This window comes from Microtus oregoni, unplaced genomic scaffold, assembly GCF_018167655.1.
Source record: "Microtus oregoni isolate MIOR12 unplaced genomic scaffold, Mior012 000034F_ref0000314, whole genome shotgun sequence".
Classification (NCBI taxonomy): Eukaryota; Metazoa; Chordata; class Mammalia; order Rodentia; family Cricetidae; genus Microtus; species Microtus oregoni.
The window spans coordinates 15,045,025-15,189,203 of NW_024543093.1; the positions used below are offsets into that span (position 1 = coordinate 15,045,025).

At 38.3% G+C, this 144,179-nt stretch overlaps 1 protein-coding gene across 1 annotated transcript; it reads right to left on the reverse strand.

The window, feature by feature from the left end:
• Positions 1–31,599: 31,599 nt before the first annotated feature.
• On the reverse strand, positions 31,600–32,571 carry LOC121432330 (olfactory receptor 10H2-like). The gene has a single exon (XM_041630180.1). The coding sequence runs from the start codon at positions 32,569–32,571 to the stop codon at positions 31,600–31,602; it is 972 nt and encodes a 323-aa protein (XP_041486114.1).
• Positions 32,572–144,179: the final 111,608 nt, after the last annotated feature.

Genomic DNA, 144,179 nt, shown 5'->3' on the forward strand with positions numbered 1-144,179 from the left:
TTTCAATCAAAGTAAATTCTCTCTAAACTCCAGCTGATAATTCCCAGGAACTATTTAAGTCCTTGTCACCATATAAGGTTTTGCTTAAATTAATCAGCTCATCAGGCTTTATTTAAATATTGTGGCATAGATGGGAAATGTTTTCTAGCAATCTTTAAAAGTCTTTAAGAATCTGCAGTCAATCACTTCTAATTTGCACATTTTTGGGGGTGTAATTTTGGGTAAACCTATTTTAAAACATAAATAATTGATAGAATCTCCTCTTTGCATTTTTTCAGGAACAATTTGTAATCCCCTACAAGGCAATTATTTCTTTACTTCTTCAAACATTTTTTTTCTAAATTTGAATCAGATAGTAAAATGTCATCCATATAACAATAAACTGTAGATTCAGGAAATTGCTTATGTATCATTTTCAATGGCTAACTTACAAAATATTGCCACAGGGTAGGGATATTTAACATTCCCTGTGGGAGAATCCTCCACTGATATCTCTTAGCAGACTGAGAATTATTATAAGTAGGTACTGTGAAGACAAATTTTTCTCTGTCCTTTTTTTTGTAAAGGTATAGTGAAGAAACAATCACTTAAATCAATAACTATAAGAGACCATGTTTTAGGCACTACAGAGGGCAAAGAAACTCTAGACTGTAGAGAGCCCATTGTTTCAATCACCTTATTAACTGCTCTTAGATCTGTTACCATTCCCCATTTTCCAGATTTCTTTTTAACAACAAATATAGGGGATTTGGTTGATTTTTCAATATGCTGAACATCTGGTTGTTCCTGTACAAGCTGCTCTAAAGCCTGCAGTTTCTCTATTATTAAAGGACATTGTTTAACTCATACAGATTTGTCTGTCAACTATTTTAAAGTTAGGGTTGTTGGTGCCTTTGAAATGTCAGCAGCTGTTGTGCCCTGTTCTTTTACAACCTGAATGGTTGGTGACTGTTCTTTATAATACCTTATAGCATTTTTCCAGAAACAAACTTTAATTTATGGTTTGTTTCTAGGATTTGATGAATGATAATCTGAGTAACAAATCATGTCCCCACAAATTCATTGCTGGTTAGTCACATATGCTTTTGGTATTCCTTTTTGTTCTTTTAGCCTTACCACCTGAGGTAATTTTTGATTCCCAGAAACTGAACATTTGTGTCCTGAAGAGGCCTATTTGATTCATATTTTCTCTCTCTTCTGTAGCTGTTCTATTATCCAGAGCAGTATGTTTTTTTTTTTCAATAGGCATTAGGTTCTTTAATTGCTCTGGGAAGGAGTTTCCTCTATTCCTCTATGATAGCAGGAAATAATTGAACCGAATTTGGCATAGGGGCCTGCAAGAAGCCCCTCACAGAGTTTCCCAATGGTAAAGGATTACCTTTAATATTCCTTTTGGACCTATATTTATTATTCCAATGCCTATCTTTGGAAAATCTTCCACATAATCCAGAAGGAAAGGACATTCTGAGTGGATTATTCTTAGAAAAAACATTGTTTCTAGGGATGCCCTGCTTACAATCCCTTTTAAGGTGATCTTGTTTGCCACAATTATAATACTTGACATTTTGCTTTTTCCTCAAACCTCTTAAAATCACCTCTCTTATTTAGCCATCATCATGGTCATGAGATTCAACGTAAATTTGATCTTGAATCCATTCCTCCAAAGGTGTTTACCTTGCTTTTAAGAGCCTAATTATCCTTTTGCATAGAGAATTGCCAATTTCAAAAGCCAGAAATTCAATTATTATTGTCTAGCTTCCAAACTTGGTATCATTGTATTTATTGTTAAAAAAAATCTATTAAAGGTTCTTTTGGGCCCTGTATGACTTCAGTAAATGATTTAATTTTCTTTCCTATTTCTTCAATTCTTTTCCAAGCATTAAAGGCTGATGCAGGGCATAAAGCCAGTATGTAACCATCATATGGTGATTGTCTTTCTACAATAACATAATTTCCTTCTCCAAGAATTTGGTCTTGGACGATTTCTATACCTCTATCTTTACTGCATTTTTCAACGTCTTAGCCTCTTTTCTGAACCAGCTACTCCATTGTAATTGTGAAGCAGTCTCCAAAAGAGCTTGAAACAACTAATCCAGTCTTTAAGAATAATCCTATCACAAACTGACCATGAGTTTAACATTTGTTTCACAAAAGGTGAATGCATGACATATGAGAGACTATTGCTTCTTGAATCTCCTTAAATCTAACACTGGCACAAGATTCTATTTTGTTTTTATGCTATCATTAGTCAAATTCTGTATGGATACTGGATATACTAGGGTTGGTTTTTTAAACACCTTAGACTGTTCCTCTCTAACCTTATAATGCAATGATGAAATTGGTTCCCCATTAAATTCCTCTATATGGATTTGAATATCTTTATGGCCTGTTCTATTAAATTTTTCTGCATCTTAGCACTCAGAGTAACCAATTATTTTTAGTATACAACAAAAATGATGTTTATAATTGACATTCCATAAATCCCATCTAATTTAATTTTCCTTTCATTTAATCATTCAATTTTCAAACTGTCCAGTGTATTATAATGCAGAGACACAAATCCCTCTAATGTAATTGTTTCCCATTATTTAATGTGAAGAAAAAATTCTTTTAACTAATTCCTTTCTTCAAGTATTCTCATTTGTCTTACTAAATCTGCCAATAATGTTGATGAATATGTGAAGCTTATTGTTGCTTCCTAAAATAGTAAGAAGCCTGACTGGATTTCACAACAGTTACCTAGTTTGGCAGCAGCCTGAGAATAGGGTTCAGGGAAAGTCTGCCAGGAGAGTAAAAAAGAAAAACTCACCTGGTCTGGTACATGTAGCTCTGGCCTATTGGTGTCTGTTAAGCCACACGCAAATGGCTTTTTCATGAATTCATACCCCAAATGTTGGGCACAAAGTTTAGCACAAATAATAAAAAACCCGGAGACAGATATTGGGGTTCAACCTGAAGATCAGAAAAACAAAGCAGTCAGACACTGGCTCTTACCTCTACCTCAGATCAAAAATGGGTGATCCTGCCTCCACCAATCCTCAGATTGAGACTCACTGGATAAGACCAGACTCCTCCTGTCTTATATTCCTCTCTAGTTCTGGGATTACAGGCCTGTACCACCACCACCCAGCCTCTATGGCTAACTAGTGTGGTTGATGGCATTAAAGGTGTATGCCACTACTGCCTGGCCTGTATGACTGACTAGTCTGATTGCTTTGCACTGATACTCAGGGTAGCTTTATTTATTAAAACACAAATAATAAATATACCACTATACAAGGCAATATTTTCTTTGCTTCTTAAAACATTTTAAGTTAAGTGCATTTGAATCAACCAGTACAATATCATTCATATAATAAGAAACTATAAAATGAGGAAACTGTTTATGAATAATTTCCAATGGCTCTTGTATAAAATATTGATGTGGTGTGGGCTGTTTAATATCCTTTGTGAATTTTCCACTGATTTTTTGTAGCATGCTATGAATTATTACAAATAGGTACCATGAAGATTAATTTTTCTTTATCATATTCCTGCAAATGTGTAGTAAAAATGTAAGATTTTAAATCAATCTCTCTAATAGATCTTCACTTAGGTATTAGAGAAAGCACGGGATTTCCAGGCTGTAAAAAGCCAATCAGTTGAATTACTTTATTTTTTGTCTCTCAACTCTTTAAATCTGTTAAAGTTCTCCATTTTCTAAGCTTCTCTTAGTGACACATCTTCAATATGCTGAACATTTAGCTGCTCCTGTATCAGCTCTTCTAATGTCTTTAGTTTTTCTGAACTTAAAGGCCATTCCTCCCAGACTTGTTTTTCAGTTTATCATTATAAAGTTATGGCTGTTGGTACCTTCAAAAGATTACCAGCTGTTGTGTTCTATTTATATACAGCTTGAATAGTCTGTGACCACTCTTAAGAATACTTTCTAGTATTTGTCTCAGCGGCATTCTCTATTTTATGCTTTGTTTCTGTGACTTGAGGAGTATTGATCTGTGTTTTCCACACTGTAATAAATCACATCACAATAGATTCATTGTTATGTTGGACACACATGTTTTTAATTTTGCTCTCTGACCTTCTAACCCTATGTGCTTCATTTTGCCTGAGATAAAATTCCAGTCCCTAGAAGCAGAAACTTTTTCTCCTGAAAGGACCAATTGGATGCCAAGAGGTTTGCACAATTAAAGTTTCACCTGCCCCTGTGTCTACTAAACCCTCAAATTCAATGTCATTAATTCACATCTTTAACTTTTGTCTTTGATCATTTATCATTTTTTTCCTATTCTGCAGGCTGTTGTTTTGTCTTGTTGACTGTGTCCTTTGCTTTACAGGAGCTTTTCAATTTCAGGAGGTCCCATTTATTAATTGTTTCTCTCAGTGTCTGTGCTGCTGGAGTTATATTTAGGAAGTGGTCTCCTGTGCCAATGCGTTCAAGTATATGGCCCACTTTCTCTTCTATGAGGTTCAGTGTGGTTGGCTTTATGTTGATCCATGTGGACTTAAGTTTTGTGCATGGATCAATTTTCATTCTTCTACATGTTGATATCCAGTTATGACAGCACCACTTATTAAATATGCTTTCTTTTTTCAATTTGATATTTTTTGCTTCTTTGTCAAAAGTCAGGTATTTGAAAGTGTGTGGATTAATATCTGGGTCTTTGATTTGATTCCATTGGTCCTGCTGTCTGTTCTTATGCCAATACCAGGCTATTTTCAGTACTGTAGCTCTGTAGTAGAGTTTGAAGTCAGGTACTGTGATGCCTCTGGAAATTCTTTTATTTTACAGGATTGTTTTGGCTATCCTAGGTTTTTTTGCATTTCCATGTGAAGTTGACTATCGATTTTTTGAGGTCTGTGAGGATTTTTGCTGGGGTTTTGTTAGGCATCGCATTGAATATGTAGATTGCTTTTGATAAGATTGCCATTTTTACTATGTTAATTCTACCTACCCAAGAGCATGAGAGATCTTTCCACTTTCTGGTACCTTCTTCAATTTCTTTCCTCAACAATTTAATGTTCTTGTCATACAAATCTTCCATTTGTTAGGTTAGAGTTACTCTGAGATGTTTTATGCTATTTGTGGCTATTGCAAAGGGTGATGTTTCTCTGATTTATTTTTTTTTTGTTTTTTCATGTTTTTTTAATTAATTTTATTGAAAAAAAACATAAACAAAAATCAAGTTTCCACCTCCTCCCAGCCTCCCATTTCCCTTCCCCTCCTCCCACCCTTCTCCCCCTCCTCCCACCCTTCTCCCCTCCCCTCCCCCCCACTCCTCTCCCCCTCCCTCTCCAGTCCACAGAACAGTCCCGGTTCCCTGCCCTGTGGTAAGTCCTAGGTCCTCCCCCCTCCGTCCATATCTAGAAAGGTGAACATCCAAACTGGCTAGGCTCCCACAAAGCCAGCACATTAAGTAGGATCAAAACCCCGTGCCATTGTCCTTGGCATCTCATCAGCCCTCATTGTTCGTCATGTTCAGAGAGTCCGGTTTTATCCCATGCTTTTTCGGTCACAGTCCAGCTGGCCTTGGTGAGCTCCGAGTAGATCAGCTCCACTGTCTCAGTGGGTGGGTGCACGCCTCGTGGTCCCGACTTCTTTGCTCAAGTTCTCCCTCCTTCTGCTTTTATTTTTTAACCCATTTATCATCTGTGTACAAGAGGGATACTGATTTTTTTTGAGTTAATCTTATATCCTGTTACATTACTAAAAGTGTTAATAAGTTAGAGAAGTTCCTTGGTAGAATTTTTGGGATCGCATATGTAAACTATCATATCATCAGCAAATAGTGAGAATTTGACTTCTCCTCACTGGCTGCAACCCTAGGGAGAACTGGCCCTGCACTTCACCAGCTGAAGCACTTGGGAGAGTGGGTCCTTCACCTCACCTGGGCAGCACAATAGACTGACTCTGTTTGCAGAAGCATGGGAAATCTGACCTTGAGGTCAGGATAATGGGAGAACTGATCCAACTTCCTCTTTTGCCATGTGTTGGTGAGTGTGAGGGAAGGATGCTTTTCCTCTATTACCTGTGGCAGGCAATGGAGCTGAACTACCCTCTTATCAGCTGCAGAACTCTGGAAATCAGGCCCTGCACATCTCCTGGACAACACAGTAGATCTAACCCTGTGTATGTGGGCCTGGATAAGCGGGATCTGAGAATAGAAGCATGAGACATCGGTTCCGACCATTAATCTTCTGTAGGGTATTGTTGGTGAGGGAGTGATGTCTAGCTTCTCCTCCCTGCCTGTGGAGGTTGGGACCCTGTGTTCATGAGAGCAGGAGAGATATCTGCCCCCTCACCAATTGCAGCACTCAGGAAAGTGGACCTTGTACCCCACCTGGGCAGCACAATAGAGTTGACCTTGGTGGTGAGGATGTTAGTTAGAGGACCTTGAGTGCATGAAAACAGGAGAACAAATCCCTTTATCTTGCTCCTTGATGCATAGGGTGAACTAAACAGGGCAATGGTGAAGAAATTACCCTGGTGGTGAGGATGGAGGATAGCTGGCCAGCTGGCTGACCAACACTGCCATCACAAAAGCCCAGAACAGGATATAAGTGGGCCCACACCAATATCTACCCCATCTATGATTTAATGGAAAATGTGAAGGAGCTGCTTCTACAGATCCAAAGCAGTAGGATCTCCATGACCCAGGACAAGAACAGGATATTCAAGAGGAATCTTGGTGAGGGCTCAATATCTACAGTGTAGCAGAAACCAGAGATCAATGACTCTTCACAGTGAATACTTGCTAGTAAAGATATGTGAATGGAAGCACATCCTGTGTACTGTGTCAGTACACCAACCATAAGAAGATTTATTTCTCTCTTTCCCTTTCTCTGAGATTTTACTTCATTTTGGAGGGGATGTTGCAAGGGTAGAGAGCTGATATGAAGGGACTGTGAGATGAACGGGATATAGATGTATGTAAATACAAATTTTTAAAATAATCCCAGAATGGGCAAGTGAGGGGAAAGCAAAAAAAAAAAAGTTAGCAGCTGGTCACCACTCACAAATCTACCACTGTCACATAAAGACATTTAGTGTCTACAGAAACAAAACAAAGAGCGCAAACCCAACTAATACCAATACAAGGAGTATGTTCTCTACTGATGCCTCAGTTCACACTAGCCTGAAGGAAGGTCAAAAAGGAAGCTGCCTGCATTGTACTGCACCAGGATCTGAAAACAGTCAAAACCTTATTGGAAGCCAAACAAAACATCAACAGCGTGAGGACGCTGGGTTAGCTAGGATATTCAAATATGATATGAGTTGTGAACAAACATCTGTTGGCATCTTTATCTGTTGGCATGTCTTTTAAACAAATAAGTTTCATGAAAAATAAAAGGAAAGGTTATGTATGAAATATTTTATTATATTAGCAGGGATATGTGTGAGAATACAAGAAAGAACTGAAGAAAGAGAGAATATTTCCTCCTGGATAAGATGGAGAGATCTTGAACTAACTTTTATTTGTTGGGGACTTTCCAAAAACATCAAGATTATAGCACTAAATAGGCTAGAACATTGAAGAAGCAATTTTAGTCTTTTTATTTGTTTTAGATTTCTTTTAATACTCTATCTGCAACTTCATTTTTGAGAGGATATTGTTTCTGATGGAGGTAGTTATTAAAGTCTTTAAGATGTATGACTATAGTAGGAGTTTCTGCATTTATCGTTCCTATCATTATGTTGCTGTCTATGAGAGGTCAACAATGATGGTGAGAGAAGTAGTTAAACAATTAGTCTAGATGAAAGATCTATTTTCTTCATAAGGCATACAGGATATGGGGAAATTGAAATAACAGTGAAAATCTCCCAAAGAACAAGCAAGTGGCTGAGTAAAATAACATCTAAGGGTTATTATACACCAAATAATTGTGGATTTTTAAAAACTGGGACTAGGGGAGGACAAAGCAAAGAATCTTGGTTTTGAGTTTATCAAGAGTTTAATCCCAGGTCATTCACAGTCCAAAATGTCCAGTTCTTCTCCAGATTTATACTCATAATAGCAGCCAGTGTCACAGTCACAATCCTATCATTATGGGGATGATAATGACCTTGGGCCCATTTCAGACTAAGGACATCAACACTCCCTGTGAATTCCCTGTTAGATGAGTAATGACCCAGGGGAGGTCTCTCAGAATTTTCCTGCAGAGGAAGCATGATTGAGGTAATAAACTGTGTACATGGGAGAGAAACCTTTATCAGATTGACCCCCAAAGCTGCCACCAACTCTCCAATGTGCTTGCTCTTTCTCTATTCCATTCCTCATCTCAGCTAAAGAAAGATTTTTTTGGCCTGGCATAATCATCCAGCATTTTCTCTCGGTCAGATGCCAGTTTCTGAATTTTTCTGTTAATGTCTGAAACTGACTGTGGTAAGAGCTTGTCCTACAGGAAAACTTCCTCCTCCTATTTGTTGAAGATCACATTGGTTTGTTTCTCATTGTCTTTGACGAATGCTTGAAGAAAAGAATGGGAGCATTATTATCTTTCCAAAATCCACAGGTTAACTAAGAACAACTTAACCTTATCTTTAACCTTGGACTATTTCTTGGTTTGTTTACATTTGAGACATTGTTTCTCTGTGTAATATTCCTGTTGTTCTGGAATTTGCTTTGTAGACAAAGCTGACCTTGAACACACAAAACTCCAGGTGCTTCTTTCTACCCCCCAAGTGCTGAGATTAAAGGTATGTGCAACTACTGCCTCACATACCTTAGCCTCTTTAGAACATTCTATAACATAATACAAAAAATGTCCTCCAAATTTTCTTGAGGGATCTTTGAATCAAGGGCAAGGTTTTGAAAGACAGCTGCCTCATCCCTGGTTAGAGAATTCCTCATTGTCATTAGCACTGTGGGCTGTAAGGAAGTCTATTATTGTATCCTGATCTAATACTCTATTTTATTTTCTATTATTTTCAATACTCATTGATTTTTGTGGCTTTCACATCATGCATTCAGAGCCCACTTTTCTCCCATCTTCTTGAATCTGCCCTCCGCTCTTGCAACCGCCTCCACAAATCAAAACAAATTTAAAATAAAGATCAAACCCCAGAATAAACAGCAAAAATAAATAATCCTGTAGAAGTTGTAGTGCAGTACTTTGAGAGTTTGATTTTTGTATTTTACAAAAGAGGAGACTCTGTGCTTCAGAAATACTCACTAAACAATAGGTGAAAGTAAAGACAAACCCAGGAATGTGGAGGTTAGTGCCTAACCTAAGGGATCATGATGTGATGGATTGTGTAAAAATGCTATGGATTCTTGGCGGCAGCAGAAATGCTGCAGGTCTCTGAGCAGCAGCAGTGAGACATGGGGCAGCAGGCAGCAAACAGAGGTCTCCAGAGCAGCCAGTCTCAGGCAGGGATGGTGCAGTTCCCCAAGTGGCTGCAGGAGGCCATGAGGAGAGACAAACAGATGGGCACATCATGAGGTGCCCCAGAGATAAAGGTTTTCATTTATCCTTTCTCTACAGTCTCAAACATGTCATTAATAGACTCAACATGAACAGCAGCAAAGTGCTTCAGAGCTCTTTGTATTACACTAAAGTACGTTTCTTGATTACTTTATTTTCAACTTAAACATCCTTTGAAGAGTTAACAATATCAAAGCATAGTATCCATGGTGGAAAGATAAGTAGAATGCCTGCCTCATCGAATCATTGGGTACTGGGTGAGTTCTAAAGTCATAAAATGTCTTAAGAACAATCTGGTCTCACTGACTTCCTCCCTAGCTAGAACAAAGTTCCAGGCATCACTGACATATGAGCCTCATAAATAACAAAATAATATGCAAATTTAATTATGTTCTTGTCAAAAAGCCTTTATTGAAAAAAATATCACATTGACAGCAGTGTGCTAGACATTTCTGGATATAGGGAAAAATAATATGGTATATGCATTCTGAGGACTTGCAGTTATCTAAGAGAAAAAACATATAACAAACTTTAATGAAAGATAGTGTGCAATAAACGTGAGTCCCAGGAAGAAATTCCTACCACATTCAGTCATAAACCAATACTTTCTTATCTTTGCTTATTTGAAACTATCTTAATCTCGAAACTTCCTTAATCTATAGTAACTGAAAAATGATATGTATGTATCTGTGGTGTATACAATGAAAATTCACTCTTATGGTGTAGGTCATAGATTTCAATATAAAAATAAGATGTAACTTTGCTACTGGTTTTTGTTCTTTCAGTTGCATTAACATCCCTGTTTTGTGGATGTGGATGAGTTTGACCAGAGTACAGACAAGTATGTGCTGATTCCTTGACGTCACCTTTTAGTGTTGCTACCCACATTAAAGACAAGAATCTTTGTCTGGAAATCAGTCTTCAAGCATGAAATCAATAAAAGAGAATGCTTAGTAAAGAAATTGAAGCTGAAACTTCATTTCTCTAGGTGGCTCTTTGTTAATAATTTGCTGAATTTGTATTCACAGAAACCATACTGGGAAGCTTCCCTACATCTATTCCCTATGTAAAATCAGAAAGTATTTACTGTGATTCACTGAAGCTCAGATTATATATTCAGCTATTCAGTTGTTCAATCAAATATGATTTTATTTATACCACAAAATTTCTTTTTCTTATCTTTTGTAGCCTATTAAGTAGAGAGCTGCTACTTGAAACAAAAATTAAACATGTATTAAACACTTGCTGTTGCCTTTTATTTAGTCTCAGTCCTAGTTTCTGTTATATTCAAATCCATCTTAGAAAATGATTTAAAGCTGATCTCTCGGCGCCAGGGGAGACAGCGATGGGGTGAGTTTCTGGCCCCGCGGCACCAGCCTGGGAAGGGGAGCTCAGTGGTTCCTTGGCCCCCTATCCTTCTTGGGCTCTCTGCAGGGCCTCCACTCCCTGCATACCACCTCTTTCTTCCTAGCCCACCCAGCTCCCATCCAGAACCCTCCCCAATTCAGCCCCACTGCCCTCTTTCGGCACATAACATCACCCAGCCCAGCCTGTCTGGGCACTGGGTCCAATTCCTCGGGGCACCCAAGCGAGCGGGAGTCCCTTTGTTTCGATCACCTGCCTGCACCAAGCAGGGTAGGCGCTTTGTTTGCGACCTGCCCACCAGCACGGAGGCCTGATCTCTCGACGCCAGGAGAGACAGCTTTGTGGTGAGTTTCTGGCCCCTGGGCACCAGCCTGGGAAGAGGAGCTCAGAGGTTCCTTGGCCCCCTATCATTCTTGGGCTCTCTGCAGGGCCTCCACTCCCTGCATACTGCCTCTTTCTTCCTAGCCCACCCAGCTCCCATCCAGAACCCTCCCCACTTCGGCCCCACCGCCCTCTTTCGGCACATAACATCACCCAGCCCAGCCTGTCTGGGCACTGGGTCCGAATCTTCGGGGCACCCAAGCAGGCGGGAGTCCCTGTGTTTCGATCACCTGCCTGCACCAAGCAGGGTAGGCACTTTCTTTGCGACCTGCCCAACCAGCACGGAGACCTGATCTCTCGGCACCAGGAGAGCCAACGTTGGGGAGAGCCAGCATTGGGTAGGCAAGGAGACCTGATCCGGTAAAAGAAGATCCTTAAGGGAGCATTTGGAAGAAGAGATGGGCAGACGCCAAGGCAAGAATTCGCCCAACAAGCTGAAAAGCAACATGAAGCCACCAAAAACCAGCGACCTCACAACGGGAGGACATGAACACCTTAATCAAGAAGAAGTAGAAAAGATTGACTTCATGAAAGTGATTGATGCCCTTAAACAGCATGTAAAAAACATCCTTATAGAAATGGATGAGAAATATAACAGAATGTTTGAAGAATTGAATAAATCAGTGAATGATACCCTAGAAAACCAAGGAAAAACAATCAAACAGATAATGGAAACAGTTCAAGACTTGAAAACTGAAATGGAGGCAAAGAAGAAAACACAAACAGAGGGCCGGCTGGACATGGAAAATTTAAGTAAACAAACAGAGTCTACAGAAACAAGCATAACCAACAGAATACAAGAGTTAGAAGAAAGAATCTCAGATTCTGAAGATACCATAGAGAAAATAAACACACTGATCAAAGAAAACAGCAAGTCCAACAAACTTTCATCACAAAACATTCAGGAAATATGGGACACAATAAAAAGACCAAACCTAAGAATAATTGGAGTAGAAGAAGGAGAAGTGCAGCTCAATGGTCCAGAAAATATATTTAATAAAATTATAGAAGAAAACTTTCCCAACCTAAAGAAAGATATACCTATGAAGGTTCAAGAAGCATACAGAACACCGAATAGGCTGGATCAAAAAAAAAAAAACATCCCCTCACCATATAATTATCAAAACACAAAGCATACAGAATAAGGAAAGAATATTAAGAGCTGCAAAGGAAAAAGGCCAAATTACTTATAAAGGTAAACCTATCAGACTTACACCTGACTTCTCCATGGAAACAATGAAAGCCAGAAGGTCCTGGATAGATGTACTGCAGAAACTGAGAGACCATGGATGCAAGCCCAGATTACTATACCCAGCCAAGCTTTCATTCACTGTAAATGGAGAAAATAAAATTTTCCAGGATAAAAACAAATTTAAACAATACACAGCCACAAATCCATCCTTACAGAAAGTAATAGAAGGAAAATCACTAACCAAGGAGTCCAACAATGACCACAATAAGTCAGACATCTAGAGACCCTTCACCAACACATATCAAAGAAGGGAAACACACAAACTCTATGACTAAAAAAATGACCGGAGTTAACAACCACTGGTCATTAATATCACTTAATGTCAATGACTCAACTCACCTATTAAAAGGCACAGGCTAAGAGATTGGATACGGAAACAGGATCCAACATTCTGCTGTTTACAAGAAACACACCTCAACCACAAAGACAGGCACCTACTCAGAGTAAAGGGCTGGGAAAAGGCTTATCAAGCAAATGGACCTAAAAAACAAGCAGGTGTGGCCATACTAATCTCTAACAAAGTAGACTTCAAACGTAATCAGAAGAGATGGAGAGGGGCATTTTATACTCATAACAGGAACAGTTCATCAGGATGAAGTCTCAATCCTGAACATCTATGCCCCTAATATAAAAGCACCCACGTACATAAAAGAAACATTGCTAAAACTCAAGGCAGACATCAAACCGCACACACTAATAGTAGGAGACTTCAACACTCCTCTCTCACCAATGGACAGGTCAATCAGACAGAAACCTAACAGAGAAATAAGAAAATTAATGGAGGTAATGAATCAAATGGACTTAACAGACATCTATAGAACATTCCACCCAAATAGGAAAGAATATACCTTCTTCTCTGCAGCTCATGGAACCTTCTCAAAGATTGACCACATAGTCAGTAACAAAGCAAACATCCACAGCTACAAAAAAATATTAGTAACCACCTGTGTCTTATCAGATCACCATGGATTAAAGTTAGAATTCAACAACTATCCTACCCCCAGAAAGCCTACAAATTCATGGAAACTGAACAGTCAACTACTGAACCATACATGGATTAAGGAAGAAATTAAGAAAGAAATTAAAGTCTTCCTGGAATTCAATGAAAATAAAGAAACAACATACTTAAACTTATGGGACACTATGAAAGCAGTTCTAAGAGGAAAGCTCATAGCACTAAGTGCCCACTTAAAGAAAACAGAGAAAGCTCACATTGGAGACTTAACAGCCAATCTGAAAGCTCTAGAAAAATAAGAAGCAGACTCACCTAGGAGGAGTAGAAGACTGGAAATAATCAAACTGAGGGCTGAAATCAACAAAATAGAAACACAGAAAACAATCCAAAGAATCAATGAAACAAAAAGCTGGTTCCTGGAGAAAATCAACAAGATTGATAAACCCCTATCCAAACTAATCAAACGGCAGAGAGAGAATATGCAAATTAATAAGATCAGAAATGAAAAGGGGGACATAACCACAAACACAGAGGAAATTCAGAGAATCATTAGATCTTACTACAAAAGCCTATATGCCACAAAACTGGAAAATGTAAAGGAAATGGACACTTTTTTAGATAAATACTATATACCAAAGTTAAACCAGGACCAGGTGAACAACCTAAATAGATCTGTTAGTCGCGAAGAATTAGAAGCTGTTATCAAAAACCTCCCTACCAAAAAAAGCCCAGGACCAGATGGCTTCAATGCGGAATTCTTCCAGAACTTCCAAGAAGAACTAATACCTATACACCTTAATGTATTTCACAATATAGAATCAGAAGAGGCATTGCAAATTCCTTTTATGAAGCTACAGTTACCCTGATACCAAACCGCACAAAGACACAACCAAGAAAGAAAATTACAGACCAATCTCACTCATGAACATCGATGCAAAAATCCTCAACAAAATACTGGCAAACCGTATCCAAGAACACATTAGAAAAATTATCCATTATGATCAAGTAGGCTTCATCCCAGGGATGCAGGGCTGGTTCAACATACGAAAATCTATCAATTTAATCTAGCATATAAATAAACTGAAAGAAAAAAACCATATGATCATTTCATTAGATGCTGAAAAAGCATCCAACAAAATTCAACACCCCTTTATGATAAAACTATTGGAGAGATTAGGGATACAAGGGTCATACCTAAATATAATAAAAGCTATATACAGCAAGCTGACAGCTAACATCAAATTAAATGGAGAGAAACTTAAAGCCATCCCACTAAACTCAGGAACACGACAAGGTTGTCCACTCTCGCCATACCTCTTCAATATAGTGCTTGAAGTTCTAGCAATACCAATAAGACAACATAAGGGGATCAAGGGGATTCGAATTGGAAAGGAAGAAGTGAAACTTTCGTTATTTGCAGATGATATGATAGTGTACATAAGCGGCCCCCAAAACTCCACCAAAGAACTTTTACAGCTGATGAACACCTTTAGTAATGTGGCAGGATACAAGATCAATTCCAAAAAATCAGTCGCCCTCTTATACACAAAGGATAAAGAAGCAGAGAGGGAAATCAGAGAAGCTTCACCTTTCACGATAGCCACAAACAGCATAAAATATCTTGGGGTAACTCTAACCAAGGAAGTGAAAGATCTATTTGACAAGAACTTTAAGGCATTGAAGAAAGAAACTGAGGAGTATACCAGAAAATGGAAGGACCTCCCTTGCTCTTGGATTGGGAGGATCAACATAGTAAAAATGGCAGTTCTACCAAAGGCAATTTATAGATTCAATGCAATCCCCATCAAGGTCCCTTCAAAATTCTTCACAGATCTTGAGAGGACAATAATCAACTTTATATGGAAAAACAAAAAACCCAGGATAGCCAAAACAATCCTATACAATAAAGGATCTTCTGGAGGCATTACCATCCCTGACTTCAAACTCTATTACAGAGCTACAGTGATGAAAACAGTGTGGTACTGGCATAAAAACAGAGAAGTCGACCAATGGAATCTTATAGAAGACCCGGATTTTAACCCACAAACCTATGAACACCTCATTTTTGATAAAGGAGCCAAAAGTATACAATGGAAGAAAGAAAGCATCTTCAACAAATGGTGCTGGCACAACTGGATGTCAACCTGTAGAAGAATGAAAATAGACCCATATCTATCACCATGCACAAAACTCAAGTCCAAATGGATTAAAGACCTCAATATCAGTCACAACACATTGAACCTGATAGAAGAGAAAGTGGGAAGTACCTTACAGGAGATGGGCACAGGAGATCGCTTCTTATGTGTAACCCCAACAGCGCAGACATTAAGGGCAACATTGAATAAATGGGACCTACTAAAACTGAGAAGCTTCTGTAAAGCAAAGGATACTGTCACCAAGACAAAAAGGCAACCTACTGACTGGGAGAAGTTCTTCACCAACACCGCAACAGACAAAGGTCTGATCTCCAAAATATATAGAGAAGTCAAGAAACTAGACTTTAAAATGCTAATTAACCAAATTAAAAATGGGACACTGAACTGAACAGAGAGTTCTCAATAGAAGAAGTTCAAATGACCAAAAGACACTTAAGGTCGTGCTCAACCTCCTTAGTGATCAGGGAAATGCAAATCAAAACAACCTGAGATACCATCTTACACCTGTCAGAATGGCTAAAATCAAAAACACCAATGATAGAGGAGTGTAGGGAGGGGGAGAGGTGTGGGAGGAGGGGGAGGGAATTGGGAGGTGGGGAGGAGGTGGAAATTTTTTCAATAAAAAAATAAATAAATGAAAAGAAAACAAGTAGGTAAAATAAGATAAAGCAAAATCAAACAAATTGGAAAATGACAAAACAGCAAATAAGAAAATGAGCCAAAGAAACAGCACAAGAAACACACACACACACACACACATACACACACACACACACACGCACACACACACACACGAACCCCATCAAAACATAAACCTGGAAGCCATACTATATATGCAAAGACCTGTAAGGCAGAGTGGGGGTCGGGGGGAAAATGCTCTACCATTATGAGACAAATAACTTCCTAAAATGCCACTCAGTTTCTTTTGTATTAGAAAAATTATGAGACAAAAAACCTTCAAATATTCTCTGGAGTTCCCTTGGTGGTGACCATCTACTTTTGAGCCTGGGGCCTGTCTTTAGGAGGAGTTAGTTTCCCTAGTAAGTCTAAACTCCTGGTCTTCAATGGTCCTTTGTTCCAGTCTTCCAAACAGCTGTAACTATAATCTATAGCATACTGTATTGTGCTAGTTCTAATGGCTATGCTTCGTTGAGGACAAAGTGGTTGGGAGGATGGGTGCTTATTGCTTGTTTTGACACTTTTCTGGGGGAGAGTCATCCTAGGTAGGGCACCAAAGAGACCCAAGAATCTATTCAACCTGGTATAGTGAACTAGTGAGTTTGTGGACACTACTTACAAGGTGTTGATAAAGATTACTTATGGAAGCATAGATGTCTCAAAGGCTGCTAAACAAAGAAAAACCCTCCCAGCTCTGACAACTCATAAAAACTGTATCCTTGAATCTTACTGAATGACTTATAAAAATCTCAAGTCTCTCTCTCTCTCTGGCACTCCTTCTTGCTTATATTGCACTGTGAATCTTGTAAGTTTCAGGGATTTCCTGAGATTTGTAAGGTATTTAGTTTTTGAACCTTGTAAGTTTTGTTTTCTTCTTCAGTCTTAAGCCTTTCTCTAGACTCTAATGTTTTGATTGGAAGGAAATTGCTCTACAACAGTAGTAGATGCCATAGGAAACATTCTTGCATACTATGATTAGATTATACCGCACTACACCCTCTGTGGCTATAGGGGTCTCAAGACCTTCAGGTCACAGAGTTCAAGTCTTTCAGGTGATTACATATTGGTGAATAACTGGGATTATGATCAGCTACAATAAATTCAGTGGTTAAACTAACTGCTGTGAGGGTTTCTGTAGGTGTTCAGGCAGTGAAGCAAACCCATGAAGGGATGAGAATGAAAACTCTGTTCAAATTGATTTTGTCCACCTGGATCATACTTGGGGAGTCAGATTCCAGTTATATATTATCACCATATTTAAAACACAATAAATTTGGGGAAATATTTAGGCAAAATCATTCCATTCCAGGTACACAATAAAGCTTAAGGTGTGACCACATAGAAACTCCTCTACAAAATATAGGGTGCATTTTATAGTTAAAAGGTCTAGAATCTAGTGTTGTCTCTGACTTGTAGGATAGAGATCATCAAGTCATAAAAAAAGATGTGCCATCTCCCCCGAGGATGGATTTAACTGGGAGCTAAAGACAATGGCTTAGGGAGTGAGAGTCTGGAACATTCTGGAGAATATGGGTGAAGTCTGCCTCTATAGCAGAAGGTCACCAGGTCATTAATAGAATCCACTTCCAGTGTTCTGTGTGGGAATATAGGTATTTTATATCCTCCATTGAGGAGTAGCCCCTGTATATTTGACATTCCTGGTTCCCTTGTGGGCTGTGGTTACAAGGACCTTTGTACCCCCAACAAACTGCTATTGCCAAGCACCAGGTTTGGTTTCCAGCACTCACATGGCGGCTCATAAGTTTCTATAATTCCAGCTCCAAGGGATCTGACTCTTTCTTCTGGACTCTGCATAAGCATATGCATATGATACACATACATGCCTCAACCCAGTCTAGACATCAAATAAGATTTCATGTGGAACCCAACTGACTCCTGGAGAAATCTGTACTGGGAACTGACTAAGCCATGCATCTATAATAATAATCCTCATCCATCTACCCTACACATGGCTAAGTATCACTCTATGCTCTTGTCCCTCCAATGAATCAAGTGAGCAATTATTACTATCTTCACTTTACTGACTAGGGCCTCAAGGTCTTAGATGCTTGTGAGTTGACTGACCACATTGACCATAACAATGGTTCTTGTAACATGAGGGGCTGCTTGTCGCCCCAGCTGCCAGACTAGCTTAGCCCTGAAATAATCACACAGAAACTGTATACATTAAAACACTGCTTGGCCCATTAGCTCAGGCTTATTATTAACTCTTGTAATGTATATTAACCCATTATTCTTGTCTATGTTAGCCACATGGCTCAGTACCTTTTTCAACATGACAGGTTACATCCTGCTTCTTCAGTGTCTGGCTAGGATTGCGGAGAGTTTCCCACTTCACAGAATTCTCCTGTTCTCATTGCCCTGCCTCTACTTTCTCTCTTGTTGTCCCACCTGTACTTCCTGCCTGGATACTGGCCAATCAGTGTTTATTTAAAATATAATTGACAGAATACAAACAATTGTCTCACACTAGGTTCTTGTGGATATTAGCCCTGAATTTTCAACTAGTGTACTCAACTCTTCCAGTGGTCAATGCTCCTTTCCCTCGATATTCAGTTGTCCTAGTTTCCCTAAGAGACAACCTTACATCACAGTCCTACATATGACCCCTTATATTTCCTGCCTGAATCTATCATCTCCCCATCCCATGTAATCTTAAACTCTTTATGATGGTACCACCCAATGCTACCATTTTGAGTACCACTCATCTCATGTCCTTACCTCCTACATCCTAAGTCCTTCTCACTTCTTCATCTCATCTACTGTCCAACAATTCAACTTTGGTATCAGTTTCTTCCCTCACAGGTTTCTCCCTTAGCAGTTGTTATGTTGTCTTGCTAATCCCAAAGATGCAAGAGAAAGATGATCTACCCAAATCATCATGACCAAATTAATCCAAGCAAGCAATTAATTAGAGCAATCTTTTTTTACTCATGCACACAGGCTGCCTCCCCCTAAGTCAGGGCTCAAAAAGTCAGTACTGGACATGAATAAGACAGTGTTTTTATAGCTCAGGGATAGGGGGTTTCCAAATGGGGAATTTGGCAGGTAAATAGACAGAGAGTTACAGTAACATAACTAGTTAGTAATAATGACCCTCTGAAACAAAGACATGACTGCAAGATGATCATAAGATAGTCATAATAACAGGGAGTCATAATAACCTTTTGAAACAAAGCCATGACTGCTATTTCCTGCAGTAGGCAGAACAGGACCACCTGCAGTTAAGGTTACAGATGGCACATAGCCCAATCTTTGAGAAACAGGAATTTAATCATAAACAGAAATGAACCTAGTTTGTCTTTACCATAAGATGAAGGCAGGCTGATTTATTGGTCTTCCGAATGCTCATGTCTTTAATTGAAGAATTTTAGTGTAGGTGTTGCATTTGGGGGAGGTTTGTCCTCTTACTACACTGTCTTTTCATACCACAGATTAATAACCTCACTTCAGTACTGCAGCTCTCCTGAGGTACTTGTTATTGCCTTTCTTTTGATCTTCTTCTGCTCACATTTTCCTTACTACTCACAGCAGCTGGAGAGGACAGAAAGCACAGACATTTCTAAGATATAGACATTTCAGCAGAGGGTATGATATATTTTTTTCCTAGAACACCTTCAATAACTCAAAGGACAGTAGGCAGAGCCTCACTTGGGATCCTCACAGTGGCAATGCCATGTCTGTTTTTGGTATTGATTTCCTTTAATGATTCACTGAGCTTTATTGGGATTGCTTTAGTGAACATGGATATGAATTCATTTATTTATTAGAGCATGGGTAAGTAATCATTGACTACACTATTGGAGAAAACGACCCCCCCCCATTCCTCTCTGTTCTTGCATGCTGTGTACTGCAAAATTTAGTATAGGGATCACAGTTGTTCTTGATCCCTAATCTGATTATTGTAGTAATGCCTGTGAGCCCATTTCCACCTTGTCCGATGGTCAGAGAGGTGGAGGTTGCTCTAAGTGGTTGACAAGTGTAGTCGCACACGCCAACTCAGGATGTAATTACTTGATTCCTTTGACATTAAGATAGCTCTTCCAGGTAGTCCATGCCATCTTGACAGGTGGTCAGGATATGAGAGTACACTTCTGCTCCTTCTTTTGTAATGATGAGGTCACCTGGGGAGTGGTTGCCTTCAGGATACATTGTCTAAAGCAGCTTCAATGCCTAAACAATAGAATGGTAATGATTTGATGTCTCAAAGTGTTAAAGCGATTGACTGTTTGAGTTGTCCTTTGTATCATGTTAATAAAGTTTTTTGTTACATCCTTCCCACTCCCTGTTTATATTGGGTATAAAAGCTATGAAAAAATAAATGCAGATGATTTCAGGATTCACTGGAATGCCCTCCCAGTACTTTCTATGTTTCTATAAGTTTCTGTCTTATTATTTTCACAGGTATATATTCATATTCTTTACTAATATTCCTAAAACCTAAAACCCTTACCCTGGCAAGAGATATGTTTATCGAAGCCAGTACATGACAATTGATCCATGTTTAAGTAGCTAAATATAACTCAGGGTGTGTCTCGATACTAAAGTATTTGCAAAAATGCTGTGTCCCAAGTTCCACCCCTAACACCACACAATGAAAGAAAAGCATGAACAGAAATACTTCTCAGTGGGTCACAGTTTAAACACAAAAGCCCCAGGAGACTCCAGCTGCGGTGATGCCCTGGTATCCACGTGCCAGCGGTTACAGTGCTCTGTAAGAACCTGCCACCTCTAACCTTGCTTAGAAACTTTCCGTGCCCATCAGGCAAAGCCCCTGGGCTTCTGCCCTGGAGGACACATTAGAACAAAGTTCAATTGTTTTCACTGGCTTTAAATAGTCAGATGGGGCATCTTCTTACAGACTACCAAACTTCCTTACAATAACAGTCCCCAGGAAACCAATTCCTTCCAAGTTTTTCTAGAGCTCACAGAAGGGGGATTTTTAGTGGCCCTTCGGGACTCATTAAAAGTTGACAGACAATTACAGTCTCCACTTTATTTGCACAAATTACAGAGCCTCTGAGGACCAGCCACAGAGATGCAGGCAACTGAGGCTGATGCATACACAGGCTAAGATGGAGAAACCATGCTACCCACACCAGAGCAATGATGGTTACCCAGGTGGTTTTTCTGCTTAGTTTCCAGCCTAAACTTGAGAGTCTATTTAGCAAGCAAGACCTACAGTTAAGTACTGGAGGTGGCCCTCTGTTTCCCCAGGACACAAAAGTCCCAGAGTCAACTGCTACAGTACTGTTACACTCTGCCTTGCAGAGTATGACCTCATGAGCAACCCTTGCTCCTGGCACTCAGGAATGTCCTGTGGGGCTCTGACACCTCTTCTTCCACTGTAGTGTTCAACACATTGTCATGGGAATAACTCATCCAGCAATGTCCCCTATCCCACTAAACTCACAACCCCAAAAGGACAGGGACATAGTGAGCTCCTTCAAAGGTGTGTGATGTGGGATTCCCCATTTTATGCTGTGAATATGTTTTATTACCATTGGTTAATAATGAAGTTGTTTTGACCTATTGCAGGTTAGAATATAGCTAGGCAGGAAAATTAAACTGAATGCAGGCAGAGTCAGGCAGATGCCATGTAGCTACCCAAGAAACAAACCCATAATAGAATGGGTTAACTTAAGATGTAGTAGCTAGCTAGGAATATGCCTGAGCTGTTAGTCAAACTGTGTTATAATTAATATATTTTTTGTGATTATTTTGGGTCTAGGTGGCCAGGAAACAAAAGCAGTCTCCTTTTACATAACCGAACCCAATGTTCGGCAACATACATTCTCTTAAATCCTAAGAAAGCGTAGAAAAGGATTCTAGACCCACAAAAATGGGAATCAGTTTGAGCTTTTTGGTAGCCACATATTTTCAGATAGGCTCTGTTTGCTGACGGCGAGCAGAGGAATGATTCTTAAGAGAAGGCTTCCTGACTCAGCATTGGCAGCAAAAACTTCACAGTTCATGCTGGCAGCTCTGGATCTTTTGAGAGTTCTTGCTACAGAGCACTTAAATGGGGTATGTGAATAGAGTGGTTTGTTGTTGTCTAGTTTCTTGAGCTTTTAAATGTATTTTGGATGTTAACCCTCCATCAAATGTGGTGTTAAGGAAAATATTTTTTGCATTTTTAAGCTTTCATTTTGTCCTATTGACAGTGTCCTTTGCCTGGTTTTATGTCAAGGTGATAAATATGGATCTATTTTCATTCTTCTACATACAGACAGCCCTTATTTCAAGATGTACTACAGGGCTATAGTAATAAAAGAACTGCATGATGTTGGCATAAAAAGAGATGTGTCGATCAATGGAATCAAATCAAAGACCCAGACAAAAATTCACACATCTATGGACACCTGATTTTTGATAAAGAAGTCAGAAATACACAAGGGGAAAAAAGGAGCATTTTCAATTAATGGCACAGATCTAACTGGGTATCTATGTGTAGAAGGATGAAAACAGATTCATATTTATCACCCTGCACAAAACTCAAGTTCAAGTGGTTCAAAGACCTCAACATATAAACCAGTTACACTCAACCCGATGGAAGAGAAAGTGGGGAATAACTTTGGACGTATTGCCACAGGAGACGACTTCCTGGACAGAAAGAACACTAATAGTATAGGCACTAAAATCAACAATTAATAAAGGATACCTGATAAGATTGAAAAGCTTTTATAAGACAAAGGACACTGTTAATAGTACAAACTGGAAGCTTACAGAATAGATGTGATCGTTGCCTGGATATTTTCCCAAATGCTATTGTGTTTAAATACACTGGCAATAAACTGCCAGGCGTCAGACTTTCTAGGAGTTTAATCCAGCCTGACAGAGTATGCTCGGCTGAACTGAGTCTTCATTCTCCCCTCATCTTGGATCATTTTACCTGCCTACCATGACACCTGTGGGGACCCCCTCACATCTTTAATTTTTAAGCATTCATTTAATTAATTTTTGTGTTCAATCATGTCCCTATTAGCACACCACCATATGTATATGAATGAAAGTTGGAGTACAAGTTGTGAGAGTCTGTTTTCTCCTCCCACCTGTGGACTCCAAGGAGCATATGCAGGTCATAAATCTTGGCAGGTTCCTTTTTCTGCCAAACATTCTTGCCAGTCTCTGCCACCTTTTATTTTGAAGCAGGGTCTCTCACTCTTGAGCTCATCAATTCAGTGAGACTGGCTGCCAGCAAGTTCCAGAGAGCCACCTTTCTCTGCCTACCCACAGCACTGGTGTTACAAAAGCAGCACCATTACACTGGTTTTATTTTGGATTTTGTTTGTTTGTTTTTAACATGGGCACTCAGTATGAAACTTAGATCTGCACACTTGCATAATAAGCACTTTACTAAGAGATCCATCACCCATGACTCCCCTTTTTTGGTTCTCTATTTTTCCTAACTCCCTTACCTGTCAATTGTGTATATTAAGAACCCAACTTCTCTTTCTATAACTTTGTTTGTCCTTGACATTTCACAAATGTGGGGCCATAAGAGAATTTAGGGTTTCCCCATTCTGCTTATTTCCTGAACATAGTATCATCAAGGCTCTCCTGTGCTGTACTTTGTTCCCTTTAATTGCTAAGTCATGTTCTATTGTGTTGCATCTTGTTTATTTTATTTATTTATTATTGAATAGTTTAGAATTTGTAATTTTTTACTCTTTTGGATTGATGCTGCTATTAATGATCATGCACACATCTCTTCCTTCTTATTCAGATATATATCTTGAAGTGGAATTATTGTATCAATGGAAACTCTAGCTTTTTAGGAGTGATCAGACTGTTTCCTACAGTGTTTCCACTACTTTCTATTCCTTCTAGCAGGACTTTAATTTTTTCCATAACTTTTCCAAGTCTTGTTATTGCTTTTTTTTTATGAGACAGGGTCTTGTTATGTAGTCCAGGCTGTTTTCCAAGTCAAGATATTCTTCTTGACACAGGCTCCTGAGTGTTGTGATTACAGGCATGACTCATGGTGGCCAGACCTTTGTTTTTGATTATAGCCATATCTTGTGGCTATGTAACAGTACCATCTTGTAGTTTTGATTTGCATTTCCCTAATGAATTTATCATGTGCCTATGGGTCATTTTTGTATCTTCTTAGAGAAATATCCATTGAGATGCTTTATCCATTTTAATTGGCTTGTATTTTTGTTCTTGAGATACAAGAATACTTCTACTTCTGACTTTCAAGTCTGTTATCAGATATGTAATATTCAAATGTTGCTTTACATTCTATGTGTTGTCTTTTTATATTTTGGAAGTGCCTTATTGCCAATTTTTGGTTTTGTTTGGGGATATATTTCAATTGGTAAGGTGATCATGATGGTCTAACATGAACAAAGCCCTGGGTTCAATTCCCAATACCACATAAACTGGGTGTGTCTGTGCACACCAGTAATTCCTGCACTTGGTAGGTAGAGGTAGGGGATTAAAAGTTCAAGTTGATGCTAAGGTTTTTGGATACAGGGTGAGTTTGAGGTCAGCCTGGGATATATGTCTCAGAAAAGGGGGAGGGGACTGGAGAGTCAGAAGGATCCTTTGTTAAAGGTGGTTGCCGCACAGACATAATGACCTGAGTTGGATGTCCGGAACCCTTGTAAAGGAGCAGGATAGATCCAACTCCACAAAGCTGTCCTCTGAACTCCACATGTGCACCATGACATGTATTTCACAGACTCCTCATTACATACACACACAGGCACATGTACATGCACACGCACATAAGTAAAACCAAAATAAATCAGGGATGGATAGATGCCTCAGTGGTTAAGAGCACTGGATCTAGGTTCAATTCCCACATGGCAGCTCACAAGTGCCTCTAACTCCTGTTCCAGAGCACTTGACACCCTTATACATACTTACATGCAGACAAAATGTCAATGCACATAAAAATAAATAAATTATAAAAACAGATAAATTAATATGTAAAATAAATCTTTAAAAACTAAAACTAATTCAATTTTCAGATGTGTGAAAGAATTGACAGTTCTCAAAAAAAGACATACTAATAGACAGCAGGCACATGAGAAAATGGTCAACAATACTAATATTCAGAGATTTATTTATTATCCTGACTTGATTATATACAAAGTATATACATACTAAAAAAAATCACACAGCCCCTGAGAAATTTGTGCAGCTATTTGTTGATTAAAATGCACAATAAAATTACAAAACAGAGAAATCTTAAACTTCAAATAATAATCAAAATGTGTACAGGCTAGAAGTGTCACTTAGGCACAGGACACTTTCCTAATATGTGGACTCTGATTGCCAGTACTGCAAGAAAAATGTGTACTTTACAGTAAAAAAATATTTAATAGCATACTTGATGGAAAGAATTGTGGAGGCCCCAAAATATGAATCTATTTCTATGTTGACCAAAGATCAGAGAGTTGGAACTTACCTCTAGTTCCTTCAAGGTTCCTGTGCTTCTACCTCAAACAAAGATCCCACCTAGCTGCAGACCAGAGTTCTGCTCTCTCAAGGTTATGGTCAACAGGTGTAGCTAATAGCCAGACCTTGTATTCCAGGAATAGAGAAGTAGATCTGTTCCTACCTCAAATAAAAGTCTAAGGATCCAACTAAGGGTCCAGTTCCTTTTTGGAGATAACTTTGAATTCCACCAAAGGAGTGGTTTGCCTACAGAATGTTTTTTGGCTAGGATGTGTGTGTGTGTGTGTGTGTGTGTGTGTGTGTGACTTGTTTTGTTCTAGAAACAGAATGTTTAATTATGGTTGTAGCCCACGACCTTCAACTGGTCTGTTCATTTCCTTGCAGTTTTTTGTCTTACCCCTACCTTTTGGGGTGAGGGGTATTTTAAGCAATTGGAAATTAAATGTGGGTGAATTTCAGTACTCACTGTAATTCCTTCCCAATACTATCCTATATATTTCTACATTTACTATTTTCATTCATGTCTTCATGTTCTTTACTATATTTCTAAATCCCCAAGACTCTACCCTGGCAAGAGGTATTTTTGTCGAGGCTGGTACCTGATGAAGAATATATTCAGAAATAAATGACTAACATAATGCAGTGAGGGAGGATGATCAAGAATCAGCATAAGAATTGGGGATGTATCTCAAATAGAGATGGCTTTCCTAGTATGGACAAGACCCAGTTCTTCCAAAAATGAGAGTGAGGGAGAGAGACAGACAGAGGGAAGGGAGAAAAATGGGAGAGGGATTGAGTGAGAGACAGATAGACATACAGAGAGAAAACTAAAAAGATTCAGGCAGCAAAACAGACTTCCAAGCATTTAGTTTCATAAGATTAATTCTTTCATTTGAAAAAATAACATAATGATTGACCAGGAAATCTGAACTCTCCTAAGACTTTACAAAGATTGAATGTCACTTTGAAGACAATCTTAGTACTTCTGATCTCCTGGAGTATTCCTTTACACTGTGTGAATGTCACTGTGATTGGTTTAATAAAGAAGCTGATGGGCAAATTCCTGGACAGGATAAGGTTGAGGAAGAACCAGAGAATGGTGGGAAGAAGGGTGGAGTCAGAGGAGTATTGAGGGGACACAGACAGAAGCAGGATGAGTGTGCTGTTCTGAAAAAAGGTACCCAGACATGTAGAAATATGGGTTAATTTAAAATGTAAGAGTTAGCTAGTAATAAGTCTGAGCTCTTGGCTGAACATTTGTAATTAATTAAGTCTCCCTGTCAGTTATTTGGGAACTGGTGGACAGGAAAGAAACATCCATGTACAACAGGAGAAATTTCTGGGATAAATAAACAAAGTGTTCTAACTATGAGTCCCCATGGTCCTTATGAGTCAAGACTGACCTGAGGTGAAGGTTCATTAAGATGTATTCCCAGGAAACAAACTTGGTAGTGAAGTGATGGAGAACAATAAATAAAGGAGACAATTTGATGGTATATTCCTATAATCCTGGAACTTTGGTGGCTAAAATGGGCAGCAATGAAAGTTTGATATCTGTCTCAAATAATGAGACCCAATCTCAGCAGAAAAATCAGAGATGGGAGAGGAGAAAAGAATAAAGGAGAGGTGAAAACAAAAGTAAAGGGAAGAGAAGAAGAGAAAAGCAATGAGGAGAGAATAAGAGAGAAGGTGGTACTAGGAGACCTTGCCCTGTGGTTGCAAGAATAATGTAAGGAGGGAATGGCAGACCAGCTTAGTTCGTGATGGAAGGAGTGTGTGGAAGAGGCTGGCCATGTCATGTATGCACTGGGAAGTAGAAAACAGCATAGGTAGCATAGAAAGAAGGTAGAGATAGCATACCCTCAGTGACCTACTTCTTTCAGCTAGGTCCTGCCTCTCAACGTTTCTGGAACCTTCTAAAATAAAACCACTAGCAGGGGGTCAACCATTCAAAGCATGGAAGGGCCTATAGGAAATGGTTCAGATTCAAACTGTAGCAGAGGAAAAACAAAGGGTCATATTAGGCAAGATCCTTGACACCTCAGGTGGACTGAGAAATTCAGAACAGGAAACTTGGCTTCTAATAGAACAGCTTCTGGTAAGGTGATCAACTAATGACCCCCTGCTGATATCACCACTTTGAGACAGCAGGGGAGCTGATCTGCAGGTGAAATCTTCCATCCCATTCTATAAAACTTCAAAGTGCCCACTTCTTGGGCACAGTCCCTACTCTGGCAGAAATACTGATTTCCTTTGGTTGTTCTGATTAAAGAAACAATTGTGCTTCTGCAGATGCTGTCTTCCCTGAGATTCTATCAGTCCCCATCTAACAATATTTAGACAAGAACTTTGGCCTGGGCGGTCCAGGACTCCTTAAACCCTGAAGGTCATACCTCACAGTTGTTTCAACTAGAGGCAAGAAAGAAAGATGGGATACAGGTCCTCCCCAGCTTTGGTTAATGACTTTTTTCCATTAGTTATTGGTTAATGACTTTTCCCAAGAAAAATGTGAGGATCCAGGCACCGTGACCTTATAGATCAAGCCATGTGGATTCCAGTAGACCAGAGAGACCTTGGTAGTTGATGGAGGCTGTAACCACTTAACCAGTGTCTCAGACACAATGCAAAGTTGCCAAAAAATACTCAATGAAGTATGTCTCCTTCCATTTTTCTTTCTAAAGAAAGATGTGGATATAAAGTATCCTTCCTAGAAAAGCTCATGAAATGAAGCCTGATGTTCAGGGAGGTTCTGGAAACCTTAAGAGGTGGGGATGGCTGAAGGAAGTAGGTTATGTCACAGTTGGGAGAAGGGGTTGGGGAGTTAGAGGTAGGACATGCCTATTTATCTTGTTCCAGGCCTCTTTCCTTGCTTTTCCATCTCTAAAAGATAGATAGATAGATAGATGATAGATAATACATAAGTAGATGATAGATACATAAATAAGTAGATGATAGATACATACATAGATGACATATTGATAAATAGATACATAGATAGATAATAGATAGTAGATACATAAATGATAGATAGTTATCCTTGGGCTATATTAAGGTTGATGACAGGCACAGCAAGCTTTCAAAGAGACTTCAGTCCCACCAGACAAAGGAAGGCATCTCTTCTCTAAGGTTTCTGTGGGAAAGGACAAACACAACAGTGTGAGGCAGCAAACTTAATAAGTTAATAAATAGTCTATATGAAATGCCTGTTGTCAACCTGCTTGTGCCTATTGCATGGCACCAAGAAGGGGAGAAAGATCGCACATGTGTGTGCCTGTGCGTGTGTGTGTGTGTGTTTGTATGTGTGTCTTAATGTGTAGTTCTAACTGGCCTGGAATTCCATATGTATACCAGGCCTTAAACTCACAGATATTCCTCTGCCTCTGCCTGCTGGAATTAAAGGCATGTTCCCAAAAGGAAATAAAAAGAAGTAGAAGTGGTCTGTTGATACTATTCAGTTAATGGACTGCTTTGTTCTCAGCCAACTGAAAGAGTGTTGAGTTTGCATCTTGTTATCTGGGTACCCCACAGGGTTACAAAGGCCTGTTAAGATTTAAGGGAAATTCTGCTTTGTCCACAAAGGGCAGGGTGCTAACTGTGACAAAATTCCCAGCAGAACAAATTAAAAGGAGGAGACATTAATTATTGATTGGTTCCAAAGGTTTCAATTCATAGTCTTTGGTTTTTGGATTCTGAGCCCACAGTGGAGGAAAAAAAAATCATTGTGACAGACTCTTACCTCACATTAGGTGGGGAGATAGGAGGGGAGGGAGAGTGAGGAAAAGAGGAGGGAGGGGGAGAGAGATTGACTGCTGTTTGGTAGATCAGGCTACACACATCCTCCAAGTTCTCAACCTCCTCTTGCAGCCACAGTTACAAAAACTGACAGGCTACCTGCCCTGCCCGTGTACCTACCCCCACCAGCAACCTGGAGCAACCAAAGCCCCTGCCTTTGCTGGTATAAATGTAGAGTGGTGCAGACACTGGAAATAATCTGGGAGTTCCTAAACCATTAGACATAGAGTTTGACACAATCCAACTTCAAGAAAAAGAAAAGCATTCTGAAAAAACAAAAACAACAAAAAAACCAAACTTGCATATGGCCACATACAGCAACATTAACCAAATCAGCAACAATTAGAAATGCTGAAATGCTCATCAATCGTTAATGGACGATTAAAATATACTATAGCAATGCAACACGGAAAAAGAACTGACCAAGGAGAACCTTGAAATAGTATTATGGGGAATAAGTAGGTGGGAAAGACTGATTCCTCTTATGGCCTCTCATGTGTGAAGAAATACCTAAGAAATTTGTATAGAGAGTGGGTTGTTGGTATGCACAACTGGAAGATGAGGGAGTTTCAAGAAACAGAAAATGGAGGGAAAAAAATGGGGATCTTGAGAAATGAACCAGCCAGTAAAGTCCTTATTGTACAAGCACTTATGTAAAAAAAATAAATAAATAAAAAATAAAAAAACTGGGTGCATTGATACTCTGTTGTTACCCTAGAGCTGTGGGTGGGCAGAGAACTGGGTGCATTGATATTCTGTTGTTACCCTAGTGCTGTGGATGGGTAGAGAACTGGGTGCATTGATACTCTGTTGTTACCCTAGTGCTGTGGGTGGGCAGAGAACTGGGTGCATTGATATTCTGTTGTTACCCTAGAGCTGTGGATGGGTAGAGAACTGGGTGCATTGATACTCTGTTGTTACCCTAGTGCTGTGGATGGGCAGAGGCCTACAGACCTCAGGAGACCAACAGAGAGCCTAGTTCATTAGATAATCTCTACACTCCACAAAAGAGCCATTCCCATCTCTAAAAATAAAATGAAAGTGGCAAAAAAAAAGTCTGAGCAAGTAATAGAAAGGTCTTCTAAGCCTAATGACCTAATGACCTTACTTTTTGGGATCCCTAGAACCCAAAAAGTAAGAGGAGAGAGTAGTTTCGCATAACTTGTCCCACGGTTTATAGATGGGCACACACACAAAAATTTAAATTAAAATTTTGGTTTAAGCTAGGCATGGTGGCGCACGTTTTTAATCACAGCACTTGGGATGCAGAGGCAGATGGATCTCTATGAATTTGAGACCAGCCTGGTCTACAGAGTGGGTTCCAGGACAACAAGGAACATAACAGAAAGATTCTGTCTCAAAAACAATAACAATTTTTTTTTGTTGCTGTTGTTGTTTAAGGTGAAGTCAGATTGAGATAGAGATCCAGTTTTTTTTGTTTTGTTTTGTTTTGGGTTTGGGTTTGGGCTCTTTGGTGGGGAGGGGCTTCAAGACAGGGTTTCTCTGTGTAACCGCTCTGGCTGTCATGGAACTCGCTTTGTAGACCAGGTTGGCCTTGAACTCACAGAGTTCATCTGCCTCTGCCTCCCCAGTGCTGGGATTAAAGGTGTGCACTACCATGCTGGGTTAGATACCATTTTACCCATGTCTCTCACAGGCACTCGTGAATGTGTGTGTACATCCACACACAAATATGTGCACAACAAAACAAATAAACATACACATAGAAAAAGAACTGAGGAACAACTGTTAACAGTATAATTGTCTTTCTTTTAAAATATTTATTTTATTTTTATTTATATTTCTATATATGCATGTGTGTCTATATGAATATATGCCAGTGCCTAGGGAGGCCACAAGAATCTGGAGTACCAGGCAGCTGTGGGTCATTTGACAGTGGGAACTCAACTTTGTTACCACTGGGCCATCTCTCCATCCTGGTTTTCTTTTTAAGTAATGAACATCTTCCTCAAACTAATTGTGTTGATGGTTGCCTAGTTCCAAACATACTAAAACAGGTGAAATGTGCACTCTGATGAGTAAACTACATAGTATATGAACTATATCCCAACAGACATTTTACATCCCAGTAAACACTTAATGAGAACTCATAAACCAAAGAGAAGCTCTATACTTTTACTGGGCATGGGTAAAGTGATGATCCACACCTACCAATTATTCCGTACAGACCACTCTTTTGAGGAACATAATTTCCTGAGGAAGGTCTTCTTCATGGCATTCTTTAGCTCCTTGTTCCTGAGACTGAAGATGATGGGGCTGAGGAAAGGGGTGAGGACCGTGTAGGTGGTGGCCATGAGAGTATCACCTTCCTCAGAGTGGGGGCCTTTGGGCTTGAGGTAGATGACAGAGGCAAAGCCATAGTGCACAATCACCACCGTGAGGTGGGATGCACAGGTGGAGAAGGCTTTGTGCCGACCCTCTGCTGATGCTATCTTCAGGATGGCTGCCACAATGAAGCCATAGGAGAGGAGGATGAGAAGAAAGCATCCCAGGAGGTATGTGATGCATACCACACCTACACCCAGAGCTACAACTGGCACATTACTTCCACAGGCCAGCTTTAACATAGGGGGCACATGACATAAGAAATGTTGAATCTGATTGGGTCCACAGAAGGGGAGGTGGAAAACGGAGGTTGTCACTATCAGCCCAATAGCTGAGCCTCCAGCCCAGGACCCAGCCACCAAGCAGGCACAGCCCCGGGGGCTCATGAGCACATTGTAGCGCAGTGGGTGACAGATTGCCACATAGCGGTCATAGCCCATGATTGTGAGCAGCAAAGAGTGGGTGAAGCCAAACATAAAGGCGAAGAACATCTGGTTGGCACAGGCCAGGAAGGTGATGGAATTATGGGTGGAAAGCAAGTCAACCAGCATGCGTGGGATGAAGGACAAGGTATAGAGGATCTCAGAGATGGAGAGAATACACAAAAAGAGGTACATGGGCGTGTGGAGACTCCGTTCACTCCAGATGGTGGCCATGATGAGCAGATTGCCCAGCAGTGTGAACAGGTACATTAGTAGGATCACCACAAAGAAGACAGGCATGAGCTGCTGTGGGAAGTTGGAGAAGCCAATGAAGATGAATTCAGACACTGTGGTGTAGTTTGATCCTAGCATCTTGGTTGCACCTGATAGAGCAGGAATTAAAACACATGTTTAGAAGCATGTTATCCCCGAGCGCTGTCAGGACAGGTTTCCTGGAGAAAGTAGTATACCCATTCAAGTGATCAGTTAAGAGGATATGTTACTCATTGTACGTGACTATACTTTCAGAACTTGGAAAGTAGAGGCAGTAAACTCATTAAGTTCAAGGGTAACCTGGGCTACATAACAAGACCTTGTAAAACAAAATAAATAATGTGTTGAGGTTTAAATAACATCTTAAGTGATCAGTGTAGATCCTGGCACACTGGGAATTTAATAAACTGTATGAATGATTATTATTTTACATGACTGCTGGTGTTGCTGTTAGCAGCCCCACACTCGCTATCCCCTCAACGCTTTTCTGCTTTCACTCATATCAAGCTCTCCACTCTTCTCCCTATTCCACACATCCAAATCCTGCAAGGACGAAGGAGCACATCTGTCTGACTGGCAGCTTTGCTGGGAAGTCGCCCTTTCACTGAGAGTGGAAGAGGAGTGCAGGTTATGCTTAGTCACAGCACAGGACTGACTGCTCCCATCTCTCAGACATGGAGCAATGAGCAATAATCTGTGAGAATGATGTTATGGGTTGTGTAACTGAGTTGATGAGCTCTAAGTACTGAGCTGTGGTGTGGCGTGACAGCAGCTCCATGGAGCTGCATCCTCTGACACTAGCTGAGCCTTCTGCCTCTGGCTTTTTGCCAGTGCTCTTTCCTCTTTGTCCGTGACTTCTGTTACATTATGTTTTGGGGGACTGATTCTCACCGTATAGATCTGGAATTTGGCATCTAGTCCATGCAGACCTGGAACTCCTGATCGTTCTCACAGATGCCCATTGCACACTGACAGCCAAGCTAGTCTTTGCCTCTCCTCTCTCTCTTGATCCCTACCAGGATCTTCCCATCACCAACCTGCTTGATGCAGAACAGTGATTCTTTCTTCTCTGTCCCCAGTGGCATCTGTCACATCTGCCCCAGTTTTCAGGGGATGGGGTGCAGCTCTCCTCCTCTGTGTCCTAACAGGATCCTTATTCTCTGCTTCCACTGCTGGTTCTTTGTCTTGATGCAAAGCACAGTTACTTTAAATTGCAAGTTGAAGCAAAAGGTGAATGGTTTTAAAAAGGGGGACCATCTGAACAATGTCATTCAGTGAGGGAATACAGTACAGATCCTGCAGCAGTGTGAGGACCCTAGAAAATGGGGTACTGTGTGAAAGAACCAGGCAGGGAGGAGCACATAGTGTGTGCTTTTTTTTGTTTGTTTGTTTTGAATGATCTTACTAGGTAAGTCCACAGGGAGAGAAGGCAGATTAGTGCCAGGAAATGGGGATAAAGTAGAATGGGCAGTACTTGCTAATGGGTTTTAGTCTGTCAGAATTTAATTTTTAGAATTTCTGTTGTTTTATGGCTTTCTTTGTCTTGAATATGACATTTTCTTTCGTATTAGTAAAATAAAGTCTTGGAAATAATAAATGCCATAGTTACATATCATTGTGAATGCTAATTAAAATGTTTAATTATTTTATTAATATTAAATGTTTCATTCTATACTAAATGAATGACTCAAAAGAATAGAATACATGGCACAACATGACCAAGGTGGAAAGTCTGATGTTAAGTAAAAGAACACAGAAAAGAGGCCATGTGAGTTCTGACTCTGTCCCTAGGAAATGTCCTTCATAGGTAGTGCACAGAGGTGGAAAGCAGACCCCAGGGCTTCAGGGACAGAGGGACAGAAAGGGGGAGTGACTGCTACTGGTACCTCAGAGGTGATGCAAAGGTTTTAAAATCGGATGGAGATAATGGTTGCCTAACACCGTGAGTGCGGTATATACCTCAGTGCTGATGCATTCAGACAGGTGAACTGTACATTGTGGCTTTTACCTCACTTTTAAAAAAAAGCAAAGTGGGAATCTGAAGGTAGTGACATATACCTGAAATCTCAGCACTGGGCATGGGAGGGTGAAGGCAGGAGGATAGGAAATTCCAGTCCTTCCTGGACTACATAGTGAGAGTCTGGAGAGTTGGGGACATGAGAGGGCTTCTGAAGAGAGGAATGGGAGAGAACCAGAGAGCTAGAGAGGACAAGAGAACTAGAGAGAGAAAAAAAGTGAACAAGAGAATAGAGAAGTGGAGAGTGAAAGACATGGAGGCAAAAATAGGAGAGAGAACAAAAGAGAGAGGAGGAATTAGACAGAAAAAGAGCTCAGCCCCAGGACACAGCCTCGGAAGGTGGTCGCGGTGGGAGGACTCCCAGGAAGCACTCTTTAGAGCTGTGCAGCCTTGGGAGTGGTAGCGCAGCACCCTTGCCCACACCCCCTCACCCACTTCCCACAAACTGGCCTGTAGACTGTGTTAGCAAACTTAGAACGTTATCAAGATTCGCGTGCACATGAGCTACATAAAAAGCCGAGCTCTTACACAAACAGCAAGGTCTCACCCACCAAGATACATGCACACCTGCCCAGTACCAGCCCCTCCCCTTCTAAGCATTAGGCGCTGCACATAGGCACGCCCACGCAACACAGAGGTTGGTAGCTTAAAATCCTCTAGTACAAGAGTTACGCTACCATCCGTGACGAAAAGCCCAAGGTTGTCCAGGGTGCGGGATCCTGGAATAGAAAGTCACACTTGTATGTTGATCTCTGTTTCATACTGGGTCCAAGGGTCACACTCAACCGTCTTCATGTCTCCCCAACCGGCACCCCTTATGCTCTAGCTCTTCCGGGAAGGCAACCTGGAAGTCACACACTGACTGGAGACAACAGGAGCAGCTTTGAGGGGTAGCAGAAGAGATGTTGGACACTCCCTCGCCCAGCTCACACTGTGAGTTTTATAAGGGGATGGGCAGGTTGAAGGCTGAGCCCTGGCTTTATCCTTGTACTCTCCAGATATTCCTCGCAAAATGCTCTTTAGAGATCCCCGGGCAGGATGTGCTCTGGGCTTCCCTGGGTACCCTGGAGATAATCTTAGGCCTCTAGAGCCTTCTTGGTGCCAGGCTTCTCTATGAGCAGATCGCAGCAGCTCAAGCAGTCCTGGAACCACCCTTGAAGACCCTTGGTGCCCAGGTCAGACCCCACAAAGAAGACAATTACCTTGCGGACAGAGTGATGAAGCAGGTGGGTGGTTTGGACCACAGAAGAAAGGGAAAAGGGAGGGGCTTGGAATGGGAAGTCTCTTTTCCCTAGAGAGTAACCCTACACCCATTCACATGCAAGAATCCTAATTGCACTCAGTGGGTTATTTTAAAACAGCAAAAAACTTGAAAGTAGGAGGAGGATGTGTTTGGAAGAAAGAGTTCTGAGTGAGTTGGAAGGGGACAGGAGAAAGGAATGTGGATAAATGGGATATGTGTGTGCGAAGTTGTAAAAGAATACATTTCAAAACTGTTTTAAAGAAAATACAGTTTCTAATCTGAGACCTAGTTCATAGCACTAAGTTCTAAACAAATGTTAATTGATGGTTAAATGCTGTGTATAAAAGAAGGAGAGGAAGAGGGAGAGGGAGAGGGAAGGAGGAGAGAAAGAGAGAGAGAGAGAGAGAGAGAGAGAGAGAGAACCAGGTTCTTTGGGCCAACCCTGAAGCCCTGAGTTTGGTCTGTAGGCCCCACAACCTGGAAGGGGTTTATCGATTTAGCCAAGCTGTACTCAGACAACCATAGATGTGCCATGGTACCAACCTATGTCTGTGTGTACTTACACACACACACACACACACACACACACACACACACACCCCAAGAAGTATAAATTTAAAAATTAGGAGAAATAAATAATTTAAAAGACTAGCTCTTTCCTCCCCCTCCCTTCCATCGCTGGGGTCTTTGACTTTCTCAAAAGGATAGTGGAAGGTTTGACCTCACAGCCATAGGTGGACAGAGAAACTCCGAACAGAAAGTTGCCCGATGACACCTGTTGACTGTGTTAAGCTTCCAGAATCTTCTAATAAGAGGTTTTACATAGCTCTTTGAGAAGTCTCAACTACTTTGAGACTGCAAAGGAAGTAACCTACAGCTGGAATCTTTCACCCCCAAAGTCCCTTTTTCTGCCCTATAAAACCCCAACCCTCTGTGCTACATGATCAGTCTCTACTCCCTAGGAGAGACTGTGATCCATCAGTGGCTCTGATTAAACAATTCCACTTTCTAGAGAAGTCTGTCTGTTTCCTCTATTTCCAGCTCACCTCCATCAGTCCCCTCTAACAGTGTGCATATGCTACTCACATCTTCCAAATGACTTCTAGATCTGGACAGTTTTAGGTCTGGGGTCAGGTGTGAGTCTACCGGTCCTAAAGTTCAGGTTTCTGTTCTAGGTATGTCTAGGAAAGGAGTCAGAGTTGGCCTATGCCTGGCTTGGCCTGTCAGGAGCAGAGTGCTGGGACCAGGACACAATCTCAGCGGCTGTGCCAAGGTTGTTCAGGAACCAGGCAGCCAGGAAGGGTGGACTGGGGACAATGGAAGAAACAGGTCAGTCTCAGCTCTTCTGACACCAAGGCTTGGGGTGGACTTTCCAGATGCTCCTGGATATCCTGGTTCAAGAACCAGGATAGAGCTCAGCAACCAACTCCTCCTGCTTGTTCTCTGTGTCTTCATCCCCAAGACCTCTAGTCTGGTGCAAAAGCACCCTACCTAGAAGGCTGCATCAGTTCCTGTACTAGTGTTGTTGTTTTACAATTGGCATAGCCAGCCTGGTCTACAGAGTGATTTTCAGGATAGTCAGGGCTATTACACAAAGAAGCCTTGTCTAAAAACAAAACAAAACAAACAAACAAAAAACCAGGGACAACAACAAAAATAATACAATTGATATAACCGCAGACTGGATGTTTTAAAACAACCAAAATTTATTCTTCATATTCCATAGTCCAAAAGTCCAAAATGGAGAGGGGGCATGCTGCCTTCTCTCTGGAGGCTTCTGAGGAAGAATGTGTTCCACAATTCTTTTCTGGTTTTCTTTTACTCCAGTAGTGCATGGGGCTGTTGGAGCTGTTCCTTGGTTTTGTGACACCTCACTCCAACATCTGTTTCTGTCTTCAAGTCATATTGTTCTCTGTTTCTGTGTCTTCTCCATTCAGAGTCACACTCTGAACCCAAGAGAAGTTTCATCTCAACGTCTTAACCAATTACAACTTTAATACCTACTTTTACACGTGGGGTCATCGTCTGAGGTTCTTAAAATTCTAGAAGACTCAATGTGACCCACTGGGCCCCCTTCTAGGGATTTCTGGTTCCGTTCTCATTCCTTCAGTCCACCCCACCTACAATGCCAGAGACATGTAGCTAAACAAACCAGACCGCTGTCTCTCTGCTTAGAGTCAGCTGTGGTTCCCTTACACCCAGCTGCCTCACTACACTCTATAGGGCTCTGTGGAGCCTTGCCCTTCTTGGCTTCTTTGATTTCTGCTCTTGGTTCCCTCTCTCACTTTTCAAATCCTTCCCTTCTTTAGTTTCTAGACTAAACTGAGATGAGACAGATGTTTCACTTCTTTGTGCTCTATTCTCTCTCTCAGGTTCCTGTGCATCCTTAATGCCTTGTTCCCATCCGTCTCTTCAGATTGCATGTCCCCTGTTGCAGGAAGCCTTCCATCCATGATTTCAACACCCTGGCTGGTCAACTGCTTCCTTAATTCCCAGTATCCCATGGAGTCTGCTGCCAAACTGTACCTGGTCATGAGATATTGTTTGGAGAGGGCCGGCTTGTTCATCCCGGCTGCCCGGTTAGCTTATGCCCGAAAGAACCACACAGAAATTGTATTAATTAAATCACTGCCTCGCCCATATCTCTAGCCTCTTATTGGCTAACTCTCACATCTTGATTTAACCCATTTGTACTAATCTATGTATCGCCACATTATAGTGGCTTACCAGGAAAGATTCAGCATGTCTGGTTCTAGTGGCTCCATGGCAGTTCTCTCATGACTCTGCTTTCTTCCTCCCAGCATTCAGTTCTGTCTTCTCCGCCTACCTAAGTTCTGCCCTATAAGAAAGGCCAAGACAGTTTCTTTATTCATTAACCAATGAAAGCAACACACAAACAAAAGGAACTCCTACACCAATGAGATTATCTCCCACTAAACTGTTGCCTCCTGAGAGGACTCAGGCTGTGTTCCCAATACTTCAGTGGTCTCTGCATACAGTGAATGCTGACCACACTAAAGAAAATAATGAATAGGGTAATGATGGCATTGAGTCTCACTCCTCAGTCAGGAGGATGAATGGCAGTATGAATTTTGTGCTATATCTTGAAGGGTGAGCAAGAGATAGTGAGGACACAGGTCCAGAGAGGGTATTACAGGCAGAGGACCCAGCGAAAACATCAACAGTTCTGAGATTGATGGTGGTGAATGTGATAGTTTGAATGTAATTGGCCCCATAAGCCCATAAGGAGTGGCTCTTTAAGTAGGTGTGGCCTTGTTGGAGTAGGTGTGGCTTTGTTGAAGAAAGTATGTCACTGTAGGCACAGGCTCTGTGGTCGCCTATGCTCAAGCTATGTCTAGTACAGTTCACTTCCTGTTGTCTGCCATTAAAAATACAGAACTCTCAGCTCCTTCTCCAACACCATATTTACTTGCATGCTGCTGTGTCCCACTGTAATAATAATGGACTAAACCTCTGAAACTGTATGCCATCCAATAAATATTTTTCCTTTATAAGATTGTATAGCCACAGCTATGGTATCTCTTCACAGCAATAGAAACCCTAAGACAGGAAGAGAGGGGAGCCTGGGAAATGAACCCAGAACAGATTGGGAAGGATTGGGAGATGCCTTAGAACCATTGCTCCTGGGCTGGTGGGGAGGGGGACTTGTGTGTTGGAGGTAGAGGACAGGAAGAGTCTGAGTCAATGCCAACCTAGTACCAGAATCCAGCCAACATTTTCTTCTAACCTCTGGCCTCCTGGTTGGGCAGGAAACTCAAAATTTTGAGGAATTGGTCTGGATCCCTGTATATGCTCTCATGAAACACTTGTTTGTTACAACCCTAGCCCACAGGAAGGGAGAGAGAATTGGCCAAGAAATGACTTAGAGAAAGAGGTCCTAATGTTGCTTTTGGTTGCTCAGAAATACCCCAACAAGGACCTGTGCTCACCGTAAGTGGTGAGCATAGCATAATGTGGAGTAATTAAGTCTTGGTACAGGTGCATATTTCAGTCCTGCTTTGTGGCAGTGCTGTGAGTTAGTGTGCCTGGGCTTTGTTTTCTCTTTGGTAAATAAACCTCAATTATTCTGTTTTATTTTTTTGTTTTTGTTGTTGTTTTTTGCGACAGGGTTTCTCTGTGTAGTGCTGACTGTTCTGAAACTCCCTTTATAGACCAGGCTAGCCTTGAACTCAGAGACACCCACTTGCCTCTGACCCTGAGTGTTAAGATTAAAGGTGTAAGCCACTACTGCCCAGCTTTCTTTTTAATTTTTAAAACTGTGCTTCTTTATGTGTTCTCTCTCACCCTCTCTTTCCCCTTTTTCTCCCCCATACTCCCCACCCCTAGCCTGTGTATTAGATGACAACTTGCAGGAGTCACTTCTCTTGTTCTCTATGTGGGTTTCTAGGATCCAACCGAAGTTGTCAGTTTGTTGGTGGCAAGTACCTTTACCAATGGAGCCATCTCCTTAGCCCAGAAACTTTTAATGAAACACATTGGTGTGAGGAATATGGCACAATGTATGTAGTTTCTTAGAATTAGCTCCTCTCTCCATCCAGATATCAAACATTATTTGAGCTGAGGAATTTGTTCTCTATTTAAGGTCACATATTTCAGGTCACTAAGTACCTACAGTGTGTGAATCAGTTTGACTCTATGGGAGAAACACCAGTAAACAGACTAAATTACGTTGCATAACAGTCTTGTGGCTTCATTCTGCTTGTTGCGTATTGGTCTGACATCGAGAATGCCCAATTAACAGAAGTTCTAGTTCTCTTATGGCAGGCATATATCAGCCTCTGCTGTGCACAGAGCCTGTGCTCAGTGCTGCAAATAGGGTCATAGCCCATTTTTTCTGGCCTTGGGTTGGGGACTGTGAGACAGATTCTCTTGTCTCTTCAATCTGATTACAAACATGTGTCTTTTTTAGCCGGAGAAGTTTTAGAGAAGAAAAAAATGCTCATAATCTACCCAGAACATCAAGTGTTTATTGCATTTATCATGAAATATCTGAATGACATTGCTCTCCCTTGTTTGGAAATGTTCAAACATGGTGTTGAATCCCAATTGTCTTTTATCACTAGCATGTTGTAGGTATTTCTTGAGTAAAGAATAATGGGGCCTGGTGGTTCAAGCCTGTGATCATAGTACTTGGGGAGAGGGAAGAGGGATGAGACAGTAGGATCTCAAAAATTACATATAGGTACTGGGCTGGTATCTTAATTGGTAGAATGGTTTGCTAATTATGCCCAAGGCCATAGATTTAATCCTTATCATCATATAAACCAGTCAAGCAGATACATGCTCACACCAGTCAAGAAGATACATGATCTCTCTCACACACAAATAATTAAATAAATGTTGAAAAAAGAAATTTAAGTATGCAGTATTCAACTAAAACAAGAAGGTGGTTGCACCAGGCTGTGAAAGAGACCTTGCTCAGTGTCTTGCTTTGCAGTTTTCTGCTTCCTAATAGAAGCAACAGCCTCACTACAAGCAGAGGCAGGAAACCTTATATGTGATCTGCTTCTTGATAAGGAGTGGAGAGAGATGGAGATAGGTGAAGTAGCAGTTTGTGATAAGACAACCAGGCTGACATATCAATTCTATGTGCTAGACAATCACTAAGAGGAGGCTCAGCTCCAGTCACCATGCAGTCAACAGTTATGTCTTGAATATCTGAGTCCATTGCTGATCTGGGAGATGGGAAAAGTGCAGAGTGCAGAGCAGACAGGTCACCTGCTCCTAGGGACCAATGCAGAGAGAAGAGAGGTGATAAGTGCTAGAATTTTAGACAAGAGTGAAGGAATGTGTGAAGGGGAGTCTCCTGGTTATAAGGGTAAGAAGGCATGTTTCTCAGAGACCATGGCAGGCTGAGTGGTATTTGTTATCATTTATGATGCGGGTGAGACACGAGCCCAGTCCTACAAAGGCCAATGGCGTGTAACCTGAGGCCTTAGCAGGTCTCCTTGCAGGTGGGAGGCCGTGGCAGGTGAGAGACAGATATGCCATGCAGGGAGAGCTTGGGTACTGAGTCTATTTAGTGGGCTGTGGAGTGGGAGGGGAGGGAAAGGGAGAAGAGAGAGAGTCAGAAGTTGCCTCTCCAGAAGGGCAGACAGAGAGAGCATGCTGAGGAGGAGGTGGTGGAAGATCAGTTTGCCTCAGTGGGGAAGATGGGGAGAGATTGGGAGTGGGCATGGTTTGTCTCTTAAGGGAACAGGATACCCAGGTGACGGGCCAGGCCAGCAGATTACAACAGTATTTTATTTGAGGTGTTCTGTTCCTGTGGTGGGATGATGGTTAATTTTGTCATCTTGATAGGATTTAGAATCACCAAGATTATAAATCTCTGGGCCTGTCAGTTAAGGATTATTTTGATTTGTTTAGCTGAAGTGGGAAGCTCCATCCTAAATGTGGGTGGCTAGGGTCCTAGATTGCAAACAAATGAGAAAGAGAGCTGAGCACAGGCCACCACCATGATTCTTGTCTTGAATGTAATGTGATCAGCCACTTCAATCTCCAACCTTCGTGCCTCCCCAACTATGAGAGAATTCGCTTCAAAATGTGATTCAAAATTGTCCCCTCCCCCCTCAAGTTGCTTTGTTTGGGTGTTCTGCCCAGTAATGAGGAAAATAATTAATACAGGCAGGAAGAGAGCAAAGGGTTCACCAACCAGAGGGACCCAAACATACAAATGACCTGAGAACAGAAGGTAAATTCTTATCCAAAGACAGAGAACAGGTCATTAGGACAGGCAGCTCAGGCGGCAGGGTGTGCAGTGGCTTACAGTGCTTAAGAAGATAGACAAGGTTTCACATAGGAAGGACTTTCACCAATCCTACCAGCAGCTCCAGCCCATAATCATCTATCTGTGGGACAATGAAGGTGATGATATGGTGATGCACAGGACAGGAGGATTCAAATGATGCCACCCACACCTGAAAAGTGCATCTCAAGAAAGATTAAAGAAGAGTAATCTGCGGTTTATAGGGGGTTTGTAATTCACAGTGTAGTGTCCAGCAGCCAAGGGTAAGTGACAGTAATTTGCTTGCTGTTTTTTTTAACAAGATTTTATTTTTATTTTTAATTATGTGTATGTGCATGTGTCACCAGGTGTGGAATTCAGGGGTTTGGATGCCCCTGGAGCTGGAGTTATGAGCTGTTTGTGCTTTTAGGCATCGTGCCATCTTCCAAGCCCTGTTAGCTCTGTTTGTTTGTTTGTTTGTTTGTTTCAGTATTTTCAGACAGGGTTTCTCTGTGTAGCTCTGGCTGTCCTGAAACTAGCTCTGTTGACAAAGCTGGCCTTGAACTCACAGAGATAAGCCTGTCTTTTCCTCCCAAGTGTTAGGAATAAAGGTGTGTACCCCCACTGCCTGGTGTGTGCGTGTGCGTGTGTGTGTGTGTTTAATGGTAGTACATTTACTTACTTATTTTGTAAGTATGTGCATGCATGTATGTATGTGTGTAGGTGACCATGGCACATGTGTGTGACGGTCAGAGGGCAATTTACAATGTTAGGGTTTCTCCTTCCACATGTGGTTACCTGGGATTGAACTAAGATCACAGAACCCATGTCATTAGGCAGCAAATGCTTTACTTCCTGAGTCTTCTGGCTAGCTCACTTTGTGGGTTTTTGTTTTGCTTTGTTTTGTTATGTGCTGTTTTGTCATTCTGGGAATTAAACTTGGAGCCTTGTACCTGCTAGAGAAGGACTCTCCTAGTGTGCTGTGGGACAATATTATTTTAATAAAATGCTGATTGGCCAGTAGCCAGGCAGGAAGTAGAGGCGAGGCAATGAGAACAGGAGAATTCTGGGAAGAGAAAGAATCAGTCTGCAGTTGTCACCCAGACATAGAGGAAGCCAGACACAGAGCAAGGGAGATGTGAATGCCTGGCCGAAAAAGAAACTAAGTCACATGGCTAACAGACAAGAATTACTGGCTAATATAAGTTATAAGAGTTAATAAGAAGCCTGAGCTAATAGGCCAATCAGTTTATAATTAATGTAAACCTCTGTGTATTTCCTTGGGACTCAATGGCTGTAGGACCCGGCTGGACAGAAACCTCAGTCAACACTAGTGGTCTGTGTCTCTAGTCTTTTGTTTTTTTCCCCCCAAATAGTTACTGAGCACAATATCTACTGAGGCAGAGAGAACACATCTTTGAGGAGCTCACTATGTCCCTGTCCTTTTGGGGTTGTGAGTTTAGTGGGATAGGGGACATTGCTGAATGAGTTATTCACATGACAATGTGTTGAACACTACAGTGGAAGAAGAGGTGTCAGAGCCCCACAGGACATCCCTGAGTGCCAGGATCAAGGGTTACTCATGAGGCCATGCTCTGCAAGGCAGAGTGTAACAGTACTGTCTGTAACAGTTGACTCTGGCACTTTTGTGTCCTGGGGAAACAGAGGGCCACCTCCAGTACTTAACTGTAGGTCTTGCTTGCTAAATAGACTCTCAAATTTAGGCTGGAAACTAGGCAGAAAATCCACCTGGGTGACCATCATTGCTCTGGTGTGGGTAGCATGGTTTCTCCATCTTAGCCTGTGTATGCATCAACCTCAGTTGCCTGCATCTCTGTGGCTGGTCCTCAGAGGCTCTGTAATTTGTGCAAATGAAGTGGAGACTGTAATTGTCTGTCAACTTTTAATGAGTCCCCAGGTGCCACTAAAAATCCCTCTGCTGTGAGCCCTGGTAAAACTTGGAATTGGTTTCTTGGGGAATGTTATGGCAGCAAAGTTTGGCAGTCTACAAGATGTTCCCTTTGACTGTTTAAAGCCAGTGAAAACAACTGAACTTGGTTCATCTTTGTTTGTGTCCTCCAGGACAGAAGCCCAGGGGCTTTGCCTGATGGGCACGGAAAGTTTCTAAGCAGGTTAGAGATGGCAGGTTCTTACAGAGCACTGTAACCGCTGGCACGTGGATACCAGGGCATCACCGCAGCTGGAGTCTCTTGGGGATTTCTTCTCTAAACAGTCATTTGGTTTAGCAGTGCTTTTCTTCATGCACCCAACCACCACTTTGGATGTGATACGAAAAAGTGCTTAGTAAGCAACATTACTTTGGAGCCATACTCTCTATCTTTTCCATTTCTTTAAACTTTGTTATTTATTCTTATATATTAAATCCTTTGTATAATAGAAGCTCATAGTCTACTCCCTCGCCAGACCCATTTTACATTCTTCTTTGTGGAGCAGAGTCCAGAAAGGACAAAGACACAACAAGAGTTCTTGCCTGGAGACCTTCCTTGAAAATGAGTCCAGTGGAGATGAGAATGAAACCACACATCAAAGAGGCTGCCTAGCCTGGGAAAGAGAGAGGAAAGGAAGGGCAGCAAGTCTGTGGCTTTACACATAGACAACCTCTGACTTAAATACATGTCAGCACAATTGCCCTTAAAGTACTACCCAGATGTCCTTAGATACACACAGTCACAGGGATGTGTGTATTAATCCTCTTTGTTACTGTGAAAACATGTACAGGTATCAGTTCCTGCACTCAAGTAGAAGGATAAGAAGCCAAGACCTTTGAAATTGTCCTTCTGACAATGAGGGCCCCAGGTGAGCATTACCCACTCTTCTTTGGCATAAGGATGATGGTCTAGAGAAAAAACATCAATGCCATATACCATTGTGAAATGTCCACAGGAAAAACACTCTTGTGTTCTCTGTCCCATCAGCTGAGGTGAACAATATTTTTAAAAAGCAGGCAAAAGAATATTGAATTGGTTCTTTCTATTTCTTTTATAAGCCTACTTTAATTAATGTTCTGGGTTCCCCTATATTTTGGGCTTCCATACAATTTCTCTGAAACCTCCCTTCTCACTGCGTGTCTAACCTCCCTACCAGCTTAAATGACTTGGCATTTCCCCTCTGTATTTTCTTCTGGGCAGCTGCTAAGATTTATAGCATTAGAGAGTTAGCATTTCTCCAAATGTGCTCTGAGGAAAGTTGGACTCTAGATGATATGTACAGATGTCTCTTATCCTCACTAAGCTTAGCCATGGCACAGTTTTGTCCTGGAGTTTCATACCACTCATTAATACGTTAGAAGCACTGTACACTCTCTCTTTTTCAACTTATTTATTTATTTATTTTTGGCTTTTCAAGGTAGGATTTTTCTGTGTAGCCCTGGTTGTCCTGGAACTCATTCTGTAGACTGGGCTGGTATCAGACTCAGAGATCTGTCTGCCTTTGCCTCCCATGTGCTGGGATTAAAAGCATGTGCCACCACCTCCCAGACTTTTTTATATTTAATTTTGTTTTATGTGTAGGGGTGTTTTGCATATATATCTGTTTATCATGCATGAGCAGTGCTCATAGTGGCCAGAAGAGGGCATCAAATCATTTAGAACTGGAATTATAGCAGGTTGTTAGTGCCAATGTGGGTGCTGGAAACTGAACCCAGGTCCTCTGTATGTGTAACAAGTGTTCTTAACCACTGAGCCATCACTCCAAACCATGTGTGCCTTCTTTTAATAAAGAATTTCACTGTTCTTCATATAGCTCTGTGGTTGAATCTTTGATGGCCATTTATATTGTCTTTGGTTCTATCTCAGGAAAACACACACACAAGGACTTTCATTATAAACACTTGGTATATATAGTCCCACGCACGTTTGTTTAATCTGAAGTTGAGCACACTCACACATATATTTGCAAGGAACACCATAAAACTAACCAGGATAACATGAGAGATAACGCATGGTTTTGTTTATGCCAAAATTAGATTTTTGAGATATTTGAGAAACTATTTGTTAGAACATGGTGGTAAAAGTTTTTCCTTTGGCCAGTTGGGGGGCCAAGGTGTTCCAATAAGAGATCAGCGCCAAGCCAACAGAGGTTTATTGGGAGAGTGTGGAGATTAGAGGGAGATAGAAGTAGACAAACAGACAGGAAGACAGGGAGAATGAACAAGATGGAGAGAGAAAGAGAGAGAGAGACAGAGAGAGAGAGAGAGAGAGAGAGAGAGAGAGAGAGAGAGCACACTGTGATGTCTAGAGGTACCTTTCAAAGGGTATGCATGTTTCTATGTATGTTGCGCATCTCATAGTGACAGTGGAAAGTGCTGCATCTGTTAGCTGCTGGTGATGATGTAAGTCTAATTCACAACATTATTAATTACAAAATCTTTCCAATTTCTACAGAGGAAACTCACTGGAATTGAAAATCTGAATTTGCCAAGAGACACTCACATGAAGGTGGGAGCTGAACCATCTTGCCATACATATTTGTCCTTTGAATACTTTCTCCTTAAGCCAATCCAGCAACTTAAACTGATTATACTGAGGGAGAAGGAAATCTGTGTGGGAAGAAGATGGCTTAAGTCATGAAATATGAGTAGCCATAGACAGAACTAGAAATTAAGGTGACTCCATAAAAGAGTTAATATACACACACTTCACATCAGGGACAAGAGACACATTGTCTGATGGGAGACTTACTTCATTGTCTTAGGTTCAGAGTTGAAATCACAGGAACCACCATTTAAGTTTACGTGATCAAACTATGAGCACATAAGACCTGCCGACTCATAGTCTGTGGAATGGAGATGATAATAATATGTACCTACCAGTTTGAGAGAAGAAATCAGAGTAAAGGACATTAAGGTGAGTACTGCATAAATAGCATTTAGGATTATTATTAAAGGTACAGGGTTTGGTCAATATCTGGTGAAAATGTTCCTTTGAACCAGTTGGATTCCACTGACATACATGGTCACCTGTTACATATCTTATCTAGATTTAGCTACCATAAATTCAATGGTGAGTTATAGGCATCCTTGGCCATGGAGAGTCTTCATTAACCTGTGGTTTGGTAGTCTAGTCAAGCACTGCTATGACAGAAGGAGTAAGCAGAAATATCAAGTAAATTGCTTGCTTAGATTGTAGAGAAGTAGGATTCCCACAAGAAGATCAAACAGAAGACTTTTCAGATAGGAGAGGGCACAACGTGCCATTGTTCAGAACTTGGCACGAATGAATAGTGACGAATAATGCAACTATATCTTGTATCACATTGACTGATATAATGAAAATACATTCATTATTAAATTCTATTGGAAGCAGGGACAAGATAATGCAATGATAGAGAAGGATCCAGTAAGTTTCTCTTCCCACTGACTCTGCTTGGCTATGGATGCTAACCAGATGAATTTCCTCTACGGCACAGTGTTTCTCTGTAGGCCCATATTTCTATATGGTATAGCCAGGCTCAAAAGCCATAGGCCATACCTGAGGTGGTCACACAAACTTCCAGACAGGCTGTCGCTAACCCAACAAAAGGTCAGGATATTGTTTTGCTCCTTTCTTTGTAATTTGGAGGATGCCTGATAGAGATGCTGATTCAAGCCCACATGCCAGCTAGCATACAGAACAGTCAGGTAGATGTGGATGTGACTAAAAGCCATTCACCTGGTTACCTAGGAGACAGAATGCTAATGTATTTTCCCCTCAGTTAAGTTTTGGATAAAGACTATAGAATAAAGGAGAGGAATTCTTCAGGATGTAAACTCAGGACTTCATGAGGACCTCTGAGAATCTCTCTCCTGATAAAGCCATGTGAGTTGTGTCTTTGTTCCTGTGCTGCCATGCCAGTCCAGAGAGAGATAGTTTATGTTGGGGTCTGGTTCAGAGAAATAATTTATAGTCTGGGCTAGCACTGAATTCTGACATTTCTTGACTGTATCCCATGTTTTTCAATATCTGAAAAAAATAAAGTAGCAAGAAACTTGAAATGCCTTCCAGTCCTTGGGGCAGGATCCTAACAGTATTCTCTAAAAGAGAGTGTAAGTTTGACTTGTATGGCATTGGAAGATGTCCTGGTCATCGAGCTGACCCTATTGAATTCAGCCCACCCAATGCATCTTTGACAGATAACTCCAGCTTTCTGTTTGTCCATTCTATAGATAGACACAACCAAAGGCATGATAATGGAAACTAAGATGCCGCTAATGTTGTAATCTCCTCACATCTGATGGGACATTATGTGGGGGGTCCCAGCAAGTTCTACTGCTGGGAGAAATGAACTGGGAGAGGAAAAAAAAAAAAAAGAAATCCAGTTCAGCGTGGCTTAGCAGGGCTGGTTCTAACTTCTAGAGTCTGACCCTGAGCAATTTATTATTTACATACTTAAACATGGCACAACATTGGGAAAACATTTCCTTTTGACAATTATCAAATAAACCTTAAAGCATGACTACATTAAAACTCCTTTGCAAAGTATGTCTCTTTTGTAAAGCATCTGTGAACCCTTTCTTAAAAATGGGTTCTGTTGACTGAGAAATGGTGCTCAGGATAAGGGGGATTCAGGTGGCGACTGGTTCCACAGAATAGCAAAGATTACCAAGTTATTAACACATCCATTCACAGCCTTCTGGATGGAAAAGAGTTATACACATTCCTTCTATTGAAGGGGAAAGCCCATGTGTTTAACAGTTCTGGTTTTTATTTTGCTACCTGTAAGCGTGTGGACCTCGTCCCATCTATAGCATCCCATTCAGGTTCCACACAGACTATCAGCTGCAGTTGTGGCCACAGTTGATAGGTATGAAAAGAACAACATCTTTTGTGGATTGCTCTAGGGAACAGAGCAGGGTATTCAGGGAGTCGAGCAGCAGTCAGGACACATACACACTTATAAAGGTGCTGGGATACCGAAGAAGACTTCTGTCAGTGAACACTTTCATGAGCATTCTGGGATACCCAAGATAGCCATCTAAAGAATTGAATATGTTTAGTGTTCTAGGAAGAGAGCAGGGGTTAATGAACACACAGAGTGCTCTGGTTTGTTTAAGCTATGTCTTTCTAGGGAATGAAGCTGGGGGAAACATGTACATTTCAGGAAACTATTCATCGATAGTCAAGACTTCTTTTATAAGGAAGGAAACAAGGATTTGTGCACACAGAGAAAAGTACCACCATAGTCGAGGCTTCTATTCTAGGTAAAGGAGCAGGGATAATCCCACATACATTCATAAAGTGCTGTACAGTCTTTCATGCTAAAAAATGGATCAAGGATCAATATACAAATGCTGTGAGAAAATGGTCTCTAACCTGTCAATTATATTTTAAATAAATGCTGATTGGCCAGTAGCCAGACAGAAAGTATAGACAGCACAACCATGCAGGAAGTAAATGCAGAATGATGTGAACAGGAGAATTCTGGGAAGAGGAAAGCTTGGTCTGTAGTCATGACCTAGCCAAGAAGAAGCAAGATGTGACTGCCTTGCCAAATAAGGTACCAAGCCATGTGGCTAACATAGACAAGAATAATGGGCTAATATAAGTTATAAAAATTAATAAGAAGTCTGAGATACTAGGCCAACCAGTTTATAACTAATGTAGACCTCTGTGTGATTTCTTTGGGACTTAATGACTGCAGGAACCAGGCAGAACAGAAACCTCAGATAACATACAATCTCCAGTGCCGAATCTTGCCACTCTCTTCTCCTTACATTTTTCTACCCAAACAGCTTGCATTTGCTAGAATAATTCTTCCTACAAAGTGACCCTTTTATGTCCTATGTCTTTCAGTCCCTACAGGACCAATAAATTCATGGAAAAGGCTGTGAGATGCTCAATGGTGAAGAGGTGTCAAGGGGCACGCAGCACATTTTTCAATCAGCACTCATGTTTGGTGTCTCTTTGCTTTACTTCTTCTGTTATGTGGTGTAGCAATGCAGGCACAGGAAGAGAGGAGAGGTGCTTTTCAACCCTTCCGATATCTCAACTTCTTAAAACAGTCCCTCGTGCTGTGGTGACTCCCATCAATAAAATTATTTTCATGTCTGCTTCATAACTGGAATTTTGCTACTGCGATGAATTGTAAATATCTGATATGCGACTGCTGTGAAAGGGTTGGTCAAACTCCTTGCAAAGTGGTTGTGACCCACAGCTTGAGATTTTGGAGCATTTGGGAGTTCACTTTCCAATTGCAAACTCCCCAAGGCTAGGATCAGGAGAGCAACTTTCATCTAAGTACTAAAAAGCTGCACAGCAAAAGGGCAGCCAGGCATTCCTGCTGAGCTCCTTTCACGGCTCCAGGGACCCTCGTCAATAGATGCAGACTGCGGACCGGGTCTTTCCCAGGACTCTCTCTGTGTCCTAGTACCTCACACATGACTAGGACAGTCAACTCCAGGTCAATGATGATGAAAGGAAGCAACACTGGTGCAGACAGGGAGGTCACACTCTTTAGATTAGTGTTTCTTAACCCTCCTGATTCAACCTTTGAATACAGTTCCTGTCTGAAAAAACAAAAACCAAAAAAGACATGCATGAACAAACCCATTGCATAAATAAAATCAGCATTCTGTGGGCCAGCTTTACACAGAAAATTGATTCATGATAAAGTAGGCATGATCCAACAGAGACAGAAACCACAGTGTCTATACATGTCAAACAAGAATAAACTGTTGTATACTGGGAAACATACATCCCATTCCCCTCTTCTCCAATGATGACAACAGGAAAACTAAGAAAAAGAAAACAAGGCATCAGAAGTCATGCATGGAATAATGACCCATGGCAGTGATTTTGGCACTCAGAGACTGGGCAGGAAAACTGGATTCTTTACCTGAGATATGTATTAATAAGTGCCACATGAGCTTGTGATATAACGGATGTTGATGGAAGAAGAGAGGGGAGGCTGACATACATGGTGAATCTTTGTGTGTGTTTCTAAGAGAGGGGAGGGAGAGGAAGAGAGGAAGGAGAGACAAACAAGCAGAAGAAGAGAGGGGGTAAGGGAAAGAGAGGAAGAAGAAAAAAACTAGTGGAAAGAGGAGATAATGTTGAGGAAAGAACAAGAAAAAAAGACATCAGTTAGTTTTTGTATGTGGGAAATGGGAGGGGAAGAAAGACATGTAGTCAACCTGCCTTAATGTTAAGAATTTACTCCTAAAAAAGAATACTCTAGCTGGGTGGTGGTGGTGCATGCCTTTAATTCCAGCACTTGGGAGGCAGAGCAAGGTGGATCTCTGTGAGTTTGAGGCCAACATGATTTACAGAGCAAGTTCCAGGACAGCTAGGACTACAGAGAAAAACCCTGGCTCAAAAAACAAAAACAGCAACAACAACAACAATAACAAAAATAATAGTCAATAAGAAATGGATGCAGCTGTGAAAGTCACCACGAGAAAATATATAACTAAAGAATCTCAGGCTTCTTTTTAATTAGTTTTAATGGAATTTTATCTGATGCAATCCTTTGATAGAAAATCAGTACATTTTGTTTACATTTTTCACACTAGCAACCTTCAGCGGAGTTGTGAGTTGGCTTGTGAAGAAGGACGCATAAAGAAATCTCACACTAGCTCAGAATTGATAATAATAGACGGTCATTTATTTAGGGGTAGACTCACAGGTCAGAATCCTCTGCTGGAATGGAGTACAGAAACTGAATCTCGCTGCAGGAAAAGAGGCCGCACGCTTTACATAAGCATAAATTGTATAAGAGGCCACGCACCAGTGGGCGGGTAACTTGAAGGCTACTGGCTGTAGGATTTTCTTCCCTCTTGACACCTAGCTGCAGTTCCCATGTATTTACTCACTAGTCCGTTGCTAATGTGCTTTCATTCTGTTGACAAAAAAAAAAAAAAATCTTTGAAGAGGTTAGAGGAAGCCTTGACATCTCTCACCCCAAATTCCTGATACTGCCATCAGATTTTCTCTCTGGTCCCATGTGCAGTGTGTCCGTCCTTTTCTGGGGTCAAGGGGATGTCTTGAAGTCTGGCACTCCCTCAGCGCATTTATGACTAGATTTCCAAGACACAGCAGTAGGAAGAAAACAGAAAGCAGGAGGAGCCAGTTCAGGAAGGCCAGGAGCAAGGTAGGTTGAAATGCCAGCAAGGTAGGCCGAAATACAATTACTTCCAGAATGGACAAATTCTCAGTCCCTGGAGAAAGCCTGTGCTGGGGAGGGTTGAAGCCTGTAGGTCCCTATAATAGGGTTCTTTTTTCACTCACTTGAGGGTGGTAGACCAAGAGCCAATAAGAGTGTCATGAAAACCATCCAATCAGGAGTTCCAGCAGGAAGAGGGGGCAGGGCTCTGAGCTGCTTAACCTGACATCAAGGATAGGACTGAAATTATTTTCTGTGTAGATGCTCTGTCAGTTACTGCCTCAGTCTTTGTAGTCCTGGAACCCTTTTGACCTCAGGAGCACAGGTTGGAAGGCCCGAGATAATGAGAGTTGGAAGGGGGTACAAAAAGAAACTGTGGCAACCAGAGGCTCCCGACTCTATTGCAGCAGAATTTCCTAGATGCAACTCCTGTTCTGAGACCATTTTCTGTGGTTATGGAGATGCTGTCCCGAAGTGGGACCCACGCTGGATCACAGTCCCCTTTCGAGCCCTGGATCCAGTCAGGTACCCGCTGCTCCACTAATCTCACTACCAGAATGGCACATCGGCCTGGAGGACTCACCATTCTGTGGGGTCCACAGAGTCCCTGAGGTGGTCCCCTTTCCCCATTGAGTTTTCTAAATATGTGAGAAATAAACTCTGAAGTCCTTGACCCCATCTACTCAGCATAGTCAATTCTAGATGTCTGAGTTAAAAGTTTATTTTGGCTCAAGGATTTCATCTACGTTTCTTGCTGGCAGAGTCCCGAGCACGGGAGTGTGAACTAACTAAACTGACTTTTAGAGCCTGCCCAATTTTAAAATAACCCATCAATCCATTAATGCAGTAGTCCATTCATGAGGGTAGAGTCCTAAGTATTTCTTTAAAATCGAGAAGCAGGATAGTAAGAAGGAAAATTATGGCAACACAGGAGGAAATTATAGGAAAGAAAATAGATCTTTTATTTCAGGGTCTGACTTTGGTGTTCCTGCTGATAGTCAGTCAGGAAATTGTTGATACCAATAAAGCTGTTTTCCAAAGGTCATCTTGTCAGGCACCATCACGAGAGTTCAAGGTAAGCCCTGCTTGGTGATACAGGTACTCCGAAAGTGGAGGCTGGTGGATGGATCTCTGAATTTAAGGCCTTCTTGGTTTGCAGTGAATTCAAGGCCAGCCAAGGTTATACACTGATGCCATCTCTCAAAAACAGAAGCTAGCTCAGTGGGTGAAAGCACTTTCATCAAACCCTGATGACCTAAGATCAATCTCAGAATTCAGAGGGTGGAAGGAGTCCTCTCCATTGTTTTATGACCACACACACACACACACACACACACACATACACACACTCACAAAATCATACACACACTCACATACAAACACACATACACTCTCACACAAACATACACTCATACACATGCACACACACTATATAAATGTAATTTTAAAAATTAAGACATCTTAGCAAAGACAGTAAACTTTGCTTTCTTAAAGCCAGAAAGAGAAATGTTTTCCTAAAGCCACCTCAGTGAAGGACAATAAGGAAGGTAAGTAAACAGTAATCACTTTCCCACCAAGATGTTCGACAACTTTGAGCTTTAACTGTTCTCCTTCTTAAATGTAAACAGTGCTCCTCATGTAACCAGTTATATGTCATCTGTATACAAATGGAAGACATTCTTTCCCACGCATAAACATATACTGTTTTCTACAAAGTTAAAACATCAGAAAGCTTCAAGTAAATCACTCTAATTTTGGTGGAACAGCTCTCTTTACCCAATCATTTTCTATTATCAGCAAAGGAAAGAACTGGAGTGGACAGGATGAGTACTGACCAGTGATTTCTTGTGGTTTAATTTTGATTAGAATCTTGTCACTCTTGTTTAAGGTGCCATGATATATATTTGTAGGTCTGTCTTTGTATCTTGTTTTGCCGATGGTACCATCTATGTTATCAATTTTATTAATTATTGTCCAAATTTATTGTTGTTTCTCTGGAAAATGATGAATCTTCATCATTCTTTTTCAGAAAATTTACTACATTATGAGGTCCTTGAGCTTTTGCTGGTTTAGGATGTTTCTGTGGAGAGATAGTTTTAGATTTCTCTTCTTGATCTTAGAGGCTTATTTTTCCTCATTTCTTGACTTATCTGTGTTTTCCAGTTCTTCATGTTTGATATGGTTAATATATTGGTTTTGTGTTTTTAAAATGTTCTCATATAATATTATCTCCCTTATTTAGCTTCAGCTGTCAACCTGATGTGGCTTAGAGTCATCTGAGCAAATATCAATTGAGGCTTTGCCCAGATCAAACTTTCTACTTACTATGTTTTGGGAAAATTGGGTTTATAGATGATTGATGTGGGAAGGCTCTTCCATTGAGGTTTTTTTTGGGGGGATTTTTCGAGACAGGGTTTCTCTGTGGCTTTGGAGCCTGTCCTGGAACTAGCTCTGTAGACCATTGAGGTTTTAATACCCTAAGCAAGTGGGCTGGAGATGGATGAGAGAACTAGCTAAGCACAAGAGAGTGACTAAGCGAGAGGGAAAGCCAGTAAACAGTCTTTCCCTGTGGCTCTTGCCTTCAGTTCTTAGCTTGAGTTTCTATCCTAAGCTACCAAAATTGTTAGGGTTAGGCGATCTGGAAATATCAGTCAAACGAATCTGTTCATTACCTGAGATAATTTTGTTTAGAGAATTTATCACAACAAGAAATGAACAAGTAAGAGCAAAATGTGGTATACCAAAAGTGATTTTGTTGCCAGGTAGAATGTGGGAATGTTGTCTTTTGGAGGACTGTGGAAGGTATTAGGACTTTAGATAGCAAAAGCCATAGAAAACTTCATACAGAGCTTAATTGGCTATTCTTGTAGGACTAGAAATCTAGAAGTGTTGAAAGTAATGCATTCAGTGGAGCTTGATTTCAGTGGGAAATAGACTCCAGAGAAAATTATCTAGGGGTCATTTGTATAATATTTTGTCCCCAAATAATTCCTATTTTCTCCATTCCCCGAGAAATTGAGTAAGGCAAAATTAAAAAGTAACTGGGTGATTTATTAGACAAAATATTGATTCTGTTAGGTGTTTGTTACTGATGACTCATTTAGGTATATAACAGGAAAGAAACAAGTGATATAGAAAGAAATAAAAAGTCAGTTTCATAGAGATAAACAGCACTAGGAAAATTCAAATGGCATTCCTGTGGTCAAGTAGAGGAAGAATATTTCGAGAAGTTTAGAACTGCTAAAGGGAAGGCCCTTCTTATCATTTGAAGGCAAGGAAGGTAGCTTAGGGTAAGATTCCATCCATCTAAGCCTTCAATTTTTTAAAAGAATAGGGAACTGATTCCTAATCTGAGGAAGCAACTTGATGCAGAAACTTCTGGAACTCTTATCCAAGCATGGTAGCATCCATAACAATTTAGAAGTCAAACAGGGGGTGGGGATTCCATGTTGTATTTGTTCTGGACACAAGAAAGAAGCAAAATTTACAGGTCGTAGATTTTCCTGTTTAATTTCAGCTCAGCACTGTTGCATCCATCTGTTTGGCAGAGCCAGAAACCCAGTGAGGAGACTGTGCGACTTCATTACATAAAGCTGTGAAGATGAAGACAGAGTTGTATTTTGAGATGATAGGATGTTGAGATACCCAAGGTCTGAGATATCTGCCATGGAGAGTTATGTACAGGAAGTAGAAGTAGCAAAGAAGAGACATAGGAAAATTTTTCATGTCTAGAGCTATCTAAGCCCCTTGAGAATGAAGCCCCACTTGTATGAAACAGAGCTACTGGATTGATTATTTGCCCTGCTGAGTATTAGTCTTGCCTGGAACCAATTTCCCACATTTTTCTCTTTCTTTTTTCAAGATTTATTCCTGTAAACAGAGACTGCTAGCTTGTTTCCCAGCCTCCTAGACCTGGATAATCACATAGACACTATATTAATTACAACACTGTTTGGGCATGTTAACTCACGCTTCTTATTAACTAACTTTCTTATCTTAACTAACTTTCTTATCTTAAATTAACCCATTTCTATTAATCTTGTTTTACCATGAGGCTGTGATCTACTGGTAAGGTTCTGGGGGCGGGGGTAAGGTGTTCTTTCTGCTTCAGCAGCTACATGGCATCTCTTAGAACCCAACTACTCTCTCTATATATTTCTTTTAGTCTGGCTATATTCTGCTCTTCCATAGGCCAAATAAGCTTATTGATTAACCAATAAAAGCAACACATATGCAGAAGAACATTCCACATCACTTCTCTTTTAATACATCCCAACTGCAGTTTTTCCTCTCTTCATTCCTCTCAGTCCTCTCCATTGCTCCCTTCTCCACCAGATCCAATCCATCTCCATTTCCCTTCAGAATAAAGCAGATATCCCAGGGATATCAATAAAACAATATATATAAATCCATAACAAGTTACAATAAAACTAGGCATAAATCCTCATATCAATGTCTGGATGAGTCAACCTAGTAGAAAGAAAAGGGTTCCAAGAGCAGGCAAAAGACTCAGAGACATTCCCCACTTTCACTGTTAGGAGTCCCACAAAAACACTGAGCTACACAATGATAACATATATGCAAAGGACCTGGCACAGATTCCTATAGGCTCTGTGATTGTTATGTAAATCTCAATGAGACCATATGAGCCCTACTTAGTTGAATCTGTGGGCTGTGTTCTCTTGTATCCTTTTAGTTAGGAAATCTTTTGACTATCAATATTTTTAAAAAATATTTTCTGGTCTTTTGAGGTGAGATTCTTCTCCTTCATTTCCTATTATTTTTAGGTGTGGTCATTTCATAGTGTTCCAGATTTTCTAGATGTTATGTTTCAGGAAATTTTAGGTTTAACATTTTCTTTGATTAATATATCCATTTCTTTCATCTTGCCTTTAAAGCCTGAAAGTCTCTGTTTAATGTTTTAGATTCTTTTGGTGAAGCTTGCTTCTGTAGGTGCTGTTCAATTCCTGGCTTTTTGTTTCATATTATCGTATAATGGTTATGTTCCTATTAAGCATATACTGTTGTACTGAGCTTCACCCATATGAATTTTAAAATTTGAAAGAAGGTATCATTCTGTTTCCCAGAATGGCATGTATTCATGACATTAATACTGCCTGTGCCTTCTGACTCACTGACTTGCAGGTGCATCACCTTCTTCCTGCCTGTTTTGTTTTGAAATTTTTATTTTAATATGTGTATTTTACCTCTATGCATGTGTAGGCAGAGACTGTTCATTTGTTCTGTCTGACCAGATACAAAATAATCACACAGAAACTATATTATTTGCAATACTGTTCGGTCAATAGCTTAAGTGTATTTCTAGCTAGCTCTTATATCCTAAACTAACCCATCACCATTAATCTGTGCATCACCATGAGGTCATGGCCTACTGGCAAAGTTCCAATGGTCTTCAGTGGAGGTGTCTGTCTCCTGTGGTGGCTACATGGCTTCTCCCAAACTTTGCCTATTCTCTCTCTCTCTCTCTCTCTCTCTCTCTCTCTATATATATATATATATATATATATATATATATATATATATCTGATCCAATTTCCTGCCTGGCTTTATTTTGTAAAGACATTGGGTTAAAAGGAGCTTTATTCATTCATCAGTAAAAGCAACACATATACAGAAGGACTTCCCATGCCATTTCCATTTTTCTGTTTAAATAAAGAGGAAGGTTTTAACTTTAACATAGTAAAATTACATATAACAAAACAGGTATCAAGCAGGAATTGCAGTTACTGTATTTATATCATAACTAAAGAAAACTATACCTATAACTATCTATTCTTCAACTCCATCAAAGACTTTGGAAAGATATAATATTATCTAAGTTAACAGGAAGTGCATTATAAGCAACTTCCAAAACTCTAGAATTGACAGAGACATCTTACTGTCTGGACAGTCACTCAAAGTTCTTTTGTGTCATTGGGGCATCCATCTTCATCCCAGGGCATTCATCTACTGGCCCATAGTATCCAGCAGACTTTTCCATGAAGCAAGAAATTTCAAAGACAGTTCCACCTATATTGGCAGTTTGTTAGTCACTTTCCTCTGTGTCCTGAAGAATGTCTGGTAGACTCTTTTATGAAGCAGGAACTCCAATGGACCATCTCATCTTTAGGTTCAGCAGTCATTTTTTTTTTGAGTCCTGCATGTCCAGGTCATACAGCATACCATCCAGCAGTTCAGTTTCTTGCCCAAGTAGCTAAAAAAAACTTCATAAGGAGCCTCTTCAATGCCATCACCGCCTTGAAGTACATTTGTGCTGCTAGGAGCATATGTGTCTCACTGTCATGAAAAGTTCTATTGCTAGATCCTGAGGTAGGTTGATCCCAAATTTCCTGAGAAACCGCCACACTGATTTCCAAAGTGGTTGCACAAGTTTGCATTCCCACCAGCAATGGATGAGTGTTCTGCTTACTCCACATCCTCTCCAGCAAAGGCTATCATTGGTGTTTTTGATTTTAGCTATTCTGACAGGTGTAAGATGGTATCTCAAAGTTGTTTTGAAAAAAAAAAAGTTGTTTTGATTTGCATTTCCCTGATGGCTAAGGAGGTTGAGCATGACCTTAAGTGTCTTTTGGCCATTTGAACTTCTTCAGTTGAGAATTCTCTGTTCAGTTCAGTACTCCATTTTTTTAATTGGGTTAATTAGCATTTTAAAGTCTAGTTTCTTGAGTTCTTATATATTTGGGGGATCAGACCTTTGTCTGATGCAGGGTTGGTGAAGATCTTCTCCCAATCAGTAGGATGCCTTTTTGCCTTAATTACAGTGTCCTTTGCTTTACAGAAGCTTCTCAGTTTTGGAAGACCCATTTATTCAATGTTGCCCTTATTGTCTGTGCTACAGGGGTTATACATAGGAAGTGGTCTTCTGTGCCCATATGTTGTAGACTATTTTCCACTTTCTCTTCAATCAGGTTCTCTGTGTTCAGATTTATATTGAGGTCTTTATTCCATTTGGACTTGAGTTTTGTGCATGGTGATAGATATGGATCTATTTTCATTCTTCTACAGGTTGACATCCAGTTATTCCAGCACCATTTCTTGAAGGTGTTTTACTTCTTCCATTGTATACTTTTAGCTCCTTTGTCAAAAATCAGGTGTTCATAGGTTTGTGGGTTAATATCTGGGTCTTCTATTTGATTCCATTGGTTGACTTCTCTGATTTTATGCCAGTACCAAGCTGTTTTCATTACTGAAGCTCTGTAATAGAGTTTGAAGTCAGAGATGGTAATGCCTCCAGAAGTTCCTTTATTGTATGAGATTGTTTTGGCTATCCTGGGTTTTTTGTTTTTCCAAATAAAGTTGATTATTGTCTTCTCCAGATCTGTGAAGAATTTTGATGGGATTTTAATGGGGATTACATTGAATCTATAGATTGCCTTTGGTAGAATTTTCATTTTTACTATGTTGATCCTACCCATCAACATAAGGGAGGTCTTTCCATTTTCTGCTGTCTTCTTCAATTTCTTTCTTCAATGACTTAAAGTTCTTGTCAAATAGATCTTTCACTTTCTTGGTTAGAGTTACCCCATGATACTTTATGTTATTTGTGGCTATCGTAAAAGGTGAAGTTTCTCTGAATTCCCTCTCTGCTTCTCTATCTTTTATGTATAGGAGGGCTACTTTGTTTTAGTTGATCTTGTAGCCTGCCACTTCACTGAAGTTATTTATCAGTTGTCGGAGTTCTTTGGTAGAGGTTTGGGGGTCACTAATGTATACTATCATATCATCTGCAAATAACAAAAGGTTGACTTCTTCCTTTTCAATTTAAATCCCCTTGATCTTCTGATCTTGTCTTATTGCTATTGCTAGAACTTCAAGAACTATGTTAAAAGGATATGTTGAGAATGGACAGCTTTGTCTTGATCCTAAATTTAGTGGAATGGCTTTGAGTTTCTCTCCATTTGATTTGATATTAGCTGTTGGCTTGCTGTATATTGCTTTTATTGTATTTAGGTGTGATCCTTTATCCCTAACCTCTGCAAAACCTTTATCATAAAGGGGTGTTGAATTTTGTCAAATGTTTTTTCCACATCTAATGAAATGATCATATGGCTTTTTTCTTTCAGTTTATTTAATGGTGGATTACACTGATAGATTTTCGTATGTTGAACCAGCCCTGCATCTCTGGGATGAAGCCTACTTGATCGTAATGGATATTTTTTTTAATGTGTTTTTGGATTCTGTTTGCCAGAATTTTATTGAGAATTTTTGCATCGATGTTCATGAGTGAGATTGGTCTGTAATTCTTTCTTGGGTCTTTGTGTGGTTTTGGAATCAAGGTGACTGTAGCTTCATAAAAAGAACTTGGCAATGACTCTTCGGTTTCTATTATGTGAAACACATTAAGGAATATAGGTATCAGCTCTTCTTGGGATTTCTGATAAAATTCTCCATTAAAACCATCAGGTCCTGGGATTTTTGGTTGGGAGGTTTTTTATGACAGCTTCTATTTCCTCACGACTTATAGGTCTATTTAAATTGTTCACCTGGTCTTGATTTAATTTTGGTAAATGGTATTTATCTAAAAACAAGTCCATTTCTTTTATATTTTCCAACTTTGTGGCATATAAGCTTTTGTAGTAAGGCCTAATGATTCTCTGAATGAACATTTCTTAACTGCCCAGCCATATTTCTAGTGCTCTACATATTTTAAAATCTATTTGTATAATTGTTGCTTCTCTCTCTGTAAGCCTATGTGCACCAATTTTAAGGAGCAATGTTTTAAAAATGCAGCCATGCAGTTTACAGTTATTTTCTTTCAGAGATTTAAGTTTATTTTTCTAGGCTTTTCTATCTATGGAACCATAGACAAGACATATTATTGTGATGTTTAGATAAGAACATGTGGTTTGGTATTATTCCCTAAAGTTTATTATTGACTTTATACTTTTAAAACCTTGATTTAAAAATACCCTGCATGCTATTGTTCCTGAGAAACTCAGAAAAAAAAAAACAATGGTGAAAATGGCTGTCTCATTAGTAAATATGTCCCAGGTCAGTGATTAAGTACTATTTGCCAATGACCTATCTCACTAGACCTCTGGTATTTTTCAGATCCTCAAGTTTAACTTTTTGAACCCATGTCTCTACTAGCACAGCTTTCTCTCCATTCTACCTTCTCTGACTATCTTTTTGAGGGAAATAGTCATCATGAGCTTAAGACCTATAAATTTGAAATTATTTCTACATTCTGATGATCAGAGAAATATATCAATGCCTAGTGGCTACCAAAGACAGATTTATGTCATTATGTATTAGTGAGGAAGGTCCTACATTCAGTGAAATTTCCATTTAATGGAACTATCAGTTTTTCATATCTATGCTTCTGTAAGTGAACATTTGGAATGTGGAAACTTTTTCTAGAATCACAGAGAAATAATTGGGAAAAAAGAATTATTAAAGACTTGCTAACTTGTACGTTAATATAAAAATTTAAGTTCACTATAGAGTACAGGACATGACAAACAAATATGGTTTGATTTTGGTATAAAACTGGTATTCTTGTAAGTATATGTAGACTGAAATATATGTGTTTTCACTTTGGTCATTAACATCATAGTGGCAATAATGTGCCTATCAGTTTTTTGATTTCTGATATATATCTTTGGAGAATTGCTGCTCATATAATTCATTTACTTAATAACTTAGTAGTAACTTCCCAAACTAGACATGTCAATATAGTCTCTTGATCCTATTAAATTTTTCAGTACAGGTTCTTTTGTGCATGTCTAGCTATCCTGGAATCTACAAGTGACCAAGCTCTCCATGAACTCAAGTGAACTCCATCATTCTATGCCACAAAATGATGGCCTAAAAGCATGTTACATTATTGCTCATCAGGTTTTACATTTTCCACATTGGGTTCCACACTATCTTCACAGCTATTCAAAATGTATTATGTCTCATTATGTAAAAAATATCTATCCTTTCTTTAGTATTGATTGGGTGATGTAAGACATATCATTTCATGTAAATGAATGTTTCCTTAAATTATTTTTTCCCTGATAACTTACTCAGAGGAAGAAGGCTCTCTGTCTTCTTCTTTTTTATTTTTTATTAGTCAAGATACTGCATTTTTTCAATTATTTTTTATTATTTCATGTATATGGATGGACATTTGACTGCATGTATGTAAGCCTGTTCACAGGTGTGTATCCTCTGTGTAGGACAATTAAATAGGTAGGGGTGTGTGGTTCAGATATCCTTGGGCTTAAGTTACACTTGTTGGCTGACACATGGGTGCTGGAATCGAACAGTTCCTGGAAGAGTAGCCAGTGCTCTTAACCACTGAGCTATCTGTCCACCCAGATACTATGTTTTTATAAGTGGATATTCTGAAAAGTGACTCTGATCAACAGATTTATACTTCAATTGCGTACTGTTGGGATGAACAATATATTTCAGAAAAATAAAAGGAGATTCATAAATTTACATGAAGTTTATATACATAATTTAGCACCATGGTTGAAAGCATAGTTCAAATATTAAATAAAATGAGAAAAGTTAAATTATATTATTCAGGTATTCTTTTGAACCATTCTAATGAGAAATAATAAATTTGAAAAATATTATAAATTTATAAAACAATATAATTCTCTCACAATTTAATACATCCATTTAAATCATAGAAAAAAATCTTTGTGCTTTACCCCAAATACATCATCACTTTAGGGTATTTATTTACATATGTCTAAATACAATTTAAATATTACTTGACTTGGTTTTGGACTATTCTTTATTTTTTATAATTTCAGTCATGAACCTACTTCTGATTCTTCTTGAAGTGTTGTATAGGTTGACTTACATATATTTTCAAAAAAAACAGGTTATAATAGTCATAGCTAGTACTGACTTTTCTGTTTACTTCATGATTGACAAAATATTTTCATAAATTATTTAAATTTATGTATTATTGTTTGGAAAAATATGCAATATATACTGCTTCTACTCTCCTTCTTTTAGAAGAAAATCCTACTGATTTACATTTGTTCATCTATAGAATCTGTCTTCCAAGTTCTAACCCTTGCTATACTAGGATGACTTAGAATGCTAACAAAGCTCTCAGTTCATTAAAGTTCAGCTATAGACAAAATTGATTTTATAGCAATATTTTAGCAGGATTTATAGTTATAGAATTTAGAAGCATAGTTTTCCTTATCACACAATTTTCTTCTGAGAAATGGTTGCTATGATCTTGCATGAAATAAGCAACATTCATAAAGGTATGTAAAGATACTAAAATTATGTTTTATAGTGCCTAAAACTGTATAGTTGGTGAGACTATAGCTAGTCAGTTGCCACATACTTACAAAAAATATACAACTGTTCTAGAAAACATCTTACAGAATAATTGTGATCACTCATCTACATCAGAAAGATGACCCAAATCCCAATTTTTTTCCTTCTATCCAGGAAAGCACTCTGCACCCTTCCATTTCTTGGTATGTAGCTGTTGGCTTCTACCAGAAGGAATGGGAATATATGAATTCTAGTTGGAAGGCTTTTTACATTGATGTGAAGTTGAAAAATCTCAGCAATTTGGGCTTTGCTGGTGAGAATATTTTTCTTGATACATTGCTAACTGAACTTTAATATAAAACTTTTTGAATGTGTGTGACTATTAGAGAAGCTTTCTTAGAAACTAAAATGGGTAAGGGAAATACAGCAGTAGGGAAAAAATTTTAACGGAATTTTGTTTTTCCCTACCCTTTCTCTTTTAAAGGTAATACATTCTGCCAATATCAAGCTGTTTTTAGTACTGTAGCTTTATAATAGAGCTGCATGTTAGGAATGGTGATGACTCCAGAAGTTTCTTTATTATTCAGGATTGTTTTATCTATCCTGGGAATTTTGGTTTTCCACATAAAGTTGATTATTATTCTATCAAGGTCTCTGAAGAATTTTATTGGAATTCTGATGAGGACTGCATTGAATCAATAGATTGCTTTGGGTAAGATTGCCATTTTTGTGCTGTTGATCCCACCTATCCAAGAACATGGACTATCTTTCCATTTTATGGTATCTTCTTCAATTTCTTTCTTCAAAGATATAAAATTTTTGTGGAACAAAATTTTTATAGAGTTACCCTAAGATATTTTATGTTATTTGTGACTATTGTGAAGGGTGATGTTTCTCTCATTTCTTTCTCAGCCCAATTATCATTTGTAAATAAGAAGGCTACTGATTTTTTTGAGGTTATCTTGTACCTTGCCACATCACTAAAGGTATTTATCACCTGTAGAAGTTCCCTGGTAGAGTTTTTAGGGATATATATATATATATATATATATATATATATATATATATATATATCCCAAAATGAGTATATGCTATCATATAACTGAAAAAATGAAAGTTTTACCTCTTTCTTTCCAATTTGAATTCCCTTGATCTCCTTTTCTTGCCTTATTGCTCTACCAAGAACTTCAAGAATTATGTTGAATAAATATGGAGAAAATGGATGGTCTTGTCTTGTTCCTAACTTTAGAGGGATTACTTTGTGTTTCTCTTCATTTAACTTGATGTTGGATGTCAGTTTGCTGTAATATTGTTTTTTACTATGTATAGGTGTTTTCCTTGTATCCTGGATCTCTCCAAGACTGTTATCATAAAGGGGTCTTGGATTTTGTCATATGCGTCTTCAGCATCTTATAAGATGATCATATTTTTTTTCTTTCAGTTTATTTATGTAATGTATTACCTTGATAGATATTCATATGTTGAGCCATCCCTGCATGTCTGGGAAGAAGCCAACATGATCATGGTAGATAATTATTTTCAGATGTTCTTCAGATTCTGTTTGCCAACATTTTATTGAGTGTTTTTGCCTCAATGTTTATGAGTGGGATTGGTCTGTAATTTTTTTTGCTGTTGAGTCTTTGTATGGTTTTCGTATCAGGGTAAATGTAGCCTTATAAAAACAGTTTGGCAAGGTTTGTTCTGTTTCTAATACGTAGGCCAATTTGTGGAGTATTGGTATTAACTCTTCTTTGAAGTTTTGGTAATATCCAGCACTGAAACCATGTGGCCCTGGGCTTTTTTTCCATTGGGAGGCTTTCAATGACAGTTTCTAATTCTTTGCAGGTTATAGGTCAAGTGCAATCAAATTGAAGACCTAGATTTTAATCCACAAACCTATGAACACCTGATTTTTACAAAAAGCTAAAAATAAACAATGGAAAAAAGAAATCATCTTCAAAAAAGGTGCAAGCATATCTGAATGTCAAAATTTAAAGGAATGAGAACAGATCCTTATATATCCTCACACACAAAACTCATGTCCAAATGGATTAAAAACCTCGATATAAATCCTAACATGCTAAACCTGACAGAAAAGAAAGTGGGAAGTAGCACTCAATACATGGATACAGGAGACCACTTCCTAAATATAACCACAGTAGCACAGATACTGAGAGCAACAGTAAATAAATGGGATTTCCTTAAGCTAAGAAGCTTCTGTAAAGCAAAGGACATAGTCAATAAAACCAAAAAGTAGCATACTGAATGGGAAAAGATCTTCACCAATTCCACAACAGAGGACTGATCTCCAAAATATATAAAGAACTCAAGAAATTACACCTAAAAATTGCAAATAACCCAATTAAAAAATGGGGCACAGAACTAAACAGAAAATTCTCAAGAGAAGAATCTCAAATGGCTGAAAGACACTTAAGAAAATGTTCAACATCCTTATCCATAAGGGAAATGCAAATCAAAACATCTCTGAGATACCATCCTACACCAATCAGAATGGCTAAGTTCAAAAACACCAATAATGCTTGGAGCCCAGCAAGAGGTCCTGCTCCTGTACCGAGGAGATCCATCTGGAGTGGTGAGTAACTGACCACCCCACCGGCTGGTCCCAGGGAACGGAGTCCAGGCCTCCTCCAATTCCCTAAACTTTTCTGGCCATCCAGCTGGGCATCTTCCCAGCTACTGGCTTTTTTTTTATTTACCCCATACCATATTGCCCCGAAAACACTTTTTTTCATCTGCAGGATCCTTAGATCCACCAGTACAGCCTGCTTCAATGGAGGGGATCTGAAAGCCAGCTCCAGTGCTGAGGGGAACTAAGAGAGAGCAGACCAAAAAACCCCCAAGTACACAGTCAGCCACAGCAAAGATTGGACCAAGACACCAAGACCTCATTTGAAGAAAGACATGGGCAGGCACCAAAGCAAGAATTTCTCTAACAACCTGAAAAGCAACATGATAACAACAGAATCCAGTGAACATGCAACAGGAAGACTTGAACACCCTAATCCAGAAGAAGTAGAAGAAATCAACTTTAAACATAACCTTATGAAAATGATGGAGACCTTTAAACAGAAAGTGAAAAACTCCCTTAAAGAAATGGAAGAAAAAACAAACAAAAAGAAGAAATTAATAAATTCCTCAAAGATACTCAAGAAAACCAAGAAAAAGCAACCAAACAGGTAAAGGAAGCAGTTCAAGACTTGAAGACCAAAATGGAGGTAATAAAGAAAACACAAACTGAGGGATAGCTGGATATGAAAAATCTGGGTAAAAGACCAGGAACTACAGAGACAAGTATAACCAACAGAATACAACAGATAGAATAAAGACTCTCAGGTGCTGAAGATATTATAGAGGAAATAGACGCATTGATCAAAAAAACAGCAAATCCAAGAAATTCTTAACACAAAACATCCAGGAACCTGGAACACCATGAAAAGACCAAACCTAAGAATAATAGAGGTAGAAGAAGAAGAATTCCAGCTCAAAGGCGCAGAAAATATATTAAACAAAATTAGAAAAGAAAATTTTCCCACCCTAAAGAATGATATTCCTATGAAGGTATAAGACACTTAAGAACACCAAACAGACTGGATCAAAAAAATTCCCTCACCATAAAATAATCAAAGCACAAAACATGCAGAATAAAGAAAGAATATTAAGAGCTGCAAAGGAAAAAGGTCAAGTAACATATAAAGGGAAACCTATCAGAATTACACCTGACTTCTCTATGGAAACTGTGAAAGCTAGAAGGTCTTGGATAGATGTGCTGCAGAAACTAAGAGACCATAGATTCAAGCCCAGACTAATATACCCAGCAAAGTTTTCTTTCATCATTGATGGAAAAAACAAGATATTCCATGACAGAAACAGATTTAAACAATATGTAGCCACAAACCCAGCCTTACAGAGAATACTAAAAGGAAAACCACAGTCCAAGGAAGACAACAACACCCACAATAGCACAGATATCTGACAACTCTCTACCAGCACAACTCAAAGAAGGGAAACATACAAACACTACCACCAAAAAAATAACTGGAATTAACAACCACTGGTCATTAATATCACTTGATATCAATGGAATAAAAGGCACAGATTAAGAGAATGGATATGAAAACAGTATACAACATTCTGCTGTTTACAAGAAACACACCCGATGGAGGAAGTTCATTGGTTAAATAAAGAAACTGCCTTGGCCCTGATTGGTTAGAACATAGGTGGATGGAGTAAACAGAACAAAATGCTGGGAGAAAGAGGAAGTGAGCTCAGGTGTCCTGCAGCTCCTCTCAGGGCCAGATGCGATGAAGCAAGCCGCCAGGTCAGACATGCTGAATCTTTCCCGGCAAGCACACCTAGTGGTGCTACACAGATTATTAGAAATGGGCTAAATTAATATGTGAGAATTAGCCTAGAAGAGGCTAGATATAATGGGCCAGGCAGTGTTTAAATGAATACAGTTTGTGAGTTGTTATTTCTGGTGTAAAGCTAGCCGTGCGGGAGCCAGATGGGATGAAAAGCAGGCTCACTCAACAATGGTGCCTGACTTGGTAGCAGCAATTTCTCCGGTCTGCTCTGCTTGCTAGAGGCAAGCAATCGCTCTCATCTAAGAGGCTTCCTGACTCAGCTTTAGCTGCAAACCCCTGCAGCTCCTAAGAGGTCCTTCCACGAAATACTTAAATGGTGTTGATAAAAGCCGACTGAATGCTTGTGTGTTTTCAGCCGTAGCAGGAAAAAAGTTGTGCTGTTTTAAAATGCCAGCTTTCTGGGCTGTCCTGCCAGTGCAAACTGACTCTTTGAGGCAGAAAGGCTGGCTACAGAGAGAGGACTTGAGTGTTTTCTGTTGCAGCTCGCTTGCTGGCAGGGACCTTGAAATGCCATAGAGTTGTGGCGATAAACGTGGCACAGCCTGTATCTCCACCATGAGGCTGGAAAGCTAAGGAATGGGCTGGATCCAGCTGCCAAAGCCACAGCTTTAGTTCTACCAATATTGCTTGGTAAATTAAAGACTTATGTAGTCAAAAAAGAGACATATACAGTAAAAGAAAGATTCAAAGTCAAAGAAAATGTTTAAATGATTTACAGTGTGTTAAAAATATATGCAAGCTAAAAGTTAAAGTTCTTAAAAGTAAAAAAAAGAAACTCCTTTCCAAAGCATCATGTCCTTAGATCCAAATTTCAAAGTCAAGGGTGCCTAAACTGCCTTTGTCCTGTAGTCAGAATGACTATCTTGAATATCACCATAGAACATAGGTAGACAGATACCCACATTGGAGCACTGGACTGAACTCCCAAAGTCCAGTTGAAGCACAGAAGGAGGAAGAATTTGAGCAAGGAAGTCTGGACCATGAGGGGTTGGTCCACCCACTGAGACAGTGTGCCTGATTTAATGGGAGCTCACCAAATCCATCTGGACTGGGACTGAACGAGCATGTGATCAAACTGGACTCTGAATGTGGCTGACAATTGGGGATGACTGAGAAGCCAATGATAATGGCACTGGGATTTGTTTCTACTGACTTTTGGGATCCTAGTGTGTTTGGATTCTCACCTTCCTAAGCCTGGATGGATGAGGAGGGCCTTGGACTTCCCACAGGACAGGATACCCTGCTTTGTCTTAGGACTGGAGGGAGGAGAGGGTGAGTGGCAGAGCAGGAGGAAAATGGGAGGAGGGGAGGAAGTGGAAATTTTGAATGGTATTATTTATAAATCAATAAAAAATAATTGCTATTGTTTTAAAAAATAATGTATTTTAAATCAAGAAAAAATACCAATAATAACTTATGCTATAGAGGATGCAGAGTATGGGGTACACTCCTCCATTGCTGGTGGGAACTCAACTTGTACAACCACTTTGGAAATCAGTATGGTGATTTCTCAGAAAATTGGGAATCAACCTATCTTGGGATCCAGCAATACTACTCTTGGGCATATACCCAAAAGTTGCTCAATCATACTACAAATGCATTTGTTTAACCGTGTTCATAACACCGTTATTTGTATTGAGCCTATCATAATGTAGTCAAAGGACCTTAGGTTGTACTTGTTGTATCTGTTTTTTGAATGCTTGTTTCAGCCATTGGAGAATGCATGGACTAAAAAGACAGATCAATAAACAAATAGCCATAAGCCCAATTAGAGATGAGATGAGTGTGGTAAGTCATGGGTCCAATTAAACCAGGTCTCATAGGGGGTCCATGACTTAAATGAATCAATATCTTTTCTTAATTCATCTTGGATTCTTGTAACTATCCCAGAATGATCAGCATAGAACAAACATTCCTTCCCATGTGCGCTGCAAATTTGTACCTGTTCCATAAACAGCAAGTACAAGCCTTTCCAATTTTGTAAAGTTATCCTTGCTAAGGAATCCAAAGATTTTTCTAAATAATGTAAATCAGTCTCTTTCTTTTCTAATTATGTCCAGCCCAGTGTGTTCACATCCCCAGGAAGAACATCCTTCAGTTTCTAATATTGGAGGCAGTTCCATGACTTCCTGGGCATACATAAAAGGGTTTCTGCAAGAGGGCAAGTCTCCTAAGGACATTAGAATACCCAGGCTCATTAGGATAAGATGCTTGGGTTGGCATGCATCACCAAGAGCCTCCACATTCAGGTCTCCCTTAGATCCCCAGAATCTAGTCTCCCAAGTCCCAGCTCCCACACACCAAATCGCAGAGGTCAAACATCAGGTCAGGCCACCACGTCCAGGGTGTTGTCATCTGAAAAGCCTGGTTTAAGATCCCTTCAGCGCCAGTGTTTGACAAGATCCACATTACCTTGTGTGGTTGGTGGGGGCTTGCTGTCTGGACCTTGATCCCCACGAGAAGAGTTAACATGATTACTTCAAGGAGGGTTGTCTGTAATAGAAAAACAGGTAACACTTTCCTCAAGAATCGGTCTTCCTTGGGCAGTGGTTTCTTTTCTTTTCTTGTGTTTGAATTTAATGGTTGTCAATGATTTTCTCTCTCTCTCTCTCTCTCTCTCTCTCTCTCTTCCTTTCTTTCTCCTTTCTTTATTTCTTGGGTCATCTTGGTCTTCTCCATTGTCCTAAGGGGAAGGAAGAAATTTTAAGTTATAATCTCATAGGCATATTGGCATTGCCCCTCTGTGTGTGAAGACACATCCATATCCTTGGTCCTTTGTCAGCAAGGGATGTAAGCCTCTCCATTGGTTAATGAGAGGATCCTTCTACCTAACCTTTAGGCAGGGCCTTGTTTGTCGGGATCCCCAATGTTTCTGGAATCTATTTTTTCATCTAATTTTTGAAAATTTAAAATATTGATGGCTAATAATGCCTTTTGCAGTTGTAGATGGGGGAAACTTCTCCCCGTTATTGTTTTATAAGGACCCCTTTGAGACATTGGTGATGTCTTACAACAATTGCTTGACCCTGAGGGTTGGATAGGATCCTGGTGGTAAGGGATACATTCCATTTCTGAAAGAATTTTTTTTTAATATTTTACTTATAAAACAGGGGCTGTTGTTGGTCTTAACATGTTGTGATAGTCCCAATGTAGCAAAACATTGTTAGAAGTGGTTTTGGCATCAGTTGCCTTTTCCTGAGTGGACAATAGCCCAGCATGCCTTAGAGTATGTATCTATGGTCACAAAAATATGTTTTAATTTGCCAAATGGAGGATAATGTGCTACATATGTTTGCCAGATGATATTGGGTCCTAACCCTTTTGGGTTCACCCAGGCCCTAGTAAGAAGAGGGTGTGGAGAAACTGTTGGCAAGTCTTACATGTATGAACAATTCTCTTTAATTCTGCTGCAGGGATCTGGGTGTATAGGTATTTGAGTCCTCTCCGGTTGACATGAGATAAGTCATGCTTTGGGGTAGCATCTTGTATGGGCAGAGTTAAGACCACTATGAGACAGGCCCCTGAAGCTGCAGCATCCACAATATTCCCTTGGGATATGGGGACAGGGAAGGTTTGTTGTCCTCCGAAATGTTGACTATATATGCTTTTTTTCCTACCTTCTAAAAGAAATCTGAGTTGTATCATCAAGGCGGAAATAGGATTAGCATCCAATCTGATATAGGCATAGGGTAAATGTAGCAGTAAGTTTACCTCATAAGAGATATCTGAATAGAGGTTGCAGGCTTCTGGAACCTCTTGTAGGGTAATATATATAGCCATCATTTCTTTATATTGAGCTGATCCCCCACAAGGGATAATTTTGGTAATATTTGTCTTGGTACCCCCTATAGGGAAAACTACAAAGGTGGTCCCATTCTTCCCACCCTGTGTGCAAACAGTGAATGCTTAGGGCAGGGGCCTAGAAGAAATGACTAAGGAGACTCTCCAGTGTAGTTATTGATATACCATCATTGTCGAGGACTCCCCAAAGTGGGTGTTCAGGGTCCTCCTGAAATCCCTCCAAAGTGAGGTCCAATTGAGAACAATGTCTGGCTGCCCATTCTAAATTCGTAATTTTTAGTGGAATTGTTAATTTAGAGGGATCTTTCCCATAATGTCAGAGGGATGTATTCTTGATTTTTATGATCATATCAGCTATTTAATTGACTAGAAACTACACTCTGGGAGTGCCCCCCAGGGTTGTGTATACCCGTTTGAGAGGTGGTGGTTGATGAACAATGGAAGCAAGCATGGTCTTTTTTCTTAATAGTATCCAGCCTTGAATTGGAATGTTAGGATTATATCTCACCATAGAAGCCTGATGGAGCTTATTGATGAATTCGGTGAATGCCTGGATTTCATAATGTCCCCCTTTTAGGAAATCATATAATACATCTAGTCTTTGAGTCTCTAAAGGCAACCAAGGGAACCTAGTCTCCGAGTCTCTAAAGGCAACCCAGTTCATTTCCCCAAATATCTTTTTTAATCCCAATAAAATGAGAGGTTCAGGCAGGATTAATTGGGGTCCATTCACTTTGGCTTAAGTGAATGCTAACTGAGATTCCAATATATGAAATGGGGGTATCTTTTGTATTTTGTTTGAGGCTATTTTAAAGCCATGTTTTTGGAGGATATCAACAATAATGGTTACCCAGGGAGCTAGCCCTTATTCCTTTAAATGCCCAAAGATTAGACCATCCATATAAACATATAGGATGGTATTATCTTTGTCAAAATAAGGAAAGAAGATGCTATACAAATATTGTTGGTGCAAGGTCAGACTATTGGCCATCCCCAGAAGGAGAACAGCCCATTTGTATCTCTCATCAGGTCTGAGAGTAGTTAATTGTAGGAATGGAAAAGATGAACTTTTCACAATTCTCCTCATGAAGAGGAATTGAGAATAAGCAGTCTTTTAGAACAATTTCAGTTATGTGAAACTTGGAGGGGATTTCTGGGAACCCAGGTAAGCCCCTTAAAAGGACCCCTACTAATTCCATACAGGCATTGATTACTCATAGGTCCTCTAACATTCTCCAGATCCTATTAAGCTTACGTATCACCAACAAAGGGCTGTTCCAGGGGCTCATTTAGGGCTTTGTTCCTCCTTAAGAAGATTTCTGGCGACTTCCTTGTGCATTTTAAGTTCAAGTTCAGGTAATGACTACTGCTTCACCCATACCAGCTTACCAGGTGACCACCAGTGGGGGAACCTGGGAGCAGTGGTCTCTACTTCTGGGGGTGAATCCAGATGTTGGACGTCTGCCTGATGACACCTTGCTCAGTTTTATCATCATAAAAGTCTACATGGTCAGTCGTAATAATGGCATCCATTTGTCCTGACAAATCTTGTCCCAGAAGGTTTGTAGACAACCCCAAGAGGATCAGAGGCCTGAACTTTCCTTTGACTCTGTCTGGCGCCACCCAAATTTATATTCATTTCCTCCTGGCAAAGATTGAGCCCATTTTTGTGTCCCTTTCCCCTTTCTCATTTTATCCTTTCCAGTGAGGCTGAGGGCATAAGGAGGCAACCACTCCTTGTCACAGGCAATATCTACTTTCCTTTATGCCTTTGCCTCTGTCTGCCATACTCCTTTACCATACCTTTCTTGAGTAAATTGCATAAATTTTTTTCTTCCCCTTCGTCTGTCTTTTTTTCTCTCATTCTTTTAGTTAATTGCTCACTTTTGGATTCTTTTTTCCCCATACCCAAATTTATTTTTAATAATAATATGTTCATATTTTTAAATATAATTACAAACTAACTAAAATACTTTCTGTAAAAATCATAATTTTTGATAATATGACTGCATTTGGATATCAAACAGCATAAAATGAGATCAGAAGTACGCATTTATTGAATATGAGTTTGGGTTGTAAAATACTATGAAAATTTGATTTGGAAAGTACTGCACACATTCTTTCTGTTTGCAGGATACACAGCTTTGCTATATCAAGTTAAGACCCATCTTGATTTCTCTCCTGGAAGGAATATTAATGTGTTCTCTTTATAGGGTTTTCCCTAATATTTAATATTTGGTGTCATGCCAGGTATTTGCTTTTATTGATACAGTTTATGTATGATCATGTACCCTTTATATCCTCATAATTTCTGCTGAAGCAAATTCTGTTTATGCAGGAACGTTAGAATTTATTAACATGTTGTTGCAAGACAAAGAATGCATTTTTTTGGGGGGGGGAGCATAAGGCTTTAAATGTCTTAAGTTGACCTCCAAATTTATTCTTGAAATTCTTAATAAACTATTGTTTAGGTTTCAAACATAAAATACTATAGACTATAATTTTTGAATTACAAGTTCAAGATTTGAAATTAGCATACTGAAGTAACTTACTTCAAAGAAGAAACATAATTCTCTGTGAAATCCACTTTGAATACCTCAAGAAATTGTTTGAGAAAAGCTGTGTCACTGAGGTAGCATAAATTCCACCTTACCATACAGGACCCCAATGAGAGAGTATTTACAGCTGAGTAATTACAGTGTGCCAAAAAAAAAACAACAACAAAAACTCATTAATGGGAAGCTAAATAAAATATGGGACTTACTAGAAGTACAGAAAACACCATTGTGGTCTTAAGAAAATGTCAGGGGATACATTTTCAAAATTCACAATGATTTATATCTAATGAGTCGATGAGCTACATTTCAAACCTTGGTCCATCAGACACTGAAATACTCGCTATTTCTACTGCACCCAAAGTATAGTGGCTGAAGATCCATCTGATCTAGTTTTACCTCTTGGATGTATGACTTTGGGCAATTTGGATTACATTTATGACTCTCACCTACAAAATGAAAGAAGAAAGGTTGTGGGATCCTAGTCTGTTTGGATGTACACTTTCCTCGGCCTGGCCTGGATGGAGAGGGGAGGGCCTTGGATTTCCCACAGGGCAGGGTACCCTGCCCTCTCTTAGGACTGGAGGGGAAGAGGGGTGGGGGAGTGGGAGGGAAGTGGGAGGAGGGGAGGAGGTGGAAATTTTGATTGGTATTATTTATAGAGCAAAAAAAATAAAATGTTTGAATTAAAAAATTGCTTGAACCATTCATAGTGAGAATGACAGCATGAATGGCGTCCATCTAATAATATTCCTGTATTCATGTAGATCTTCAGTTATACATTCTTGCGTTCCAGTTTCACATTGACAGTACAGATGTAAATAGTATTTCCTTCAAGTCAGCTAGCTCCATGAGCAGCATATACACAGACTGTGTATGATTGCTTACCTAGAATGTTGATGGATACTTGACACTAAAAGAAGCATCAGTATAATGTGTGGACTCATTGACATGAAATCTCATAAGGTACTTCCAGAAATCTGTGAAATGTAGAAGTTTCTACTTTTGGATTCTTTAGACCTCTCCCAATCTTTGACCTTTTTCTTACCCACCATTGGGGGAGGCAGAGCAGTGGGGTGAAAACATGCTTTAAGGGTCATAAGAGTTGGCTAGAATCCCAATGGTGGGGGTATAACAAAGTGTTTTTCCCTTTCTCTGGCCAGAGTCTGCATTGGGTTCCATGTGTCCCATGAGAAAAGATTCCTGAGGGGTACCGAGGGGGCCATGTTAATTTTATCCTCCCATGCCTGGATCACATTGTGGTCTGACAGTTCCTTGGAAGTAGTATATATCTCAGCACCTTAAGCACTGGGTCATTTTTATGTGAAGTTGTGTTACCCATCATGGGTTCCCACTCACCTTGGGACTAGTAGTCCCACATTCTGTCACCAGTTGCCAGGCCTCCTTAGCCTTATTCCCCAGGGAATGGTGAGGGCGCTATCTTCCCATTCCGCAGCCCCACAGTGCAAGATAATCAGATCCACAGCCCAAGGATACAGGACAATCAGACGTGATAGCGAGTCAAATCACAGCAGAAACTCAGTTTCTTACTGTGTGTCAGCTTATATAGGTTAAGCAACTTCTTGTGACGTGGGCGTGCCTTTAGCCAATGAGAGACAGACAAGCTCTCCCTCACTGGATTTTGCCGTATCATCCTTAGTAGCCTTGAGATTATCCCTCAATCTCAAACCAGGCTTTTCTCTGTCCTACAGGCCTCGAGGTACAGGTTCTAAAATAATATTTTGCCCAACAGGATGGAACTATAAAACACCATTCTGAATGAGGTAACCCAGAAATATGAGCATGATATGTGGATACTAGCTATAAACAAAGGATATTGAACATATAGTTCATGATAATAAAGAAGCTATGTAACAAGGTGAAGCCTAAGAAAAACGTATAGAGATTCACCTGGAAAAGGGAAACAGACAAGATCACCTGACAAAATTGGGAGCATGGGGGTGGGGAAAGTAGGGAAGGTGGAAGGGGAATATGAGGGGAGAAGGGGGGGGGGAACTTGAGGGAATGGGGTAGTTAAGATGGAGGAAAGACAGAGATGAGAGAAAGAAACAAGATATTTTGATTGAGGGAGCCATTATGGGGCTAGCAAGAAATCCGGCACAGGAATTAACAAGGATCAACCCAGCTAAGGCACTAAATCATAGAGGAGAAGGGTGCCTGAAATGGCCTTGCCCTGTAGACATAATGATGAATATCTTAAATATTACTATAGAACCTTCATCCAGAAAATGATGGAAACAGAGTTGAAAACTTGCCTCAGAGCAGTGGACTGAGCTCCCAAAATCGAGATGAAGAGTGTCAGGAGTGAGAATATGAGCAAAGAGGTCAAGACTATGATGGGTACATCCACTGAAAAAGTTTACCAGAGCTAATGGTAAACTTACACCAACTCCATCCTTACAGGCAAGGAAACAGCATAGGTCCAAACTCGTCCCTCTGAATGTGGCTGACAGTTTTATGGCTGGGACAGGCTATGGATCCACTGGCTGTGGCACTAGGATTTATCCTTACTGCTTGTACAAGCTTTTTTGGAGCCTATTCTCCTTAGATGGAGAACTTTCTCAGCCTAGATATAGTATGGAAGGCCTTGGACCTTCCCCAAGTTATTCCTCTCTGAGGTGTGGATGGGGGTAGGGTGGGGGATTTAATTGTAGGGAAGGGGAGTGTTGGAGTAATGCTGCTAGTTAGTTCCCCACTGCTTAACCCTGAAATAACCACACAGAAACAATATTAATTAAAACACTGCTTGGCCCATTAGCTCTAGGTCTTATTATTGGCTAACTCTTAAATATTAATTTACCCCATTTCTATTAATCTGTGGATTACCACATGGCTGTGGCTTACCGGCTAAAGTTACAGCGTTTGTCTCTGGCGGGGCTATATGACTTCTCTCTGGTTCCATCTCCTTTCCCCCAACATTCCTTTTAGTTTTCCCTGCCTCTCTCTGTTACCCTATAGCTCTGCTATAGACCCAAAGCAGTTTCTTTATTAAGCAATGATATTTACAACATACAGAGAGGAATCCCATGTCACCTCCCCTTTTCTGTTTAAATGAAAAGGAAATTTTTAACATTAAAATAGTTAACTTAAATATAACAAAACAGGCATCAGGAAAATTTATAGTTACAATACTTTTATCTACTTTATCTCTTATCATAACTAAGGAAAACTATATTAGTACTCTTCAACTCCATCAAAGACTCCAGAAAAATATATTATTACCTAAGTTAACAGGAAGTGCATCGTAAGCAACTTCCAAATCTCTAGAATTGACAGAGACTTCTTGCTGCTTGGCCAGTCATCCAAAATTCTGTGTAATTTGGGCATTTATCTTCAGCCTACAGGCCAATAGTATCTGACAGACTTTTCCATGAAGCAGAAAATTTCAAAGACAGTTTGTCAGTCAATTTCTTCTGTGTCTGGCAGAATGTCTAACAGACTCTTTCATGAAGCAGAAACCCTGAAGGATTGTCTCACTTTTAGGCGAGTTCAGCAGTCATTTCTCTGCGGGTCCTGCATGTCCAGTTAAGCAGTACAGGCAAGAGCAGTTTCTTGCCCAAATGGCTAGCAAACTCCATAAGGGGCTTCTTTGATGCTAATCTTCCTCTTGAAGTAACTGGTGTTGCCAGGAGAAGACATGTCTCTGTCATGAAAAGTCCTAATTTCTTAAAACATTTTAAGTATCATATTTTGAAGTCTTTGAAAGGTTTGAAGAATACCTATCTATCTGAAATACATCTCTGTACATCTAGAAAATCTAACTAACATGACTACAAGCTTGACTATTATGGATGATTATCAATCAACCTGTATTTCTTAATATATTATATTTTTAAATGAATTGCACAAACATAATACCTTAATCAAGAACAAAAATATACATATAACAAAACTGACCTTAAATTTGTATCAATAAACCAAGATCCATACCAATGTTAATCTCTATAGCATATCTCCCTTTAAATGTAAAAGAACATTTATAAACAATATTTGGAAATATGGGTGTAGTTATTCTCCAAACTGCTTTCTGCTGTTTAGTGGGTGAAGTAATTTTTTGAGGGGCATTCAAGGCAACCTTTTAGAGGTTCTTAGTCTATAAAACCATATTAGTCTGGAAGCAATTCACAGGTTCTTGTCCTCTGTGGAAACAAAAGAAGACCCTTTTTTCCAAAACAACATATCCTTAGACCAAATTCTGAAGTCAAGATGCCTTTATAATATACATACTTGTTTATCTTAGCAATATCCAGAATCAAATGTCTCTCTGCAGCTAAAAAATTCAAAGATAACAGAATAATATACATAATCAAGAATCTCTGTGAATTCTCTATCTTTATGTGGCTTGTTTTTCCTCTATTACTTTTTCTACAAATTTAATATTTATTTTATTATCTTCATGCCTCTAATCTATTACTGTCTGTACTCTGTCTCTTTAAGACTTTAATTTTAAAAATTGTTTTATAAATGATTTACTTTTTTAATAACTCTCTGTACTCTTTTTTTTCTTTTTCCCGAGCCTATATATATTTATCCAAAACTGTGACCCATTTAGAGGAATTTTTATGTCTGAATCTAACTTAATGTTTATCTGTAATTCTTTACTGTCCAGGAGCACTTCTTAAAATGCTAAGCCATTTTTATGAGCTTTACTTGGAGTCACATTACTTGGAGAAATATTGCTCACCCCACCCCAGTCCAGCATGATGGAGCTGTTTACTGACTGTAAGAACAATTCTCATAGCCTCATTTTTAGGCACACAGCCAGTCTATATTGCCAATAAGCAAGTTGTAGCAGTCTGCTCACAGAACCCACTCAAATACTCTATAGCTGGACTTCCAGGAAGAGTCAGAGTTTGTGCTGGCCCCAAAAGCCGGCATTTCAAAACTGCCACTTTTATTTTATGCTACTGGTGAATCAGGAAAACCTCTTTTAAAGAAGCCGCAGCATGCTGCTAGCAAAATGTTGGCTACCAAGAAGCTGTGCTTAACTCTGTTCTTTTGTGTCTTGGTTTCCTTTCCATGCTTTCTTATGTTTTATGTGGATTTTATTCCACCACATCAGTGTGCCAATTCATTGGAAAAGACTGCTTGTTTGTTTTCAGGCTGCCCAGAATCCTAAATAATCACACAGAAACTGTATTAATTAATACACTGCTTGGCCCATCAGCTTTAGGTTCTTATTGGCTAACTCTTACATATTAATTTAATTCATTTCTATTAATCTGTGTATCACCATGTGGCTGTGGCTTACCAGTTAAAGTTCCAGTGTCTGTTTCCAATGGGGCTACATGGCTTCTCTCTGACTCCACCTCCTTTCTCCCAGCATTCTCTTAAGTTTTCTCTCCCTAGCTCTGTTCCCCTATAGCTCTGCTATAGGCCAAAAGCCCTTCCTTTATTACCCAATGATATTCACGACATACAGACAGGAATCCCACATTGGAGGAGGAGAGGAAATGAGGATTGGGATTTGCATGTAAAGTGAAAAGATTGTTTTTTTTTTAAATAAATAAATAATTTTTAAAGAAGATAATGCAACCTTCATTTGGTGCCGTGATACATTCAAAAAGTCAAAAGTAGATAATATTGCCACATATACCTTAACATTCCATTTCATCTACTGAGTACAGTTGTATATTAGCATATCTATGTACTTTCTAAAGTATATAGAAAGTATCATTTAATGCACAGACATTACTGGGCATAAGCCACTCATGTCTTCTGTGTTGAGTAAATTCAAGTACTCTGAATTATGAAGCAATGAAAGTTACTAGTCAAACAAAAAGGTAGTGGTAAGTGAGTGAACATGACAGAAATTAGAGTTTCAAGTGAAAGGGGAAACAAGTTCTAAAAATTCTTTTGCCACATTCAATTTCAATTGACAAGTTACTCAGGGTAATGTCCTCAAGACACTTCCTATTATAGTGCTGCAGGACATTGTACATTATTGTACATGCATTATGTGTTGATACAATATACAAGCAGAGTTTTCCTTTACCACAGAAAAGGAGAAGGATCTTAAAATTCCATCAGGCCAATACTAATTGATTTTTCATCTTTATAATTTTATTTCATTGTTAAGTATCCTGCCTCAACCTGTATGTGTTGCTGTATACCTTTGATTTTAGAAGTTAGTTCATCTCTCTCTGTGAATGAAGGTCTTCCTCATCTACAGAGGAACTTCCTAGCAAGTTAAGGCTACAGAGGGATTCTTTGTCTTAAAATAAAAAAAAACTTCATATCTATCCAATTGTCCATCCATCTTTCATCTATCTGTCTAGTATGTCTGTGACTCTCCTATCTCTTCTCAGAACTTTTGAAGTCTGTTTGGTTCCCTGAGATTCTATATGTTTCTCAGAAACTTTTTTTTTAATCTCTGCTAAAATAGGGCTTTTAATATTTTGATAGGAATTTTGAAGGATCTTCATTTTCATCCCTAGTTTGAATAAGTTCAAGCTAGCAATGTGTCAAATTTCATGTATCACTGATAAATTTCTCTATTTTCCATTGAAGTCTGTAACCCAATGTAGTCAGGAAAAAATTAAATACTCTTCTTTTTCTTTAAGATTCTACTGTTACTAAAAGAGTGTTCCTGTAAGTTTTAGAAGACTGACAATCTCAGGTTCCCAATCCTCAGCTGCCCAAGGAACTAACTGGGAACCTCATCTTGGGCACTTGGGAGCCCCTCTAGGGTCAAGTCTCTTGCCCACCCTAAAGTGGCTCCCTTAACTAAGAATTGTGGTTCCGTGCTCCCCTATCCACCTTTCCTTTATCCCAATTCTCCTGTTTCCCCAGGTCCCCCCTCCTTCCCTTCTACCTTTTCTCTCCCATCTCCCCTTACCCCCATCCCACCCCACCCCCAAGATCCCATTTTCTCCCCGGCAATTTGGTCTACTTCCCTTAGCCAAGAGGATAACTATATGACCCTATCCTAGAGCAATACTGACGAATATCTTGCATATCATCATAGAATCTTCATCTGGTGATGGATAGAGATAGAGACAGAGACCCACACAGGAGCACTGGACTGAGCTCCCAAGGTCCCAATGAGGAGCAGAAGGAGGGAGAACATGAGCAAAGAAGTCGGGACCACGAGGGGTGCACCCACCCACTGAGACAGTGGAGCTTATCTACTGGGAGCTCACCAAGGGCAGCTGGACTGTGACCGAAAAAGCATGGGATAAAACTGGACTCTCTGAGCATGGCGAACAATGAGGACTGATGAGAAGCCAAGGACAATGGCACGGGGTTTTGATCCTACTTAATGTGCTGGCTTTGTGGGAGCCTAGCCAGTCTGGATGTTCACCTTCCTAGATTTGGACGGAGGGGGGAGGACCTAGGACTTACCACAGGGCAGGGAACCCTGACTGCTCTGTGGACTGCAGAGGGAGGGGGAGAGGAGTGGGGGGAGGGGGAGAAGAGTGGGAGGAGGGGGAGGGAAATGGGAGGCTGGGAGGAGGTGGAAACTTGTTTTTTGTTTATGTTTTTTTTCTTCTTCTTTCCTCAATAAAAAAAAATAAAATAAAAAAAAAAGAAGACTGACAATCTTAATGCTGTGTGAATGCTTCTTTAATGTGTTGGTAGGGACAGTCAGTTGCTCATATGTTTGTTTTCTTACTAATTTCCTGCCTGATTTCATTACCAGTCACCCAGTGTTGGTATTTAAGTACCTGGTCATGCTATCTATCATGTTATATACTGGTATATTATTTGTATTTTAATAAATAAATCTTGCCTGAAGACCAGAAGCAAAACTAAAGCCACTCTAGGCCAGGTAATGGTGGCACATGCCTTTAATTCCTGGATTTGGTAGATAGAGGCAAACGGATCTCTGTGAGTTCAAGGCCACCCTGGGATACACAAAACCAGTGCAGAAATAAATCCAGGTTGTGGTGGCTCACACCTTAAATTCCAGTCCTAGAAAGTCACATGCATTTAATTCCAGCACTAGAGGGAATATAAAATGGGAGGAAAGAGAGTTTTAGCTGCTTAGTTTGTATTCATGCAGCCTTGGTAGAGGTAAAATTTCTCTAGTGGCTTGGCTGTCTTGCTTTTCTGGTTTTTGGGTTGAACCCCAATATCTTTTTCTAGGTTTTTATCATTCATGCTACAGTGTTCAATCTTTACCATGATTCTTTTGATTCTTTAATAAACTTGGAAAGTATTTAGTACTCATTTTCTAGTGATAGGTCAATTCTATCATTAGTTAACATTGTTTTGTATATTTGTTTAGAAAAATACTTTTGTATTTGGGGAGTAGAAGATGCAAGTTTAATTCATTAACCCAAGTTATTAAATTTTTGCTAATTCAAAGACTATTTCTTTACTGCTAATACATTGTTAGCTGATTTTGGCATCCCTGTAAAAGGTTCTTGTTAAAACCAATGGTTTTGTTTATTCTTTTTGGATTTTATACAGTATATTTTATCATATTCATTCTCTGCTCCTAAGCCTTCCCACATCATATTCTTCAAATTTCATTTTTTTGTTCTTATTTTTAAAAAATCTTTAAATCTAATTTGTGTTGGTCAACAACTAGTAGGACTGAAGCTTACTCTAGAATGCCAGGTGTCACATTCCTTAATAAAATGGATTTTTCCTCACTCAGGATCAATCAAATTCCAATAGCACCTTGATTAAAAGTCTGACTTTGTGGCCATTTTCTTCTTCTTCTATGAAAGGACTCTCTTTATCTGCCTTGAGTTTGAAAAATTCTTATGCATGTTATCACATGAGTTCACATATGCATCTGCCCCATTTTGTCTGGATAGTTGTTGTTTCCCTGACATTATTTGCCACCTCTGACTTTTATAATCTTTCCACACACTCCTTTTTCATATATCACCAAGTCTTGAAGAGATGGTTGTAATATAGACATTTATATCTGAGTGCTCAAAAATCTCTTATTCTCTCAAAGTTGACCAATTATGGGTTTCTGGATTAGTTTTTATCTGCTGCAAAAATAAACTTCACTAATTATTGCTAAACAGTGGTCTTGTTAATGATATAGTGTTATGTTAGTAGAAGTGACTTTATTGCTGTATTCATTTAGTAGAATAATAATAGCACATTTCCCCTAAGATCTTTCTACCCTCAAGTACTTGGCTTCACTGACCTTGTCTGGTATGGCTTCCATCTTATGGAGCAATACCTAAATACAAACAAAGGAGTTGGTTATTCCCATATACTTATCACTACTATTATATAAATGTACATGCCTTGCTGCTTGGCATGATATTATTGTAGCATGCAAGGTTAATAGTTGAATGATATTAATGATTATTTTCTCCTTCAGTACCTTATTGTCTTGGCTACCTTATTACTTTTGTGTTGAAACAACATGACCAAAAGCAAGTTGTAGGGTAAAATATATATTTCTCTTACTCTTTCATATCACAGATCAATATGGAAGACAGTCAGGACAAGAACTCAAATAGGGAAGCAACCTTCAGGTTGGGCCACAGCAGAGTGCTGCCTATTGGCTTGCTCCTCATGGTTTGCTCAACCTGCTGCTTTTTTTATAGAATATAAGAATATTATCTCAGTAGTGGCCCTATCAACATTGAGCTGGGCACTCTCAAATCAATCACTTGTTAGGAAAATGCTCAGAGTCTGATCTTATCAGTTTTCTCAGTTGTGTTCCTTTTTCTCAGATGGTTCTACCTTGTATCAATTTGACATAAAACTAGTGAGAGCATTTCTATTACTCCTTTATGAATCCTAGAATAGTTAAGGTTTCTATTATTGTGATAAAAAATCATGGCTAAAAGAAACCAGGTTTATTTCATCTTACATTTCCACAGCATAATCAATCATAGATGAAAATTAGGAAAGGAACTCAAGTCAGGAACCTGAATGCAAAAACTGTTAGAGGAATTCTCTTTATTGGCTTGTTCCTAATATCTTGTTCAGCCTATTTTCTTATAGAACCCAGGACAACCACCTCAGTGGAGGCACCCTCTATGGTGGGCTAGGATCTCCACCCATCAACAATCAATTAATAAAATGCATTTTAAATTTGTGCATTGATCATTCTTATGGAGGCATTCTCTTACCTGAAGCTTACATTTCCAAAATGACTCTAACTTATGTCAGTTTGATATAAACCCTACCACCATAGCAGTCAACAGTGAAGAAGTTTCCCTTGAGCAACAGTTGTGCACTGCTCCAACTTCTGACATATTTGTGGTACTTTTATCAGTACATTTTAACTATCAAATTGTGGGTTGTAATCAATGGCATTGATACTATAGTCTGTAATACTGGCAGGAGTGTAATATCTATGGAACCATTTTGGTGAACAAGCGAAAAAGACAAAACCCTTTTCTGGTTCTGGGGATTTTATATGATTATACATTATGCCTAATAAAGGTATTGTTCCCCACTATAGGGTCTAGCTAACATAAACTCCTTTTATATATTTATGTATTTTAGGATACTTCTACATGAGTGGATTTCCAAAATGGCTTTTCAGAAGCAGTCTCTCCACAAATTCCCTCTTCTTTTCTGCCCTTCTATACTGTATCACATTTAATATTCCTGTTCAGATTTCCACTTTATCTCTTCCTAACACTATTTTCTATTTCCCATTTTTTGGAAGATCCCTTCTTTTTCCCTGTTCTTTTTCTAACTATGCTATATCTGTGGATATTCTAAATAAAGCAAACACATCTAAAGCATAAAAGCTAGCCTCCTCATTTGGGGGAAAACATGCAATGTTTGTTTTTAGGGGTATATGTTCCCTTTTGCAGGATGATTGTTTCAAAACCCAGTTAACCAGCAAATTTTATTTTTCCTAGTAGCTGTGCAATATCTCATTGTATTGTCATTATATCCAATCATCAATTGACGGACATCTAAGCAGTTCTTAGCGGACTACTTTGAGTAGAACAATGAATCTGAATGAGCAAATATTTCTGTAATAAAATGTGGAATTCAGCTAGGTGGTGTCAATCCCTCCATTCCAGATGCTGAGGCAGGATGATCTCTGAGTTTTAGGTCAACCTGTTCCACAGAGCACATTCTGAGACAATAAGGGCTACACAGAAAAATTTTGTCTCAGAAAAAGTGATATGAAGTCTTTGTGTATATGCCCAAGTGTAGTAATATAGCTGGATCTTGTGGCAAATTGATTTCCATCTTTTTTATGAACCTCCACACTGATTTCCATACTGACTGTATCAGTTTGCCCTTGGTATGAGCAGTGAACAAATGTTCCATTTTCCCTTCAATTACTACAGCATTTGGTGTATTTGTTTTGTTTATCTATGTAGAAATACTTATAATCTAAATGTGTATGTATATGTGTACATAAAACAAATATTAAACATATAGTGCACACATATATTTATACACACAAGCATATGTATATATTATAGTTATTTCTGTATCTATCAAAATTGTTAGTACTTTTAAATGGTTCTACAATGACATCAGTACTGTAATCAATAATTACATTGTAGATTCAATCTAGGTTTCCCCTTTTCCCACTCTCTAACAGATTTGCAGTGCATTTTTTATTCATACATAATAGTTTGTACATAATGGTGATTCAGAATTATTCATCTCTGTCTTGTAAAAAATCCTTTTTCAGCTACAGTATAGTGTTTATGTACAGTTACGTATAGTTTGTAGTCATAACTTACTTTTTTTTTAAAGGTTGGAAAATTATTTATGAAGCCTTAAGAAGCACTGCAGATAACTGGACTAATCCAAGTTTAGATACAATCTAATAGTTCAATTCTAAAATAAAGGTTATAGGTGAACCATGAAATTTCCTAATACTTGACGTTCGTACATTGCTCTGATGTTCTAAAAGGACTCTGTGGAAACAGTGTCTACAGGTGGTGGGCTTGTGGGAAAACTCAGGTGTGTCTGTGTGTCATGTCTAGAACCCAAGATTATATGAACTAGAAGACAGAGATTTTATGCCTGAACAGCAGAAGTAGGGGACAGGACACTAAGACCGGGGTCTCTCTGGAAATGCTTTTCATAGCATGGGATCTGGAAAAGGAAGAGACATCTTGATTCAAAGCCTGAAGTTTTTCTCAGGACTGAAGTCAGAATTGTAACTGCACAGAGGAGAAAGGGAAGCGTTTTCCACTTTAATTGTTCATCTGTGTCGTCAAGTCCAGTATCCCTGAGATAGGAACCACTGTAATAAGAAAGGAAGTGACAGGTTCTCCCGAAGGAAGATCGATTGTTGCTTAATTACGCCTACTGCCCTGGTCACCAGGTGTGAATTGAGTCACCAGCCTAATGTTTCATCATCCACCCATTTCAGCCTTTTACGCTGAGTGTTTTAACAAGAAGAAACAATTCAATGCTCATATCTGGACTAAATCAAAATTCCTTGGGATGTCAGTTGGGGTCAGGGCTGTGTCTCTTGTCTGGAGTACGATGGGCACTACATCCTCACCTTCCCCAATGGCTATGGAAGGTCTATCCTGACAGTGCCCTGGGTGGAATTAGGAGGAGAATGCAATGTTAACTGCTCCAGAACAGGTTACAGTGCAAATATCGTCTTCCACACTAAACCTTTCTACGGGGGCGAGAAGCACAGAATAACTTACTTTTAAAATTATGTAGGACATTATTCTGTCCCTTTCTCCATATATAATTTGTGATATATTTTGAAATACAATTAGAATATTTAACACCACCAAAGTTTTATGTTTGGATTCCTCCTTCCTCTTCCTTCAGGTTTGATTTTTTTTTTAAAAAGAAAGGGGCCTTTTAGATGACTTTTTGAGTAAAGTATTATTCCTACTGAGTAAAGACCATTACACAAATTCTTTAGTCCATTTATGCAAGTTTTAATTCTGTCACACAGGGTTATCTCTCTAATGCAAAGTTTGAGAAAATAGCATTAGCTATTAAGAAGATGTGGTTTATATAAGCCACAAAAATGCACAGCTAGGGGGTTTACAAGGATTTTGGTTACATAGGAACTTGACAGAACATTTAAAAATTAATTTGGAGCCTGGCTTTCTTGGCCCTAGACCCTGGAGCACATCTTCTGTCCTAACCATTTACCAAGCATACCCACCCAGTGACAAGGCAGTAACATCCTCCCTGCCCATCCCTCAAATTCCCTACTACATTGGTGACCACCAGAGCTTCAGGCCTCACCTTCACCTGGAGGAAGAGATAACAGGCATCATAATACTTCTTACCCAACCCCAATATCCCCTGTTACATTAAAAACCACCAGAGCTTCAGGATCCACATACACCATACTCCTGGCAGAAGAACACCATAAGAGTCACAGGCTCCAAATGCAACTATTGGAAGGAAAGATGAGTAGACCGTAGTGTAAGAATACATTCAGCAATGTAAAGAACAACACGGCAGCACCAGAAACTAGTGTTGTTGTAGAAGCAAAGACCTCAACACAAATTCAGTTATACTGAACTTGATAGAAGCGAAACTGTGAAGTGGCCTTGAATGCTTGGGCACAGGTGAGCACTTCTTAAATATAACACCAGTAGCACAGACACTGAGAGCAACAATTAATAAATGGAACTTCCTGAAACTCGAAGTTTCTGTAAGGAAAAGGACATCATCCATAAGACAAAATGACAGCCTACAGAATGGGAAAAGATCGTCAGCAACCCCGTTATCTGCCATAGGACTCATCTCCAAAATATGTAAAGAACACAAGACTGTTAGTGGATATTAGATGTAAAGCAAGGGATAACCAGCCAACAATTCACAACCCCTGAGAAGGTCGTTATACAGGAAGACCTAGAGAGTGACACACATTAGAATCTCCTTGGAGAAGGAAATAGGTAAGATATTCTGGGTAAACTAGGAATAGGGAGGTAGAAGGGAAAGGATAGGGAATGAGAGCATGAGGACTTGAGAAGGTCGAGTTAGAGGAGGGAAAGAGAGGAGGAGCAATGAATGAAGTATCTTGATAGAGGGATTCATTATGGGATTAGGGTAAAACTGGCTACTGGGGAGATTCCCAAGAATCCACAAAGATTACCCCAGCTAAGACACTTAACAATACTAGAAAGGGTTTCTAAACTGGCCTTTCCCTATAATCAGATTAGTTCCTACCCCAATTGTCATCATAAAACCTACATCCAGTAACTGATAGATGCACATGAAGTAATATACATTCAATCTCTGCAATGAGCTCCTGGAAGGCTTAGTTGAAGAGAAGGAGGATGGAACCGTTTAGCCAGGGAGATCAAGACCTGTTTACTCCATGATTATAATCAGTAATCCTTTCATTGGGACATAACTTGTGGCATATGAATGTACACATGCCACGATGCAAGTAAAGAAACAAATGTTATAATGCAAAACATTCAAATGGCTAGATTAAGAATTAATTGTCCTATCCTTCAGAATTAGAGAACATTCTTCTTTCTTTCCAGGACATACTTGTCTTCGCAAAGGCTGCCTTGGTCCAGATACCCTGTTCTCAGGTGAATTCTTCCTTCTCTTTCTTGGCACTTTCTTTCCCTCGGAAGTGCCTTCCTCTCTGTTTATAGCATTACCATATTACTTTGCATGACTTTAAGCCTAAGATTCCCTCGATATTTGTCCTGTTTCATTTTGTTTTCTAAATTTATTTTACTATTTTTACCTGTCTTTATTAATTATCAGAAACTTTAAAAGTTTAAAACCAACAAGTAGCTCTAGCATTATTTTTCTGAAAATTACATTAAATTTTTTAAAGTTTTAGGAGAATTATTATCTGTTCAATGTTGAAATTTTACATTGAAGAACTCTCTACTGGTTACCAAACTGTGTACAGTGCTTCTGTGTGCTTCTATCTTGTGTCATTTATATCCATAAAATTGTAAAACCTTAAATACTGACAAATCTCTCAGTAAACAGATGTGATTAAGGATTCAATTTAGATCATCTTGGGAACACTTCTGTGAGAAGGCACCTTTAAAATGAATTCTCATGTACCCATGTAGCATGTATCCTGTGAAATATGAGACTCCATTTCTAAGTACTTACAGGTTGTGCTTTGGATGTTCAGGCTTAGACTGTTAGTTACAACCATAAGAATTACTTAAAATATATGACTACTTTTGTCAGGACAGTTAGATTCAATTTCATAAATTCAAGAAACTATTTTTAGAAGTTGTATTAGTTAGAGTTCTCTACAGTAACAGAATCTATAAAATGAATCTCTCTATGTATATATATATATATATATATATATAAACAAATCATACATATATATGTAAGTCATTGTAAATAACATATAAATGTAGGATTTGTTTGTTATTTACAATGACTTACAGGCTATAGTCCAATTAATCCAACAATTGCTGTGGGTAAAGGAAAAGTCCAAGAATCAAGTAGCTGCTCATTCCACAAGGTTTGATGTCTCAGCTGGTCTTCATTATATCCTGGAATCTTGAAGAAGTAGGTTTTAGTGACAGTGATGAAAGGACTTGCTAGCAAAGTGAGGAGGTTACACAGGAAAAGAAAATAAACTTTTTTCTTCCATCTAATTATATAGCTTTCAGGAGAAGTAATGACCCAGATTAAATCTGAATTAATTAAAGGTTGGGTGAATGGTGTGACTTCCCATCACAAAGATCAAGAATAAAAGTGGAATTTCAAATTAAGCAATAATCAATCACAGACATGCCTTCCATTTTGAGGTTTCAGTTCCAGATGCAATCAAGCACACAACCAAGAATAACCATCACAGAAGTCTTTGCTTATTATTTATCCAGTCATAAATGACTTAACTATTCACCTTGAATTTTCTGAGCTTAAAATTTTTAATATAGAATCAGAAGTATGAGAAATTCTTAGTGTTGTTGCAGACTTTAAAATATTTTATTATAATCCTTATTTACATAATTTGAATGGTATCAGAATCTTCTTAGCTCTTAGGATACTTGAGAATTGTATGGGACTGTGGCTTCTCTGAAGTGTGTTTTCCTTTCTTTTATAAGTGAAGGCTTAATTAATTATTAAACTATGCGATCAAGTTAGGAAAAACACTTTTTATGGGCTGGGAAGACAGATGGTAAAGTGCTTTTCTTACAAGTATGAGGGCCTGAGTTTGAGTCTCAGCACCAAAGTAAAAATGAGGAGGTGGAGACAGATGATCCCTTTGGGTTCCCAAGCAGACAGTCTAGCCTTATCATGAGCTCCCTTCTCAGAGAAGTTGGAGAATGATGTTTGAGGTAGTTCTCTGGCATCTCATTTCGTACAAATATGCACACACTTGAACATAATTAGAAAATGAAAAGGATCATTCAAATTTGCCTTTATGCTAATAGTTGAATATAAGGAAGTAATATTAAAGGTAAGGGCATTTTCCTCATCAAAATTTGGACATAAATTTGGAATTAAATCAGTTTTATTAATATTTTTGTAAGCCTTGTTTAACGAAACCATTGGTGCTGCATCTGCTTCAAATCTTAACCTTCAACTCTTGCCAATGCTTCTTTTTCTGCCCACCACAAGTTTGAGGAAGAAAATATGAGGAATGTGAACATTGTTTATATGGCAAGAATGACAAAGCACTATTCACATTGAAGTCCTCATAGAGTTGTTGCTTGGCTCACTGATATTGTAGTATTTCATTCATTTCCTCATAGAGTCTTTGTTTTTTACACCCAAGAAGTAGAACTGACAATCTTCTGATTAACAGATTTCTGTTCTTCTAAAGATTCAGCTGCAAATTATATGAAGACAAAGACTTTTTAAAGATTCTGTGGATTACATCTTGCTGTGAGTTAAGAATCCTGAAGATTCTAATGCAACCAAGTTAGAAGAAACCATATTATTGCTTTTAGGTGATATTTACTATTTTTTGGTCCTGATGCATCTTAAAAAGAAAACATTTTTCCAGAGTGGTTGCACAGTTTGCATTCCCACTAGCAATGGATGAGTGTATGCCTTTCTCCACAACCTCTCCAGCAAAGGCTATCATTGGTGTTTTTTATTTTAGGCATTCTGACAGGTGTAAGATGGTATCTTAAAGTTGTCTTGATTTGCATTTCCCTGATCGGAAACTCACCAAGGCCAACTGGCCTGGGTTTGAAAAAGCATGGGATAAAACCGGACTTGCTGAACATAGTGGACAATGAGGACTATTGAGAATTCAAGAACAATGGCAATGGGTTTTTGATCCTACTGCACATACTGGCTTTGGGGGAGCCTAGGTAGTTTGGATGCTCACCTTACTAGACCTGGATGGAGGTGGGTGGTCCTTGGACTTCCCACAGGGCAGGGAACCCTGATTGCTCTTCAGGCTGATGAGGGAAGGGGACTTGATGGGGGAGGGGGAGGGAAATGGGAGGCGGTGGAAGGGAGGAGGCAGAAATCTTAAATAAATAAATAAATAAATAAGAAAAAATTTTTGTTAGAGAAACTATTATAGAATGTTTCGTTGGCAAATATATCTCCTTTCTTTGATTCTGAAACCAAAAACCTACTTTTAAAGATTTCTTTTTGTTTTTCTACTCTTGGATGTTGGTGGTATTCAAGACCTAAAATGTTTATTTAAGGGTGAAAATTCTATTCTTAATTGAAGGCTCATTGTTGTCCAAGGCAGTGTTGAATAGTAGTGATGCTTTATTCTGAATAATCACTGCAAGGTTAACTTGTTTGCTTTTTCTGAGTATTAAAAGATTAAGGGTCTATGAAAGAAATCATCAATTGTGCCTGTGGATCATGAGTCAGATTTCTTCACTGAGTAATTCCTTAAGGATCCAAGTTATATAGTCCCAATAACAACATTTTTTTCTTTTTTGCATTCACTCCTTCTCTTTGGTTCTTTTGAGTTTTAAGGAATATTTTGTTTCATAAAATTTTTGAGATCTGAGGAAATTAAGACAATGCCATTGAATTAGAATCTATACATCTAGCTGATTGATGGTGGTGGTGAACATCTTTAATCCCAGCACTCAGGAGGCAGAAGCACGCAGATCACTGTGAGTTCAAAGCCAACCTGGTCAACAAGAGCTAATTCCAGTAAGGCCCCAAATATACAGGGAAACCTTGTATCGAAAAAGCAAAACAAATAAAACAAAACAAGCCATTTCACCATGATTAATATGAACACGAACCTTCTGGAAGCATGAACCCCAATAAACATTCTTCTTTTGTAAGTTGTCTTGGTTATACTGTCTCTTAATAGAAATAGAAAAATAACTAAGGTAGATAGTATAAATTGTGTTAGAAATGATTTGACTTCATCAAGTGCATTCTGACACTCCTCTTCTTTCATATAGTACAGTCTTTTTTATTTAGATGCCATTAAGCAGCAAGTGACTCAGTGTCACTCTATTCATGTAGGTAGGTTGACCCAGAATATAGTCAATGCACTGTTTTCCTTCCTCATAGAAAATTTTATGTAAGATTATGCTTAGGGACAAAGTTGCTTTACATTCTGATAAAAATGTCTTACCTTGTATGGAGTGACTAGTTGTAGTCAATGTGTGATACTGGATAGTGCTGTTGCATGGCATGTGTCTTAGCTTCCGTTTCTACAAGGAGATACCATGAACATGGCAACTCTTATAAATGAAGACATTGAATTGAGAGGACTCACTTACAGTTTTAGATGTTCAACAGTTCGTTTTCATTATGGCAGGGAGCATAGCAGCAGATAGACAGATGTGGTGCTGAAGTTTAGAGCCCTACATCTTGACTCAAAAGTAAAAGGAAGTCAACTAACAGTCACACAGATGGAAGCTAGAGGAAAAGAGGCCACAAACCAACCCCCACAGTGACACACTTTCTTCAGCAAAGTCATAGCTCCTAATAGTGCTACTCTGTTTGGGGGCCATTGTATTTAAAATCACCACATTTAACTCCCTGACTCCCACAGGCTTATAACTACATAATAAAACAAAGATGTATTCAGTCCAGCTTCAAAAGTCCCCATAGTCTATAAAAATCTCAATGTCCAAAACTGTTGCAAAGCCCAAAGTCTTTTTTGAGATGTATGCCAATCTCTTAAATGTAATTCTTCTATAAAAATCAAAACTAAAAAGCAGATCATATACTTCCAACATATAATGACACAGGATAAATATTACCATTCCAAAATGGAGAAAATGAATAATAGTAAGGAAATACTGGACCAAAAGGTGACCAAAAATAAATAACACCTGAGCAAATTCCAAACTGCACAGCTCCATGTCTGATGTCAAAATATGCTTCAGATCTCCAACTCTGTTCAGATTTGTTGACTGCAACATACTTCTTTCCTTTGGGCTGGTTACATTCTCTGATAGCAGTTCTTCTTGGGAGATATCCCCAACTATGTCATCTCTAGCACCTTGTGCTCTCCAAGACAATCAAGGTTTCAATGTCACTGCCACATGCAATGGCCTCTCTATAGGCATCCATTCAGGAACACTCCTCAGTGGGATTATTCCATAAGTCCTTTCTTCTATCCTTAACTCTAAAGCTAGAAACAGGTGGTCAAAGCAGCTGAGTTCTACTGCCTGCTGAGGCTAGGACATGTCCCCATTGTTTGTTTATATCTTCACCAGCTTTCTGTTTTTCACTGACTAAGCTTGCTTGTCCAGAAAACTTTCCTGTAAACTAGGTTTGCCTCAAACTTGGAGATCTGCCAGCCTCTCCCCTCCAAGTGTTGGAATTAATAATGTCCTTGACCACACCCAGCTCTAAACTTTTTTCAGTTTTTCTTCAAAAGTTGGAAATTTAGGTGGGTGGAACCTTGTCCTGAGGTCACAACCCTCTTTATTCTATTTCTTAATCCATTTATCTCTTTGAATAAATGATTTAGCTCTAGTCCATTTTCTTGTGTCTTCTTCCTAGTGGTAAATTATTTTTATTTTGATGAATTAATCTTGCCTGAAGACCAGAGGCAAAACTAAAGCCACTAGATGTTAAGCAATGGTGACACACATCTTTAATCCCAGGATTTGGGAGTTAGAGTCAGATGGATTTCTGTGAGCTTAAGCTCACCCTGGGATACACAAGATCAAGCAGAAACAAATCCAGGTGGTGGAGGTTCACACCTTTATCCCAGTCCAAGGGATTCACATGCCTTTAATCCCAGTACTAGAGGGAATATAAAATGGAAGGAGAGATTGGCTTAGCTGCTTAGCTCTTGATCACCCATCCTTGGTAGAGGTAAGACTTCTCTAATGGCTTGGTTGCCTTGCTTATTTGGTTTTTGGGTTAAACCCCAATTTCTGTCCCAAAATTTTTATTATTTATTTTACACTTTTTCTCCTCAAATATTTTTCCTTGCTCAACTTTTTCCTTTCTATTATGTATTTTCATTAGAATTGTCATTAATATCTACATGACGGTGTCTATACTAGGCTGTCTTGAGATTTCTTTTACTGAAGGAATTACACTAAAATTATTTATTTTAGCCTCTGGAAGATTCTTCAGACAAGGGGGAAAAGGTGCTTCCTTCACCAAAATGTCACAAGAATGGCCTCTAGGCAACACACTAAAATTTTTCTTCTCTGAATCCACTTGAGTGACCCTTCCATAGTTCAATGACTCTTAGCTCAGATGCCTTACATGTTCCATTAAGAAGCGCTTATAGCATTCCACTGCTTTCATTACCCGAACTACCAAACTCCAAATTCCTCCCAACAAGCACATGTTCAAGCTTATCAAAACAGTACTCCAGTCCCTGGGACCAACTTCTGTCTATGTCAGGTTTTTAATGTTATAAAGAGACACATGACAGTAGCAACTCTTAAAAATGAAAATGAATTGAGGGGCTTGCTTACAGTCTCTGAAGTTTGGTCCATTAGCATCATGGTGGTAAGAATAGTGGTATGAAGGCAGATGTGATGCTGGAGCTGAGAGTCCTTTATCTTGACTCAGAGGAATAGAAAGTGTACTGTCTGTCACACTAAAGGAAGCTTGAGCAAAAGAGACTCAAAGCCCGCACCCACAGTGGCACACACTTTTCTTCAGAAAGTCTATATCTACTAATTATTTCACTCCTTTTGAGTACCTTTATCTTCAAACCACTACAGCAAGGCTATAACAATCAAACTAGATGATTGCAAAATCTATGCAAGTGTCTTTCATGCTTCGTGGTTATTATTGCCATTAGTTAAGTATTTATATATTATTATTACCAACTGTAATGGCTGAAAGAGAAACACAATGCCTTCCAAAGTAGGAAGAGTTGGGATTGGGGACAATTTTTTTGCCTGTACATGTTTTCTTTGCTAAGAAATACTTAGAGATTTAAATTATTTCAATAAGTCAAGATATAGATCATTACTTAAAGAGTTGATTCCTGTGAAGAGAATTCTGCTGTGTGAATTAAAAACCTTGAATAACAGTAAATATTCTAGAATTTACTGTCATATCTTTTAAAGAAGATATTCCCAAAGAATGAATAAAGACTGCTAATTTTATTGTTATTTTTCAGTAGCAGTGATTTAACCCTAGAACTCACAATATACAATTTTATATCACTGAGCTATAATCCACATTCCTCAGGGGTTTTAGATTTTTAAATTAAAATGTTTTTCTTGACTTTGTGCTGATGGGAAAATATATGGAGTGGTAATTAGTACAGAATAAGAAAGTATAATTTTAGGATGTTTCTTTTCTAAGGGATTTTTCTGCATATAATATCTGATATTTAAGTGGTTATTAATCATCTGTTGTAACATATAAAATTGTATTGGAATAGTCCCCATGACCTGTTTCTTGTACCATTAAGTATTGATTTTCTCCATCAGTTATAGATGATTAAGTTCATTAACTGCTGCAATCATACAATGCTTGTTCTCTAAGTCAAGGTCTTACTGTTTAGATTTGACTCAACTAGAACTCACTACATAGACCAGGATGGATTGGAACTGAAGATATTCGTCTGCCTGTGTTCTGATATCAAAACCCACCATTCCTGGCTTGATATTTGAAAAAAAATTGTAAGACAAAATTGAAACTTTATAATTTAAGACATTTCCTAAGAGTCAATAAAATGCTATACATTTAAGCTAAAGATTAATAATTGTGAAACATTTTAGAAATTTTATGAATATGTATATATGTATACATATATGTAATTTGACAACGTGTATCCATTTTGATGTAAAAGCCCTTCATAATCATTATTAAAAACTTTAGTTGAGAAAAGAATAACTGGGGGAAATCCTGCATATCTAGTGACAGTTTTGAAATGATAGATTCAATATGTTTGCTAGCCACACTGCCTAAAGGATCACCACTAATGGGTACTATCATTTGTAGCCAGAATGGTACCAAATTACTTTTATTATCTTGGGTATACTTAATATCTTACTTGAATATAGTTACAACAGAAAAATAAGGTTATATAGATAAAATGAATAGTGATAGAGAAGAAATGTCATTATCAGGTAGTTTCTGTACTATTGCCACCAGATGTCACTGTAGCCACAATATTAGCAATAGCTTCATCAGCTAATCTATGGTTTGTAGTTCATAAAAGATGCAATAAAGAAAGAACTGGGGATAAATTGATGTAACAAAAAGTACATTTTACTGTAGATTACATAAAAAATGAGTTACATAATGGAGACTAGAATACACATACAACTTATAAAGTCATAGATACAATTGTATCTATATGCAATTGCAAATCCATATATAACACAAGTATCCTAAAAGATTTCCCAGGACACACCAAAATAAAGATGAACAGCTTGTTTGGAAAGATTGTTCTTTCAAGCCTCATTGACTATAAAATTTCTTAGAATTATTGTCCAAATCTTAGTCTCAAAATCAGAGTGTATTTTACAACTGATAGATCTCACCTCATTGTGATGTAAGTTGGTGCAGTTATGTATAGTAATGGCGTAAAATACATAAATTCATTAAGTGTCTTTTCTAATGGAATGTTCAGTGAAATGTTTTGCTTTAAAAATATTTATTTACTTTGTACATTGTGTCATACATAAATGTGAAATGAATATGCAGGTAATTACAGGTACCCGTACATTTTTATGCACATGAGGAACAAACAAAATGTTGGATGTCTTTCTTTATTGCTCTCAGCTTTATTGCTTAGAGCTGGGGTGTCTCACTATACTAGAAACTTCTCAGCAAGGCTGGATGGACAAAGAGGTATTGGCATCCTTCTTTTTCTATCCACAGTGTTCTGATTGTAGAGGCATCCACAGCTGTCTAGTTATTATGTAGATAATGGTTCTCAGGTCCTCATGCGTCCAAGGCAAGCATTCTTCCTCAATTAGAAATCTGTACACTTCCTCCATTCCCTTTCTTTTGAGACTTGCTATGTAGTTGAGACCGGTCTACATCAAATTCATTGTGAAGTTGTTGTGATTCTTATGACTCTGCTTCTTGGTCCTGGGATTTCAGGTATATACCACTACGCCTAACCCAGCATTTCTTAATTAATATGGAAAATGTGATTTCAACCTTAATGAGTTAGTAGAAATGTGTTCAATTATATTTTTATTTTTACATGTTTCTGAAAATTCCAAGTACATGTACATTAAATTATTTCAAATACTCACAAAATGATTATTGAATGCTCACTAATATTTTCTAAATTAATTTAATTTATTTTATGTATATGGGTGATTTTTTATTCATTCATATTTTGTGCTTGTGGAGGCCAGAAGAGATCAGAACAACTGGATCTGGAGTTACAGAGAGCTGTGAGGCATGATATGGTTACTGGAAATTGAATCCAGGTTCTCTGAATGAGTAGTCAGTGCTCTTAACTTCTGAATCTTCTCTGCATTCCATAAATCCTTATTTTGAAGTTTCACCTGAAATTTGTGAAATCTTTTCTTAACAAAAATTTTGAATATATATAAAATTACAAAGTAAATGCAACAAATTTCCCTATATCTGATACTCAGTTTCAATAATTTTCAGTTCATTACCAGTGATAATTATATTGTAGCTCCTCATACTGTTTCTACCTCATATTTAAATAAAAATTGTTTACCATATCTATCTATCTATTTATCTATTCATCTATTTATAGTGTTTCAGACAGAACCTATACTAGGCAAATGTTCTATTATTGAATCACATCTCCAGTTCATTTTTGTTCAGTCAAATTTTTGCCACGTAGCTCAGGCTGGCCATTAACTTGAAATTCTCCTTCATCTGGTTAAACAATGTTCAGATTATAGGCATAACTCAGTCATTGATTATGTTAAAACAGAATACATGAGTACATATCTCCACAATCTAGAGATTCGATTTTGTTAAAACCTAATTTTAACTTAAATAAATTTTCATACAATGTACTTGATCATGTATTTCATGTATACTCTAATTCATATTAGGTACTCTTCACCTCTCTATCCATATGACTTTATTATCCTTTTTCTTCCTTCTTTCAAAATAAAGACCAATAAGAACCTCAAAAAGGAAGAACAAAAATGAATCAAAATGCAAAAATAACTCACAAACACAGAAACAAAAAATAATATAAATAACAAAAAGACCAATAAGACACCCCTCCAAAAAAGAGTAAAAACAAATCAAATTGAAACAAAAGCCCACAGAAATACTCATGTTGTCTGTCCTAAAGTGTTTATATATCCAATTTGAGAAAACTGATTTTCCCATTGCCAGCTGGTCTCTATTGCAGAATGTATCTTGAATAAGGTTGGGAGTCCGTGTTTGCTTCACCTTCTCAGTGTTGGGACTTAATCTTGCTTGAACTTTTTCAGGCTTTGTGCATGTTGCCATGAGTTCACATGTTTAAACTTGTTGTGTCTGAAGATGCTGTTTTCTTGGAAAACACCACTTCTTGGTCTTAGAATTTTTCTGCCTCCTCTTTTCCATAGATTCCTCATCCTTGAAGGTCTTTGATGAAAATGTTCCATTTAGGACTGAGTATTCTAAAGTCTCTCACTTATGAGTTTCTTGGTTAGTTCCTATCTAGCAAGAAGAAGCTTCTCTAATATGGGTGGAGGGATCTACACATTTAGATCAATTAAGGGTCATTTTACTTCTGTTTTTTAGAAAAATAAGTGTTAGATTTTTTTTCCTATTCCTGTGACATATCTAGACTTGGATTCTTGTTCATATTAGCAGTATCAAGTATAGGTCCCTGTGGTTAGTTTGAAAGAAATCAGCCTCCATACTCTCATAGGGAAAGACACTATTGGGAGTTGTCCCTTTTTGGTGGAAGTGTAACAATACAGAGGTGGGCTTTGTGGTCCCATATATGCTCAAGTCATGTGCAGTGTCTCAGACCACTTCCTGTTACCTGTGGAATCAAGACATAGGTGCTTCTTTTCCAGCACCATGTCCACCAGCATGCTACCCAGTCCCACCATGAGGATAATGGACTTAACCTCTAAAAACGTAAGCTGCCCTAATTGAATGTTTTTTCTTTATAAGGGTTGTTTTGATCATTATGTCTCTCCACATTAGTAGTAACCCTAATGAAGACAGTATCATTTCATGGGAAAGGCCTTAAGTTCAATAAACAAAACTGGTTGGTTACTTCAGAACATTTTTGACACTGTTGCAACAGTATGAGCTGCAGATAGTTCACTACTGTAGGTAAGCTGCAGGATTTGTAACTGAATGATATTGATGATTACCTTTCTCATCTTGTTGCAAATTAAGTATGTTCCAGTATTACAAATATTAAATCAGTAGGCATGAAATTTCTAGCTGGGGACCAGCTTAATTTCTGCATATTGGATCATATAAGTATGTGTTATTGTCAGCCATCAGGCATTACCAACAGGTAGTAGGAAGTAATCAATAACCTTCACAAGCATAATACATATTATTTACCTTATCTAAAGTAATAAAATATTCTGTCAGTAATGCTGATATCAATGTAGCATTGAAATTTCATTGATTACTCTCTCATGTGCATATGTAATAATTTGTTGAAATCAATATCTCAATAAGATCCTCTTAGCATAGTTAATGTGTGTTTCCCTTATGTCTCTTCAAAATAGGGTGTGATCCGTTTGCCCATATAACATTTGCTCGCTCTCTATAGATTGATTCTGGAACAAAGTTTTCTATAGTATAATTCCCATTTGGGATATCACTATTTGACAATATTCTCAGTCACTTTTTTCCTGTTGAGAAACATATTAGTGTGGAACTGCTTTTAAGGTTAAAAAGTGTGTGTCCATATTAGTTGAGACAATGTGTAATTCCTAAACTGTATATAAATATGTATATAAACACTTGACGCTTAATGATTTTATGTCCCCAATTTACAGTAAAAATTTCTTTCTGCTCTACTATAATGATTAAGTTGTGGAAGTCTTTTTCCATAAACATGGTATTTTAACCTAAAATTTATGATTGGCATTGACTAAAACCACACTTGCATAAATTATAGTGGCATATCCCAAAATTGAGTGAATGAAGTAAATTTCAAGTATACTCCAGTTATCTGTATCTCTCTCTTCAAAGCTAGCATTACAAGTATTCTTGACTATTTCTTGTTTCTCTCTCTCTCTTTCTCCACTGTCTTTCTCTCTCTCTCTCTGTCTTTCTGTGTCTGTCTCTGTTTTCTCTCTTTGTCTCTGTCTTTCTCCATGGGTTCAGGTATTTGGTTTGCTTATACTTGATTTACCACATGTGTTCAGTACACAATGAAGCCAGGGGGCATCAGATCCTCTGGGGCTGGAGCAACAAAGAGCTGTGGACCATCATGTGAGTTCTTGGACTTGAACTTGGTTCCTCTGGAAAAAAAAAGTTACTGTTCTTCACTACTGAACCATCTCTCCAGCCTGATATTCTGCTTTTTAAATATGTTATGGTAATCAAATTCTAGTCCTTTGACTTGCATGGCAATCTCTTTACCAATTGATTCCCCCTCCCCCCGACCCTGGACTCCTTTTCCTTTATCCTTCACTTTTCTGTCGTATGAAATCATATATGTGTTTATAGTTTATTTTAAATCTGAGTATGTGAATGTATATGTGTCTGATATGTGTGATTTAATATGAGTAAGTGTGGCAGTTCAAAAGTAGAGGTTCACAAGCAGAGGCCAGAGAACAACTTTCCTAATTGTTGAAGACAGGGTCCCTTGTTATCCACCTATGTGTATTCCAGACTGACTCATGAGCTTGTGGTGGTTCACCTATCTTTGCTTCATGTGTAGTTGCAGGAATACATTGACTACATTCTGGTATTCGTGGGTTCTGGGAACCTGAACTAAGGATTGCATATATACACAAAATGGGTATTATTCACAGAACCATCTCCCTAAGCCAACTAAAGTTTGTGTCCATGTTTGTTTTTGCATTTATCTTGGTGTTCTCTTGGCTTCCCATATCTCTGGTTGATATTGGACCTTAAATTGGGAAAAATCTTTAGTCATTGTTTTAAGTACTCCTTCTTCCTTCCTTGCTTGTTTTTAAAAAGGATTTATTTTATTCCATTGTCTATGAGTGGCCTGAATGTTTATCTGTGAACCCCATGTGTGCTTGGTGTCTGTTGAGCCACAAAAGGACATTGGATCTCTTGAAATTGAGTTACAGACAGTTGTGGGCTCCAGTGTGGTTTCTGGGGATCAAACCCAAGTCCTCTGGAAGAACAGGCACCAGGTCCCCTTTTCATTTTTTTTCTCTTATAACATTCTTATTATACCTTGTATTTATTAGGTCCCACTTTTCAGGCCTGTTGAATTAGAGGTCATTTCCTAGCATCTGAACTTTAATGTAGACAAAATACTATTCAGACCACAATATTTTGTCTACATTTCAAATCGTTCTCACAATGTAAAATATAATCTCATTCCCTATTAGTCCCCAAAATTTTATATTGTTCTAATACCAATTCAAAATTTCAGAGTCTCATCTAAAACAGCTATGAGTTGAAGCAAGTTTTCTCCACTTGAGTGTCTTTGATCAAAACAGGCTACCGTGGGTGAGGGATAGACATTTTCATCATACAATGTTAGAATAAAACAACTGTTTGTATGGATACACAGGGTAACTGTATGCATATGTGTATAAATGTGATGTATGTATGTGTTGAGGGGGTGTGTAAAGGCCAGAGTTTTCGTTGGGTATATTCTTCCATGACTGAACTTCATTTATTTGTTTCTTAATTCAATTACTTTATTATTATTGTTATATGTATAAAATGTTAACTAGACTCAAGCTCTAGTCTTCAGTAAAAAGAACAAACACTCTCAGCCATTGAACCATCTCTCCAGGCCCAAAGTCTGACTTAACATGAGTGCTGGGCATCCAGCTCAGATCCTAATACTTGTAAGGCAAGCACTTTACTGCCTGATCTGTCTCTTCAGCTCTTATTTGTTTACTTTTAGGGTAAGAGCCTTGAAACCAATTCACAGTTTAAACAGAGGAAATGGAAGGAAATGATGAGAGAGAGTGAGAAGGAATCTAAGCAGTAATCCTCGAAATACAGAGTTGTGCAATTAGAGGTAAAGATACAAATGCAACTGCAATAAAATGAAGGAAGCACGCTTCTCATTTTGAGATAGGATAAATTAAATATTCAAGTCCCTCCCCAAATGTAGCAGAAAATGATCCTTTCCTGTTAAGATCATCTAGTCAATTTAAATTTTCATTGTCCATGTCATTTCTTTTGATCTCAGCAGCTTTCAAGGCAGAAGCATTCATATATATATATGAATGTGTGTGCCATTTTTTTACCTTCGTTTTACATTTTTGCTTTATTGTCATGCCCACTGTCTCCATGAAATACAAAAGTACTCAGTGATGTAAATTCCTCAATGGTTGATTTTTTTAGAGTTACTTTCTATCAAGTGTGTCAAACCTTTTGAGTTGGATTACACAGTGCCATTGGTAAAATCCATGATTGATCAAATTGCAGTTGAGTTAAAAATTTAGAAAGAAATCTCATAATGCTGCATTAAGTTTATGATTTTGTATAGCACTTCATTTATAGCTGTCCTTGACTATATGGGCAACAGGTTGGGCATTCAGACTGGACATCTAACTTTTATATTGGCACTTTCTGACTGCTCTACTTCAGATGGCTGAGAAAGTATGCTTGTAGAAAGTAATGCATTCTTTTTTGGACACATACTCTTGCAAAAGTTTACTTTCATCAATACTCTGGTTACTTCCCTCAGTTTGATAAAGACATTGTTAACTTAATTCTTCCAAAGCAGAGATTGGAGTTGAAAAAGTCAATTTCCTCAGTAAAGAACTGTCTCTCAAGTATTAGGCCTTAAATTTTCTCAGTGTTGGAATAGGAAGAGCTACATAAATTGTTGCTCTCTGTTTTCTCTTGTGTAGGTTTAACTCTATTAACAATGAAAAGAGTTTTGGGTATACAGAGGTCAGGTATACAATGTACTTATGACACTGAAAGTGAACACCTTCTCCATCATTATTATCTTCTAGAAAATTCCCAAGGCAAAAATGTTTTTAAATCATAAACATTCCTTGAGGATTTACCAAAGTAGTAAGTTTTGATATACATTCCTCTATAAAATTAATGCCATTATCGGTACTCATCTTCAGTAATAATAACAACATTTATTTTCTCATTATATATTTTCTTCTTTTCTTTTGAGAGAGAATCTCTCTATGTACCCTCTTTTTCCCTATGTAGACCAGGTTGGCCTTGATTTTATGAAAATCTGCCTGTGTTTGCTCCTAAATACTAACTTCAAAATAATAGCATTAAACACATATGTTACCGTGCTTGACTTTATCATACACTATTAAGGGATTTTTTTTTTTTGAGACTGGGTTCTCTGTGTAACAGCCCTGTCTGTCATGGAATTCTCATTTTAAACCAGGTTGTCCCTAAACTCCCAGAGATCTGCTGGCCTTTGCCTCCCAAGTGCTGGGATTAAAGACTTGTGCCACCGCACCTGATTCATTTTTAAGAGTTTTAGTTCCCTGTTGCTTTAACTATATTAGTGTTTTCTGATATAGGAGGTCCTTTTGTTTACGTATTGCTTTCATTGGCTGAATAAAGAAACTGCCTTGGTCTTTTGATAGGATAGCAATTAGGTAAGTAGAATAGACAGAACTGAATTCAGGGAGGAAGAAAGTGGGGTCAGGGATTGCCGCCATGGACATCCACAGGTCAGATTTTCTGAATCTTTCCTGGTAAGCCACAACCTCCTGGTGAATACAGATTATTAGAAATGGGTTAAATCAAGATGTGACAGTTAGCCAATAAGAGGATAGAAATAATGGGCCAGGCAGTGTTTAAACGAATACAGTTTCTTTGTAATTATTTCGCATGTAAGCTAGCTGGGTAGCTGGGATGAAAAGCAGGCCCACTCCTCTCTTTTACTACAGTTTTCCAAGTAATACTTGTCACTCAGATGTTTAGTGACTTTCTTATTTTATAACTGAGAGTCTTTATTCCCATTTCCCACCTTTACTCTAGTAGAGTAACTATATGTTTGAAATAAAAAAAATTAAAAAGAAATTGTTTTTAAATAGTAAAAATTCTTCCTGTGTGTGTGTATGTGTGTGTGTGTATAAGAAATCTACTTAAGTTAACATATAAAATATTAGGTTTCACTACTTTGTTTTAAGAACTTTCTTTCCCATGTGGTATGTTTATACAATGGTGTATTATTCAGTATTAAAAAACAATAACATTGTGAAATTTGCAGGCAAATGGATGGAACTAGAAAAAAATAATCCTGAATGAGGTAATAGAGACGCAGAAAGACATAAGTGGAAATTAGATGTAAAATAAAAGATAATCAGATTATTATCCACAGCTGCAGAGAAGCTAAGTAACACAGAGGATACTAATAGGAATACATGGATTGTCCCTGAAAGGCAAAGAAGATGAGATCTCTTGTGCAAACTCAGGGTGGGGAGATAGGGAGCAGGGGACTGGAACTTAGGGATTGGGATGGTTGAGTTGTGGGGTATTCAGTGGCAGACCATTAAAAGAGATATCTTGATATGGGGGACAATTATTTGGGTAGGGAGAATGCTGTTAACAGAGAAACTCCTAGGAGTGCACAAGAATGATCCCAGCCAATACTCTTAGCAGTAGTGGAGAGAGTGTCTGAACAGGCCTTCTGTAATCAGATTGATGGTTACTCTAATTGTCATTATAGAACCTTTATCCAATAACTGATGGAAGTAGATGTAGAGATCCACAGCAAAGCACTGGACCAAGATCTGGGAGTCCAGTTGAAGAGAGGGAGGAGGGATTATATGAGCAAGAGGAAGCAATATCATGATGGAGAAACCCACAAAGACAACACTTCCATGATCATGGGAGCTTATGGATTCCAGACCAATGGTTCGGGAACCTGCATGGAACCAATATAGACTCTCTGCATGTGGGTGACAGTTGTACAGCTAGGTCTATTTGTGGGGCCACTAGCAGTGGGACCAGGACCTGTCTCTGGTGTATGATCTGTGTTTTGGAACCTATTCCCTCTGGTGGGATGCCTTGTTCAGCTTTGATGGCAGAGGAGGAGAAGCTTGGTTCTGCCTCAACTTGATATGCAATGGTATATTGACTCCCATGTGAACTTTCCGAATGGGGAGGAGGAGTGGATGGGGAGTACAAGGGAGGTAGGGGGAGAAAATGGAAGGAGAAGAGGGAGGGGAAATTGTTCATATGTAAAATAAATTTTAAAAATTAACAAAAACCTTTCTTTCCCTTGCCCAAACATATGACTCTAAACCTAATAAACACTTCAACTCTTTCTATTATAATCATATAGTAGCTTCACATATATAATATTTTATAGTATTTTTTGCTAGAGCTTTATGAGCATTTGTATGATCTTATTTCTTGAGCATTATGGTAGACTCTCCTCACATGCAAAAGGTAGATTATTTCTTTTATTTTTTTATATGTATTTATGCAGTGTGTATACAGAAGCCTGCCTGTATGCCAGAAGAGGGTACCACATCTTATTACAGACAGTTGTGAGCCACCTCATGGTTTCTGGGAATGGAACTTAGGATCTCTGGAAGACCAGCCCATGCTCTTAAACACTGAACTGTCTCTCCAGCCCCAGTAGGGGGTATATTTTTTTAAAAAAATTATCATTAGTGTGTGTGTGTGTGCCTATGTGTGAGTGTGTGTGTGTGTGTGTGTGTGTGTGTGTGTATGTGTTTGTGTGTGTGCAGGCACCAAAATTCCACAACATCCATGTGGAAGTCAAAGCATAACTTTTTGAAATCATTTTCACTGTGGGCTCTAGGGATTAGACACATGTAATTGTTTATTTGTAAGTGGCCTTTTGTACTGAACCATCTCAGTCCCTACGGAATATGTTTGTAAGATGCAAAGTTGAAACCAGGCAAAGAATTGAACCCAATACATATTACAAGTGTTTACTCCACTTTTCTTAGTGGATCTATAAAAATGTAGTTTAATCATAGTTGCTGTTCATAAAAATCTAAGATGAAGAACTTCCCTTTACTTTGAGGGTTACTCTTGTCACTTGTGGTAAGATGGTGATGAGAGCAAACCTTTCTATTTTTTTATTGAGATTGTTATACCTGGCCATTTCTTCAGTACTGTATACCTTGTTCAACTCTCAGCAACATTTTTAACAAACTAGGGATACATTGTCACCCTTATCAGAGAGAATAAATGCTTCCTTCTTGCTTCCTTTTTCTCTATCTCTTTTAATGTAGCATTGAGAATAATTTTGTATTCACATGGAAAGGTCTATACATATGTAAATGGATTTGGACTCAAACAGTTGTAATAAACGTTTAGAAATGAGCATTGTGTATTCTAAGCTGTATAAAATGACTAGGATGTCACAAAAGTGTCCAGTTTTATTAATATATTTTACTGACAGTTATTTCTCTTACTGCTGTATTGCAGTTGTTAAAAGTGAATGGATAGATGTGCTATGTCCGTTACTTCAACATGGAGCAACTGCCAATCGAATCCATTATATGTGTGTATGGAATTCTGCTGTAAGAATTTCTCCAGCCAGTAGCCTTTAAGATACCCACCCACTTGGGCATGGCCTTTTATAATATTTATGCCAATGAAAAGCATGCATACAGCCTAAGACTTTGGAATCACATGTGCAGAATGAGGCCAGAGGCTAGATAGATGCCTTAATCAAATCACTAGAAATATATATATAGTTTAGGAGATTAATGTTTTATAAAAGACAATAGTAAAAAGATTTGAAATGACTGAGGAAATTATTGGAGCTGATGAACAGGGAAAGAAGGCAGAAGGACAGTATTTAACATTGCCAGTAGCTGTCACAGATGACTTAACCAGGGTTTTATCTTCCTACCTATAATCTACTCTGACAAAGGATCAAGTTCTAAAGGCCCAAAAGGATGCAAAGAAGGTAGATTGACACATATATAAATGTTTAATCTAAAAGAGATTAGACAAGCTATTGTAATTTATGGCTTGCATTCTGCATTTATTAGGGAGGTGATAAAGACATGGTCTTCTAGCATTAAGGTGACACCACATGACTGGCTTCATTTAGTTTCAGCAGTCCTGGATAATGGGCCCCAGTTGATGTTTAGATGTTATTTCAAGGAAGAGGCTAAAATTTTAGAACAACAGGAAAAATCAAAAGGACTTAAGACTTAAAGGATCAAATTCTTGGTGAGGGCACTTATGCTGAACCACAGGTTCAAGCTCTTTATGACAAACAAATTTTGTCCCTATGCCACAAAACAGCATTAAATCTTAGGACAGGATTCAAGAACTGGGAAAATAAAATGAATCATATACCAGGATTAAACAAGGCCAGAGAGAACCCTATAATGACTTTTTACATCCCATAGGCAAGAGGATAACTATATGTTTTTCCTTGGGTTCACCTTCTTATTTAGCTTCTTTAGGTTCACCAATTGTAGACTCCGTGACCCTTATTTATGGCTAGAAACCAATTATGAGTGAGTACATCCCATGTTCATCTTTTTGGGTCTGGGTTACCTCACTCAGGATAGTGTTTTCTATTTCCATCCATTTGCATGCAGAATTCGAGAAGTCATTGTTTTACAAAGATTAACTAAGGCTGTACAAGTAGGAGTAACAGACCCAGATGCTAGATGATTACTTATTGAATCTCTGGCTTTTGAAAATGCCACCATAGAATGCAAAAAGATACTTGGGCCTTTGAAGGTTAGATCAGCACCTATGGATGAATGGATCCTGCTTACAATGAACATTGAGACATTTGACTATAATACTGAATCTTGGGTAGGAGAAGTAATTTCCAAAGGAATGAGGAAACATCAAAATGACAAATGTACAAGGCAACCTGATATCATTGGGAAACTGCTTGATGGGCCTCTCACAGGCCCCAAAGCCAGAAGTGGCCCAATACTTGGCAGTTGCTGTGGAGAACATGTCTCATCAGGAAAATTAAAAAATCCTGAGGGTTCTGTAAAAAAAGAAAACAACATACTGTTTTATATAATGGCATAAACATGGAGGATAAGTAAAAAGTTCCACTAAGAAATGTATATTCTGGTAACTTCTATAAATGATCAAAGACCAAAGCTAAGAGTCCATACAAATGTCATTGTAATTGTTTGTTTGATAGACACAGGTGTGGATGCAAGTATTATTACTCCAGAATGTTGGCATCCAAATTGGCCTCTTCAAGAGGCAGATGTTCAATTACTAGGAACTGGAAACATATCTCAAGTTAAACAAAGCATAAAATGGCTTGAATGCATAGGGCCAGAAAGTCAGAGAGAGAAGCTGAGGCCATATGTGGCTAATATTGAAGTAAATTTATAGGGTTTTGACCTGCTGTAGCAATACCCAGATTAACATTCCTGCAGTCTGAGGAACTCATAATTCTAGAAAGAATATTATAAGGTACTATACACAAAGGTCACCAGCCATTCAAGCTGTACAAGAACATAAAGCAACTAGCAAATCTTTAGAGGTACCAACAGCCCTACCTTAAAATGGTTAACTAAAAAACCAATATGGGTTAAGCGATGGCCTCTAGCTGATGAAGAGCTGCAGGTTTTAGAATAGCTGGTAAAAGAGCAACTAATTTGGGCTGGCATGTACTGGCTTTGTGGGAGTCTAGACTGTTTGGATGCTCACTTCCTAGACCTGGATGGAGGAGGAGGACCTTGGACTTCTTTCAGGGCAGGGAAGCCTGACTGCTTTTTGGACTGGAGAGGGAGGGGGAGGAGGACGGGGGAGTGGGAGGGAAAGGGGAGGAGGTGGAAATTTTTAAGTAAAAATAAATAAATAAATAAATAAATAAATAAGAAAAGAGAAACCCCGTGAGAAAGAGAAATGACAGCTCATTCACAATGATGCCAACCATACAGGTGGTAAGAAAATTATATAGGGTTGGGGCAGGGTTTGCTCTTATCTTTACAGGAATACACATCCTCAAAAATTCAAGAGGCCCTAGATATTTGAATGCTGACAGATGGAAAAATAACTATCTTCGAAGGATGTGTGTGTGTGTGTGTGTGTGTGCTTATGAATATATAGAGCTGGATTTGGAGTTGGACACTGGCTCTATCCTTCTCTAAATCCAAGCATGCTTATAAAAGAAAAATTTAGAGTTCCTATCTCATGTCAAGAGCCATGATGTGGGACAGAAAGAAAAAAGAATTTAGAAAAATTTTTACCTTTCTTTATTTTTGTCTCTGTCATATCTTTCATTGACTATATATGTCTGCATATGTCTATATAAATAAAGTTTAAGTTTTCCACAATGAACAATGAATTTTTTGCAATAATCTTTGAAGTTTCCAGGAAGAAAATGGGGTGCAACAACAACTCCACCTGGTTGATATGACATCATGATGCTGATAGTGTTGCTATAATACCTGTTTTGTGTACCAGCTACTCAAGATAGTTCCAACTTGGTTAGCTGAAATTGTGCACTTTTTTTTTTTTTTTTTTTTTTACGTTTTGGCCAGAACTCCAAATTGGAACCTCAGAAAAACCCTACTGAACAATCAGAGACTATTTGCAAGCATACCAGACAAGAGTCTTGAAACTTAGCCATCGTTTTAATTTCACAGGATCCCATAGAAAAAACATAGCCCCCACAACAGCTGGAATTAATTCTTGAAGACAATGTCCCCTCTCCCAACATAGTTGGTCCTCAGGGTTCAAGACATCATTTAAGGGGTTGATTATAATTGGTATAGGGTTGGGGGTTGGTGGGTAATTTTGTAGGCTCTTTTTTAAAGAGTTAAAAAAGGGGGGGAATTGGATGGGATAATAGATTAGTGTGAGCTTACTCATACTACTACTACTAATAGAGAGTAATAGAGTGAATACTTGTGAGCTATTATGTATAGGCAATTTATATTGGTATAAATTCCTGTATATTGATGCAAATTTAAATTATATTGACTATGTTCCTATTTTAAGCCACAATATTTTATACCTAGGCAAAGTTATTTTGTCATATTGTATGCATGTATGCTTCTATCTCTGCTTAAAACATTTTTGTATATTGATACTATTTTAGGATATATTTATCACATTGCAATGTACATTTCTACCTCTTTTTAAGATACTTATGCATTTTTTACATTTGAGGTCATTGTCCACATTTGTTGCACAGTTGTTTATTGCATAATATTCTGATATAAAGTTTTAGCCTTTCAGTTCTATAGGTATTAAGAATTATAAATCAGTAGTCATCTATGTTGGTCATACTTTTTTTTTTTGAAAAAAATTTCCGCCTCCTTTCCGTTTCCCATTTCCCCCACACACACACACATCGCCCCCTCCCCCCACTCCCCTGTCCCCTCCCCATTCCTCTACCCCTCCCCCCTCCATTCTCCCTCCCTCTTGAGACTGAAGAGCAGTCCAGATTCCCTGCCCTGCGGATAGTCCAAGGTCCTCCCACTTCTATCTAGGTCCAGGAAGGTGAGCATCCAAACAGGTTAGGCTCCCACAAAGCCAGTTCATGTATTAGGATCGAAACCTAGTGCCATTGTCCTTGGCTTCTCATCAGCCTTCATTGTCCGTCATGTTCAGAAAGTCTGGTTTCATCCCATGCTTATTCAGTCCCAGTCCAGCTGGTCTTGGTGAGCTCCCAAAAGATCAGTTCCACTGTCACAGTGGGTGGGTGCACCCCTCGTGGTCCTGACTTCCTTGCTCATGTTCTTCCTCCTTCTGCTCCTCATTTGGACCTTAGGAGCTCAGTCCGGTGCTCCAATTTGGGTCTCTGTCTCTATCTTGATCCATCGCCAGATGAAGGTTCATATCCAGGCAGATGACTATATGTTTTTCTTTGGGTTCACCTTCTTATTTAGCTTCTCTAGGATCACAAATTATATGTTCAGTGTCCTTTATTTATGGCTAGAAACCAATTATAAGTGAGTACATCCCATGTTTATCTTTTTGGGTATGGAATACCTCACTCAGGATAGTGTTTTCTATTTCCATTCATTTGCATGCAAAATTCACGATGTCATTGTTTTTGTCCTATGTTGTTCATACTTATAGTTAGACTAATCAGGTTCTTTAAATACATGGAGATTGTATTCTGCATAGATAGGTAATCTTCAACTTCTTCAAAGAGCTGTGGAATATGGCACTTAAATAACTTAGTGTTCTGTTGAAGTGAGACATGATTGCCTTTGACAGCACTGAACTATTCCCAAGAGGATACTGAGCACCAAAGACACTCCACTTGGAGCTTGTTTTCTTCTTGGCAAAACTGGCCTTTCATCAAGAAACTGCCCATGCTTCAATTACTGTCAAGGTACATGGTATCTGGAAATGGAAAAGCAGGACAAAAGAAAAAAAAGTCAAATCTTGTCACAACAGGATAAGACAGTTTTGAAAAATTTCCTGCCTCTGAAAATGGTCTGTAAGTTATGCTAGGCCTTAGCCAAAGTTGGTTGCTTCAAAATTAGAAATGAGAGTTTGGGTGATTGCCCAGGTAGCCTGTTGTCTCTGTCATTTGTTGTACATTTTTGAAAGTTGCTTGATTGTACTTCCTGCATACTCAAGTAATATTATTTCCCTTTGTGTATCTTTGATGGGGCTGAAGACTAGATACCTGTAGTTATTCTCCTCTCATAACTTGGTCAAGTTATTATATAAGACTTAAGCTCATTAGAATAGGATAAATATTGAAACATTTGTCACATGTTTCTTGCTTGATATATTTGTTCTTATTGTGTATAATTTTGTGTTAGGCTTAGAGCTCTCTTATTTAAACAAAAATAGGAGGTGCTGTAGGAATTCCTATAGCAGTAGCCTTTAAGTTACCCACCCACTTGGCTGTGGCCTCTTATACCACTTATGCCAATGAAAAGCATGCATCTGGCCTCTTTTCCAGCTGTAGGATTTGGTTGCTGTTCTCTGTTTCAGCAGATAATATTGATCTGTGAATATGCTCCTAAATAAATAATCCTCTATTATTTTCAATTCCAAGCAGGTGTGGGCTTTCTTTTAAGCCTCCATCTTCAGGATTCTGTGGACCCATCTTTCTTTTAGGTAATCTTTGAATTTTTTATTTTATTTCTATGTAAATTGTATGTCTTATCCCTTTAAAATGACAGTTCTATATGATTTTTGTTTCCTCCTTAGTTGTGATTTATCATGGTTAGTACAGTACAGAAAAGGCAGTCTAAATGCTAATCACCATTCTAAATAAGGAAACTGCCACAGTGACTGGAGAAAATTTGAGTTGTAGTGGTTATTTAAGTTTAAAATGTTAGTCACATAGTTATGAAATTATCTGAATATGTTGGAGAGAAACTGATAAGGAGAAATGCCATGTTTTGTTAGAATTGCATATTTTACAAGCTTGATTGTTTTCTGCTGCTTGAAGTAGCAAACAAATTTCATAGGAATTTATGGATTATAATTTCTAGAGACTAATATTTCATATGCTTATACTTAATGAGCTGTGTAGAAGACTAGAGTCATCTGATTAGTCATGTCTTTTCCATCCAATGTAACAAGACACTATTTTTTCTTTAAGTTTTTCTTTACTGAGAAGATAAGAAAAGTAAAGCACAATGAGAAAGTTTTTCATAACTTATGTTAAGTACCTGTGATTTAGGGAAATGCTGAAATTAACAAAATGCTTCTTGAAGAAGAAACAGAGGATTCCAAGATGACTTTGGAGTAATAGCTCTGTTTTTGGCTGTTCAGAATACTTATGTTATCTGGTCAGAGCCATAGATCCTATCTGTATTAGCTATATCTACTGGTAATTTTCCCTTCATAAATCTTAGTTTAAAATTGGTTAGTGCCATTTTTAAATTCTCATAGCTCATACTTTCCTGGGAATTATTATCAATATTATTTATTTTTATTCTTTTTTCAAGATAGGCAAGCCTCAAATGTGGTAGGAATTCCTTCTGGATATATGCTGTTTTTACTGGTTAATCAATAAAGAAACTGTTTTTCCTGTCATAGGGTAGAGTACAGATAGGTGAGGAAAGCTAATCTGAATGCTGGGAGAAAGAAGGCAGAGTGGAGAGATGTCATGGAGCCACCAGAGGAGAATGATGTGAGCTGTCAGCTGGAAACTTGCCAGTAGGCCATGAGGGTTGTGGTAAAATATAAAATAATGAAAATGGGTTAATTCTAGATTTAAGAGCTAGCTAGCAATACACTTAAGGGATTGGCCAAATATTGTAAGAAGAGACTACCTGTGTGTTTCTGGCTGCTGAACCCAGAAATAATCACACAGAAACCGTATTATTTGCAATACTGTTTGACCAATAGCTTAAGTGTATTTCAGGCTAACTCGTATCTTAATTTAACCCATCTCCATTAATCTGCATATTGCCATGTGGCATGGCTTACTGGATAAAGTTCCAATGTCTCTCCCTGGTAAGGTTACATGGTTTCTCCTCTCTCCTCCTTCTTTCTCCTAGCATTCAGTTTAGTCTTTTCCACCTATGTAAATTCTGCCCTGTGAAGGCCTAAGACAGTTTCTTTATTAACCAGTGGCATTCACAGCATACAGAGAGGAATCTCACATCAGCTAAGCAGTGATTTAAATAATATAGTTTCTGTGTAATTATTTCATTGTATGGGCAGGCAGATGGGATACAAACAAGCAGCCTCTCACAACAAATTGGCACCAACATGGCCAACTAAATCAGGTTTTAATTTGAGAAGGTTTGGAAAGGAATTCTACACACACACACACACACACACACACACACACACACACACACTCCAGAGTTTAATTCTGTTTCTTGCTCTGTTTGCTGGTGGCATGCTGCAGCTCCTTTAAGAGAGGTCTTTCTGATTCAGTGGTAGCAGAAAAAACAAACCACATGGTTTCAAAATGGCAGCTTTCTAGGCCATGTTGCCAGTACAAACTCTGGCTCTTTCATGCATCTTCCAATCATTTAAATGAGGCTTGTGAGAAGAGTGCTACAACTTGCTTAATGATAATAGAGACCTGCTGTGTGCCTAAAAATGAGGCAATGTACAAGACTCTCAGAGGTAGCAAATATGCCTCTGCCATGCTGGACTGGGTAGGGCAAGCAGGCAGGGCCATGTTGGCTCTAACCACACCCACTTAACACTTAAAAAGGGCACTTCTGGTCAGAAATAATTACAGATACACAATAAAGACAGATTCAGATTAAAAGATCCTCTAAATGGGTCACAGTGTTGGACAAATGTACATAGGCTTGGGACAAAGAAGAAAAAGAGTATAAAGTATTAAAAGAAAAAGTAAATCCTTTAAAAAAATAAAAGTCTTTAAAGATACAAAGTAAACTTATAAAAAAGTAATAGACTAAAAAAAGTAAGCCATGTAGAGATGGAAAATATAGAGAGAATCTGGATTATGTAAATTATTGTGTTTTCTTTAAAATTTTTGACTGTGAAGGAGCTAAGTACAAAGAGACATTTCATCTTATGGGCTGCTAAGCTAAACCATCATATGTTTTCTTTTTTTTTCCCTTTATTTATTTATTAAAGATTTCTGTCTCTTCCCCGCCACCGGGTCCCATTTCCCTCCCCCTCCCCCAATTGAGTCCCCCCCACACTCAGCCTGAAAAGCAATCAGGGTTCCCTGTCCTGTGGGAGGTCCAAGGAACCGCCACCTCCATCCAGGTCTAGTAAGTTGAGCATCCAAGCTGTCTAGGCTCCCACAAAGCCAGTGCGTGCAGTAGGATCAGAAACACATTGCCATTGTTCTTGAGTTCTCAGTAGTCCTCATTGTCCACTATGTTCAGAGAGTCCTGTTTTATCCCAGGCTTTTCCAGACCCAGGCCAGCTGGCCTTGGTGAGTTCCCAGTAGAACATCCCCATTGTCTCAGTGTGTGGGTGCACCCCTCGCGGTCCTGAGTTCCTTGCTCGTGCTCTCTCTCCTTCTGCTCTTGATTTGGACCTTGAGATTTCAGTCCTGTGCTCCAATGTGGGTCTCTGTCTCTGTCTCCTTTCATCGCTTGCTGAAGGTTAATATTCAGGAGGATGCCTATATGTTTTTCTTTGGGTTCTCCTTATTTAGCTTCTCTAGGATCACTAATTATAGGCTCAATGTCCTTTGTTTATGGCTAGAAACCAAATATGAGGGAGTACATCCCATGTTCCTCTTTTTGGGTCTGGCTTACCTCATTCAGGATAGTGTTTTCTATTTCCATCCATTTGCATGCAAAATTCAAGAAGTCCTTGTTTTTTATTGCTGAGTAGTACTCTAATATGTATATATTCCATAGTTTCTTCATCCATTCTTCCATTGAAGGGCATCTAGGTTGTTTCCAGGTTCTGGCTATCACAAACAATGCTGCTATGAACATCGTAGAGCATATACTTTTGTTGTATGATAAGGCCTCTCTTGGGTATATTCCCAAGAGTGGTATTCCTGGGTCCAGGGGTAACATGATCCCGAATTTCCTGAGAAACCGCCATACTGTTTTCCAAAGTGGTTGCACAAGTTTGCATTCCCACCAGCAATGGATGAGTGCACCCCTTTCTCCACAACCTCTCCAACAAAGGCTATCATTGGTGTTTTTGACTTTAGCCATTCTGACAGGTGTAAGATGGTATCTTAAAGTTGTCTTGATTTGCATTTCCCTGATCGCTAAGGAAGTTGAGCATGACCTTAAGTGTCTTTTGGCCATTTGAAGTTCTTCTGTTGAGAATTCTCTGTTCAGCTCAATGCCCCATTTTATAATTGGGTTGGTTAGCCTTTTACGGTCTAGTTTCTTGAGATCTTTATATATTTTGGAGATCAGACCTTTGTCAGTTGCAGGGTTGGTGAAGATCTTCTCCCAGTTAGTGGGTTGCCTTTGTGTCTTAGCGACAGTGTCCTTTGCTTTACAGAATCTTCTCATTCTCAGGAGGTCCCATTTATTCAAGGAGGTCCTTAATGTCTGTGCTGCTGGGGTTATACGTAAGACGTGGTCTCCTGTGCCCATCTGATGTAGGGTATTTCCCACTTTCTCTTCTATCAGGTTCAGTGTGTTCGGGCTGATATTGAGGTCTTTAATCCATTTGGACTTGAGTTTTGTGCATGGTGATAGATATGGATCTATTTTCATTCTTCTACAGGTTGACATCCAGTTTTGCCAGCACAATTTGTTGAAGATGCTCTCTTTTTTCCATTGTATACTTTTAGCTCCTTTATCGAAAATCAGCTGTTCATAGGTTTGTGGGTTAATGTCAGGGTCTTCTATTCGATTCCATTGGTCGACTTCTCTGTTTCTATGCCAATACCAAGCTGTTTTCAATACTGTAGCTCTGTAGTAGAGTTTGAAGTCAGGGATGGTAATGCCTCCAGACGCTCCTTTGTTGTATAAAATTGTTTTGGCTATCCTGGGTTTTTTGTTTTTCCATATAAAGTTGATTATTGTTTTCTCCAGATCTGTGAAGAATTTTGATTGGATTTTGATGGGGATTGCATTGAATCTATAGATTGCCTTTGGTAGAATTGCCATTTTTACTATGTTGATCCTCCCAATCCAGGAGCAAGGAAGATCTTTCCATTTTCTGGTATCCTCTTCAATTTCTTTCTTCAAAGACTTAAAGTTCTTGTCAAATTGATCTTTCACATCCTTGGTCAGAGTTACCCCAAGATATTTTATGCTATTTGTGGCTATCGTGAAAGGTGAATCTTCTCTAATTTCCCTCTCTGTTTCCTTATCCTTAGTGTATAGGAAGGCCACTGATTTTTTTGAGTTGATCTTGTATCCTGCCACATTACTAAAGCTGTTTATCAGCTGTAGGAGTTCTTTGGGAGAGCTTTTGGGGTTGCTTATGTATACTATCGTATCATCTGCAAATAACGAGAGCTTAACTTCTTCTTTACCGATACGAATCCCCTTGATCCCTTTATGTTGTCTTATTGCTATTGCTAGAACTTCAAGCACTATATTGAAGAGGTATGGCGAGAGTGGACATCCTTGTCATGTTCCTGATTTTAGTGGGATGGCTTTGAGTTTTTCTCCATTTAATTTAATGTTAGCTGATGGCTTGCTGTAAATAGCTTTTATTATATTTAGGTATGACCCTTGTATCCCTAATCTCTCCAAGACTTTTATCATAAAGGGGTGTTGAATTTTGTCAAATGCTTTTTCAGCATCTAATGAAATGATCATATGGTTTTTTTCTTTCAGTTGATTTATATGCTGGATTACATTGATAGATTTTCGTATGTTGAACCAGCCCTGCATCTCTGGGATGAAGTCTACTTGATCATAATGGATAATTTTTCTAATGTTTTCTTGGATTCGGTTTGCCAGTATTTTATTGAGAATTTTTGCATCGATATTCATGAGTGAGATAGGCCTGCAATTTTCTTTCTTGGTTGGGTCTTTGTTTTGTTTTGGTATCAGTGTAACTGTAGCTTCATAAAAGGAATTTGGCAATGACTCTTCTGTTTCTATATTGTAAAATACATTAAGGAGTATAGGTATTAGCTCTTCTTGGAAGTTCTGGTAGAATTCTGCAGTGAAACCATCTGGTCCTGGGCTTTTGTTGGAAGGTAGATTTTTGATAACGGTTTCTAGTTCTTCGCGACTAACCGGTCTATTTAGATCGTTCACCTGGTTTTGGTTTAGCTTTGGTATGTGGCACTTATCTAAAAACATGTCCATTTCTTTTGCATTTTCTAGTTTTGTGGCATACAGGCTTTTGTAGTAAGATCTAATGAGTCTCTGAATTTCCTCTGTCTCTGTGGTTATGTCCCCCTTCTCATTTCTGATCTTATTTATTTGCGTGTTCTCTCTCTGTCGTTTAATTAGTTTGGATAGGGGTTTGTCAATCTTGTTGATTTTCTCCAAGAACCAACTTTTTGTTTCATTGATTCTTTGAACTGTTTTCTGTGTTTCTATTTTGTTGATTTCAGCCCTCAGTTTGATTATTTCCAGTCTTCTACTCCTCCTGGGCGTGTCTGCTTCTTTTTTTTTCTAAAGCTTTCACGTGTGCTGTTAAGTCTCCGATGTATGCTTTCTCTGTTTTCTTTAAGTGGGCACTTAGTGCTATGAACTTTCCTCTTAGCACTGCTTTCATAGTGTCCCATAGGTTTGAGTATGTTGTCCCTTTATTTTCATTAAATTCAAGAAAGACTTTAATTTCTTTCTTGATTTCTTCCTTGACCCAGGTGTGGTTCAGTAGTTGACTGTTCAGTTTCCATGAGTTTGTCGGCTTTCTGGAGGTAGGATTGTTGTTGAATTCTAACTTTAATCCGTGGTGATCTGATAAGACACAGGTGGACACTGATATTTTTTTTATCTGTGGAGGTTTCCTTTGTTTCCAAGTATGTGGTCAATTTTCGAGAAGGTTCCATGGGCTGCAGAGAAGAAGGTATATTCTTTCCTATTTGGGTGGAATGTTCTATAGATGTCTGTTAAGTCCATTTGCTTCATTACCTCCAGTAGTTCTCTTACTTCTCTATTAGGTTTCTGTCTGATTGACCTGTCCATTGCTGAGAGAGGTGTATTGAAGTCTCCTACTACTAGTGTGTGTGGTTTGATGTCTGCCTTGAATTTTAGTAATATTTCTTTTACATACGTGGGTGCTTTTATATTAGGGGCGTAAATATTCAGGATTGAGACGTCATCCTGACAAATTGTTCCTGTTATGAGTATAAAGTGTCCATCTCGATCTCTTCTGATTGATTTTAGTTTGAAGTCAGTTTTGTTAGAAATTAATATGGCCACACCTGCTTTCTTCTTAGGACCATTTGCTTGAAAGACCTTTTCCCAACCCTTTACTCTGAGTAGTTGCCTGTCTTTGTGGTTGAGATGTGTTTCTTGCAAACAGCAGAATGTTGGATCTTGTTTTCGTATCCAATCTCTTAGCCTGTGCCTTTTTATAGGTGAGTTGAGCCCATTGACATTAAGTGATATTAATGACTAGTGGTTGTTTATGCCGGATATTCCTATTGTTTTTGGAAGTAGAATTTGTGTGTCTCCCTTCTTTGAGTTGTGCTAGTGAAGGGTCGCTAGATACTTGAGTTATTGTAGGCAGTGTTGGCCATGTTGGATTCCTTGGGTTGCGGTTTTCCTTCTAGTACTTTCTGTAGGGCTGGTTTCCTGGCTACGTATTGTTTAAATTTGTTCGTATCCTGGAATGTCTTGATTTCTCCATTTATAGTGAACGAAAGCTTGGCTGGGTATAGTAATCTGGGCTTGCATCCATGGTCTCTTAGCTTCTGCAGTACTTCTATCCAGGACCTTCTGGCTTTCATTGTTTCCATAGAGAAATCAGGTGTAAGTCTGATCGGTTTACCTTTATAAGTTACTTGGCCTTTTTCCTTTGCAGCTCTTAGTATTCTTTCTTTAACCTGTATATTTTGTGTTTTGATTATTATATGGCGAGGGATGTTTTCCTTTGATCCAGTCTGTTTGGTGTTCTGTATGCTTCTTGAATATTCAAATGAATATCTTTCTTTATGTTGGGAAAGTTTTCTTCCATAATTTTGTTCAAAATATTTTCTGGGCCTTTGATCTGTGACTCTTCTCCTTCTTCTATTCCTATTATTCTTATATTTGGTCTTTTTATTGTGTCCCATAATTCCTGAATGTTTTGTGATGAGAATTTGTTGGCTTTGCTGTTTTCTTTGATCAGAGCGTTTATTTTCTCTATGTTGTCCTCAGAATCTGAGATTCTTTCCTCTATTTCTTGTATTCTATTGATTATGCTTGTTTCTGTAGGCTCTTCTCATTGACCTAGATCTTCCATATCCAGCTGGTCCTCAGTTTGTGTTTTCTTCCTTGCTTCCATTTCAGTTTTCAATTCTTGAACTGTTTCCATTACCTGTTTGATCGTTCTTTCTTGGTTTCCCAGGGTATTATGTACGTATTTACTCATTTCTTCAAATTTTTGGTTATACTTCTCATCCATTTCTATAAGGGCATTTTTCACATGTTGTTTAAGGGATTCTACTGCTTTCAGAAAGTCAATTTTTTCCACTTCTTCTGTGTTAGGGTGTTGGAGACCTTCTGTTGTAAGATCATTGGATACTGGTGTTTTCATGTTGTTTTTCAGATTATTGGGTGAATTCTTGCCTTGGTGCCTGCCCATCTCCTCCTATTGATGCTATCTAAGGGGTCTGTTAAAACTGGTTCAGGTTTCCCTGCTGGCCAGGGGCTCCTCTTACAAAATGCCCTTGCTCTGTTTCCTGGATCCTGCCGGGGGCCAAGATCCCTCTCACCCCTCAGAAGGGTCTTCAGGAATAGGACCCGGCTCCTCCTTTTCCAGGGACCTCCCCAACCGAAGGCCTACCTCTTTGGTTTAATTGTAGTGGGGCGATCTGTTCTTGGTGTTGCGCACGGTCCCTGCAGCCTGCTTCTGCTGCTGGGACGGTTCCTGCAGCCAGCAGCCTGTGTCCTCTGCTGCTGCTCTGGTCCCAGCCGGTTCCAGCCTGTCTCAGTGGGTCCCCGCCAGCTGTGCTGGGCGTCCTCTGGCCGGCCGCCTTCCGCCGCCCGGTGTTCCTGCCTCCCAACATATGTTTTCAAGGTATCTTTACTTCAAAATTTTTGTTTGTTCCTTTGGGAAGGAGGTTCTTTTGTTTCCACAGAGCAGGAGAACCTGTGGATTAATTCCAGACTAATGTGGTTTGATATCCCCTGAAAGGGCTCCGTGAATACCCCATAACTTACTTTGTCCAATAAATAGCATGTTGAAGTTTGTAGAGAACTGCTCCTAAATTCCCTAAATGATTGTTTATAAATTGTTGTTTATATTTAAAGGGGGATATGCTATAGGGAAAAGGTAGAAGCTCTCTAAGGAGAATCTGAGAAGTAAAAAGTATAAAACAAAATTCAATGCATGGGCAACAAAGCAGAATGAAAGCAACAAAGGAGTGAGTTATTTTGAAGATAAGCCAGAAAAGTGTCCCAGAAATAAGAAAGGAAGGACTAAACATTGAAAGGAGGCTTGGGGGTGACAACTGGTGGTGGAGAGTACTACAGAGACCTAAAGAACAGTACCAACAGCTTCCAATTGCACCTGAAGTCAGGACAGAAAAAAGTGATCATTCTAGAAAAATATCGACAAAAATGTAAGTTGTTAACAGCTCCAAACTTCTCAACTTTAAAGAATTACATGTATAGATATAAGCAATTCAGCAACTCAGAACCAAACAAAGAAAAATGCTTAAAATAAATGGCTGTGAAGCAAAAAAGAAAAAAAAAGCAGTGTGGTGCATATCTGTGGTCACAGATATCATTTATTCTCTGAAGTATCCTGTAAAGCTTGAAATTAAATATTAAAATCTGGGGGCTGAAAAGTTAACTCAACAATTGGAGCACTGACTACTCTTGTAGAGGACCTGGGTTCTATTAATAGCACCCACACAGAGGCTCCCAGCCACTAGTAACTACTGTTTCAGAGGATCTGATGACCTCTTTTGATCTCTACAGGGACCAGACACTCACATGACAGACAGAAATATATGCAGAAAAAAAACCATTCATACAATAAAAATAAAATACAGAAAAAGATGAACTTTTAGTGTTTATTAGAAAAAGTCAATGAATTTTTTCCTTTTGTTGTTAAGTGAATTAGCATGTTTTTAATAAGTAGATTTTCAGTAAGAAAGTCATTGATTATATTATTTTTCAGAATGTAGAAAAATCACAAATATCAAAATCAACAGTACTGTAGTGGCACATTCTGTTATTTCTAATTGATTTTTCATTCCTTTGACTGAAATCTAGGGCAGTAAGTTAAATTTTGGAACATTGGTACCTTATTACCTGGTTTGTAAATAATAGGCAACCTTTCTCAAAATATTAAATCTAAATGAGAGTAACATGATAATCACACATGCCTTCTTTTCCCATATGCAAATAAAGGAGTTGACAGAACAAGACCACTGCCCAGTATTTGGTACATAAAAGAAGGTCTACGATAGTTCTATTTTTCCTATTGTCCTCTACTTTTCTATAAAAATTAAATTTTAGTCCATATACTATATACTTTATCAAATTAGGTAATACCTGGTGATTAGTTAATATATTAGCAAGCCAGTTGCTGTGTATGTGAAATGAAAATCACTTGGTTATTTTGGAGTTTGTATAAACCTATGTTGAACAACCAAGAAAATCATAAATTTCCCAGTAGGTTTTATTTTAGTATATGAAGAGAATAATATTGATAGTGTTGGAGGGGGCAAAAAGAATAAAGCTGAAAATTTTAGTATTTTTTATTTCTTTCAATAAACACCCTAAATTGGGGTTTTGAACAATCATATATGTTACAAAATAAGCATAATTGAATGTAATTTAATTTAAAAATAACTACAGTATAACCTTTATTTTTTTATGAAAGAATGAAATTTATATGTAATTTCTGTTAGATCTCAAACCCTGGGCAAACAGCTAACTGTGCTAACTACTAACATATCAAAGTGGATGCTGTCTGCCAGGGTCACTCAATATCTCAAGTAAGTGTAACAGAGACATCCTGGCTGATCTACCCTGACATCTACCCTAAGTTCTCCAGCCGCTGGGTTTTCTTCTTTCACTTTCTCTGATTCATATATAATTCAATCATTTTGACTATGCTACTCTCTTGGTGTCCTGGTCTCCTGATTAACCCCCGGACTCTTGGTTCCTGGTACCACTTTCTTGTCTTCTTCTCTTACTCTCCCCCAGTTCCCCAGCCTCCCCTTATGGCCCAGTACTGTTTCCTGGTCATGCTCACTGTGGATGATAACAGAAGTCTCTGATTGTGTTCTCCCTCATAATAACATTCTCCACATATCTAGGAGTGTCAGGTCCTTTTATTTCAGTTTTTCATTCATTTTCCAGTTAGTTAATATGACTTCAAATTTGGGTCAAAACATTGACAGCAAGTACTTGGAAAACTGCATTTTCTAAAATTAACTTGATATTGCCATGAAATAAGTTTCTTATAGAAGTTTTTGAAATTTTATTTTTACAGTAGCAATTTAAAGTTAATTTGAGGTAAAATTTAAAAACATTTGATTAATACCTACAGGTGTTAATGAGAAAAAGTCTTTCTCAATTGCATGTTTTCTCATATTTCACTCATCTTTTTATTCAGTACTGTGGCCTTTCTGATATTATTGAGTTTTGTACACTAAACCCCATCTGCTCTTTCAAGTAATATTGAAAAATGATAAAAGTAACATAAACAAATAGTAGCTCTATGTCTTTTTTTCTCTTTAATTGTTCAGTTTAACTTTTCAGTTCGGGATAAATGTTCTGAGACATTTTTTGGTGAATATTTGAAAGGTTACATCTTCTTTGGAAGCAGTATCCCTTAGCTCTTCTCTCCACTTTACAACATGCAGGAAAGTATTTTCTTTGCCTTTGTGCACAGTCTGCAGTAAAATGTCGCCTTTATCCTTAGGATTCAGGTGTGAACAGCTATAATGGTATAAAGACATTCTCTCAAGGACACAGCAGAGTAACTCAACCTAAATGAAAACATAGAAGAAAGCATCCTCTTGAATGGGAAAGGAGTAGAAAATTGAGAGGTTTCAAGAACAAATTCATGCTCTTATTTCTCACCACAGAAAAAGACCATAGTTTTGTTGACTTTATTATATCTGTGCATTTCAGAGATACTGGTTGTTCTTAACACACTAGGTTCATAGAAATCACTGTTCCAATTCTAACTGTCATAAGTAGATATATATGGGATAAGTTGAATGAATGCTATCACTTTATTTTTAGCCTATGGCTAAAAAGCCTATGGAATTTTTATAATTAACTAATAACTTGGTTAAATATTTTTTCCACTAATTGAACACAAAATTCTCCAGGTATTTGCCGATTTCTGCTTGTTTAAAGTAAACATTGTTTCAGGTAGAAATTTTTATTCCTGTGTTTCTTTTATATGAGTATCATATTTCTGTTTGTAAACATCAAAGACCATAGCCTAAATTTAAGGTTCTGACTAGAATTTAATTTTTAAATCTCTCTCTTCACTCAAATTATTAAACAAATTGTTCACTGTTTATATTATGAGATGCCGCTAAATATCACAATTGTTTTTTCTTGGTATTAGTGTCAATAGGATAGATCTTTTCTCCCTCTAGGATCTGAAGAGCAACACCAAACTGTCATCAGGACTTGAGATAGAGAGCTAAATGTATGTAAGTAAAATGTATAGATATGTACATATTATTTATATTTTAACCAAAGGTTCCCTAACCCCAGGAATTTACTGTGCTCAACTGTGTATATCAATTAATTAAGAGTATACAGAGCACACTGAAGTTTCTGGCATTTCTGAAGCATATTCTTGTATTTGAGATATTTTACAATAACTGTCCCTGATGCTTAGAATGTGCTGACAAGGTTCTATGCTTCTCCAGTTTATTTCACAAAAGCTGTTTCCTGTGTGAAAGGTAACTTTGTTGGAAACATACAGACTTATATTGTAGCACTGTCCAGTTTCATAAGCCTTTTGAGAGTGTGTTTTTTCTCCTAACACAAGGTCATGTGGGTAAACTAACTGAAAGATGTTTAGTGCTAATTTACTGAACACATTTTATAGGCTACTAATTTTATATACTATTAAGAAATATTTCATTGGATTAAAAGAATTTATAGTTAAACTTCTGACATGTAAGTTTAAGGAGTATTCTTAAAATTTTTCTTGTGGCATTGTAGGGGAGCTTTAAATGTTTGAAGAATCTAGACTTCAAGGCAAGATTATATTTAAAATAAATATATCATTGTGCCTGTATTTATAGAGTTTAAATAATTTTATACTTTTTAATTATACTTTCCTCAGATTAATTATTGGGTTCATTGCTTTAATTTCAAAGGTACAAGGAAAATTTCCTGGAGATTGATTAATATTGAGTGTATAATCTTCATTATAACTAACATAGTGCTTTAAAATAACTTCATTCTATACTTCAGTTTTCCAGGCTTCTTGTAACATGGTATAAGATTTTTTTTTCTCCCAGTGGAAACCTTTTTTTCTCCCTCTAAGACAGGTTCTCATTATATAACACTGGCTGGCCTAGAACTTGCTATAAAGACCATGTTGGCTCTTACTCATAGAAATTACTCTGCCTCTGCCTCCTAAGTATTGGAATCAAAGGTATGTGCCACCACACTTGGAAAGTTTTATCTGTCTTAAGAGATAGTTGCTCTCACATGACTATAGTTTAGACATTTTATATTTCCTCAATATAAAAATTGTATGCCTCTTTTCTAGATTCTTTATTAGAATTAATGAAGTTTTTTTTTTTTTTTTTTTGGTTTTTCGAGACAGGGTTTCTCTGTGGCTTTGGAGCCTGTCCTGGAACTAGCTCTATAGACCAGGCTGGTCTCGAACTCACAGAGATCAGCCTACCTCTGCCTCCCGAGTGCTGGGATTAAGGGCGTGTGCCACCACCGCCCGGCATGAAGTTATTTTAAAATGTATATTTGTTTAAAATAATATAATCTATTTTCAAAAATTGAATAATTTTAGCTCTTGTATAACTTCCTTCTCAGTTGAGTGTACAGTGAGCATATACTTTTATTGTGCTTTGTTGGAATTAACACTTTGGAGTTTTCAAAATATGAACATGGGCTGTCAAAATTTCAAATTTCAATTTTTGATGACTTTGTAATTTACTGTGCTCATTTGCCTCTTTGCTGTTGAAAGTTTAGGCATTGTTTTTCTAAAGTGTGCTACAAATAATACTTTGAATGATGCATTTCTATAAGTATGCTGCAATTTATTTTGCATTTTGTATTTTGAGTAAATTTCCAAGAATAAAATTTCCAAACAAATAAATTTTATTACTAAATAAGAAACCTGATAATTTTAACACATATATACAATTGTATATATGTATACTTATATAAGTATATTTAAATGTGCATGAATATATGTATATACCTTTTCATTTTCATGCGTACTTATGCAGTGCCAGAAAATAAAGTAACTCACTAACTCACATAACTAGGTGACTCCAGGGTCTGTGCTCTCTAATTTATAGTCCTACATGTTTGATAATCTTGCCAAGTAGGATTTCAAATGAGGATTACACCTGATTTTGGACAATATCATTGTAACCTTCAGTGCTGGATAATATTTTTAAGCAATAAATTTAATAGGCGAAATGATGTTTTCTTATTCCCTAGAAGGGCTTATTAAGGAAAATAATCTTTAAACTACAGAGCTCTAAGTTAAAACGTGTTCATTAGAAAAGGTTTCCTGTATAATAGTTATGATGATGTACATACCTACCTATGAGTTTGCCACTAGTAAAAATTGACTAAGGCTACATAATAGGGAGATTTCTAGAATGAATCAATCTTCATGGACTTAACATGTTCATTAGCTTTTAAATATTTTGTAGGAGAAATGCTTAATTATACAAAATATTTTTGCTTGAGAAAACCTGTCTTTTTCAATGTTATATTAAAATTTATTTATTCAAGACAAATATTTTAAGTTGTAAGGCTAACATTTTTTTTTACAGGTGAAATAAGTAACTTCACAAAGCAATTAGATGTAAAGTTTTCTTTCTCGGTACCTCTTCTCAACTCTTTCTGTGTAATAATAGCCATCGGGTATCCCAGCTGCAGTTCTTGTTCTCATAGTAGCTACAACAAAGAATTTGTTAGGAAATATTTGTTGTATTTAAATTATCTCTCCAAGAGTGCTGCAATAAATCCAATTGAGCTGAATTAAAACATAAACAACATATTTACTTAAGGTATTAGTCACTCCTGGGCGACTTCACAGTCCCACAGTAGAAGGTTCATGAAATTTCTTGACTGTACTGAGTTAGAGGCTTTTTGTACAAGGGGTGAGAGACAGCAATATTCTTGATAAAGTATTGGAGTTTTGGCTGGGTTTGGAATCCAATAGGTGTGTACTGAGGTCAGAGGTCACTTTGGAATCTGGAGCTAAGGGTCCTCTTTCTCTAGAGTTTTGTGTGGGCTTCTGGTGCAAATCTTTTTGTCGGTTTGTGGACTTCTGTAAATACTGGCTTATGACTGGAAGGGGAGGAAGGATCTTTTTGTATGGAAACATTCAGCCTAACAGTATAAAAGTCTAGCTTTAAACTTTGTTTGTATTTCATCTATTTTTCTTAGGAAGCTGTGAGTTCCTTGGAATTGTGAATATTATGGTGCCCAGACAAATGAACTTCACTTGCAATACTGCTTCAAGTATGAGAAGTTTTTAATATTTTGCTGATTTTTGAAGAAATGTTGCCTATTAGCTCCTTAAAATCATCCATTTAAATTTATCAGTTATGCAGTTAAAATAAAATACAAACAAAATATGAGGAGTGATTACCACATCTACTTGCTGGATTTGACCCACTGACTCTGTTATTCAGCATTTCTGAGTAAGAAGTTTTTTTAGTGGGTTCTCCCCATTGGTAGTGAGACTGCCTTAAACATTCCATCCAAGACCTCTGCCCTAGGAGAAGGGAGAGACCAAGGGAGAGAGAGAATGTATATTGACTGCCATAGCTGAAATGTGTGCATGGATTGATGACCATAACTATATTGTTTGCCCATATGGACCACTGCAGCTGTGCTGGGGTAAAAGATTTGGGGGCTGCAAATAGTGAAGTTGATTTTTAAAGCATGGAGTTCTAGGAAAGAGAGCAAGTTGTTAGGAAAGGTATAGCTTCCAATAGATTTTCTTGAGGGAAATAGTTGGAGGGCAGTTTGGCAACATTCAATAGGGACCACACAAAGTAGGCCTGAGTTCCGGTTTACCCTAAAGAAACACCTGACTTCAGGAAAGACCACATACTGAGACCACTCAGACACCTCCCAGGGAACGGAGCAATCTGCATCCAAGGGGAAAATACCTACTGTTCTAAAGGAAATACCTAACATGCCAACCACAGTAGATAGAATCCCTTAACCCAGTATACAACCATCCCCTTTCACCCAAACACACCCAGACAAATAAATGTCAGTCAATCAGGAGTCCTTAACCTTAGAAATTTCTCATCCCAAATTCCTTGGATTGATATTAGGCATCTTGTCTTGGAAATTCATTACCTAGATTAGAATCACACCTTAATCTGAGTGGTGGTGGTGCATGCCTTTAACCCCAGAACTCAGGAGGCAGAGGCAGGTGGATCTCTGTGAGCTTGGGTCATCCTGGTTTATAAGAGCTAGTTCCAGGACAGGCTCCAAAGCTACAGAGAAGCCCTGTCTCAAAAACAAAATAAAATCACACTTTATTGACCTAGATATTTGTGGGCATGGTCCCAGATTTCATATTTATATAAGCATACATTAATACAGTGTCATTGCAGAACAAACTGTTATACCCCAATCCTCTCATTCCTCTTCTATTAATCCTTTGAGTTCTCCTCAAAAGTTTTGCCCCTACTTCATATCATACACAGACATGATTTTTAATATCTGTGTAAAAATTAGGATTTATAAATAAAAGACAACATGATATTTATCTTTCTAAATTACCTTTCTGAAATTTACTTGATTTTTTTTAGCATGTAACATTCAGTTTTATCCCTTTTCTCACATACGTCATAATTTCATTTTCTTTATGTCTGAATAAAATTCCAATGTGTATATATAAAGCATACTTTTCTAATCCATTGGTCTGTTGGCTGACACCTAGGTTGCTTCTAAAATTTAGCTGTTATGAAGATCATTTAGTAAAACAATTAATTTTTATTATGCATAGGGGCAATGTTAGTATACATGTTCATAAAACCTAATTGAAGACATTAAATAATTAAAACAAGATAGGGCTTGATGACCAAACCCTTAATCCCAGCACCTAGAAGTCAGAAGCAAGAAAACTCTTAGTGTTACAGCATGAGTTCCAGGGTAGCTAGGGCTACACAGAAATACCCTTCCTTAAAAAAAAATCAAACTAACCAAACAAAAACTTTAAATAAGATTATTTGAGACATTTATATTAAAATGAGGAAGAATAAAATTTTTAAAAACAAAGCAAAAATATACAATAGATTATAGTAGGTTAAAAAAACGAATATTGCTAGCATGTGCCTTGAATCCCAGCACTTAGGAGGCAGATCTCTGTGAATTTTAGTCCAGCCTGATCCACAAAGCTAGTTCCAAAACAGGCTCCAAAACTACAGAGAAACCATGTCTCAAAAACCAAATAATAACAATAAATAACAGATAAATAAATGTTGGTAGGGTTACAAAAGAATGAACATGAAGCAACAGAAGTTGAAATAACTGGATTACAAGATTTTGGAGTTGAAGAGTGTGGCTTGCCGCACGGTGATGTCTGCTAGTCCTGAATAGACTTTAAGATCCATTCATTTATGTTTTCAAAGGTAAGCAAAAGAAATAAAACTTTTGCATTTTCTTTCATTTTTGATTTCATTTAGAATAACTCCACTTAAAATTATTCTTGATTCTCTTAACCAATTTCAGCTTCCATATCCTTTCTTTAGTTTTATAGCTACAAATGATTTATGCTGAAGAGGAGGCTATTTCATCAGGAGGAGTTTGCACAGTTAGTGTTAGTAATGTAGACTGGGTGGAATGTAGACCAGAATTTAGTGTTATTGAATTCTTGGTTTGTACAACATGCGAATAACACTAGACTTAGCAATTCTTCAATTACATCTACAGACTACTTATGGAGCCAAAGAAATGTTTTGCTTTTTTTTAAACTTGAAATTTGGGAAATTTATTCATTTCATCTTATTTTAAATCCCTAAAGGGTCACTGTACAAAGTAGTGCATATTTATGAATTGTGACTAATACCTAGATAGACATAGTATGTTTACTAGATTGACATAGTAAACAATGGCCATTTCCCATTTAAGAGCTGCTTAAGGATAGAAGCTTTCAGTGGATCATTTTAAAATTCTAATAAGCTGATATTACTGCTCTGGTAACAAAGTATAATGACTTGTTAGACATAAAAATTACATGAAATTTACTTAAAGGCTCTTTTGGGATCAGAATAAACATTTTGCACATGTAATTATCCTATTGATCAAGGTAAAAATGAATAATAATATTAACTTAAAATATGAGTATATGCTTTTTTATTCTCTGTTTATGTTATGGAGTCTTGAGAAGATGTTAGATATTGGTGGTAACTGTAATTTCAGAACAATTTTCACAATATTTATTTATTTATTTTTAATGATCAAGTAGAGGGGCTCCATTATGCAGGAGGTAGGTTGCAGCACTTTAAAATGAACTTAAAATCAGCCCTTTCTTTTGTGACTTAAACAATTACATATACAGGCTGGAGTGAGTCTGGGTAGTTGAACTTATTTCTGGCATCTCTAACTCCATATGTGAATAATACCAGAGTCTGATAGCTCGCAGTCGTTCACTGTCATCTCAGTTTCCTCTACAGGGCAATACTGAATGATCCATTTCTGTCTTTGCTTTACTTTTCTCATTACCAACTGTCCTCAATGAAATTGTGTAACTTCTCAAAAGCTGTAATTTCTGCTTTATATATTCTATTAAAATACCTTATTTATGCTACCTACTGCTTGCTATATAACAAAGTACATTAAATTTAGTTGACTAAAACAACCAATATTTATCATCTTCTAACTTGAGAGGATCACAATCTGAGCATAGATTAGCTGCCTAAGAGTTCTGCTTCTGGATTTCTGCAAGTCTACAGCCAAAATGTTAGCCAGTACTGGGACCTAATCCAAGAATCAGATTGAAGAGCAACCTGTGTAATCTCATGTGATTGCAATCAAATTTTAATTCACTGTAGAATACTGGACAGAGAATCCTAGTTTCTTGTTTGCTGTTGGTCAATGGCCACCTTCATTCCTTCTAGCTGTTAGATGAAAGCCTCACTTAGTTTTGTTGTTGTTCTTGCCTCCTAGGTCTCTGTAGCATGGTTGCTTGTTTCATAAAACTGAAGAAAGTGAAGGAATATAAAAAGTATGTTTGCAAGATGATAGCCACTATTATGCAACAGCCACAGACAAGACATCTCATAGAATTACATTGTTACAACACATCCTGAGAAAATAGTAACTTAAATAGAGAAAGATTAGGCAATATGCTTAGAGTGCATTTATATATTACATGAAAATGAAAAAAAAGCCTTATGCAATCCAGTAAATATATCTAAACAACTTATTTTTAAAAGAAAGACATACTCATTTTTGCTTACCAATTTCAATTCATGGTCACCTGCTTACAAGGTTTTGGAACTGATTTGAATCTGGATATCATGAATAGAAGCATCTGCTAGGACAAAGCTGTCAATCTTAAGGTGTCTAGAAAGAAAAGGAAGGGAGGAAGAAAGGAAGAAAGAAGAAAGGAAGAAAGAAAGGATGAAAAAAGGAAAAGAAGGGAAAAGGGAAAGTGGGAGAAAAATATATTTTATAATATATTATATATTTTATATATGTATATATAAATATACATGTATATATGTATACATATTTACAAAGCAAAACATGATCACCAAGAGATAAAGACAATGAAAAGCTATTTAGACTCTGTTTGCTATAATAATAATATTTACTATATCAATACCAAAAGATGTATTCTTTTAGGATTATAACAGTATGAATACATTTAAAAAAAAATTCAGTATAATCACTCTTAGATTAATACCACTAACATATTTTATGTTGGCATAGTGTGCTGACTATTTTTATGACAACTTGACACAAACTATAGTCACCAGAGAGAAGGGAAACTCAATTGAGAAATAGTCTCCATTAGGTTTTTATTAGAAGAGTAGACCAACTGGTAAAATATATGACTGCCTGTGTTATTGACACTATCTCTCAGAACAATGAATAGATGATGTAGGTGCTTTATAGGACTTCTTGTAAATTCTTTCTTAAGAACAAAATGGTCCATTTTAGATTAATGCAAATTTATCCATATCCATCAGCCTCCAAAAAACTCAAGTCTAAATGTATCTAAAACCTCAAGATAAATGTAGTTACACTGAACCTGATAGAATGTAAAGTGGGAAAAAGACCTGAATCCTTTGACACAGGAGAAAACTTTCTGAAGAGAACATTGATGTTATAGGCCCTAAGATGGGCAATTAACAAATGGGACCTCCTAAAACAGAAATATTTCCATAAGGCAAAGGACACAGTCAATAGAACAAAATGGAAATATTTTTCACCAATTCAGTCTCTGGCAGAGAGCTAATTCCCAAATTACATTAAGAACTTGACAAACCAAATAATTCAATTAAAAATGGGGCACAGGTCTAAATGGAGAATTCTCAATAGAGGAATATCAAATGATTGACAAACAGTTAAAGAAATGTTCAAAATCATTAGCCATCAGGGAAAGACAAACCAAAACAACTCTGAAGAAACCACAATTCTGAGATACACAGAGATCTTACAGCTGTCAGAAAAGCTAAGATCAAAAATACAACTGATTGTTCATGTTGAAGACATGTGAAGCAATGGGAATACTTCTCAGTTATTGGTGGGAATACAAACTTGTATAGACACTTTGGAAATGATATGGGAGTTTCTCAGAAAATTGGGAATTGATCTACTGCAAGACTCAACTGTACCACTCCTGGCCAAATACCCAAAGGATGCTCCATCCTGCAACAAGGATGTTCATAGCAACTTTATTTGTAATACCCAGAACCTGGAAACAACTTAGATGTCTCTCAACTGAAGAATCAAGAAAATGTGATACTTTTACATAACAGAATATTTCCCAGCTGCTAAAAATAACATCATGAAATTATTAGGCAAATGAATGTAAATAGAAAAAGAAGTTCAAATGGCCAAAAGACACTTAAGGTCGTGCTCAACTTCCTTAGCAATCAGGGAAATGCAAATCAAAACAACTTTGAGATATCATCTCACACCTGTCAGAATGGCTAAAGTCAAAAACACCAAGGATAGCCTTTGCTGGAGAGGCTGTGGAGGAAGGGGTACCCTCATCCACTGCTGGTGGGAATGCAATCTTGTGCAACCACTGTGGAAGTCAGTGTTTCGGTTTCTCAGGAAATTCGGGATCAACCTACCCCTGGACCCAGCAATACCACTCCTGGGAATTTACCCAAGAGATGCTCTATCATATGACAAAAGCATTTGTTCAACTATGTTCATAGCAGTATTATTTGTAATAGCCAGAACCTGGAAACAACCTAGATGCCGTTCAATGGAAGAATGGTTGAAGAAAGTATGGAATATATACACACTAGAGTACTACGCTGCGGTAAAAAACAATGACTTCTCGAATTTTGCATGCAAATGGATGGAAATAGAAAACACTATCCTGAGTGAGGTGTCCCAGACCCAAAAAGATGAACATGGGATATACTCACTCATAATTGGTTTCTAGCCATAAATAAGGGTCACGGAGTCTACAATAGGTGAACCTACAGAAGCTAAGTAAGAAGGTGAACCCAAGGAAAAACATATAGTTATCCTCTTGGCTAAGGGAAGTAGACCAAATTGCCGGGGAGAAAATTGGGATCTTGGGGGTTGGGCGGGATGGGGGTAAGGGGAGATGGGGAGAGAAAAGGTAGAAGGGAAGGAGGGGGGGGACTTGGGGAAATAGGAGGATTGGGATAAAGGAAGGGTGGATAGGAGAGCACGGAACCACAATTCTTAGTTAAGGGAGCCACTTTAGGGTGGGCAAGAGACTTGACCCTAGAGTGGCTCCCAGGTGCCCAAGGTGATGTCCCCAATTAGTTCCTTGGGCAGCTGAGGATAGGGAACCTTAAATGACCCTATCCTATAGCAATACTGACGAATATCTTGCATATCATCATAGAACCTTCATCTGGTGATGGATGGAGATGAGACAGAGACCCACACTGGAGCACTGGACTGAGCTCCCAAGGTCCCAATGAGGAGCAGAAGGAGGGAGAACATGAGCAAAGAAGTCGAGACCACGAGGGGTGCACCCACCCACTGAGACAGTGGAGCTGATCTACTGGGAGCTCACCAAGGCCAGCTGGACTGTGACCGAAAAAGCATGGGATAAAACCGGACTCTCTGAACATGGCGAACAATGAGGGCTGATGAGACGCCAAGGACAATGGCACGGGGTTTTGATCCTACTTAATGTGCTGGCTTTGTGGGAGCCTAGCCAGTTTGGATGTTCACCTTCCTAGAAATGGACGGAGGGGGAGGACCTAGGACTTACCACAGGGCAGGGAACCCGGACTGCTCTGTGGATTGGAGGCGAGGGGGAGAAGAGTGGGGAGAGGGGGAGAAGGGTGGGAGGAGGGGGAGAAGGGTGGGAGGAGGGGGAGAAGGGTGGGAGGAGGGGGAGAAGGGTGGGAGGAGGGGGGAGGGAAATTGGAGGCTGGGAGGAGGTGGAAACTTGTTTTTTTTTTCTCCTTTTCTCAATAAAAAAAAAAAAGACTGAGCTGTAATGATCTTTCATTAATGCCTACTGTGACAAGAATAGAGGAATCAAGAGCAAAAGAGAAAATGTGCCAAGAGATTGATGACATGGAAGCTTTGGACAGCCTGACGGTGGAGCCTTAAGAATACACATTACTTTAATATAAATATGAAGATGGAACCTGCAGAAGTTGATAACAGATCGGATGTAAAAGTGATGTAAGAGATGAATCGAGCATATATCTCATGGCTGTTTTTAGATATATACTCTGTCCCTCAAAGTTATCCTTGTTTTTACTGAAAGCAAGATCTCTTCTTGACAAACAAATTTTAATTGCATATATACAGATCTTTCAAAAGTATTGAGGATCTTGCTTAGAATTCCATGCAATCAGCTTTTCAATGGCTTTTGCCCAAATGTAATAAAGCTGTAACTTGAATATATGATGCATACCTGGCCAGATTGTGGGGTTGATTAGAAAACTACTGAAAAATGTTCTTTCTCTTCAAACACTTCTGACTACTTGTTATGTAAATTCTACCTGTTGGGCCAAAATTATCTCAGGGCCTGTACCTTGAGGCCTGTAGGACAGAGAAAAGCCTGGCTCAAGTTTGAGGGAACTGAGTGAGAATGAGACAGCAAAATCTGGGTAGATGCCCCTCTAGATAGAGGGAGGGCTTGGTTGTATATCATTTGCTCTCCAGCACACACCCCCACATCACACTATGCCACTTAACGTATATAAGCGGACACTTACAGTAAGAAACACAGTTCCTGCTTTGACTTGACTCCTTATTGCATCTGATTGTTCTGTGTTGTGAGGCTGCAGAATGGATGAACAGAGCACTTACCTTTCCCTGGGGAGTAAGGAGGTTAAGGAAGCCTACCACTAACCATGTTGCTAATTTTATGTGCACAGAAAGTAGTACAACTCCATGAGAAATAATTTTTTTTTCTTTGACTAGCCACCTGTAAATACTATAAGTGTAATCACACATTTTTCATTTAAGATCAAGTTCATAAAATTGTTTTTGTCACCTAAAATTGCCTTCTTAATAATTGGGCATAGCTTGCTTATTAGTGTTTGCATGTGTGGGTATTGGTATCATTCTTGCTGGATTAAATTCAGAAACAAGCCTGCAAGTTGGTATAGAAAGGACTTGTAGATTCCATTATTTTTCTAGGATGAGTCAATGATCCTGGCTTTATATATATTGTCTATATAAAGTCAAGGTAACCTGTCCTTAAAATATACTTGTAGACAAATGAGGATGCTTTCCTTTTAATTCTAGGGAAGATGCTCCTCAGACCAATTAAATATATATTCTCTCATTTAAAGCAGTATAAATAATTCATGAGATTTAGGCATCATAATGTCCTAGGATTTGTGCCATTCTTGGTTGATGAGAAAAAGTTAGCTTTTTTCTCTATTTAAGGAAAAGATCCAGTAGATCTGTCTTTTTTGCCAATATTCAAGTGCCAAGCATATTCCAGTAGAGGAGGATAAGCATGGGATTAAGGACTATATTGTAGACAGGGAATATCTATACCTTTAATCTGGAGGGAAATAATTCATTGGTTAATAGTGATTTCTGTTCTTGTACATGACCCTCCCACTTGCCAAATTAGAAAGTTTAAATTTGCCCGTAACTCAAGTTTAAAACTACCTGCAATTCCAGCTCCAGGGGATCCGAAACTCTCTTTTGGACTCCTTGGGCATGTGCGCGCGCACACACACACACACGAAAAATACGCTTAAAATAAAAATCTAGAATTGCTTCTCTTTATTGGCTTGTCTCCTTAAATGCATGCAGGAGGCTTGACCTTATTAAATGGTGGGAGTCAGAACTAAGGATTCAACCTTAGTTTGTGATCCTTTTGTTTTATGAAATAATAACATGTGCTTGTCAACTGGTAGTTAGGTTTTTTGATTTGTCTTGGTCAGAGCTCTAAGAGATGAGGCAATAACTTTTGTCCAAGAAAGTTCTGTATGACCTCCATTTCTATATAACTGAATATTTCCATTTAGTAACTGTTACCTGCAAGGTTCAATTTCCTTTATAGTATAATTACAGGTCTTCTTTCCAAGACTAAGAGAACAACTTTTTATTTAGTAAAAAAAATATATGGCGTTACTTTAAACAGCTGAATAGGAAGTCATAGCAACAAGAATATTTTTTCCTAAGAAGTAGATGACAGGATAGCATTTGGGACAAAAACATAGCTTGTGGTTGTTCTTGGCTCCATGCATATTGCTGGATCACAGTGGACTTTGCCTCCTGGAGCTTTTTGTCTATTTGACCTTTTAAGTCTTTGACTATTCCATGAACCCATATGATGAACCCATAGAATGCTGTACAAAGCATTCTAGGCATATAGGAAAACTGGGAAGACAGTACATATGCTGACAGGATAACAAATTGATAATCAAAAGGCTGCGAACTTTCATTAATCTGTTTGCTGTGATTTATATGTACAACAGGGAACCTTTCTTTATTCATACTGGTACAACATCTGACACATAGTAAGTATTTTATGTTGATTGTTGAGTGAGAGAAATGTTGAATACTCTATTTTTCTCCTACAGCTCCATTGGTCCTCAAAGCTACCTCACTGTGTGACAGCAACAAACATAAGTATAAGAAAAGAGATGATGAATGGGGAGACAGAAGGGGAAAGGAGAAGGAAGAGGAATCCACAAGATTATGTTTTCAAGGGAAAACACCTGGAATAGAGTGTGAGAATAAGAGTCCAATTTAAGCTACAGCTTGTAGAAATGACAGATTGAAGGACCATGTACAATCTAACAACACCTTTAAGGATAACTGAACTTAGAATCAAAGTTCAGTCTACAGGGCTTTGGAGGACTGAACAAAAGACGAGATCTTATAATGGTCTTACCAGTCCCTTAACAAAACTAAGATTTGTACTTTGTGGTCATAGTGCTGACTAACTCGTTTTTAACTGATCATGGTTTTTTGTTTGTTTGTTTTTTCTTCCTTTTTTAAAAATTGATTTTTATTGAGCTCTACATTTTCTCTGCTCCCCTCCCTGCCTCTCCCCTCCCCTTCAACCCTCTCCCAAGGTCCCCATGCTCCCAATTTACTCAGGAGATCTTGTCTTTTTCTACTTCCCATATAGAATAGATCTATGCATGTCTCTCTTAGTGTTCTCATTGTTGTCTAAGTTCTCTGGGATTGTGATTTGTAGGCTGGTTTGCTTTGACTTATGTTTAAAACCACTTTATGAGAGAGTACATGTGATACCTGTCTTTCTGTGTCTGGGTTACCTCACACAAAATAATGTTTTATAGCTTTATTTATTTTCATGCAAAATTCAAGCTGTTGTTATTTTTTCTGCTGTGTAGTATTCCATTCTGTAAATGTACCACATTTTCCTTATCCAATATTTCATCGAGAGGCATTTAGGTTGTTTCCAGATTCTGGTTATAACAAACAAAGCTGCTATGAACATAGTTGAGCACATGTCCTTGTGGTATGGTTAAGAATCCTTTGGATACATACCCAAAAGTGGTATTACTGAGTCTTGATGAAGGTTGTTTCCTAATTTTCTGAGAAATCACACACTGACATCCAAAAGGGCTGTAACAGCTTGCATTCCCACCAGCAATGCAAGAGTGTTCCCTTTACCCCATAACCTTTCTAGCATAAGTTGTCATCAGTGTTTTTGAGCTTGGTCATTATTAGTGTAAGATGGAATCTCAGAGTTGTTTTGATTTGTATTTCTCTGATGACTAAGGATGTTGAACGTTTCCTTAAGTGTCTTTCAGCCATTTTAGATTCTTCTGTTGAGAGTTCTCTGTTTAGGTCTGTACTCCATTTTTTTTTTTATTTGGCTATTTGTTCTTTTGATGACCAGAGCCAAGAAGAGGAATTTGCCTTTTCTTGCCTGACTGATTGCTTGCTTGTTTCATCTGAAATTAGAAGGGAAAGAGAGAACAAAGAGATGATGCTAGCAGGATCAGTGTTGGATGTAGAGATGTTAGCTGGAGAAGAAGGAGACTGGGGCATGCCCCTTTGTGCTTTGACTGAAGAGAATGGTGGGAGTGAAGTGAGTCCATATTCCTTTAAAACAATTAGTATTTTTGAACTTTCCACGTTCTTTGATTCACTGACATCCTTGGCAGATATACTTTCTTTCCTGATGTTATTACTATTATAGAATTAAAACAGTAAAAAAAAAGATGAATTATTTACAGTGTGCCAGAGGACAAGATTATATATTATGTATTGAGAGATATTTTTGTTAAATACAAGAGGTCTGGAGTAAAAATCTAGGCTTCCAGTTTTGTCCCAGAGACTTATCTGCTCTGTGACCCTGGAAGATAATTCTGAAGTATATTTATTTATAAAAACAAAGATACAACAAAGAAATTCATGAAAATTGAACATTGAACTACTGAACGATCATGGATCAAGGAAGAAATAAAGAAATAAATTAAAGACTTCCTAGAATTTAATGAAAATGAAGGCACAACATATCCAAACCTATGGGACACTATGAAAGCATTGTTAAGATGTTCATAGCACTAAGTGCCCACATAAGGAAAATGGAGAAAGTTCACATTAGTGACTTAACAGAGCACCTGAAAACTCTAGAACAAAAAGAAGCAAACTCACCCAGGATAAATAGAAGACAGGAAATAATCAAATTGAGGGTGAAATCAACAAAATATAAACAAAGAAAACAATATAAAAAATCAATTACACAAAGATTTTCTTTGAGAAAATCAACAAGATAGACAAACTTTTATCCAAACTAATCAAAAGGCAGAGAGACAACATTCAAATTAACAAAATCAGAAATGAAAAGGAGGACATAACAGCAGACACTGAGGGAATTCAGAGAATTATTAGGTTATATGATAAAAACTTGCACTCTACAAAATTGGAAAATGTAAAGAATATGGACAATTTGCTAGATAGATACCATATAGCAAAATTAAATCAACACCAGGTGAACAATTTAATTTAATACATGGCACAGGAGACCACTTCCTAAATATAATCCCAAAAGCACAGCACACTGAGAGCAACAATAAACAAATAGAACCTTCTGAAACTGAGATGCTTCTGTAAAGCAAAGAACACAGTCGTTAAGACAAAAAGGCAGCCTACTGAATAGGAAAAGATCTTCACCAAACCCACATTAGACAAATGACTGATCTCCAAAATATATAAAGAACTCAAGAAATTAGACATCAAAAATCTAAATAACACAATTGAAAAATGGGGTACAGAACTAAACAGAATTCTCAACAGAAGACTCTCAAATGGCCAAAAGATACTTATGGAACTGTTCAACATCCTTAGCCATCAGGGAAATGCAAACCAAAACAACTCTTATACACCATCTTACACCTGTCACAATGGCTAAAATAAATAAAAAACAAAAAACACAATGATAGCTTATGCTGGAAAGGATGTGGAGTAAGGGGAACACTCATTCATTGCTGGTGGCAATGCAAACTTATACAACTACTTTGGAAATCAGTATGGTGGTCTCTCAGAAAATTGGGAAACAACCTTCCTCAGGATTCAGCAATATCACTCTTGGGCATATATCCAAAAGATGCTCAATCATACTACAAAGGCATTTGTTCAACTATGTTTACAACAGGATTATTTGTAATAGCCAGAACCTGAAAACAACCTAGGTGCCCTTCAATTGAAGAATGGATAAGGAAAATGTGGCACATTTACACATTAGAGTGCTACTTATCAGTAAAAAACAATGACATCTTTAATTTTGCATGCAAATGGATAGTATTAGAAAAACACTATCCTTAGTGAAGTAACCTATTACTTTTAAATAACAAAATTTAGGTGCCTCTGGCAGGGTGTGTCTAAATAGATTGTTTGTCCAACACTGAGAAATATGTTGCAGTATCACACATCCATACACTGCAGTACTTCCAGCAGATTGCTTGCTTGCTTTCTTACTACGAAAGTTTTCTCAATGCTTTGAGAAGCTAGTATTTTTTTTTCCTTTTAAGGTAGTAGCAAGCTGAGTTCTGAAAAATGAAATCTCTCTGTCCAGGTCAACTCTGAAGCCTGGTGTTGTCCTAACTTTCAATCCTGTCAAAATAAAGAAATGTCGTGTCCCATCTTTGCACCTGTGCAGCTATAGCACAGCCAGATAGATGGATACCCTAGGGAGATTCAGGTCTCGTTGTGAATCAGACTTTCCATGGGAGAGACCAGGAAACCAAGGGAAGGTTTCCTCTTGGGTTTTTGATAGAATAATAAAGAAGAGCAACATGTTAGAATTTTGCAATACATATTTTAACAATTTTTACCATAAAATTTAGTAATTGCAGCAAACCCAATAATAAACATCTTGAATTGATGGTTTAACAATTAAAACTTTATAGAGGTTCTAAAGTGTAGTAAAAATAAATGTATACAAAACATTATTCAAATAATTGGCAGCCGGTTTTCCAGAGTGTGAATCTGCGCACAGAGTTGTGTATGGTGTCACACATCTGTAATCTCAACACTCAGGAGATTGATGCAAGAGGATGCTAAGTTTGAAGTCAACTTCTTCAGCAGGACTGTGTCTCAGCAAAATACATTAAAAATCAAACCCCCCAAATTTGATATCCCAATTCTGTCTATACACACTGAGGTTAAATTTCAAGCACCCATGATCTGTAGTAAGCCACTTTATTTTAGTACCTCTTTAATATGAGAAAATAAAAATATTCATGTCATTAGTTTCTTATGGAGAGAAAATAAGTTAATATTTTAGGTCAGATATTCTTAAAGTATATTTTGAAAGTATTTAAAAATCATTAACTATTTTTTTCTGACTAATTTGGTTTTAACTAAAAAAGATCTTTTATATCTTAACAGAAGTTGTATGTATGTAGGTATACACACATACATATTGTCTCTCTCTGTGTCTCTCTCTTTCTCTCTGTGTGTGTGTGTGCATGTAGTATGTTGCATGTTTGATGCATGTACTTTTAAGTGGTTAGTTTATGCTTGTGTGCATGTTGGTATGCATACACATACATGCAGGAGAAAGCCAGAGTTTGGTGTCAGATTTCTTTTCTCATTTGTTCTCTGTGAGGTATTTTCCTTTTAAATCTGAGTCTTATTACTTCAGTTTGGTTGGTTAGCCAATGAACTTCAAATATCCATTTGTCTAAGTTTCCATACCCAGCTCTGGGGTTGCAGGTGTGACCTGGTGTACCTGACATCTTATTTAGGTGAGAGGAATATGAACTAAAATCCACATATTTGTACAGCAAGCCCATTATCAACTGATCCACAGTCCCTGCTTTCTTTTTTATTATTTAATAAAATACTATGTGTGTGTATTCTACATTTCTTTTTATGTGCTGTTCACAGTGCTAAACCATAACAATCATGAGTTTCCAAGTATTTCTATGGTATGTTGCTTTAGAGTCTTTTGGGATGAACCCAGGAGTGATACGGATGGATCAAATGCAGTTCTAGTTTTAATTTTTCTGCTGTTTTTCTTTTATAAAGTTAACTTGTCTTTTTATGTTCTTTTATTTTGACATAAACATCTGAAGTAAATTGATTAAGTTCCGTAAGTCAGTACTTTTGTTGGTGATTATACTGCCTGTGAATTAAATTGCAAAGAATTTTCATCTTTGCTGTGTTATCACTCTCATATATTCATATCCATTTCCTTATGCCATGTATTTAAACCATTAAATTTTCTCTATAAAGGTTCGTATTTGTTCTTTCTTAATTTTATTACATCATTTTCTGTTTAATTATGAATGGAATAAAGAAATGTCAGCTTTCAAAGGGGAAACTTTCTCCATACTTGCTGGACTTGCAGTAATGCAAGATTATAACCAGAATGCTGCATCATCTGGGCTGATATCAGTGGTCATTATCAGTGCTGGAATTTATATTCTCCAATACTGACATGCTAGGTAAGATGTATCTATTGTTGCTAAGAACAGTGGTATAACTATTATGGAATATTTAACTGCTTTCTGACTGGATTTTAGGAATGCTCCACAGGAGATGAATTTGTGCTTGATAATGTAAATGCAGTTAAAAGCCCATGCTTTGGAAGTCTTAGGTCCTAGGTGGAACCTGCTTTTGCTATTTTGATGAATCACTATGCTATCTAATGGCCTTCTAAATATTTGTGTTTACACCCACAGTATTGGGGTGTTCTCAGTCTGTGAGGTTTCATTTTGAAGTAGCAGCAGTCAATGCAGAGATACAAAACATGAACATTAATGCTATATTCCTTTCTGTTTTATTCATATATCACAAAGAACTTAAGAATCACATATATCAGTAGAAAAGACATGTATTTTAATATTTAAACATAAGACTGTAAAAGGAATCTATTTTAAATGTTGTTTGATATACTTTTATGTAAAATGTAAAAGAAATTCTATAATTACAAGCATTTCAGAATGATAGATTTTTAGATTAAAATCTAATACTATCCTGTGGAGAGCAAAAGAGGCCTTCAGTGAATATGTATCATTGGCATAATCATAGCTATATCAAGGATCCCCAGACTTCCAGTCCATGGTGATGGCAAGGCGTTCCCAGTGTCTCAGGTGAATGGCAAGAAGTTTGCCTGATCCAGGTATGGATGTTGGCTGTATTTACAGGATGTAACAATTCCAAATTTCTCCTCCTGTATCACTGCAACCTGAGTCTGCTCACCTACAGAGACCTCCCTACAAAGATTAGTTAACTCACCTCATTGCCCACATGTATATAATAAAGGTACTGAGTACACCAGGCATTTGTACTTTTCCATTGGAGCATATAGTCATCGAATCATAGCTTTTCTGTTGTTTCTTAGTTTTCTAGCATGCAAGTCAGGTCAATACCAAAGTTGTTCCAGTTGAAACATCATTCTTTCCTTTAGATTTATAGGATGAATAACTGTGGATTTCAACGAACATTCATGTAGTTGTGCCTTAATACATATAAATATTATAACTGGTAGTTATTAATTTTTTTCTAATGGGGGTTAGAGAGATGGCTAAGCAATT

Excerpts from the sequence above, each read along its gene's own strand:
- LOC121432330 (XM_041630180.1), bottom strand. The coding sequence starts at position 32,571 with ATGCTAGGATCAAACTACACCACAGTGTCTGAATTCATCTTCATTGGC.